Source organism: Prionailurus bengalensis, chromosome E4, assembly GCF_016509475.1.
Source record: "Prionailurus bengalensis isolate Pbe53 chromosome E4, Fcat_Pben_1.1_paternal_pri, whole genome shotgun sequence".
NCBI classification, from domain to species: domain Eukaryota; kingdom Metazoa; phylum Chordata; class Mammalia; order Carnivora; family Felidae; genus Prionailurus; species Prionailurus bengalensis.
Window position 1 is genome coordinate 48792144 of NC_057360.1, and position 144179 is coordinate 48936322.

General features: G+C 35.1%; 1 pseudogene; it reads left to right on the forward strand.

Annotated features, from left to right (window-relative positions):
- Positions 1–29814: 29814 nt before the first annotated feature.
- On the forward strand, positions 29815–30363 carry LOC122475652 (annotated as a pseudogene).
- Positions 30364–144179: the final 113816 nt, after the last annotated feature.

The following is a 144179-nucleotide window of genomic DNA, read 5'->3' on the forward strand; positions in this document are numbered from 1 at the left end:
TTGAAGACACTGTTAATATCTTTGAGGTTAAAATTTGACTATGATTGTGGATCTTCTGCTGAACAATAAATAGGAGAACCATCTTTATTGATGAAGAGTACAACAGTGAATAGAAATGGAAGTTGGGGCTGGAGGGAGAAAGAAACTAGTAGGTACCGTGATAGGAATTCATTCACTAGATGTTTACTGAAAGGACCCCTACTTGCCAGGTCTTCTGACTTCATGGCACTCATAGTAAATATAGTGTAATGGTGAAGTTATAAGTCCTATCACTGAAAGTTTGAATCAAAAAATAGAAAAGCCTATGGATGGTAGCCATAAATGGTTCTCTTAGAGCCTTAAAATAGGGTGATTAGGCCTCCTTAGTGAAACCAGGGAAAAGTTTTCCTTACTTTGCAACTTCAGTGAATTGAGATTTCATTTTTGAGGAAGCCATTCAAATGACTTCACCTTTTGGCTTTGTATAGTTCACCTGTCAGAAATGGAAAACTTATTTTTTTAAATATTTTAATGTTTATTTACTTTTTGAGAGACAGAATGTGAGCAGGGTAGGGGCAGAGAGAGAGGGAGACACAGAATCTGAAGCAGGCTCTAGGCTCTGAGCTGTCAGCACAGAGCCTGATGCGGGGCTCGAACTCCTGAACTGTGAGATCATGACCTGAGACAAAGTCATACGCTTAACTGACTGAGCCACCCAGGTGCCCCTGGAAAGCCTATTTTAAACGGAGATTATACACAAACATACTACTCACATGCACCTATATGCCCAAATATAGAAGATATTAAACTTAAGTATGTTTGTCTTAGAAAAAAAAATCTTCCATTTTTTCCCCTGCTGTTTGAAACATGGATATATCTTGAGAATCAAAGATCCTTGTACTCCTTCCTTTGGATAAAAGCCAAGCTTATACTTTTGTTTATAAGCAGAGAGCAGTAAATAATTTTTAAAATGAAATACTTTAAAAGAAATGAAGTCATTATCAACCTGCTGAATAAGGAAGCAATTCATATTCTCCTGGACCACAAAGGTCTTTAGAAACAATGAATAACAAATCTAATTGCCATCGAAGTCATTAGAAAACACATTAAAATGTTTACTCAGGATTATTTAACAAAATACGGTAACAGGTAGATTTATGTATGATGAGGGATTCCAGTTTATATACAAAAGGACTCTCAATCCCAAATCTTTTATATCCTCCCTGTGTTTTTTTTTTAATTTTTTTTCAACGTTTATTTATTTTTTGGGGGACAGAGAGAGACAGAGCATGAACGGGGGAGGGGCAGAGAGAGAGGGAGACACAGAATCGGAAACAGGCTCCAGGCTCTGAGCCATCAGCCCAGAGCCCGACGCGGGGCTCGAACTCACGGACCGCGAGATCGTGACCTGGCTGAAGTCGGACGCTTAACCGACTGCGCCACCCAGGCACCCCTATCCTCCCTGTGTTTTAAAGGTGAGCCTGATAGTTTCTATCTGTGAATTCTATACTCTAAGCCATTTTTTTAAATACCACTGCACATTTGTAAAGGAGCTACATAGAGAGGACACTGCATGCAAATACCTACTTGTAAGTAGTGGCTGAGAAAACTTACAAATGTTTTCCTGCCTTGATGAGCTGGGTAAAATAATAATAATAGAATTACTGTTGTATTGTTGCTGATACTGTTTGAATATTTTTCTTATTAAAACTGTGTTAAATGACTTACATGAAACTGAGGAGACTCAGGCTAAGATGGCTTAAATAATTCGGAAAGTTCACAAAGCCACTATTTTACAAGGCTGAGACCTGAATCTAGTTCTCTAACTTCATTGAACACCCATACTCCTCAATTACCCTGTTATCCCTCCTAATCATGTGAATCTTTTCTCCAAAGACTCCTTCACAGAGGTGGCTTCCATGATTATGAAATCTGAAGGGAGCTGCTCTGAGTTACTCTAAATAAAGCCTTGTATATTCTCAATAGCACTAACCATTATCTGTAATTACCTTGCTCACTTGTTTAATTACTATTCATCTTTAGTTCTCTGTGGCAGGCAAGACCTTATCTATCATATTCAGTACTGTACTTGCATTGCTAGGATAATAGTTGTGGTGTAGAATAAGTGCTCTGGAAATACTTCGTGAACAAATGAATGAACCATTTGGTACCTATTCACCCCAGAGAACATTTATTGGCTTCATATCCCATATAACCAGGTGCACATATGTATTTACACTTTATAATTTCAGACACCTTCAGTGTAATAGGTCAATGGGTGAACTCATTTCTATCATCCTAGTAAATAAAACTATTATCCTTTTATTAAGTTTTCAAAGAGTAATTTTGGAGCGCCTTGGTGGCTCAGTCAGTTGCTTCAGTCACTCAGTCAGTTGGTTAAATGTCCAACTTCTGCTCAGGTCATGATCTCACGGTTCATGAGTTTGAGCCCCGTGTAGTGCTCTGTGCTGACAGCCTGGAGACTGCTTCAGATTCTGTGTCTCTCTCTGCCCCTCCCCCACTTATACTTGTCTCTCTTTCTCAAAAATAAACATTAAAACAATTAAAATAATTTTTACCTATTTTATTCCAATATACCTTTAAAGTAATTATATAGATTCTGTCTTCTAAATATCACCTGGCTTGTTCCACAGCTCTCTATTTGTAGTATCTATAACTATTTTGCCTAAATTTCATTAGCAACTTTTTATGTCCTTGCTTTCCAGTATAGCCTTCCTGCAATCTACTCTCCAGACTACAAATTGAAAGGTGTTTGCTTAACTCAATAAGCATTGAATTCCTGAGTTTACAATGGCTTGAGTCTGTACTGTTCTTGGAATTAAATCCAAATTATTTTAGCATGGGTCATGAAATTTTCAGTATCTAAATTGTATTTCTTCATTCACTCTTCCCATCTTTTGGCATGCTCCATTTTAAACTAAAAAGCCATATAGAGTAGTGACTGAGCAGATTTTTGTTTTAAATTTTCTAGGATCTAAATGAAGACTCATTCACTACTTAGCTGTGTAATATAGACAAACTGTTTAATCTTCATGTGTTTCAGATGTGTGACAGTAAAATGGGGATAAGGTGGTATTATAATGATTGCACCTACCCATTAGGGAGATGTATTAAATGATTAAATGATGTGAAGCATAGAAACAAGGTAATTGTTTTTTTTTTTAATTTTTTTTTCAACGTTTATTTATTTTTGGGACAGAGAGAGACAGAGCATTAACGGGGGAGGGGCAGAGAGAGAGGGAGACACAGAATCGGAAGCAGGCTCCAGGCTCTGAGCCATCGTGACCTGGCTGAAGTCGGACGCTTAACCGACTGCGCCACCCAGGCGCCCCCAAGGTAATTGTTTTTAAGTAGCAACTCTTTCTATGTCATTTGGCAGCCCCCCCTTTTTTAACTTTTTTCCCCTTCTTTTCCTTTTTTTTTCACTTCTATGAACTATCATGCTTTCTTACATCCATGTAGTATTGCAATGTTAACCCTAGAATTTTGTCTGCAAAAGAATTTTGTCCACTTGGTCAGCTTGTCTTCTATCTCACTTCTGGTGAGTCTTTGCTTATCTCTCAGATGATTGGATGTTTCTTCCTTGGGGTCTTTTTAAAATTCATCTGTAAACTACTCCATCACAATGATTTACCATTGTTTTTTAATTTTATGAATTCCAAAATGTAAGCTTCTCAAGCTTGGAGTCTCTACATTGCCCATGAGTGTATATAGTTCTAGCACAATTCATTATACAAAGAATACACTCAGTCAAATGTCTGTTAAACCCATTCCAAAAGAGTTCACATAAAACGCTAATTGCTAAAAGAGAAAATGTCACATAGAAGCAAGGTGTTTGATATTCTTTCATTCTCATTGAATATTACAAGATCTACAAAGAGTGGAAGTGGTCATCAGATGATGTTAATCCTTATTCTCTAGACTTTATTCCAGGCTTCACATCCAGTGAAGTGATAATGGTACCTACTAGTTTTCTCTAGGCAGATAACAATGTTGGTGATACATTATTTGACTTTTCCCTAGAACATGTATTACTCTGACACTGATTTTGGTTCAGGAACTAGGAAGTCCCAATGATTGTAATATTGTCTTGGGTAGAAATACTATTTGTAAACAAAGTTCTTCCTGAAACTTTGTAAGACTGAAAGCAACTGTGTTGAGATATGCATCTACTTCTGCAATCTGTGACTAACTTCCACTCATTTTTTTTAAAGTTGAGAAATGTCTACAATCTTACTCTGTAATATCTGTTGCTTTCTGAGAGAGAATGCCATCTCTTTCCAACTTGTAGTGTATCTGAAATGATGCAGAAAATTAATCATTATTGTATATCATAGAGCACCTTGACAAGATAATATACTATGGCATGTGAAATGGTTTATCAACCAGAATGGCAATCTTTTGCTAAAAAAGGTAATGTTAGTTGACTTAGTTTGAGTCCAGTGACCTCTCCTTATAAGATCAATGAGTATCTTACTATCCTCAAGGTAAAAATCTTTGTGTTCTATATGAGCCTAGTACTTTACTATGATTGAATTTAAACTTCATAAAATCCTATTGATCTAGACATTATTAAATCCATTTTATAGAATAATAGATTGATAATAATCTTTTCTTAAGGTTATTCTCTTCTGCCTCTTCTCTCTTTCTTTCAAAAAATACCAGTCATTGACAACCAATTAAGCCCTCCATTTCAATAAATTTAATATTAATCTTGACCTTATGCTTCTAATTTTAAGTAAAATTTTCCATCAATTCAAACATCAAATCTATACAGCCAACAAAAAATTCATTGACTAAAGCTAAATATAATACTAAATACAGGATTAGGGCTGGGTAAAAAATGTGAATTCCAGGACCTCATGTACTGTAATATTCATCTTCCCATCTAGGATGTAAATTATTAAACATAACACAATGATAAACTGCATACAATATACATTGAAAATGAAGCTACTTACTAGACATAATGGTGGTGGAATGAATACTGATTAAGGTCAGAAAAAGCTATCCTAAGTTGCATCTGAGGTAATGACTCTTCCTTGAATCCTCACCATTTCATACCCTCTTAGATTTTAATGTCCTGGAGTATTCTTATTTTTTAAAACATAATTATTAAAGATTGAGATGAACATGTTTAAGACCATTTGTATCCACAAGTGTCTTAATTTAACAGTTTGTGTATTTATCTTCAGTGATCTTGTCTTTCACAGATAAAATACAATAATAATTGCAGGATTTTTAAGTTCTTCTCTCTAGCGAAAGTATAAGTAAGATCTATTGTAATTAGAGAATTCAAAGGCACACTTGGGGATAAGATAAAAGGAAGAGTCTTGCTACTTTTTCTCAATTTATTTCTTTTACTTTTTTAAGACCTCTCATTTCAATTGTAAAAATAACACCAATGTTTAGACAGAATTGCATTAAAAAGCAGCAAATACAAACTTTTTCTTTGAAAGATGCGCTCTTCATTCAATGCCTGTTGGTTCATTTACTTTCCAGAGTGTTTTGAATATTGTGCAAATCTAGTCTAGCTTTTAGCAACAGAATTAATTTAAATATGGAAGACTTCTTGAACCCATAAACCATTTTCATTAATGACTTCTAAATAACAGTTAGATTAACAGGCAAACACTTAATTACGGTCTCCTTTTTTTAATCAGGCAAGCAATTCTAATACAAACTGACAAGTCATTTATTTTGGAAGCTACTTATTTTAAATAGTCACTGACAGTTCCGAAGATTTTCTTTTAAGTCTGTAAAATGTACATTATAGATAAGAAAGCAAATAATAAATTTAAATAATAAAAACCTGGTTTCCATTACTTTCTATTTCAAGTTTTAAAAGTTTGATTGTTATAGAAATCTGAGGAACTGAGAAGCCATAAGTTAATGGGAAATTCCATAAATTATGGCAGCAGGATTTAAGGAAAACTAAGTTCCCAGTAGACCTCCAAATGATTACTTTAGCAAGTGACCACTACTTGGGACCTGTTAGCCTTCTCTACAAAAGCTGGACTGTTGATATATTGATATGTGTACTCTATCTTTCATGACAGGATTCACAAAATCCAATCCCAGAGAAATTGTTGCAAAAACCAAGAATGCTACTAATAGATTTTAATGTTATGAAGGAGTCATTTGAATGTGATAGTGCTTTTTTTTTTTTGATCAGTAATTTTCTTTTTCTAATGTTTATTTATTTTTGAGAGAGAGAGAGAGAGAGCAAGCACAGGGGAGGGGCAGAGAAAGAGGGAGGTGCAGAATCTGAAGCAGCCTCCAGGCTCCAATTGTCAGCACAGAGCCCAACACAGGTCTTAACCCCATGAACCATGAGATCATGACCTGAGTCAAAGTTGGATGCTTAACTGACTGAGCCACCCAGGTTCTCCTTGACCAGTAATTTTTATCCCTATTAGTAAGCCTCATGAGATATACAATTATAATTGTAATATGATAAATCAGTTTTATAATTTATGTTTTTATTACTATTAGGCTAAGTGGCTATAATAATTTTGTTGATAGAGGTAGCAGGACTAGCTTGACTATAATAAATGTTTAAAACTTCTGTAAAAGTTTTTACAAACCAATAATAATATCCATGTTTTGAGTATTTAATATACTATAGTCATGGTGTTAAGAAGTTTACAGAAGCTACTTTTATGTAAAACAGCATTACCGAATGAAGTCAATGTACATGAAATAAGCTATCTAAAACGTATAATAGACATTGGCCATATTGATGGTTGCCTAAAATCTCTTGAACAGTATGATTCTAAGTTTTTAGTAAATCCTTACTTTGAGGTTTGCCTCCAAACATAGAAGCCAGAATTCATTAGTTGAGCCTCTCTTGCCACTAGATACAACCAGCATTCTATGCTTCTCTAAGCAGATACACCATGTGAAACTTCATTTAGAGGGGCATTTGAAGAAGATGAAGAGCATGAAATCTTGGGAGCATGGATGTGGGAATCTCTTAAAGAGTAGAAGGCATGGAGTCATTGGAGTCTAATCCTATGTTCACTAGTGCCCATGATGATTTCTCTTAATGATACAGATCTGAGTGTGGTTGCAAATTGTTTTTAGGTACATGGCTTGTAGCCAGTTTTTCTAATTTCCCTGAAGATTTTGTGAGCTGCCTAATCTTTAATAATCTGCTTATTGTCCAGGGTGGAATCTGTTTTTATATATATATAAATACATATATATGTATATTTATATATGTATTTATATTTATGTATATATTTATATATGTATATTTATACATTTATTCATATATGTATATTTGTGTATGTATTTATATTTATATATTTATATATGTATATATACGTATATGTATATATGTATGTTTATATTTTATTTTATATATTTTATTAATGTTTATAAATATTTATATCAGGTGTATATATTATATATTTTATAAATATTATGTTTATAATATATGTATTTATATATATGTTTTACTTATATATAAATATATTTTTATATATGTTTATTTTAATTATATATAAAATATATATATATATAATTTATAAATGTTTATTCATTTTTGAGAGAGAGGGTGAGCAGGGGTGGGACAGAGAAAGAGGGAAACAGGATCCGAAATAGGCTCTACGCTGATAGCAGCAAGCCCAATGGGGAGCTCAAACTAACAAACCGTGAGATTGTGACCTGAGCTGAAGTCAGACACTTTACTGACTGAGACACCCAGGTGCCCCTGACTGACATATTTGTTGCACAGATTTTACAGCTATAATTTATTTTTTCCTTAAGATGGCAACCTAAGTTTGTCAGACTGTAAAATCTGTGTGTGTGTATGTGTGTGTGTCTATTGCCTTAATCTGCTTATAGAAATAATTCAGTTTTCCAGTGTCTTCAACAATTTGATATGCTTAATAAGGCTGATTTGGGAAATTACTAAGATATACCGGGAAATTTTATGTGGTATTTAGTACAGCTTATTAGATCCAATGACTTTTCTTCACAAACTTCTTTTATTGCTCTCAGGTGAATCTTCCATATGCAATCCTTATAGTGCTTGCAATGTTTAAATATGTATGGTAAATACACATTTTAAACAATTCTTTGCCTCTTTATTTCCTATGAAATAAATATGGCTCCTGTTGTGTAAAGGTATTTCTAGTCTCACAAGTATGTTTTCCAAAATCCTGTGTTGAAATTCCATTTAGATATGACAAAGTGACCGTTCGGCAAGGATTTCAGTTGCAGAACCCTTAGTTTCACAAGACACCCCTTCAGAATTTCTGCAAGGACTTTTATCTGTTTTCTTCTCTTAAACCTTTTTTGAAATTCTAGAGCAGCTACATTCAAAATAATCTTTAAAGCCAACAATCATGGAGTAAATATTGAACAGCATTGTTAAAAATTTGTTACCCATATGTATTTCAACCATATTATAGATTTAATCATTTTTATCAATTCATTTTTATCAATTCACTAACAATGTTTATGTGAGAAAATGTTCATCTCAACAAACTCACAAGTGAATTGTATAACAGACTGTAAACATCTCATTTTTCAGTTGCTATCTAACCTAGTTTGCTTATTAAATAAATCTATAGTTCTTAAATACATGAATCTCTTTCAATGTGTAGCTTAATAAATACAAAACACATACACTGACCAGATAGATTTTTGTGTTTAAAATAGTATGAAGTTTAGAAAATACTTTTTATTTGAAAAAAATTTTTCTTAAACAGTAAATTGAATAAGAACATAATGTATTTTTAAAATAAGCTTTTAATTTTAGAACAGTTTTAGATATACAGAAAAAGTGCAAAGGTAGTACAGAATTTCATATGTCCCATAGCGTAGTTTTGCTTTTTAATATCTTACAGTATTATGATGCATTTGTCAAAATTAAAATTAATAATTAAAGTTGCTATGTTACTAAGTTATGCTTAGACCTCTTTAACTTTTATGTAATATTCTCTTTTCTGTTCCAAGATCTCATGAATGTTCTCACATTACATTTAAAAACATTACATCTCTTATTAAGTCTGTTGGTAGCCGTAGGTTTCTTCCTTATCATATTGTGGTTGTTCCTATACACTTGTAGTTTGCTCAGTTTTTTTTTTTTTTTCAACGTTTATTTATTTTTGGGACAGAGAGAGACAGAGCATGAACGGGCGAGGGGCAGAGAGAGAGAGGGAGACACAGAATCGGAAACAGGCTCCAGGCTCTGAGCCATCAGCCCAGAGCCCGTCGGGGGCTTGAACTCATGGACCGCAAGATCGTGACCTGGCTGAAGTCGGACGCTTAACCGACTGCGCCACCCAGGCGCCCCATTTGCTCAGTTTTTATAATGAATTTGTGAATTTTGTCAAACTATATTTTGATGCTATTATTTTATTATCATTTTGGCTTTCTGTTAATTTATTTTCTTCTACTTTAGTCTTAAGCTGTTCCGCTCTACTTGCTTAATTATATAACTTCTTTATTGATGTAGTAGATTCCATCAATAATCTAAAAATGTTGAACACAGCCTTGTGTACATGGAATAAATATAATTTAAACACCACTGCATTTGATTTGCTAATGTTCTGTTAAGGAATCTTGCATAAGTTCATGAGAAATATTGGTCTGTAGTCGTGTTTCTAATGCATTTATCGTATTTAGGGTATTGCTGGCATCCAGGTTTTCCCTCTGCTTCAATTTCTGGAAAAGATTGTGGAGAATTTGTTATTTTTACTGTTGAAATGTTTGCTAGAATTCATCAGTGAATATATTTGGTCCTGGTGCTATCTTTTTTGGAACGTTATTAATTATTTGATTTCTTTAATTATGGGGCATTATAGATTATCTGTATCTTTTTGTATATAATTTGGTGCATTGTATCTTTTAAGGAATTTTTATTTCGTCTAAATTATCAAATTAGTGAGCATAGTTTTTACAGTATTCCTTTATCCTTTTAATAAACAAAGGATTAGTTGTGATGCTTCTTTCATTTCAGATGCTGGTAATATGGGTCGTCACTTTTTCCTATAACCGATAGAGGTTTATAACTGATCTTTTCAGAGAACCGTATTTTGATGCCATTATTCCATTTTCATTTTGACTTTATTTTCTCCTACTTGCTTTAGTTTTAAACTGTCCTTCTCCACTTGCTTAAATTTCAGGCTTAGATGACTGATTTTTCTTTTGTTCTAACACGAATTTAATACTATAAGTTTCCCTTTAAGTACTATTTGCACTGTATCCTGAAAGTATTATATGTTGTATTTTTAACTTAAGATATTTCTAATGTTCTGGTTTGGAGAATTTACTTCTCTATCATGTAGTGTTCCTCTTTGTTCCTAATAATTTTTCTTGTTCTGAAGTGTTTTGTATGAAATTAGTTATTCCAGCTCTTTGTGTGTGCATGCGTGTGTGTGTGTGTGTTAGGATGGCATGTACTTTGGTTTTATTGTATCAGAGTCTTTATATTTAAAATATATTTTTCTTCTTGACCGTACATAGTTGGGTCCTATTTTTACTTCACTCTGACCATCTGTGTTTCATTGGTGATTTAACGAATTTACATTGATATAATTGATATAATTGATATAATATATCAATATCAATATGATTGATATAATTGGATTGGTATCTATCATATTTGTAACTGTTTTTAGTTGCATTTGTATTTATTCCTCTTTTCTCTGCATTCTGTTCTATAATTGAAAATGTTAAAAAATTCCAGGGGTACCTGGGTAGCTCAGTCGTTTGAGCATCTGACTTCGGCTCAGGTCATGATCTCACAGTTTGTGAGTTCGAGCCCCATGTCAGGCTCTGTGCTGACAGCTCAGAGCCTGGAGCCTGAGTCAGATTCTGTGTCCCCCTCTGTCTCCACCCCATTCCTGCTTGTTCTGTTTCTCTCTGTCTTTCAAAAATGAATAAACATAAATTTTTTAAATTCCATTTTATGTCCTCTAATCCTCTTTTTAAAATGTCTTGTAGTAGTTGCCCTAGAGTTTCCAGTTTTTTAACTGGAATTTTTTTAACTGGAATTTTTAACTTAAATTAACACTATGTGGCTTCATGTGTAATGCAGGTAGTTAGAGTGATCTTAGTTCATCCCTACCATTCTTTATGAAAATAATGCCATTAATTTTTCCTATCCAAATTCTATAATCCAATACATTTCTACTAATACTTTAAACTATTCTAAATCAAGAAAGAAAATAGTTCATTTTACCTTCATTTATTACTTCAGTGTTCTTCTTTACGTAGAGCAATTTTTGACTTATAGAAGGTCCTTCTCTCTGAAGAACTTTTTTTGACCTATTTTGGAGGGTATAGGTCTGCTGAAGATGAAAGTCTCTTTAATTTTCCTTGATAATTTTACTGGCTATAAAATTCTAGGTTGATTTCTTTTTTCCCCAACACTCTAAATATTTTGCTGTACTTTTTACTTTTCTGGCTTCTGACAAAAAGTGTAGTGTCATTCTTAATCTTGTTCCTTTACAGGTAAGTTGTTTCTCATCACTCCTGGCCTTTTGCAAGATTTTCTCTTTGCTTTTGCCTTTTGCTTCCTGTAGCTTAAATATAATATGCCTGAGTGTAGTTCTTTTTTTCTTGCTATCATTTTTTTTCTAAGGTGGGATCCTCAGGATCTGTGACCTTTTGTCTGTCACTAATGTGAAAAGGGCTCAGCCCTTGTGTTTCAAATACTTCTGTTTCATTTTCTTTATTCTCCTGGTGTTCCAATTACACTTATCTTTATAGACTGTCACATAGTTCTTAGATGTTCTTTTTTTTTTTTCTCTTTACACTTCATGTTAGGAAGTTTCAATAAACCTATCTTCAAGAGCAGTGATCTTTCCTCACCTGTTTCCAGTCTGAATTAGTATCAAAGGCATGCATTTCTGACTGTTTATTGCCAGCATTTCCTATTCTTAGTTTCCATCTCTACTAATATTAACCTTCTGTCCTGTATATAGTCTTTTTCTATTTAGCACCTTAAAATATTAATGGTAGTTATTTAAAATTTTGTATCTGATAATACCAAAATCATGTCATGTGTGAATCTCGTTCAGATACTTACTTTGTCTACTTAGAATGTGTTTTTTATTGTAATTTTTTGATGAAAACCAAGAATGTTATATTGTGTAGTGGAGGCTGAGGTATATACCTTTAGTGTGAGACTTTATGTTAATTTGATTAGAAATTGGTCTGTGTCGAATATTTGCAGTAGCTGTAGATGTTAGAAACTTCTAATTCCTCTAGTTTCCTTGTATTTGTCTCCTCTCATTGTACATTACTTTTACTCAAGTACTCATCCTCAGAGACAGTCTGCATATAGATTCTGAAATGATTACTACAATCATTAATATATTACCTGACATAGTTACATTTTTTTGCATATGTGATGAGAACACCTAAGATCTACTCTTGGCAGATTTCAAATATATAAATATATAGTTTTATTAACTGTAGTCACCATGCTGTATATTGGGTCCCCAGAACTTGTTCATCTGGTAACTGAAGAAGTACACCCTGTGACCAACATCTGTCATTTTCAGCATTAGTACTTGACTAATGCAGGGAAGTAATAAAAGCAGAGGGCCCTGTGTGACAGCACAAGTGCCATGCCAGTGAAGTCAGACATGTATTGTTAAATACACTCTGGAAACCTTTTCTTCTCTTGGCTTCTGGATCCCCTGCCTGCCTTTTATTTCTCCCATTTCCTGATTTCTGCTTAATGATGTGCGTAGGATCAATTCTCAGATTTTTCTCTGTCCATACTCATTCTTTAGGGACATCATCAAGTCCCAAAGCTGATGCCATCTAAACCTATTTATCTAATCCTAATTCTACACCAAATTCCAGACTCAAGTAACTTATCTACTCAAACCCCCTTACACTTATATGTCCAATAGGGATCCCAAAACGTGCTTGGCCAAAACCTTTTTTTCCTTCTCAGCAGTCTGGGAAATAGCACATCTATTCTCTAAGATCAAAGATGTTAGTATCATTCTAGTTTCTTTCCTTGACACCATTCATCAAATCCATCAAACCCTTTCAACTCTACCTTCAAAATATTGCTCCAATCTAAGCATTTTTTCCCTTTTTTTTTCTTTTTTACCTCTCTATGACTAGTAATACTTTAGTCACCATCATCTTACACCTGAATTACTAAAATATCTTTCTAACTGGGCTTCAAGAGTCCTCCCTTCCCCCCAAAGTCAGCAGCCAAAGCAATTCTGTTAATGAATAATATTACATCCTGTATGAGTCCCCTAGTAGCTGCCTTAGCATCAATCTCCAAATCCTCAGCTTGCACAAGATCCTTCTCCTCTGGCTGTCCCTCCAAATCCATCTCCACATTTTCTCTCTGCTCTAGTTTCAGTGGCCTCAAGTGTTGGATTTCCTGCACAGCCAATAAAACTGAAGCTTCAGAGTTCTTCACTTGCTCCTCACTTGAACAGCCACGTTTTAAAGCCCTGGGTAGGGCCCTGACAGTATGCCCATCTGATTAAAAAGAAGATAATTCAACCACAAGTCATTGCCTTTTTTGCATGCCAGCTTACCTTTTTACATATCTGCTCCTGCCAAGTGACAGTGGTGAGGTATCAGAACATATTCATATGAAACCATTTTGTTTACAGTCATTAAAATTACCAGCCATGGGGATGCTTGAGTGGCTCAGTTGGTCAAGCATCTGACTCTTGATTTCAGCTCAGGTCATGAGCTTACGGTTCATGAGATTGAGCCCTGTGTCAGGCTTCATGCTGACAGAGCGGAGCCTGCATGGGAGTCTCCCTCTCTCTCTTTGCCCCATTCTCCCTCTCCCCACCCCCCCTTCTCAAAATAAGTAAACATTTTTTAAAAAGTGCCAGCTATGTCAATGCAGTCTCTAATAAGAAAATTCTTGGAAATGTATTCCTGCACCAAACAGCTAACAGTAAGTTGACTATACAGTGTGTGTTGGGTGCCTGAGTGGCTCAGTTGGTTAAGCATCTGAGTTTGGCTCAGTTCATGATCTCACAGTTTGTGAGTTCAAGCCTTGCATCAAGGCTCAGTGCTAATAGCCTGGAACCTGCTTCAGCTTTTGTGTCTCCCTCTCTATTTGCCCCTCTTCCACTCACACGCTTTCTCTCTCTGTCTCTCTCTCCTTCTCAAAAATAAACATTAGAAAAAAATTTAAATTTTTTTATATACAGTTTGTATATATACTGTATATATATACAGTATATACAGTTCGTATATACACACACATTGAAGTGACTATGAAAAATATATGTACCTCTAAACACCTACTCAGTTTCCCTATAGCCACATTCCACAGATTTGATTATCATGCCATCCAAGCCTTACAAGATTAAGGCAGTGATATTTTATAAATTCAAACACAAATTGAAAAAAAACATTAAAGTTGATAATGCTTTAAATGCAATTGAATGAGGTTTTGAAACATTTCACCAAAACAAATAAGAAATTAGACTCTTGATTTAACATATATGTGCAGTACTCTCATATTAAAAAATTATTATGGAGGAACTCAGAGAAGAGATAAAGATTTACAGTCACTAAAGGGAAGTGAAAAGAATGAGTAAGGAAATAAATTGAAATTATTTTGATATCAAGAAGCAAAATGAAATAAAAATCACATCCCATCAAAGCAGTAATTCATTGAAAAATACATTTTGAAGTGATGAATAGAATCTTAAGTTGTTTGATAATCCACTTAATGAAGAGGAGATAATAGTTTGAATAGAAGGTGGAAAAATTTAATTTCATGCTGATTTAACACAAAATACTGATATTAACAAAGATAACATGACTGTTAATGCAGCACTATAGTGAATCCACATCAATGACATGGATTGTTGTCAGTTCAAATAATTTTTACAATTACTTTACAAGAAAAATTAAAATGCCCTGAGATTTTATAACTTACACATAAAAAGATTTATAGAAGTTCTCAAAAGTTTAACAGTAATACTAAAAAAATTGGATGATGTTTTGAATACCCATTTTAAAAGTAAAAGATGGTTTTCTAATCCCTCAGGAAAAAAATTGATCAAGTATACTAGAAAAAATTATCTTCCACTCTTAGATAATCATTGCCATATAGGACCTATTTAACAGTATATAACTGAAAAATATAGAAAAAAATAATGGAAAAGGGTATCAGTTGATTAATAAAAGATATCAGGATTTTCTTAGATTTGTAATTGTTGTGCTATTTTTCAGTTAATGTAAAATTTGTAATTGATTTTTCAAAAACTCATTTTTTTGTAGCTAATTCTATTTTGACATTCTTCACTTTTTTGGGAAAAAAAAAGGGGGTCAAGTTTTCAGTTCCTACTAAACCCTGATTCATTATCTCCAGTGGCTCTGCTTTGCTGCACATAAACTGTCCTTGCAATTCTCTCAGCTTGGAGGTCTCTACCCTCACTCGTAAGACTTCCATGGTAACCAAGTTAAAATGGAAGAGATCTCACCCCTGCCAGTCACCCTCTTTCCTTTCTATTTGTGTTGTCCCGACACTGGACAATCAATGAGGGAGGTCCATTATCTGTTTTAATCACTGCTGTAACTCTTGATCCCAGAAAAGTGCCTAGCTTATGGGTTATTAGAAAAAGTGAATCTGGAACAAAGAGATTATATATTACACCCTTTAACGTACATTCTATATGCATATGTGTGTCGTCACATGTAAATAGGGTTCACAATAGAATTATAACATACAACAACGGGCAAAAGTTTTAGAATATCATTAAGCAACTATGTATTAAACAACTATTATTAGGTCTTTACTTAAATGAATAAATGTAGAATTTTAAAAGGTCTATACCCTATACATTGTAGTATGTTATGGAAAACATAGGCATACAAAGACACACATCTAAAACACAGAAATCTATCAACACTATTGCAGTAAAATTAATAAAGAGAAGTACGGTAAAAATAAATTCTCTTAATACCTCCAGGGAAAAGAACTGAGTTTTAGCCTCTTGAATGACTTTGTTGCACTGATGTGATTTGGAATAGTTTTTATTCAGCACAGACTTTATTTTTCTTAATAATGTTACATTTTATCTAAATGTGACTCATTGGCGATTCCTAGTTGAAGAGTAAGGAGGAGGGGCAGTTTTGTTCAGGCCAGTACTTCCTAAAACCTACGTCTTCAGGAAGAATGCTATGACAGGCACAGTGTGTTTGTTTGTTTGTTTATTTATTTATTTATAATTGTTTTTGTCTTTATTTTTGAGAGTGAGAGAGACACAGAGACGGAGTGGGAGCAGGGGAGGAACAGAGAGGGAGACACAGAATCCGAAGCAGGCTCCAGGCTCTGAGCTGTCAGTACAGAGCCCTATTTGGGGCTCAAAATCCCAAACTGTGAGATCATGACCCCAGCCGAAGTCAGACACTTAACTGCCTGAATCACCCAGGCACCCTGTGCCACAGTGTTTTAAATATGGAGTGGGAAAATGGGGCACCTGGGTGGCTCAGCTGATTAAACGTCCTTCAGCTCAGGTCATGATCTCGCAGTTCATGAGTTGGAGCCCTGCATAGGGCTCTGTGCTGACAGCTCAGAGCCTGGATCCTGCTTCAGATTCTGTGTCTCCCTCTCTCTCTGCCCCTCCCTCCCTCTCTCTCTCTCTCTCTCTCTCTCTCTCTCTCTCTCTCTCTCTCAAAAATAAATAAAGAAAAAAATATATATGGAGTAGGAAAATGGTATTTTTTTTCAAGCGACCTTGGAGTTACAGAATATTAAGAAAAAAATTTTGTTAATATTTTGATATATGACCTCTAAAAAAGAACCTTGGTTATGTCTTTATTGATGTTTCCATTATTGTGTTCATTTGGGTAGGGTTTTGGAGTGACCCTGCTCTCCACCCACTTTCTCTAAAGTCTTGCTTTTGTAGAATGGAGCAATTTGCAGATACTTAAAGTATTGCTGCCACGAAACTCTGTGTCTCATATTTAGTAGTTATGAAAGCTGGTGTAGAGGTGCCTGGGTGGTTGAACATCTGACTTCGGCTCAGGTCATGATCCTGCCATATGTGAGTTTGAGTTCCCCTTCAGTCTCTGTGATCAGAGACTGGAACCTGCTTTGGATTCGGGGTCTCCCTCTCTCTGCCCCTACCCCACTCTTGCACGTGCACGCTGTCTCTCTCTCTCTCTCTCTCTCTCTCTCTCTCTCTCTCTCTCTCAAACAAAAATAAACATTAAAAAATTTTATTTTGAAAGCTGGTATATAGTTGTATTTTTCATGTAATAAAAAATAATGTAAATTTGAATGCTGCTCTGCAGTTCATCAAGCCCTGTGAAGTTGGGCAGTTTACTTGACATTTCCAGAGTTTATTTTCCTTATCTGCAAATTGATCTGCTTATGTCTTCCTCAAAGGATTATTCTAAGGAAGACCACATATCATTAATTCGAAGCACTTAGCATAGAACATTGAATATGGTAAACTGTCAAAATTTTGAGCCATCATCCAGTCAAATTTAACTGATATTCCGAAGGGAGCATCTTGTCATCTCTCTTTGGATATTTTTGGGTACATCTGACAGTAAAGAAGTATAGAACTTTGTCCTAGGAAGTGACTGGACCAAGAATGCCAGCAAAGAAAGCAATGTTTTCTCTGGACTTTGGATCATATAACATTTTGCATCTAACAGAGGTGCTGGTGCAGTGTGATTTTTGAGGAAGAAAAATACAAGGTTTGAGTTGTATATTGTTTCTTGAGTAAAGTGGAAATAGATATGTATCACATCATGGAGATGGAAAGTAACTAGTACATTGTGACTCCTATATGAATGTTAGAAATCAACTGCCCTCCCCAACACACCTTCACATGCACACTGTCACATCTCATTTGAGGTAGTGGTGTTTAAAAATTGCATGTGGATAAGTTGGGGTGATAGTGTGAAGTCAGAGACTTCCTTCCTATTTTATATTTCACTTTTTCTATATTACCTAGAGAAATACAGGTGAACACCATCTTGTTCACACACATCTGGAAGGCCAGATGCTGGCCCTCTTGTGATAATACTGCCTTCTCTGTAGCCCTCTCAAGAGGGCTATATCTCCTATGTCACGCAATAGTCCACAGGCCATTGGCTTAGAACAGAATAGTCTATCTTGTTTTTCATTGCCATACGCAGATATGACCATCCTTTCTCTCTTAAAATGTACAGCATAGAAGCTCATGAGATGACATTTATCATTGTCACAGATATCTCTATGGCCTCTTAAACTCCCCTTCTATCTTGCATTTTAAACCCAGTTTATTGTTGTTTTCTCCAATAGTAATGATCTTCTTTATGAATGATTTCAATATATTCAGGATACTTCTAATTTCCTGGTCAGATTAAGAGTAGAGTGATGAGTGCATTCTACCCCCCAGGTACAGATAATAAGGAGCAAAGTTTCAGTGGAGGATTTAAAAATAACACTGAGTAAACTTGGTCTGCATGTTATTACCATGTGACAGCATTTCTAGACAATGTCAGTAAGACTATACTACCCTTTCAAAAAATGTTTTAATAGGCTACATCCTTTTTTTAAGTTTATTTCTATTTTGAGAGAGCACAAGTGGGAGAGCGTCAGAGAGAGAGAGGGGAAGAGAGAGAGAGAATCCCAATCAGGCTCCACACTGTAGCACAGAGCTCTTTGTGGGGCTTGAACGCACGAACTGTGAGATTATGACCTGAGCTGAAATCAAGAATTGGACACTTAACCAACTGAGCCACCCAGTCACCCCAGTGGGGTACATTCTAGTCAATTTTAGTTATGATTAGTTTCAAAACATATTCTATATTTAGCTTCAAATTAGTTTTGTTCACTTCTTTAGTAAATACTTTAATTCATATGGGAGCTAATTAGGGGAACTCTCATTTCTATATAGTTGGCCCTCACACATTTAGACTTGGCTGTATGTACTCATTGTAAAAGAAAGTTCACAATGGTTTGTAATTGTTGGGATTATTTCTGTTCTCCTTGGTAGTGCATGATACCAGTGTTAAAGCAGTAAGGAGTGGTAAATGAAAATGCAGTTAAAGAAAAATTTCAGTGACTGTGATTTAATTTTTTGCCTATTCCTTATTTGTATGTTTTTATGGCTATGATTAAAAATTTTGTTACATGGAAAGAGGGTATTAGAAATTCTATGTCTAGGTGTTAAATTCTTAGATGAATGACTGCTTGACTTGCTTTACTTCCTCTCCTCAAAATACCTGTTTTCATACATTTTAATCCAGCCGTCTATGCAAAGCATAGCCTGGACATTTTTATTTTCAATCATAGCTTTTGTTCATAAATTAATTTCTAAGCATTTGCTTCCTAAAATTTCATGTCTTTTAGGACATTCCTGCTAGTACAATGACTCCATAATTTTCTCTCCACTTTGCTATGTACAATCCATCAAATATATCATTTTTACATGGTTCTTCTTTACCTTTTAAAATATTCATCTATGTTTGGTCAAAAGTCCACTACACTGTCATTGTTTTATACACACTCAACCCTTTGTCTCTGTCACTTTTTTTACCTGTTAAAATTAAATTCTTGTTAAATCCACGTCTCTGTCTGCTCTCTGTATCATCCTGGGCACTTAAACTTACTGGGGAAGTACATTAGCTTTACTGGAGAAGTACATTAGGGTGCCCACAATTCTCATTTTAATTACGTCTAGCCTCAGTTTCATCACACATCCCTAGGCTGTTCACCTCCCCACTCTGCCAGATTACTCCTACCTTCTCCTCTCTCTACCAGTCTTGAAAATCCACTCCCCAATCTTGAGTTAACCACCTTCTTTATTAATACACTGGGAAAATTGTTTCAGTCATATTCCATAAATTTGCATCTTAACATCTTCTGCCAACCTGCATGCCTCCCCTCTGTTACCATAAGATGAGATGTTTATATTCTAAACAAGGTCAGTTCCTTTACCTGTGTGCTAGATCCAATTCCCTCCCACCTATCTCATGGAAATTGATCTAGCAATTCTCCCATCTTTGTCCTATAAGTTGCCTTCTCTGCTGAATCAAGTCAATCATGATCATACTTCCTGGTATACTGTTTCAGCTTCTTTATAAAGGAAGAAAACAATTCTCTCTTGAACCTATGTTTTGCTTCAACTACCATTCCATTATTGTGTTATAATCAATCATCTTTAAAGTTTTGTCTATTTGTATTCTCCAGTTCTTATATCGTTGTAGTCCTTGAACTCATATTTTCACATCTACCACTGAACGATGAAATAACTTTCATGGTGGCCACTAATTACTTCTATGTTGATTTATAAAATGATCACTCCTAGTCCTCATTCTCCTTGATTTCTCATACAATTATTTTCACTCCCCCTTTCTTGAAACACTTTCTTCACTAGGTCATGGGGCATTCCTCTATCTTGTTTTCTACCTTATTCTTAGTCCTCTTGGTTGTTTTCTGATATTCTCAAAGATAGACCTAGATTGAGTGTTCAGACCTATTCCCCTTCTCTGTTCTATGTCATCATCCATTTTTCTCTATAACATCATCAATCTTGTGATCTTATATTCTTTCATCTCCCTGAAGACTCCCAAATGTATATCTCTAGTCTAGGACTCTATCTCGATCCTTACGCTCAGCAGCCTATTTGACATCATTCCTTATATATCTACCTAACACATGGCCAAAACCAGTCTTGACTTTTTTTATATATTAAAAATCAACTGCTCTTATATTATTCCAATATTGACAAATGAAAATCTTATGCTTTGAGTTATTCAAGTAAAAATCCTTTGAAACTCTTCCCTCTTTCCCCTCTTCCCTTCTATCCCACCCCTACCATTGTCCACATCTAATATGTCAGCCAATTCTATCAATTTTACCTTAAATTTTTTCTTCTCCAAAACTCCATGGTCACTGACATAATCTGAGCAATCCTAATTCTCACCTTAATTTTTGTGAAGGCTTCCTCAATGATCTCCCTGCTTTTTCTATTGCCCCCCCCATATGCTAGTCGATCTCTGTATAGAAGCCAAAGTTGTCAAATATGTCAGGTGTCATATCCATACTCATATCTCACAGTGATTCTGTATCACACAGGTACAGTTGGATCAATGACTGACATGGCCATCCAGTTCAGGCACACTGTCAGCTTCATGACCACCTCTCCTCTCACTCTCCTACTTGATCACATGGATACAGGCACACCTTGCCTCTGATTTTTCCTTGCACACTAAAATGTCCCCTGTTCCATGTCTTTACACTGGATCTTCCCTTTACCTTGATAGCTTTCCCACAAATATGTACATGACTCCAGTACGCAATTACATTGCAGAAATATTGTGCCTGATCACAAGGTGCTGGGAGAGATCAACTTAAAGTATTAATTCAAAAGGTACATGCATCTACTAGCTTTCTAAAATACAAATTATTCTGAATTCTGAAACACATTTTGATCTAAAAGGCTACAGATGGGGGTGGTGCCTGTGTGGCTTAGTCAGTTAAGCATCTGACTTCGGTTCAGCTCATGATCTCAAGATTCACAGGTTTGAGTCCTACATTGGGCTCTGTGCAGACAGCTCAGAGCCTGGAGCCTGCTTCAGATTCTGTATCTCCCTCTCTCTCTACCCCTCCCACAATTCCTGCTCTTTCTCCTTCTCTCTCAAAAATAAGTAAACATTAAAAGAATTAAAAAACAAAAGAGTACAGATGAGTATTGTATTCCTGTACAAGGATTATATACCCAACACCGTATATATTCTTATGAGGAATTTAAGGGTTTTATTCCTAAAGGTAGTTTTTATTAGATTTTTTTTTTCATAAGGACTGACATTAGAACCTAACCTCTATGTAAGATGCAATTCTCCTGGATTTTACCTAGATATATCCCACAACCCTTCAGATCGTTGTTATTACCCTCATTTTTGGAAGACAAACTGAGACCTAAAATTGTATAACTAGTTTAAGATGACAAAGATTAAGAAAAAGTAGAATTAAATAAAAACAAAGTAAAACTTGCTCAAAAGTTGATCTTTGCTCAAAATTATTTTTGAAGCAATTATGAAAAATTTGCAATAACTATAAACTTTCTTGCAGTAGGTAAAATTTAGTCTAACCTTTTAAGGCCTTTTTAATGAAATGAAGGTCATCATAATTAACAATAAATATTTTAAAAAATGAATGTGAATCTCTTTTGTTGAATAAGTGAGACCTTTGGCGGGTACTGATTTGTTTTTATTCCTGTATACCTAAAACAGGAAGAAGTCGATAACAGTTTGCCCAGATAAATGAAAGACATTTATAATGCAGAAATATGTAAGATACAGTCTGTTCTCAAAGAAGGTAAAAGCTATTGATGAAAGTGAAAGAAAAATCAGTCTTGTTTCAGGTTAAGCAATTCATTTGCTTATAATGTGACTTTTGGCCTTAACTTCATTTGCATGTTACATTATTATCACCCAAACAACTTCTGCAATTAATATGATTTATGGCATATTCCATACATTAAAATAAATTCTACCCCAAAATTGATAGTGATTAATTAATAACGTTAAGGTAGGTATTTTAAAATTTTAGTTTATTTTTTGTGGCATTGCATATTTTAATTTCCTAGATGTGCTTGTAAAATATTTAGCATGATAGCATATCAATTTGTGATAAATTGAGTCAAGAATTAGTTCTGAATTATTTTTCTACTTTTTAGATTAAAATAAGTATGTGAAATTAGTTTCCCCTGTTTAAGTTTCACCTTAGTATCTTAGAAATTCATTTTTCCAGTTTTCCTACTCATTTCTGTTTTTCCTTATGAAACTTTCTGTGGCATTGAGAACACTTTGTTACAGATGTACAAGGCAATTCATACCAACCATTCTTGAAATTTCTAGTTTTACCTTCAGAGAGTAATAATATAACAAGCAAATTAAAGAACCATGAAAGTAAGGAAAACAAGTTTATGTCAAAGGAATAAATGGTAGCAATTGAAAATGAGCCACCTGTTTCTCATTAAGCAGACAAGTGATGTGGCATATAATTCAGTGGCTAAAAAATGTATTTTGCATCCTAGGATCTCTCTTAATACTCTAATTTTAGGCTGTTGAAAATGATAGCAAGGGAACAATGTACCATAACAGTCTCTTACAGGATCTTCAGTGTTGTGCAGAGATATCCTTAAAAACAGAAGTCATTTATCAAATGATTATAGACACTGCTTCCTTTACTTCCATCCTAGAGTTACCCAGAGAAGGAAATCAGTAGCAATTAATAGAGATCATGTCATTCCATACCTTCTAGGAATGACAGTACCCTAAATAATTTCATGTAATTAGAAAATTTGATTGTATCAAGTGGGAGGTATAGTACCTAAGCAAATGATACCCAACCTGAACATCAGTTCAATTCATACCTCTAGCTCAGTGATTTTGATTGTAAATATACACACAACTATTTTGATGTTTATTTAAAATAATGCTTTGCCAATAATGACTTCTTTCTAATAAAGTATATCTGAAACCCTAAGGATATCATGTTAACAAATGAAATAATAAAGTATGCACATGAATACAGGGCACAGATGCCCATATAAATCACACAGATTAGCAACAGAATTCCCTGGTGGGAAGGTTGGGAGACATAGCAAGAGGGAAAGGTAGGTAGTTTTCCCTCATCAGATTTTGATCTCCTTAAAATTAAAAGCAGTACTTACTTATTTGTGTAACAGTATCTTCTATTATGTAATAAAGGAATAGTATTTAATTTCTTCACAGAAAAAAAATCCACGGTATCCATATTTAGTATCCATATCCAATATGGTATCCATATTTCTGTGCAATAAAGTTATTTATATGTAATATATTTTACCCCTCTAGTATCTACTCTCAAAAAATAACAATGTGTAAAATAGCCATCCAACTGCTGGTGGAATAATGGAAGATAATGCCAGAACCTATCCAGTACAGAAAAGCAAACAAAATAGAAAAGCGGCACCTGCTCTTTATACCTTCCTGGACATATTTTCATTTTTCCCTTTGTAGCTTTGTTCATTTTTAATTACTTAAATGAACCGATTTCTCTTAAAACCTTTTGACCTTCTTCCCTCACTTTTCCCACCCTCCACCTCTCTACCTCTGTTAACCACCAATCTATTCTCTGTATCTATGAACTTGTTATTTTTGTTTTGTTTTTTTCTGATGCCTATCCTTTTATTTTTGTTTACTGGAGCATAGTTGACATAAACTTTATATTACTTTAACGTGTACAACATAGTGATTCAAAAATTCTATACATTATGCAGTGCTCATCATAATAAGAGTGATTACCATCTGTCACCAAAGTTACTGCAATATTGTTGGCTAGATCCTTCATGCTGTACTTTTCATCCCTGTGGCTTATTTATATTATAGGTTTAATATCTCTTACTGCCCTTCACCTATTTTGCCCACTCCCTGCCATCTCCTCTCCTCTGGCAACCACGAGTTTTCCCTGTATCTATGAGTGTTTGTTTTTAGATTCCGCATATAAGTGAAATCATGTGGAATTTGTCTGACTTATTTCACTCAGCATTATACCCTCTAGGTCCATATATGTTGTCACAAATGGCAAGTTCTAATTCTTTTCTTAAAATATATTGTGAAATTAGCTAACGTACAGCGTATACACTGCACTCTTGGATTTACGGGTAGATTTCCATAATTCATTGCTTACATACAACACCCAATGCTCATCCCAACAAGTGCCCTCCAATGCCCATCACCCATTTTCCCCTCTCCCCTGTATGTCCCCCCCCCGCCCCCTCCATCAACCCTCAGTTTGTTCTCTGTATTTAAGAGTCTCTTATGGTTTGGCCAGATCTAATTCTTAATGGCTGAGTAATATTCCATTGTGTTTGTGTACCACATTTTCATCCACCAATGAACATTTAGGTTACTACCATATCTTGACTGTTATAAATAATGTTGAAATAAATATAGGGGTGCCTATTTCTTTAAATTAGTGATTGCATTTTCTTTGGGTAAATAAGCAGTAGAATTACTGGATTTTAAGATATTTCTATTAATTTTTGAGGAAACTTAACACTGTTTTTCATAGTGGTGCATGATTAACATTCCCACCAACAGTGCACAAGGGTTCTCTTTTCTCCACATCCTTGCCAACATTTATTATTTCTTGTCTTTTTGATACTAGCCATTGAATCATATCTCATTGTGATTTTGATTTCCATTTCCCTGATGATTAGTGGTGTTAAGCATCTTTTCATGTATTGGCCATCTATGTCTTTTTTGCAAAGCAAAAATGTCTTCTGTCCATTTATTAATTAGATTTTTTTGGTGTTGAGTTATATACTTTGGGTATTAACCCTTTAATAGATATATCATTTGCAAATGTCCTCTCTCAGTAGGTTGTTTTTTCATTTTATTGATGGTTTCCTTTGCTATATACAAGCTTTTTATTTTGATGTAGTCCCAATAGAATATTTTTGTTTTTGTCCTTGTCTGAGGAGATATATCTAGAAAAATGTTGCTAAGATTGATGCAGTGTCCAAAAGATTGCTGCCTACGATTTTTATGGTTTCAGGTTACATTTAGGCCTTTAATCCATTTTGAATCCACCAAGAAAATAATCTAGATTCTTTCCTATTTATTTATTTTGCAGATAGCTGTTCAGTTTTCTTAAACCATTTATTGAAGAGACCAGCTTTCCCTCCCTTGTATATTCTCTTCTCCTTTATTGTAGATTAACTGACCATGTAAATGTGGGCTCATTTCTGGGCTGTCTGTTCTGTTCCATTGATCAATGTATCTATTTTTGTGGCAGTGCTATACTGTTTTGATTACTGCATCTTTGTAGTATAGCTTGAAATCTGAGATTGTAATACCTCCAGCTTTGTTTTTCTTAAGATCGTTTTGACTATTAGGGATCTTATGTGGCTCAATACATTTTTGGTTTATTTTTTTTTGTAGTTCTGTGAAAAATGCTGTTGATATTTGGGTAGGGATTACATTGACTCTGTAGATTACTTTGGGTAGTATGGACATTTTAACCATACTATGGTATGTATGGTTTATGATCAATTTATGATCATGGTATATCTTTCCAATTGTGTCATCATCAGTTCTTTTCATCAGTGTTTTACAGTTTTAAAAGTACAGGCCTTTCACCTCCTTGGTTAAATTTATTCGTATTATTTATATGCTATTTTAAAGGGATTGTTTTCTTAGAGTTTTTTGCTACTTCATTATTCATTTATTGAAATGCAATAAATTTCTGTGTATTAGTCTTGTATTCTGAAACTTTACTGAATTCATTTATTCTAATGGATTTTTTTTAGAGTCTCAAGGATTTTCTATAGTATTATGTCATCTGTGAATAGTGACAGTTTTACTTCTTCCACACCAATTTGGATGGTTTTTATTTCTTGTCTGATTGCTGCTAGGACTTCAGGACTATATTGAATAAAAATGATGAGAGTGGACATCCTTCTGTTGGTTCAGGTCTTAGAAGAAAAGATCTGTTTTTCACCACTGAGTATAATATTAGCTTTTGGTTGTCATATATGGCTTTTATTATGTTGAGCTGCATTCCCTCTAAACCCAGTTTCTCAGGAGTTTTTATCATGAAAGGATGTTGAATTTTATCAAATGCTTTTGTGCATCTGTTGAGATTATCATATGGTTTTTATAATTCATTTTGTTAATATAGTGTTTAACATTGATTTTGTAGATATTAAACTATCTTTGTATCCCAGGATCAAATCCCTCTTGAACGTGGTATATGATTTTTTTAATGTATCATTGAGTGTGGTGTGCTAATATTTTGTTGAGGATTTTTGCATCTATGTTTATCAAGGATATTGGCCTGTAGGTCTCTTTTTCTGTAGTGTCTGTGTCTGGTTTTGATACCAGGGTCATGCTGACCATCTAGCTGACTCTGGACATTTTCTTTCCCCTTGTATTTTTGGTATAGTTTGAAAAGGATAGATATTAACTCTTTAATTTTTTAGTAGAATTCACTTGTGAAGCCATCTGGTCTTAGAGTTTTGTTGGGAATTTTGATTATTGATTCAACTTTCTTACTAGTAATTAGTCTGATCACATTTTTAAATTTCTTTTTCAGTCTTGGAAGATAATGTTTTTAGGAATTTATCCATTTATTCTAGGTTGTCTAATACTGGCATATAATTTTTCATAGTCTCATAATTCATATTTCTTTGGCATCAGTTGTTAATTCTTTCATTTCTGATTTTTAGTCCCCTTTTTTCTTAATCAATATGGCTAAGGGTTTATTAATTTTATCTTTTCTAAGAATCAGCACTTTGTTTCATTGATCTGTTTTGTTTCTTTTTTAGTGTCCATTTCTATTCTGATCTTAATTTCCTTTGTTCTACTAACTTTGGACTTCATTTGTTCTTTATCTAGTTTCTTTAGGGATAAAGTTAGATTACTCATTTTTTGTTTTGTTTCAGACTACACACATAAGAGGGATCATACAACATTTCTTTGAATTATTTCACTTAGCATAATGTCCATCCATGGACATTGAGGTCCATCCATGTTGTCAAAAATGGCAAGATTTTGTTCTTCCATAAGGCTGAGTAATATTCTGCTGTATTAAAAAATATGTTGTATATACCATAACTTATTACTTTCATTCTGAAATTGCTTTCAAAACTTTTAATTTTATTATAATTAAGATTTTGTTAAGGTTTTTATTATTCCATGTCATTTATACACTTTATAGAAATGAATGTTTATGTTACATAAAAATCACTTTAAATTTATATTTACTAACACAGAATTTTGGAGATAACGTGCAGCTTTTATTTGTCATAAACATGTATCACCAATGCCAATGTTTTCTTTTTACCCAGTTCTTTCTCTATTTAAGATGAGTAATTTAAAAAAAGTAGTGCTTAATTTTACAAGTCTGTATACTGTTTGTCCCAAGACTTCTTTTCTAACCCACTGTTACAGACTTTTTTATTAGTGTGTGTTTCATGGTCCCACTATATTTTTTGTGGGGGTGACAATTAAACTAAGTATTTATATCTGGACAGATATATCTTTGCTTATTAATAAAAATGTTAAAATCAGCCTCCATAAATCAACTTCAGTATTTTCTTGGTTGTTCTGTCACAGTGTCGCAAAAAGCCTAAATTCAGATATCAATGTATCTTTATCCATGTTTTTTAAACATACATTTATATTTAGATATTGGTACTCTATTTTTATCTTTTTAATTTTTAATGTTTATTTATTTTTGAGATAGAGACAGTATGTGCAGGGAAGGGGCAGAGAGAGGGGGAGACACAGTATCTGAAGCAGGCTTCAGGCCCCGAGCTGTCAGCACAGAACCCAATGCAGGGCCTGAACTCATGAACTAGGAGATCACGACCTGAGCTGAAGTTGGACACTTAACCAACTGAGCCACCTAGGCACCCCTAGATATTGGTACTTTAGATAGTATAATGCATACATGTTATTTGTTTATAGTTGACCAGTATCTTTTGAATGATGATGTAACATTTTGATAATTTCTCAAGTTACATCTATTGACTTCCCAAAGTAGAATTGAGCACTAAGTGAAACCAACAAGAAAAATTACTTCTGTTTTGATTCTTTTAAAGTAGGCTCCACACCCAATGTGGGGCCTAAGCTCATGACCCCAAGATCAAGTCACATGCTCTACTGACTGAGCCAGGCAGGTGCCCCAATGGTTTTTTTGTTTTGATTTTCTTTAAAGAAAAAATAATTGTAATTTCTTATAGCTCCTGCAGCCATATGCAAAGGATATGCATTGCCAAACTTTGGCCCATCGGATGGTATTGTATAGTCATTGTATTAGTTTGCCAGGCCTACCATAACAAATTGCAAACCAAGAGGCTTCACACAACAAGAATTCATTATCTTCTGGGGTGCAGAAGCCTGAGATCAGGTGTTGGCAGATCTAACCTCCCATGAAACCGGCAGGACAACTCTTCATTGCCTCTTCCTAGCTTTTAATGGTTGCCAGAAATTCTTTGCTTTCAGCTGTATAATTCCAATCTGTTTTTATTTCTACATGACATTCTTCCTAGGTGTCTTTTTTCACATGACCATCTTCTTATAAGAACACTAGTCATATTGGATTAGGGCCAACCCTACTCTAGAATGATCTCATTCTAATTTAATTGATTACATCTATAGTGACCCTATTTTCAAATAAGGTTATGGTCTCTGCTGTTCAGGGTTAGGACTTCAACATAACTTTTGTTTGTTTTTTTTGGCAGGGGGATTGTGCATAATTCAAGCTATAACAAATAGCCAGCAAGGGAAGACTGAGTTTTACATTAAGACTTGTAACATATTCTCTATCATACAAAGTACATATTGCACTGAATTCCATCTGCTTACTGAATACATTCTATGCTACAAAACTTACCAGTAGCCTTTGCTCTTTTTTACTGGTGCTGTGGGTGCTACAAACAGATCTAGTGGTCACTTGTGATCATGCTGTCTCTCTCCAGTGTGCCTGTGTTCTATCTACCTGGCATGTCATATCATTGCCACTTATCCAAATTATACTTACTGTTAATAACTAGTGTATTCAGTATGTACTTTCTTAGTTGCCTCTAGCATGAAATAATTAACTCCTAAAATTTACAAGCATTTGTTATTTGCATAGCAAATAATATTTATTTAATGTCTCATACTGTTATTACTTAAACAGGTGTTATGCACACACTTTTTCATTCTAAAAGTGCCTGGCCCAATACCTTTTGTATAACCATTTTTCAATATTTTACTGATGTATCATTAAACAGTGGAGGCAAAATATTGCATTGAATTATCCAGATAAGCTTTTTGGCCCTGCCTCTGGACATAGCAGCTGCTGAGATGTGGATGTCCAGGAAGAACTGAATTGCCATTTATGAACTCCTTTTCAAGGAGAGAGTGATGGTGGCCAGAAAGGATGCTCACATGCCTAAATACCTTGAGCTGGGAGACCAGAATGTGCCAAATCTTTACATTATGAAGGCTTTGCAGTGTCTCAAATAGTGAGGCTATGTAAAGGAACAGTTTGCCTGGAGACATTACTACTGATAGCTTCCCAGTGAGAGTATCCAGTGTCGCCATGATTACCTCCACCTGTCCCCTGAGATGGAGCCTGCCACTCTATGCCATAGCTGTCCTGAGACTGGCAAGCCATGGCTCAAAGGTCTGGAGGGAGAGCTACCTGTAAGACTCACATGAGGGGAAGCTGACAGAGACACCTACAGAGGAAGTGCTGTGCCCCCTGGTGCCTACAAGAAAGCTGCGGCCTTGGCTGGGTCAGCAACTGAATTCGAGTTTAGAGGAATATTTGGTCGTGTGTGCGGTCAGCCACCTCAGTAAAGTTGGAGATTGTTTTGTGTTGAATAAATCCGTAGCCAGAAAAAAAAGTTAGAAATGTCAAGATAACTATTTCACTAGTTCATTTGGTACAGGTACATACTGGATAGGTAAATATAAGACTTAAAATTAGAGCAAAGACTCTTAAATTAGAATGCATTGTGTGTTTATAGACCAAAAAAGTCTGTTAGAAAAACTAGTGATAACATTTATTTAACTTGATTGTGTCTTTGCCATGCACATACTTGTTTATAGTATTGTTATTTGCTAACATAAAACTTCTGTGATGTTGAAATTGCTTTATTTAAGGGGCTAAATGAACAATGCTTTTAAAAAATCATTTTACTTGAGATATTATAAAATCCTACTTAAATACAAAATTGTAATAGTAAAAGGGATAAGCATTTTACAATTAGACCCAAATGTTAATATGACAAAGATTCAAATAATTCCATAACTGGAAAGATCTTTCATAATCTTTTAAAAATAAAAAAAATAGTAGTTAATTCTTTTTTGCGGTAAGACATTGTGCAGCTGAAGAGAATTTAAGATAAAATTTATAGCAGGACTATTGAAACTTAATTTTCCTTGAATGTCATTTGTGTTTTCTTCCTTGCTATCTGTAAGTGGAATTTTACCCAATCTAAACCATTTCCTTCCTATTAATTCTAAGGTACCTAACCCCATACCAGGCCTCTAAAGGGAGCTATTTACATTTCACAAGCAAAGAAATTCGTTTTCAGGATGTTTCTATATTATGACAGCAAGATTAGTTCAAATATGAAAAGTTCAGACAATCAACCAGCTGTTTCATATACAAAATGCCAAACATCTGGTTCTCTTGAGTTTTTTTTTCCCCTCACTGACTTGATTGAAACAGCAGGGTTGATTGTGTTGTGCAAATATAGCCTCAGAGCAGGAAAATTAGGGAGAAAAAAAATCTTGACTTTATTGTAGATTTTTTTTTAAATCCCAGATTCAGAGATTCTGAGGCTATAGTGTCAGCTATTTGAACAGACTGCCTTCTATTGTTTTCATAGTTGACTCAGTAAGATGTTTATGAAAGAACTCCAACTGCAAGATAATTTTAATTACCATAGTTATTAGCATTTCTGTTCCCCTGTTACCTTCAAAACATGCTTTTCTCAAGTCTAGACAAATGAACTAAAGACTGCTTAGATCTTCATTACAATCCCAGTTCCATATATAAACCAGTGTTCTGCCTCAAGAGATGGCCATTTACTGGAAAAATATTTGCACATTACAATGGATGTAGTATAAGACCCTATCTCATACTCCTGTATGAATGTGAAATGTAATCTGAGGCCATCAAGTCAACGGAGTTGTAGTTATTCACATTTGTGATAATATGCTGTTGCCAGCACCTGCTATGCATTTCTTACACAGTTTAGTACCACTTGAGAGAAGTTGGGAACCATTAAGACGATAATTAGTATATTCATAACAAAAGTCAACAGACTGTCAGCTATCAACAGGAAAGCTGTAGTGAAATGATAGAGTGAAAAACTATAGACAGAGAAAGAAAAGGAAAATATCAAAGGGAAATGAGAAGTAATAGGAGAAAGGCCTCAGACCAAAATCAAGACCATGCTTCAGTGGAAAATCCAGAAACATGTCCTATATAAAAATTAATCTATTTAAGTATTTTGTCTACATAGTGAAGATTCCAAACAGCAATGCTTTTTTTCATGCCTTGTGTGTATATATCTATGCATAATATTACTGAAATTGCATCAAAAGATAAAAGCAAGTTTAGTCTTATAGCACTTAAAGAAATGACCTTCAGTAGATAGTATTTGTAATTACCGGGTTAGGTTGTTATATTTTGCTTATCAAGTTGGAGATGAAAAGTGAAAAACCAAAACCCAAACTACAAATAGGAAAGAGGAAAAGAGAAATAAATTTAATTACAGGTACCTTTTCAGTTCTTCCCATACTTGAGAATAAATTTCTTCTAGCTTTCCAGCTGTGAAGACAGCCATTGTTCTCAGGGGAGCTAATTATACTAAGAAGCTTGCCTTCCTGGTGGGCTCTAATAAACACAGTTCATTGCAGAACTTTACCAGTGTGTGTCAAAGACCCACAACTGTGTGTGGCTGATGCTAGGGGCATGCAGTACAGAGCTCTGTAATATAGCTGCAGTAAACAACACATACCATTACTAGGGAACTATAGGAATAGTACAGAGGCCTCAGGAATGGGAAGTTATGGTTTCATTAATGCTGAACTGTAGGGGTCAAAGAGCTAATGAAGGGGCTAAAGGGCTAATGATCCCACCTATGATAAACACTATTTACCACGTAGTCTTGAGCAGACTTCTATGTTAGCAGGAGTCGCATGGAGGGGACTGTGTTAGCCATCTGCTCACTGTTCTAGTTGCCATTTTTTTCTACTTGCTCAGTTACTATAAACAGTGACCTAAAAGGCAATGGAAAGGGAAACAGAGATATGCTGGGAGGGATTTACAAAAAAGAAGCAATAAAATAGATGCAACATCTAAACAACTTTGCCTATAATTTTGAAGTTAGAGCTTTGTAAAAGAGTACTCAGTTATAGCCATTGATTTTTTTAGATATTCACCTGTTGAGTTTCTCAAAAATATGATTATTGGTTCATGCATTAGGTCTTCATGTTGTCTAGCTGGGAATATAATTAAAACCATAAAACAGCATTTAAGTGAATGTTAGAGACTTTCAAGTCTCTATAGAGAAATGATGGATACAAGTTGATACGCCCAAATTTGTGGCCTACAAATTTTACTGTAAGTTTCTAAACTCTGTTTATATTGTGAACCTACATTTTAATCACTTTAGTCTTTGAGACAGAATACACATCAGAGTATGGAGAAAATGTTTGTTTTTCTGGTGCCACAATGAAAACTTTCCAAGAATTTTTAAACACAAACTTAATTTGAGGGCAAATCTCCTGCTTTATAATGTTTTTAAAAATAATGTTCTCTCTATATTTGACAATAATAAATAGAATGAAAAGAAAGTACAAAATTTATAGCCAGTGTAACTTATGTCTAAGTCTTGAAAATACCTCAGATATCAAAAGTTGCTGTGCTTAGCTGTGGATATATAGAAGATTGCTACCATAGTTGGAATGAAACATCCATGCATCATAGGAGATTCTTTGAAATTTTCCACTGGCATTTCCAAGAGTAAGCTTTATAATGACCTTATGGAAACAGCCTGGTTTTCAAGACATTCCTGTGCTTCAATTGAACAACGTTGGCCAACTGTAACAAATAGCACAGTAGTTGACTTTTCCGGTGTCCAATTCAAATCCATTTCACCTCACTCGGGAGGAAACTGCAATTTCGTCTTAGGATTTATGGCATGAAAGCATATGTACTACTCAAATTCCATGGAATTGACAACAAAAATATCCCCCTATGTTTATAGAATAAAATTCTTTACTAAGTTCTATAGAAGAATCACTTTCATTTTATAAAGAGAAACCCTGGTATAGAAGTAACAACAAAAAGAACGAGAACAAACAAATGCATACAAGTTACTCTTTTAAGGAAATAAAACCTTAATGGAATATGGAAGAAAAAACCAAAACAACACTTGTGTAAAACCAAGCAATCAATAGATAAATTTTGATTCCTTGGTGTTGAAATTATATCAAAATCATGATTCTGTATACTGCATATACTTACATGGTAGAGAGCAATATATAATATACAATATCAAGAATTATACAATAAAACTTCATGAATATTTTCAGAAATGTCATACCAAGTGTGTAGCTTTGAAATTGACATTGATTAGAAGATGTATTTTGTCATTATTAGTATTCATCTTTGAAGTTTAGTAAAACCTAAGCAAATATCTAACTTTAGAGAATCATCAGCTGTTTAAGCTTTGATTTCTTTAACCAACAAAAGATTCACTGGATATATTGGAAAAGTGAACTGTGGGAATCAGATAAACTTAAGTTCTCAACATTGATCTTGATTTTTCTAGCATTGTTACTATGAATGATAGTTTCCTTATTTACACAAATTGCATTGTCTTTGGTAATCTACATAGAATGTATAAAAATCTAACAAGACAAATTAATTTTGTTTGAAATATACATTTAGAATTGTGGGGGAAAAAACAACTAAAGACAATGTTTGAAGACCAGAAGGTGTGAGAATTCAGGGCAGAATCATCTTGTTTTTATGTTTTTGCAGATCCCATTTACCTTTGCTGGAAAATTTTACCTAACCCCAAATGTAAAGTTAATTTGCAGATAAATAATTATTCAAATCTTTTCCTAAGGGATTGTTGTGTGGCTGATGCTGAGTATTGCACATTGCTAAAATCTGCATGCCAGTATAGTTGAAATTTTGTGCATTCCATTCCTGGAGTCTTTGCTCCCTCTTTTTAGAGTAGCTCTGTGCCCTGAAACTCGTTGTGTTTAATGGTTTCTCAAGCTATCTTCTCTGCTGCATGTTAGCTTATAGCCTGAGATTCTTTGTTTTTGCTAATCTTTTGATTCAGTTCAACAGACATGGTTATGAGGAGGGAAAACAGGAGTAGGCAGTGGGGCAGGAGAGAAAGAGTAGTATCTAACTAGATTTTTTTTAAATGTAAAATATCTCATTGAAATCCATAAGTACCATGTTTATTGAACCTTAGGATACCAGTGTATATAAATACAAATCTGTGTATATTTATAATTTTTAAAAGCAGATTTAAAAAGCCACCAATCTGTAGTTGGTGTCATTTTGCCACTTATGTTTAAATAAATTTAAATATCTTATACTATTTAAGGTTATAAACACTGTTTATAATATTTGACTTTGATTTCCTCATCTATAAAATAGAGATAAATATTAGCTACTCCAGTGTGAGGTCTAAATTTCAAGTACCTAGTATTGAGGCTGATCCATAACCATATATGTTCCTTTCCCCCATTTTTGTCTTATTTTAGTAAATATGTGAATTTTTGAATTTTAAAATTTTCATGATTAGAACTATTAGAGATTGTATTTACAGTTATTCACTCCTGGGCACAGGATTTGAAAACAACATAGAGCAGAGTTCCATGGGTTGGACATGTAATAGTATAATGTAATGCTTTGTGAGTGTAAGCCCAGAGTTATTTATCATTATAGTTTAACCTAGTCCATTCTGACTGATAAAACCACTGTAGTATAGTAAAACCTTGGATTGCGAGTAACTTGTTCTTCAAGTGTTCTGCAAGATGGCCAAACATTTCTAATAAATTTTAACTTGACAAACGAATGATGTCTTTCAATACAAGTTGTACATGACGCCGGATGTCACATGATCACAATTGAGCCATTGGTTCTTGAAATTCACTTTGATATACAAGTGATTTGAATTACAAACATGTTTCTGGAACAAATTATGCTCCCAAATTAAGGTTTTACTGTATATTCCTTACAGACCTTTAGAACTTCGAAAAAGCAAAATCTCTACTAATATGGTACTTAATAGGTGGTACCTATAGACAATCCAATCTAGTAATGATGTAGTATCATGTGCCAGACACTGTTCTATTCCATTTTTATATATTTACATCTGCTGAAGTTAATTTCCACTCTTGTCTGGCATCTAATTGGAAACCATTTATGCATGAATTGAATCAGAATGTAAAGGAGCAATTATTATTATTATTATTTTTAATATTAAAACCATTGGCAAGGGTCCCTGGGTGGCCTTAACCTAACCTACCCAGTAGGTTAAGTGTCTGACTTCAGCTCAGGTCATGACTTTGCAGTTCATGGGTTTGAGCCCCGCGTCAGGCGCTGTGCTGACAACTCAGAACCTGGAACCTGCTTCAGATTCTGTGTCTCCCTCTCTCTCTGCCCCTCCCCCGCTCATGCTCTGTCTCTCTCTCTCTCTCAAAAATAAACAAACATTAAAAAACAAAAGAACAAAAAAAAATTGGCAGATATAATGGGAAAGAGTTTGTGTTTAAATCTAGGTCATCCTTTTTAGTTAGAATTCATTATATACATTTCATTGAATGTTGTTAGATAATCTGGCAGAGAATTGAAGATATTTTCTTTTTTGGTCTAAGCTGCAGTATGTCTGTAAGGTTCATTAATATCCTTTTCTATTTTAGAGACTTATGAAAATTAAAGCAGAATAGCCATTTTCCCTGCTTCCAGAAATAAAAATAAACACTGGTAGTTGTTATGAAGTTAATCTTTTGTCTTGGGTGGATCATGACTACTCGAATGACCTAATAGCCTCTTTAAGAGAATCTATGTACAAGTTGACTGTAAGTTTGTCTGTTCAGATCAGTAGATTAAAAGGAAATTAAAATCTTAGAAATATTGTATTTGTGTGGGGATAGGCACTTTCTCTCCTGACACTTTTATATTGACCTATATTGTAAAAGGATCTTGAAGAACATCTTTTAGCTGCATATCACTAGAGGGTGACATTGCTTCATTGAGAGATAATGCCCGTTCATGGCGTGCTCTCCATTTGACCTGCAGCTGACAGAAAGGATAAACTGGCCATTCTCTTGGTTTCCCCTCTGATGGCCATCCTTGGGAAAATGGACACAAACTTAAGTAAAATTCAAGATGCTCATCTTACATTTCCTTTTGTATGCCACATTGCATCTCATTTTCTATAAGGATTTTTAACTGCAGGGATGCTTTCTTGCCCAGTATGCAATATCAAATATTTATTTATACTTTGTTTTCCTCTTGACTAGAGTTGTTTAATGTATATTTCACCATCAAGTAATTCTAGTTAGGATGTGGCCTAATCAGAAACAACTAACACAAGTATTCTCCAAGGTTTCCATCTAGATGCCTTAGAGAATAATGTTGCCATTGAGAAAGAGGGATGGCAGGAGGAGGGGTTCATTTGACAGTGAAGAGTAAATGTAGATGAGTTAAATTCTGGACCTGGATGTGTTTAAGATCCTTTTGGTACACTGATGGTGAGAATTACTGATAAACATTCCTTTAAGACAATTGAAAATATGAACTTAGAATTTGAAAGAAGAACAACTTACAGATTTAGCATCAGGACCCCCTAAATAAAGTATATTCTGAATTCATGTAAAGTGGGAAATACAGTTCATTGTCTCTGTGAGTGTCGTTGATTTGCATATGAAAGCACAAAATAAGACTCATTCTGCAGTCTGATGGCAGACTCCCAAATAGGTGAATGCTATCTATAAAACAAAATATGAATCATGCAAATGGGTATATGCACAGAAATTCTGAGGCAATTGAGGGACAATAGGGACAGGCATGGTCAAGGAAGGCTTCTCCAAGACCTTAGAAGGCTAAGTAGGGATGGAGTCTAGGAAATAAGAGGAGGATGGCAGGGTGTTTATGCAAATATAACCTCAGTGTACTTTTAGTAGAAGGTTAACTGTAAAACAGTGGCATGTGATTGAGTTTCATGAAATAAATACTATGCAGAAGATGGGCATCCTTGTTGTAAGAAAACCTCTTTTTCACCCAGCAGGTAAACAGGGAGCCTCTAAAAAGTTTTAAACAAATTTAACTGTCTGATTTGCAGTTTTTTTTTTAATTTTTTTTTTCAACGTTTATTTATTTTTGGGACAGAGACAGAGCATGAACGGGGGAGGGGCAGAGAGAGAGGGAGACACAGAATCAGAAGCAGGCTCCAGGCTCTGAGCCCTCAGCCCAGAGCCTGACGCGGGGCTCGAACTCACGGACCGCGATATCGTGACCTGGCTGAAGTCGGACGCTTAACCGACTGCACCACCCAGGCGCCCCTGATTTGCAGTTTTAAAAGAGTGATGACAGCTAAAGGGAACATCGTTCTAAAAGAACTAGACTGGAATCTAAGGGATTACTGACAAAGTTGGGCTAAAAATTATGGGGACATTCATTTGTGCAAAGTGCGACTAGAAAGAGGAAAATCATTACTTGAAACAGAAGTAAGCTTTATTTATTCACTTGATTCATATAGTATTAAATTCAATATCTCAGAGTGGTACAGGCACTGTGTAAGCTTAATAAATACTAGGAAGTAAGAGACTCATTTTTTGCTTGTGTGAGGATTACAAACAAATGGGAGAGATAAGACAACATAGGCTGTTCTAAAGAAATGTGTTCCTTTAAGGTTTTTAGATCATGTGTGATTGGTTGGATACAGTTGGATGATGTCAATATTTTGCAAAGTCTTACCCATACATGTTCCCCCATGTACAACATATTGTTTTGAAGTAACCAAAGGCAAGCTTTTTCACAGTTGAAGAGGAACCCTGAAGAAAGCAACTTAAAATACACAGGGAGTTCTTTACCTTAATGCAAATAGTGGCTTGCATAGTTGATTTAGAGTCCAGATAAAGAAGCTATAACACTGTTTCCTTCTGTATTAAAATATAAATTATGTTTATTTTATTTATGTTATAATACACACATTATATAAATGTGTGCATCTTAGATTGAATTTTCAATTTTGATAAAAGTGATCTGTTTTTGGAAAACAAAAGCCATCAAGTGCTTATCTCAAAGGAGGAAAATTCAAGCCACACAGGAAATATAAACCAAGTTGTAAAGAATCAACTCTAATGTTGGGTCTGTGTGCTACTTATTTTACAGGGCCTCCTCTTTTCTCAATTCTGAAAGCTCCCTATTTCTTTCAAGGAGTTCTCAGTTTTGCATAAAATAGTAGAAATTTATCTCTGTTGCTTGCAGGCAAAAACTCTCACTTTCAACAGCCTATTCTTACCAGAAGTTTATGGAAAGGAAAGAGGGATAATGATGATATACTGAATATTCAGAGTGGTGGAATATTTTGTTTTTGTTTCTAACTATGAAAGGAAATTGTGTTTACATAGAACATGTAATACTGAAGAATTTTACTCTTAATGGCGATGTAACAGAGTCTATGGAAAGCACTGGAAGAATTAAGCCTTAAGTGGATAACCATTTGTAGCACTGACATTAAAACAGGAGAACAAAAGACAACTATACACTGTGATGGATAACACTTAGGTTTTCTGGATTGGAGAACTAAGATCCCAGTGGATATTCTTTTTTTCTAGTGTGATGTGAAAGAGGGAATGTGGCTTAAGAAATGATTTAAAGTTTTAAGGAGATTATATGGAGAATCAACAATGGAAGATACTAAAGACAAGAACCCAGATTGCTAAAGAATTTTGAGGGCCTGCAAAAGTTACAGATTGAGACTTGGTTTGGGCCACCGAGCACATAATTATGTGTCAGTGTTTAACTTTATAGACATTTAAATGTACATGGACAAAAGTAATCTTTATGTACTGGCATCTGATTTTCTTTTATGTAATTTTACTGATTTTCCATTCACTTAAATATTTGCTTAAAAATGGATTTAAAATTTTTTTCACAATGTTTATGACACTTACAGGTGTGTTAATTATATCTCTCCCTAGAATTCTAAATATTACTTTTATCTACCACAAAATCCAATTAGTAATTCTTAAATTAGGTTAACTTTGTAACAAGATTCTCTTGGGATTGTAGTCTGGGTAGTGCTTTTTCACTAGTGCTTTTGGTCTTTGGGAATAGCACACTTCTCTTTCTCTTACAAAATAAGGGAGAAACTCAAATTTATCAAACTCTATAAGAACCTATTTCTTGATAAACTGTTTTAATATGGAGATTTACTCATTTTTAAAAAAACAGATTAGTGTTCATTCTGACAATGAATATTTCCTTAATTCATACCTAGCAGTACACATTACTTAAATTTATTCCATGCAAAATATAAGCAAAGAGATTTTGTTGCATAATGAAATAAGCAATGCCTGAGGGCTTTAGTGGTTTATTCTACTATTGAATCAATATTCAGCTTAAGGCAAGCCACTTTCCTGCTTTTGGTAAATTTCCTAATCCATAAAATGGAATAGTAAGTTTGACTTGCCTTGGGGTTTTTCTGAATAACTACTAACAAACCTTATGAAACAATTTTAAATTATAATGTTGGTGATCAAGTAGAAGGTGTTTAGAAGCAAAATTAAACCTTCAATAATCCATAGCATAAACACTTGATATTCAGGAGAAAAACATAACTGATACTGTCTTCCTTTTAGTGTTTTATTATAATGTCATCCATTTATTGAGCTATTTGGAATCAATGGCTTAAGATGTTAGACCATATATTTAATATTTTGAAGTAAACAATGAATTCTCCATAGTCCCATTGCAATAACCATTTCAGTTTAATTAATATGCTTAAAAACAAGAATACTGGTCTTTTAAGGCCTGATTCAACCTAAGCGTAGAGAATCAGAAAAAAAAAATACTTGCGATGTGTTAAAGCGTATATAACTTACTGACTTTAAGGGGAAAAATTGTGGTATGATACATTATTTGATTATAAATATGTTCAAAAAAGCTTAAAACGGGTATAAAAATCATTTTACAAATAAGTTTTAACATGTGTATAATCTGATCCTTAAATGTTAAAACATCTAAGTTTCTGAAAAATTTTAACTATATTTAATTCTTGGATAGACAAGAGTTATCCATGAACAAGAATTAACCATAAATATGTATACATTGGGATACCAGTTTAGACTTTCTTATTTTTATTTTGGAGTTTCTTTTTCTGTTACCTAATATTTAGATAGTTATCTCAAGGTACTAGAAAACTCAAGCCTAATATCAGACTTAACCATGTTAAAACAAAGTCTGAGACAATATTTAGAGATGTGATGCATTCAACCTTTTCATGTATACATCACACACATTTTGATAAATGCATATAGTTCTGTAACTACCACAACAGTCTGCTCACAGAGTATTTCCATCTCTCCCAAAAGTTTCCTATGGCCCCTTTGTACTCAGTCCCCTCCTTACCTCCTTGGCTACTGGAAACCACTGATTGGTTCTTTATCCCTAAAATTTTGCCTTTTCCAGAGTTTCATATAAAAGAACTTCCTTCTCTCTGCAGAAATTGTTTTAACATTTCTTGCAAGGCAGAGCTACTGGCAACAAATTTTCAGAGTTTTTGTTTGAGAAATTCTGTATTTTTCCTTTGTTTTTGAAGATTAATTTTGCTTGATACAGAATTCTAGGTTGATGAGATTTTTTTCATTCAACATGTTAAGTATTTTAGTCTACTCTTGCTGCTTGCATGGTCTCTGATGAGAAGTGTGATGTAATTCGTATCTTTATTTCTCTAAAAATAATGTTTCTCATCCCCCTGGCTTCATTCAAGATTTTCTTTCACGTTATTTTTCTGCAGTTTAAATGTATGTGCCTGTTTTTTTTTTTTTTTTTTGTTTGCTTGCTTGGCATTTATCTACTTGTTGTGTCCTGAGATTTCTAGGTCTGTGGTTGGTTTTCATTATTATTCTTGGCCATTGTTACATCAAATATTTTTCTTTATCTGATATTTACATTATGGATATGTTACACCTTTTGTCTCATAGTTCTTGATATTCTGTTTTATTTTTTCCCTTTGCATTTCAATCTTGGAAATTTCTATTGGCATGTCTGTAAGCTTGGCCATGTGTACACTAATAGGCCCAACCAAAGGCATTTTTCATTTATGTTAGTGTTTTGATATTTGATACTTCTGATTTTTTTGTTTTCATCTTTTTGCCTACATTTATTCTTGCATGAAATCTAATTTTTTTCCCATTAGACTAGCCTTTAACATTTTAACCACAATTGTGTAAAATTCCCTATCAGATAATGTCAAAACATGTCTGTCAAAGGTGAACCTGGTTTTGATGCTTTGTCTCATAAGATTGTGGTGTTTTGTTTTTTTTTTGTTTGTTTGTTTCTAACATGCTTTATAAATTTTGTTGAAAGAACATGATGTATTAGGTAATAGGAATAAAGGAATCATAAATATATCTTTGATCTATATACTTCAATCCTCTTGCCACAACCTTGGACCATATCTTAATGTCCTCTGTTAAATACAGTGCCTGCTTCTTTCCTTACACTTGTACTAACTAAAAATAAAGGTCTGATTCTTTTTTTTTTTTTTTCAACGTTTATTTATTTTTGGGACAGAGAGAGACAGAGCATGAACGGGGGAGGGGCAGAGAGAGAGGGAGACACAGAATCGGAAACAGGCTCCAGGCTCCGAGCCATCAGCCCAGAGCCTGACGCGGGGCTCAAACTCACGGACCGCGAGATCGTGACCTGGCTGAAGTCGGACGCTTAACCGACTGCGCCACCCAGGCGCCCCAATAAAGGTCTGATGCTTATACTCCATGGATGAAAACCATTAAATATGGATTTCTTATTAAGATGTTAAGTTGCAAAATGTAATTGTTCCCACTCTATATAAGAAAGGCTGGATCAACTAAAAAATATATATATATATATATGGCTTTAAGCAATCTGTCAGATTTAAAAATTAACAAAATTTTAGTAAGTAGTAAACCTTCTCAGAAGAAAAGAGATTGATAACTGCTTTTATCCTGGCAACATACACAAATAGGTGTGAACATCTTAAATGGACTTCAGGAGAAACTTAATGTAACTTGAAGTTTTTTATGGATGCATGCAGCCTTCTATGATGTACTACAATACCGAAGCTCTCCAACCACAGAGTCAGCATGCGGTGCTCAGCACCTCTTTTCTGGAGACCTTCACTGAGTGGGTAGTATAGTAATCTAGAAGCTGGTTTGTTCAGAAGAGATGACTTCCTTCAGAGTACTCTGGGCCTTCAGCAGGTGCCATTCAATGACCCCCACCCCCATCATCTGGGAGTAAGATTGTGTTATAGGAAAATAAAGCGCAAGGAGAACTTGCCTGCAAAAACCCTGCAGGCAAACTGTAAAGAAGAGAGAATATCTCCTAGGTTGGAAAGTTACAGGTAGTCTGAAAACCGTATGGAATTTCTGAAGTCTTATAGATATTAAAATTCTATATTTCTTAAGGATCAATCCTGACTGCACCTTCAAAATATTTGAAACTTTAGTTCACTTGTAAACTTACAAAAGTTGCAAGAAAGCCAAGATCCAGTTCAAATATACATTGTTTTGAGTAAGCTCCCACACAAGCTGAATCAATCCAATGTATATTTGATCTGAGGAAAGAAAGAGCATGCCTTTTTGAACATGAAAAATATTTCTATTAATCTATATCAGAGATCAACAAACCATGGCTTAGGGGCAAAATTTTAATATTACCTATTGGGTAAGAATTGTTTTTACATAATTACATACTTAAAAATTTTGCGAGACAAATTATGTAAAGCTCTCACTTCAGTGTCTATAAATATGTATTATAGTTTAGCCACTCTTATTTGCATACTGTCTGGCTGCTTTTGTGGTAAAATAACTATTGAGTAGTAGTGATAAAGGCCATATGGCAAGTTTTCCAAACATTGGTCAGACTGTTTATTATGTCTGGTACAAAATTTTAAATAGAGGATATATGGAGAATCAAGAAAATGTGACTCTTTGGAAAGATAAGAAACAATAAGTTTATCAAGGGACCAATAAAAGGTACAAAAGGTTAAGATGCTGTTTCAAGACAGAAATCTGAAATTCTGATCCTAGTTGAAAAGGTGGACAGCGATTAGCATGTAGGAAATTTTGTCAGAGTGAGATTGAAATCATAAAAAAGGAATGCTAAAAGTGAAAGACACAATATCAGAAATGAAGACTTCCCGAGCTACACAAAAGGCTGAATAGAACTGACAACAGGTCAATAGATATGATCCAAACTAAATCACAAATAGGAAAAAAAAAAAAAGAGCATCTGACACCTGTAGGACAATGCCAGTTAGGCTAATAAGCATGTAACTGGAGTCCCAGGAGAGGAGACTGTGAGTAGGGCAGAGAAAAATATCAGAAGTGCTACACAGCTGAGAATTTTGGACAATGTATGAAAATCTCAACTTGCTTATCCAAGAAAATCTGTGAACCTAAAGCAGGGTAAATTCAAAGAAAACTACACCTAAACACGGCATGTCTAAACTGGTGAGAACAAGAAAATATTAAAAGTTGCTAGAGAAATAGGCACATTACACGCGGGACAGTGATAAGCACAAAGGATGGCTTCTCAGCAGAAATGGAGGCCAAAAGACCAGGAAAGAGGTTTAATGAGTAAAATAGGGAAGCGGGGGGGGGGCAGGGGGGGGTGGAGGAGGGGGGACACAGAAACTCCCATCATTCTAAAAGCCTGTGTTCAACTAGATGAGCAGCCAACAGGAGCAGAAAAAGAGCTACCTACCTCTTTCTGCCCTCTTTTCCACCAGGGCATCCCATTCACAAACAACCAGAAGGCAGCTGGCAAGATAGCTTTGGAAATGTAGTTTTGGGATACCGGCCACTCTGAAACAAAACAGATCACAGGGGAGTGGAAATGAATCCTTAGAAAACATAGGCAAATAGCTAGAGTTGTTACCAGTCTGAGCCAGCTGAATGAGGAATGATCCATTTACTCACTCCCTTAATGGATTTTGCTTAGTGTTTAGTGGATGGCAGCCAAATGACACTTTGTTTTATTGTGCTGTCACTCTAGCTGTTTTCCGTTTAAAATTTTCCTTTTTTTTTTTGGAGGAGATGCCTTGCTCCAGTTTCTAGTAGTTAGACTGTCTATCGAGTACATCTCATCTCACATGCAGACTGGGTTAGACAGGCTTACAGGCAATAGAGGTCATAGACATCAAACTCCACCTAATTCCATGTTGGTTGATTGCCAGCTGAATGAGATCATTCATAGAAATAGCACATGAATGCAGGCAAAGTTTATTTTAGTTAATATTGTGCTAAAGACAAATACATAAACAGTATAGGTAATTATTTTAATCATAGGTAGGACATCAGGACATAAATTTTAAGACCAATGAAATGCTTTGTTTTTTAAAAAGTAGTGATTAGTGGTATTTTTGGAGGCTTTAAATATATTCATTTCTTTTATTTTCTTAATGAAAATTCTTTTTGCTATTTAAAAAGTTGATCTCAACGATTTTAAAAAAGTAGAACTCACTGGCCTGTACTATTAATAGGAATGCAAGAAGGATAAGAATGGAAAAGTTGACAAGTAAAATCAAATCAAAGGAAGTTGCATGAAATATGCCTGGCTCATTTACAGGCTGCCTCTCATTCAATAAACCTATGTAATTTTTTCCTGAAGAAAAGTGGCCATCAAAGTTTAGGATTTAGAGGTTGAAAAACTGACCTGGCAATTTCAAATCCTGAATCTCAAGTGGTATCTGTGTAATAGCAATTCGAACAGGTGTTATATCTGACAAATGTTACAAGTACATGCCAGATGAAAGAATATTTTAACCCTGTGATCAACAGATCCCTGGAGTTACATAATAGTTTTGAAAGTTATTCTTACTTAGAACCATTTTTTTTAGTTACATTCATTTTCACTAGGTGTTAGTACAAACACATTTAATAACCTGTATAATTTAATAACCATTTAGTGACATTGTGAGGTAATAATCCCTGTTTTATAAATTTGTAAAGTGATATTTACAAAGATTATTTGGCTTTACTTGAACCCATAGTCTTCATGTTGCTGATTTGGATTCAATTCCACATTACGTGAAACACCAAGGAAAATGTCAGAATTATATATTAAGAAATTTCATTAAAAATTTAGCTGATTTTCATTTTTACTATAGGTAAGGCATATCTTAAAAAGAATTGAACACAAAACAGGGAAAGAAGTTAGATTACATTGTTTCAGCTCTTTGTCTACCATTTGCCAGGACTGACCATAGGAGATGCTTTGACTTAAAAACAGATGATACTGGAGAGCCTAGGTGGTTCAGTCGGTTAAGTGTCCAACTTGGGCTCAGGTCATGATCTCGTGGTTCATGAGTTCAAGCCCCGGGTTGGGCTCTGTACTGATGGCTCAGAGCCTGGAGCCTGTTGTATTCTGTGTCTCCCTCTCTCTCTGCCCCTCTCCCACTTGCACTCGGATTCTCAAAAATAAGCAAACCTTAAAAAAAAACCATGATATAAAACTGCTCTACTTACCTCAGGGTTATTTTGAAGATCAAATTTTTATTAAAGGGAAAAACTGTAATTTTTTTAAAAGAGAATTTATTGCTTTTTTTAGTTCTTTTAGATGTTATGACATTTTTTTTCTCTAAGTAATTTAGACAAAATTTCTACTTTGAGAATGTGAACTTTGTTTTCTCCCCAATTAGAAATAATCTGTTTGGAAGAGAACAGTTATCTATATTTGGGTTTATTGTTGAGGCAAAGATAATATGCACCTGGTCATAAAATAGATACCTGTTAGATGCCATTAGTGACAATTAATTTATTCTCTTAGGCACATAAGCACATAAAATAGAGTTGTTAATTTATTATTGGTTGATTCACATAATAAAATAGGCTACTGTGGCTTATGTGTCTCAATCTTTTGTTGCTGTGAACTTAAAAAAAATCACTTGTTCTCTTCCCAAATTCAGTGGTTTGCTTACTAGGGATAATAGTGTTTTGTTTTGTTTTTTTTTTTTAATAAAAAGTTACTCATATTTACACACAAGAACAACAAAAGTTTGTTAACTTTCTTCACTATTATAAATGGTAAGTTCACACTTTTAACTAATTAATTAGTATCCATAAAAATAAACTAGACAAGGGATGACTGAGTGGCTCAGTCAGTTAAGTGTCTGACTTTGGCTCAGTTCATGATCTCACGGTTCGTGAGTTTGAGCCCCGGGTCGGGTTCTGTGCTGACAGCCTGGAGCCTGCTTCTGATTCTGTGTCTCCCTCTCTCTCTTACCCTCCCCCACTTGTGCTCTGTCTCTGTCTCTCTCTCAAAAGTAAATAAACATTAAAATAAGTTAGACAAATCAGGTGGTCATTCCTTATAAGGACACAAGAATACTTGAATGAAATAGATACTTGATTGAATATCTGAGTTGAAATAAATTCAGTATTTTTGCTTTATATCCCCATGAAACTCTGAAATTGAGAAGGAACAAACATGTTAACAGTTTACCTGTTTCAATATGTTTGATATTTACATGCTTGGTAAACATTGAAATACTTCCCCTGAATCCCTTTCATCCTGGTCCCCTAGAGCTTCCCTGTCCTCACCTCAGACCATCCTAGTCATGTAGTTTCTCCTATGAGCCCCTCAGGACCTCTTTACCATCAAACAAAAACCTTCCCTGATACAATGCTATATGTCAATTATATCTCCATAAAAAATCATTAAAAATTTAAAAATTGAGACCTTTCCCACCAGTGGTCTTCCAGGATTCTCCTAGGCCACCCAGTATCATTTCAACTGGTTAGTGCTTATTAAATATTGTGAATATCATCCTACACATAATTACTATTAAGATGATGATTTTGTAAAAGTATATTTACAAGCATCCTCCGGTCTTCCTCACAACCAAAATAAACTAAGACAACTTGAAACAAAGAACACAACTTTATTTAATGAAAATAAAGGCTCATATTTTCTGAACATTATCCATAGTCCCCTAACTCCTAGTTATACATGTATCTTTTTTGATCCAAAGAAGTCTGTCCATTTTAACATGTAACGCAAAACATAAAAATTTATTAGACAAATGATTTTTATTACATTTAAATTTCAAAGTTCTATGTGATAAAAATTTTGATTAACACAAATAGATTGTATAACAGATTATGAAATTGTGAAAATTTACACACACTAAATACTAACAAAATATTTGAATTACATATGACAAAGAGCATCATGCCAACCTAAAACAATGTATAAAAATACTAACACTGAAAAAGTTAAAGATTTTTAAGCATTTATATGAAAAAAAATAAATACATGGAAAACTTTTCAATTTTACTGGCAATCAAAAGCATGCTTGACAAAATTAATACATAATTTGTTTTAAATTGACCAATAATACAAGTACTTAAGAGGTTAAATAAGCTAACCTTTAAAAAGAGTGCAAATATGTTCTAGTTATTGCTGGGTGTGAGAATTAATCCAAGTATCCTAGTGGTCATTGTAAGTAAATGTGTACCCTAAGTATGAGTAGTTACTTTTGACTAACCCAAACAACATCTGGGAACCTACCATAATGATATGTGCAATATTATACACATGGAGTTTGATCATTACAATTAGAATTTATTTGTATTATAGATAATTTGGGAATCTAAATACACATAGAGAGCTGCTTAAGTCAATCATAAATTTAAGGAACTATTATAGAGCTGTTAAAATTATTATGGTACTCTATATTTAATGATTTTAAAGATGCCTGTTATATACATTGAATAAAAGAACGTCATACAAAGGATTTTCTCATTTTATAAATACACATAGCACATAGCACTGAGAATCATGTTACTACACTGTAGTGTGATTTGTGATGATGTTTATTTTCTCATATTTCTCTGTATTGCTGAAATTTATTTTTATATTATGATAGCTTACCTGTATAATCAAGGACAAAGATCACTTTCAATGAGAAAAAAATACTCAAAATACCTGGATTTACAAGAGAGATATGATAGTTTTATCATATTTCAGCCAGTACTTTAAAATAAAGTGCCATGAAATAATGTGAGTGATATGGCATTTCCTAGGAAAAAGTAATAAAAAGTAATAAAAGATAAAGCTTGTTAACAAGATTCAATATTTGAAGTGTTAGAACTCAATTAGAAGTGTTAAGATAAATTTTAATCAAAAGAAAATGTTGAATGAATGTTGTCAATATCTGGGAGATTCCATATATGAGCTCAGGAGAATAATAAAAGTTCATATAGGAACTTGAAAAACAGGCAAAGAGCTTGGTAAATTGCTTACAGTGAAAGGAACCAGATACTCTATTAGTTTTTTCAATGGAAACAATTTTAGGACAGGCTTGAATAGAAAGACCAGTCTCATTTGAATGGAAAGAAAATCACATCTGTATATCTTGAGAAATATTTTCTCCTCTGACTTTGTCATATACTAACAATAACAACACAGGCTCATGACCATTGTCATTCTTTCCTGGTTTTATCTTATTTAAGGTTGGTCTTCTTTCTGATACATAAGTATGTAGATTATTCTCTGATGTCAGTACTTCAACTATGGTTGCTCTCTTACCCATGAGCATTGCTGACAAAACCTATATGTCTAGCATCTTCATATCTTTGGTATCACTAATACCAAAAGATTTTCTATTTTCACAATAGAAAATCTAGTCTGTTCAGAGAAGTTTTCCGTGACTCTGTCTGCTACAGTTCCCAACCACTTCATATTCACATCACCTTGATTTTTTTCTTTGTGGTATTTATTACCATTTTAAATTATCATACTATTTTTTTTATTTTTGTGGCAGGGTTTAAACTTCAAAAGACATTTAAACTTAATGTTTTTGTTTGTTGTATTCCCAGTGCCTTGAGAGGGCCTTGTTCAATGAAAGGTTATCAATACATAATGAATGGAAATCTAGACAGTACAAGACTTACCTGAAATTCAGTAGACCCAAACCTAAGCTGTTTAATAAAAGTCAAGTTCTGGGTAAGGAAGTGACTTACAATATCCCCTTATCTTTGAGAATGTTATAGTCAGATGGGGGAGACATTAAATGAATTTCTAAAGCTGCTCTGGAATTATTTGATACCTGGACATCTTAGATAGGCTTAAAAAAAAGTTAAAGTGTTAAATGTATTTAAGTTAAAGGAAGTAAATGAAGAAAGAGGGTCAAAGAGTTAGGATATGGACAAAAGGACAATTGACCACAGAGAAATAAAAAGAGAATGGTGAACAAGAAAGGTTAAATTGATTGGAGGTTATGTCAAGGGAGAAGGGTTGATGGAGTATTAGAGCATGAAGGATGGGAGATGTTGTTTAGTATGAAATACGTGTAGCTGGGTTAAGTGAAGGTTTGTATTTATAATAAGACCTATTGAATGCCAGAAGTGTGAAGAGAGGCAGAGAGAATGACAAATTTATTGGCGGAATAGATTTCAAAAGTTAGAGAGGCCAGAGTATTGGAAGGATCAAGTACAGAATATTTCAGTGACCAAAAACCAAGGTATGAGTCATATTAATGACAATGGCAGTGACCCTGGAGATAAAATTTCCAAGCTACTTGAAAGAGGTGATGTGTGGATCTATAAGTGACTAAGTAATATAGAGGGACACTGCCCATCTCTACATATACTACTATGAGAAACGTAGAAGAAAACAGTAAAGATTCAAGGGAGAACTTTATTAGAGTTAAACCAAAAACATAAAGGGAAGGTTCAGAACAGAGATTATAACATTTCGCTGATAATCATGAGTAAATTTCAGGACTTGGAAGCTAATGGAAAAAAGAGATAATTAGGAATGTGAGATTCCATTGGAATGGACTGCTGGAGATAAAGGATGGCCACAGGGTTAGCAGACTTTTGGAGTGATCACCATTAACAGGGTTATGGACAACCATGAGATTTGTTTTGCGGATCTTGAGGCATATAATGGCAGGGTAATGTTATTAGAACAGGAACTGGGGTTCTCACGGGCTTCTTCCTCATCATGGTCTATATAGAAGTGGAAATTTTGCTCTGAGTATTTTGAACTTAAATTTTTTCTCAGATGGATCAAAATTGTGCTACAGACAGGATATAAATGAAGAAATAGGTTTTACAATAGAAAAAATATCCCTTCATGTAAATGTAAAGTACTAAGTATATTCTTGCAATGTAAATTCAAATCATGGTGCAATCTGGATATAATAAATATACAAAGATGCATGTATTTTATAAACAAGCAGAAGTACATTCATAATTCAAAACAAAGCATTTAAAATAATACAAATAATTTATGAATGTATATATTTTTAAATTGAAATATAATTGAAAGATCATGTAAATCACCCCCTTAAAGGGCACAATTTTTTATTTTTTATTTTTTATTTTTTATTTTTTTAAATATATGAAATTTATTGTCAAATTGGTTTCCATACAATACCCAGTGCTCATTCCAAAAGATGCCCTCTTCAATGCCCATCACCTACCCTCCCCTCTCTCCCACCCCCACCAACCCTCAGTTTGTTCTCAGTTTTTAAGAGTCTCTTATGCTTTGGCTCTCTCCCACTCTAACTTCTTATTTTTTTTTTCCTTTCCCTCCCCCATGGGTTTCTGTTAAGTTTCTCAGGATCCACATAAGAGTGAAAACATATGGTATCTGTCTGTCTCTGTATGGCTTATTTCACTTAGCATCACACTCTCCAGTTCCATCCACGTTGCTACAAAGGGCCAGATTTCATTCTTTCTCATTGCCACATAGTACTCCATTGTGTATATAAACCACAATTTCTTTATCCATTCATCAGTTGATGGACATTTAGGCTTTTTCCACAATTTGGCTATTGTTGAGAGTGCTGCTATAAACATTGGGGTACAAGTGCCCCTATGCATCAGCATTCCTGTATCCCTTGGGTAAATTCCTAGCAGTGCTATTGCTGGGTCATAGGGTAGGTCTATTTTTAATTTTTTGAGGACCCTCCACACTGTTTTCCAGAGTGGCTGCACCAGTTGCATTCCCACCAACAGTGCAAGAGGGTTCCTGTTTCTCCACATCCTCGCCAGCATCTAGAGTCTCCTGATTTGTTCATTTTGGCCACTCTGACTGGCGTGAGGTGATATCTGAGTGTGGTTTTGATTTGTATTTCCCTGATGAGGAGTGACGTTGAGCATCATTTCATGTGCCTGTTGGCCATCTGGATGTCTTCTTTAGAGAAGTGTCTATTCATGTTTTCTGCCCATTTCTTCACTGGATTATTTGTTTTTCGGGTGTGGAGTTTGGTGAGCTCTTTATAGACTTTGGATACTAGTTAAAGGGCACAATTTAAATGGCTTCTTTCAGTTAGCATAATGGTTTCAAGGTTTATTCATATTATAACATGTATCAGTACTTCATTTTTCTTTTTTTATTGTTGCATGATAATTTATTATATAGTTAAGCCACATATTTACCCATGCATAAGTTGACAGACATTTGGTTTGTTTCTTCAGTTTGGTTATTATGAATAATGTTGCTATAAAAATTTGTGTACAGGGCACCTGGGTGGCTCTATCAGTTGGGTGTCTGACTCTTGATTTCAGCTCAAGTCATGATCCCAGGGTTGTGGGATTGCTCTGTGTTGAGCATGGGACTTGCTTTTAATATTCTCTCTCTCTCTCTCTCTCTCTCTGCCTCTCTCCTTCTCTGTCCTCCCCACTGCCCCTTTGCCCCGATCACACTCATGCCTCTCTTTCTTTCTCCCTCTCTCTCTTCTCAAAAAATTTTGGGTACAAATTTTTGTGTGGATGTTCTCATATCTCTTGGGTTTATACCTACGAGTGGAATTGCTGTGTCATTTGGTTGACTCTATGTTCAATTATTTGAGAAACTCACGAACTCTATCAAACTTACTGAACTCCTCATGTGCATATTATTGTTTGTATATCTTCTTTGTATAAATGCCTACTCAGATCCTTTGACCACTTTAATTTTTTAAGTTGTAATAGTTCTTTTCTCTTGAAGTATAATTGACATACAGTATTAATTAGTTTTAGGTGTACAACATGGTGATTCAATATTTATATATATCACAAAATAATTGCAATAAGTCTAGTTACCATCTGTCACCTTACAGAAATTTTGTAATATTATTGTCTGTATTCCCTATGTGTTGCATCCCCATGTTTTATTTATTTTATAACTAGAAAATTGTACCCCTTCATCCCCTTTACCTGTTTTGTTCATCCCATCAGTATTTGACATAATCAGTTTGTTCTATGAATCTGAGTCTATTTCTGTTCACTTATTTTGCTTTTAAGATTCCACATATAGGGGCTCCTGAGCGGCTCAGTTGGTTGAGTGTCTGACTTCAGCTCGGGTCATGATCTTGTGGTTCATGAGTTCAAGCCCCACGTTGGGCTCTGTGCTAACAGCTTGGAGCCTGTAACCTGCTTTGGATTCTGTGTTTCCTTCTCTCTCTGCGCCTCCCTAGCTCACATTACCTCTCTCTCTGTCTCTCTTTCTCTTTCAAAAATAAATAAACTTAAAAAAATAAGATTCCACATATAAGTGAAATCATAAGTGTCTTTGTCTAATTTATTTCACTAAGGATAATATCCTCTAGGTCTAACCATGTTGTCCCAATGAAAATATTGGATTTTTTTCATAGCTGAGTTTTCTATCTACACTCACCTATTGGTGGACATTTAGGTTACTTCCATATCTTGGCTATTGTAAATAGTGCTATGATAAACATAATGGTGTATATGTCTTTTGAAATTAGTGTTTTCATTTTCTTCAGTAAATACCTGCTACCAAAATTGCTTGATCAAATAGTAGTTTTATTTTTAATGTTTAAAGGAAACTTCATACTGTTTTCCATAGTGGCTTCACCAATTTACATTGCTACCAAGAGTGCACCAGGATTCCCCTTTCTCCGTATCCTCAGCAACACTTTTCTGCTGTTTCTTGTCTTTTTGATAACAGCCATTGTAGAGGTGTGAGGTCATATCTCATTGTGGTTTTGATCTGTATTTCTGTGATGGTTATTGATGAGCATTTTTTCATGTACTCATTGGTCATTTGTATGTCATCTTTGGAAAATGTCTATTCAGGTCCTCTGTCCTTTTTTTTAATTAAAAAAAAATTTTAACATTAATTTATTTTTGAGAGACAGACGAAGACAAAGCATGAGCAGGGGAGAGGCAGAGAGAGAGGGAGACACAGAATAGAAGCAGGCTCCAGGCTCTGAGCTGTCAGCACAGAGCCGGATGCAGGGCTCCAACCCATGAACTGAACTGTGAGATTATGACAGAGCCACCCAGGTGCCCATCCTCTGTCCATTTTTTAAAGGGATTTTTTTTTTTTTTGTGGGGGAAGTTGATGTAGAGTTGTAAGAGTCTTTATATATTTTGTATGTAAACTCCTTACTAGATACATCATTTAAAATATTTTCTTCCATTCAGTAGATTGCTTTTTTTTATTTTATTGGGTTCCTTTGCAGTATAAAAGACTTTGATGTAATTCCATTTTTGCTTTTGTTATCCTTGCTTGAGAAACAGATCCAAAAAATATTGCTAAGACTGATATCACCAAGATTATAGCCTATGTTGTCTTCTAGGAGTTCTAAGACCTCTGGTCTTACATTTAAGCCTTTACTCTATTTTGAGTTTATTTTTGTATGTGATTCAAGAAAATGGTCCAGTTTCATTCTTTTGAATGTAGCTTTCTAGTAAATAGTTATTTTTATATTCTATATACATCATTTATTAGATAAATGATTTGTAAAAGTTTTCTCCCATTGTATGAATTATCTTTTCACTATCTTCATGGTTTCTTTTAATACACAATTTTTAATTTTAATATTTTATTTTTTTTGCTTGTGATTTTTTGTATAATGTCTAAGGAACTGTTGCCTAATCCAAGAAAATAATGATCTATACTTAGTTTTTTTAGAGTTTTGTACTTTTAGCACTTAAATTTAGATTAGTGATTTTTGAGTTAATTTTTTTATATGATGTGAAATAGAGTTCAGTTTATTCTTTTGCATATAGATAACCAATCTTCCCAGTCCAGTTTATTGAAAAGACTATTCTTTCCATATTTAATTGTTTTCTCATAAGAAATAGTCATAAAATGCTTTAAAATAGACCTATTTTAACGTATTTGAGATATTTGTAGAGATATTTATGAAACTTAAAACATTTGAGGCTTCATTATATGGCAGTATACCATATAAAAGAGTCAGTGTCATGAAGTTATTAGTTCTACCTAAATTATGCTTTTACTATTGTAATCAAAATCTAAGGACGCATCTTTTCAATGCAACATTGTCTAGCTGTCCTTAAAGTCCTTTTCAATGAATTTATCTGATTTTAACATGGAAAAGCAAGGAACAAGAAGACCAGAGTCACTTATCAGAAAATAAGAGATGGAACAATTATATAACCAGATATTCTTATTATAAAATTATAGAAATTGGTGATATTAGTACATGAGTATATTGATATATGGAATAAATTAGAAATTCTATAAATCTACATCTCCATAGACCCTATATGACAATTGTGGCATTGTTAGGGAACAAAATGACTACTCTGAAATGTTTTGAAATAGATATTCAAAAACGGCATGCTTATACATATAAAAATACAATAAAAACATTCTCATTCTGTATGCAAAAATTCCCTACTAATTAAATGCTTAAATGGAAAATACAATTCTTTAAAATTATTAGATGATAAAGGAGAATATCTAAATGAATTAGAGTTGACTCTATTAAACAAAGCAGAAAAAAATACCAATAATACACAAAAAGAAAATTAGATTCAAATATTAAATTTTTGAGCATTTTTTATCAAGACACCAAAATAAAAAGAAAATAGAAACCAAAATTGTAAAAAATACTTTTGTTGTTTATAGAGCTGGTGAATGAAACTATACCAAAAAATACACATCAAAAATGAGAAATATCGAATGAGAGAGGTGACAAAATTCCTCATGATCATAAATGTATCACATAAAAGACATATGAAAAATTAGACCTCTATAAGACACATCAAAATAACTGTAACTACAATTTCACAAACATAATTTTTACATTACCAATTGTTGGCAAGAATATGGATCAAAGGAAACTCTTATACTTTGTTGGAGTGTATTTTACATAATTTTGAAAATTTTGGACTATCTATAGAACTGTGTGTATATCCTAATACCAAGCAATATAATCACATTACAGTAGGCAAAGCTTTTATTGTAAATGTCGTAAAAATATTTCGAACATTTTTGTTACAGTAAATAGACTGGAAACAGATACCCTTCAACAGGAGACTATTTTGGTATAGTCACAGAAAGAAATATCTTATAGCAGCAAAAATGAATTATCCATTATATGTTGTATGAATGAATCTCAAGCAGAATATTAAATGTAAAATACAAGTTCCTTAAAATTACATACATTATAATACTATTTTAATAATATACAGTTTAATTTTTTTTGGTTTTTTATTTACTTTTGAGAGAGAGATAAAGAGAGGGAGAGGGAGACAGAGAGACAGCACGAGCAAGGGAGGGACAGAGAGAGAGGGAGACACAGAATCTGAAGCAGGCTCCAGGCTCTGAGCTGTCAGCACAGAACCCGATGCAGGGCTTGAACTCATGAACCGTGAGATCATTACCTGAGCTGAAGTCAGATGCTTAACTGACTGAGCCACCCAGGGGCCCCAATAGTATACAGTTTTAAACAGTGGGTACAAATAATAAAACTACTTCCCAAAGGTGAGAGAATGATAAACACGAAAGTCAGGAAAGTGGCAACCTCAGAGGAAGGAATCAGGTAGCAAAGAAGTACATAGATAGCACATTGGCAGATATAAATGTTATGAATGTTCTACTTGTTAAATTACATGTTAGATGCATAAATGTTCAGAGAATATCCTACTGTATTAAATATATTCCTTACTAAAGTATAATTAGTAGTGCTTTGAATTTTATTTCCATGTTAAGTTTGCTTCTTGGATGGGGGAACTTTTGGATATTATGATGTTGTTTTTAGTAATAAAGTAACAAGTGTCAAAGGGTATGTCCTTAAACTGGAATCCACTTATTGGCATATACGTTGATTCTGATTTAGTAACAACTTAAAACTTACATTAAATCCTAAAAGCCTTATACATTCAAGTGATTTTGAAGCATATATTAATGTAGTATGTTTATATTGTATGTTCCTATTAGAGGGGATCTTTTTGTATAGTTTAATTTCAGATCCTTTGAGAGATCTAGGGTCCATTTTCCTAGAATCAACACTTTTGCATCACAAAAGCTCTGTTACTACTGAGTAAATATTTGCCAAATTTTGGCAATACAAACATTTAAAGCAGTATCAGAGACTTCCTTTTAACCCTTGGGAATTCATGTTTATGAGTTTAAGATTTTAAAGATACTCTTTCACATCATTCTTTCCATTAAAAGCTCCCTAGTTTCTAACCAAGAGTGGAACTGATCTCCTTTCTTAGCATGTCCTTTATCTACTTGAGTCTAGGGGAAATTGGGCCCTGTTGTTAATTTTGACTTTGATTCAGAGACTCAGAGCTATCAGAACCAAGAAAGAGATCACAGCTAAACTGTGCTGATTCCTGACTTGGAACAACTAGGACATAATAAATGTGTTGCACTAAGATGCTAAGATTGTAGAAATACTATTACACATCACTAGTAAGCTGATACTTTCTGAGTGTGAATTCTAGTTTGGCTACTATCTAATTATATTGTTTTATGGTTAAAACTGTATCCCCAATAAAAGTATATATTCTTCATTATTTACTGTGTAGAATACATGAAGTAGGGTATATTGTACATTATATGTCAATTGATAGATGCTAGATAAATGTTAGCAAATTTTTCACTTTTGCTCTTATTAAAGTCCGTATTAATATGTGTGCCTTAAGAATGAATAGCACATGTCCCCCAGATGGGTCTCATCTAAGAACACCATGTGGCTAATGAAAACTGAACAGCACTATAGGCTTGATTTTGAAAATTACCTATATTCTGCATACTCTCTATATGATCTGGTATAAAAACAATGGCAAAGAAAACCGTAGAGAGCTCACACTGAAATCTGACAACCAAATTTAAGATACACATATTTCTAAAATTATTACTTGTTAGAATATTTTAAAATATGTCAATTTTTATTTTGCCTGAAGCTACCATAAACTTTTCTTTTAATTTTGGATCTTTTAAATTGTCATATTTCAGAAAGTTCACAAATCTGTATAGAGGTGGCAAAGGGCCTAATTTATTTATCTGGTGAACCACACAAAAGTAAATATTTTACTCTTAACATGCTGATGAAGATGATTATTGGGAAGTAAAAAATAAAATCTATATTCTGAGCTTGTTCTTCATCAAATTAGTGAACAAGTAGGCAACACTTCAGCATAGTCACTTGACATTCTCCCAAATGCCCATAGGGTAAATTCTACTAATGGTATTATCCTTCAGTTGCTAGGATAAAAATAATTACAGAGAAATGAATTTTTTGGTATGAATTTTTAATGAATATCAGACAATAGAAATATCTTAGGTATGACATTGATGTTTCACAAATAAATTTTCCTGTGTGAGATCAGATTTAAACCCATTTTTCCTTTTAAGTTTAGGTGTTGAGCTGAAGTTTATCTAAATTGTAATTCAGTTTCAAATAAATGAATCTGATTGTAAAATTTTCCCCTTAATTTGTAAATATATGAATTAATTTTTCACTAGTGATATTTCTATATTTGAATTGAAAAACTAGATTTAATCTAAACTTGCATTATAGGAAGGAAGAAATAAAATTTTTGACTCCACTTCAGTTCTTATCTCTGGTTACTATTATTAAATATTTACAAAATATATTTTGGGGCACCTGGGTGGCTCAGTCAGTTGAACAACCGACTTCAGCTCAGGTCATGATCTCACGGTTGGTGAGTTCAAGCCCCGCGTTGGGCTCTGTGCTGACAGCTCAGACCCTGGAGCCTGCTTCAAATTCTGTGTCTCCCTCTCTCTCTGCCCCGCCCCCACTCATGCTCTGTCTCAGAAATAAATAAACATTAAACAAAAAAATTTTTTTAAATGATCAATAGTTATGGCAACTAAGGAACAAAGAATAATGAATTAAAATGTAATTTTTCTTTAAAAAAGAAAGATGAAAATCATATTTTAGGATTCTGTAAGGATAAATATTTTTATTAGGATTAGGTATAACATATTGAAACCATTTTGAGTGGCATGTAACAAATAATTTGCTATATTTTCCTTTTTAGCTAACTAAATGGGCATAAGAGTGTATCCAGTTGTTTCCAAATTTCCTGTCTGATGTATTTGATTCTTCTATTTATAAGGCTTTTGTAAACTCTTCCCACATTACATTATTATAATTACATATTAGCTATAAACTCAAAGTTCCCAAATGTTAACAGATTACATGAAATTATAGTTTTCAATAAACTTAAAAAAATTTACACTTTGAATAAATATTTCTTTTATTATATAAGGGCTTTTAAAGCCCAAATTATTTATTTGTAATACAAGGGAAAATGTTAATAAAAAAAAGTATGCACACACAAAAATATAGTCTCAAAATGAAAAACATGTGAATCCTTGAAACAAAAATAAAGTTTTAATAAATGAGTTTGTAGAAATTGTTCTTAAACTTAGTGATATGCATAACAAGGTAAGAAAACACATCTGTTTTAATAGATGGTGATTTTTCAACTCACTAAATAGTCTTTAACTTTTTTCATATGTTAAGTAATACAGCATAGCTAAATTATATGGTGATGAAAGGTGTTAAGTAATGATAAGGTGATAAGTAATTTTATCATGAGAGTAATTTTTTTATAAAAGTGCAGTGTTTTCGAAGAACATCTTTCTGAATTTGTTTCATGTTGGAAATAGCAGTATAATATATTCTTTAAGTTGTAATAGAATGTTATCTTCTGTTTGGTACATACATGGTGTTGGGCTTTGGCTTAGTGTGTGTGCTTGGGGAGGGGGGTTTGCCTTGTTTTTATTCAAAACCACAGGTGAAAGAGAATGGAAATATGTTAGTCTGAAAATAATAAATATTCAATTTTAACTAATAAAGATGAAATGGATGAGGAGTAAATCAAGCTTATATACAAGAAAGGAGTTGTAAAGAAATCAGTAAAATATGAAATCATATCTAATTCCAAGTTTTCAAAACTAATTTTTGTAAGGAGTTATTAGTATAAATTAGAGATACTATCCATAGCACTGCATTATGTTCTTTTTTTATCATATTAATGCGGTTTTAATTTTGGAAACAAGAGAGACTTCCCGGGGTCTTAGAACTAAATAAATTGAACATTGTATTTATTAATGTTAAAATCTGTAAAGCATGAAAAAATTCAGGAACAGTTGATATTAAGTATATGCCATTAATTTTTAAAGTATCCAGTAATGATCAAATAAATGCCTTGGTTTAAGGTTCAGTACTTGTGATAACAAGTTGAATGTCATTATAACTCTTGATACAGATGTTTTCAAACAAGTTAATAATATAACAATTCTAATAGCAGAGGATTAGGAAGAGAAGACACATGCTCATTTTAATAGGCTCTATTTTTACATATTCCGACAACACATTATTTTGACTTCTAGTTACTGATTGATGTTTAATACATTGACTTGATTAATCAGTTAAAACAGTTGTCACTAATAGAAATATTAGAAAGCAGAAAACTGTTTTAATAGAAAATAGTTAAAATGTACAATTTTAAGTATTAGTTTAATAGCTTCAAAAATAACAGAGAACATGATGTATTTATATTAACTATCCACTTAAAATGACGTAGTACAATGAGGAGGAGCTACAATACCATTATTTAGCTCAGAAGGTGACATAAGTTAAGTCATGGAAAATCACTAGCTATCAGGTTGGTCAAATGTTTCAACATTTTCTCTGTTAAATTTATATGACAGGTACATAATTTTATGAATAAAATGCTATAAACATTTGTATCTGGCATGCTATGAAAACAACATAAATTTACCTCCCACTATTTTTAGTACACAGCATAGCAAGAAACAGTGACTTAAATATGGATATTAATTCTATACATCCTGAAAACAGTGACGCTTTCAATAAATTTAAGATGCAAAAATCAGTAGATACCCATTTTGTCTTTTATTGCCATTTTTTCCTTTTCTAGAGCACTTTCAGGCATCATCATAATAAATCTGGAATCTGACAGTATTGTCAGGCAGAACAGAGTTTATTTACAAAAATAATTCAGAAGGTGCATTCTGTGAAATTATATTGAGAACACCTGTGTTCTTGTAAATTGCTATACTTAGTCTTTATGTTCATTTATTGATTTCAAGATGCTTACATCTAGTCAAATAACTTATTTTATATAATTTATTATAGTTACCTAGGATTAACTGGATTTCACCTATAAATCACTCTCCATTATTCACTACATACTTAGAACAAGATACTATGATTCTTGGAAAGATTGCAACTGACTTCAAGTGGCATAAGTTTTCATATAGAGACAAAACATGAAGTTCGTAAACTCTAAAAGGAATGGTTTTGTAACTATCATAAGTAAATGGGATGTGTAATGCTAAGTTAAGTAGTGTAAGAAGAAAGGAACAAGTTACTGTACGGATGATATGATCAAAGAGGAAATGGGTAGATTGTGAGGCAAACACACTGCTTCTCTAGGAATTCTCTAGGGAGGAGCATGTGAATAATTGTGATTAGATTCCTAGAGCAGATAAATATTTATCTCTTTCAGTGAGGGTAGGGAAAAAACAAAGGGAAATAATGAGTCACTGGAGACGAAGCTACGTTTATTCCACATACAGAAAAGACTTTTTGCCTCAGTGAATACTTCTCATTGTTACATAGAGGATATATAGTTTTTTAAAAAAGCTGTTAGTAGAATTTTGTGAAGTTAACATTAAAGGACACAATTTGAAAAGGGCACACAATTAAATGATGAGTTAATGCAGCTTCATAATGACAGATGGCATGTGCATTCAGTACAGGCTTTAATGGTATCTAATAGCAGTCCACCACAACTAGAGTTTAAGTTGTCAGAACCTCACAGGAAAAACAGATGTTTTGTTGGTTTCATAATCCCAGCCTATTATACATTTGGAACAGCTATAGCTAATGGCTTTTTATTCATGTTCTCTCTCTGACATCCAAATAGGATGTTTTTTGCTTATACAGCAAAGCACATAGATGGAATGAAGAAAAATAGCATGAGTTGATCTGTTCACTCTTGTAACCAAAAAATACTTTGCTCTTAGATTTATTACTATCATAAATTCTAAAGTAGTAAGTGTTGGCAGAATGCCCAATTAAATATTGGTTGTTTATGCAAAGTTGGAAATAAAAGATTTACATATTTAATATCATACATAATTCAAATAAATCATTATTTGAAGTAATTTTGATGGTTTTGCTATAAAAATACTTAGTAATTTCTGTGTATCTTAAACCTGCTTCATGCTACAGGATATAACATAACAATATATATATTTTCAGTACTATAATTTAGTTGGAATATCAATATAGTAATGTATATGGATGTTAGAAAATTTGCTAAGTACTATATAAACATAAGTTTTAGCATTGTATTAATCAGTAGAGATAAAATATAATACAGATGGCAATAAAATATCACAAGTGTGTGTAAAAGCAGTATGGAAAATCAGAAAGAGGAAATCATAATGAGTTAGAGGAATATAATCAAGAATGAAGACTTCCAGGCATAAGATTCAGATGGGTTGAGCGAAAAGGGAAAATATATGTATTGGAATGGAAAAGTGTTTTTCATTCAATAGTTGTCAGAGGCAAAATGTATAGAGAACACAACAATTCTGGAGTCACATTGCCCTAGTTCAAATACAAGCTCAACAATATGTTTAGAAGCTGGTATTAAGAAAACTCATCCCTCTAAGTCCCCGTATGTTCATCTGAAAAATGATGACTGGTGGCAAGCCGTTAAGTGAACTAGCTGGTCATGTCTTTGTTGAGGTGAAGAAAACATTGTTGTTGCCTTCAAGGGACTTATAATTAGAACAGAAATTGAAGGGAGGGTGTTGGTTAGGAGGGCAGAGACCAGCTCATAGATGAATATAACTGGAAATTCAGAACCAGCTTCCCTCTACGAATGCAAGTTAATCCTTTCAAAGAACTACAACACAAGGTGCATTTTATTTTTCCCAGAGTGTACTATCTTATAGTCTAAGAGGCTGAGAGGCATTCAGAGGAAGAGAGTAGGGAGGAAAAGGGGGAGTGGGTGTGTGTGCTGGCACTTGTCACTAAAATGGAGAAGACAGTAAGATAAGGAGAAATGGAGAAGGAAAGATAAGAGGATGGATCTGAGAAAAACAACACAGCAGCTGGTTGACTTCCAAGTTGTAGAAATGGCCTAAGATTCTCTAGCAATTGGTAAGTCTAATACTGAATTTTCAAATAGTTTGTTACTTATATGTAAACAGTCTTATTTTCCACAACACACAAATTGACTTTCTTAATCTAAACAACATCTGGAGCCAAAATTTTATAAGTATTTCCAGGAAAAGGAACAAAAATCTTTTCAGTGAATTTGTGCATGCTACCTTCTGTTTCTCTGAACCCACGTTCTTGACTACGAGTGGCAGTTACATTTGTCTACATGAATTTGATCTTGATATACAGCCCTTTTACTAGTTTCTTCATAATTCCAATGATTTTAAGTATTTAGTGGGTTTAACCTTCCTGAGGTTTTAACATCATGAGAAGAAACCATACTTCAAGGTAAAACTCTCACCTGTTATTTCTAGACTCTGTATCCTCTCTTCCCACATTTGCCCACCTGAGTTCTAGGTTATACTCATTCATAAATTTATTTTGATACTTTAAAATATTCTTGGTTTGCTATGTTGCCATCTAAAGAAGTCCTATTTTAATTTGTTTTTGAGGGCACTGAAAAAAGACTTCATAAGCAAAGTTCAGGGAGTAAAAGAGCATCACATTGAAAAATTTTAAAAAAAATCATGGAGATTATTTTACTCCTTAAATGGAAAGTACATCTTGGTGTGTACATTTTACAGAAAATTTAGTAGAATAAATTCCTCAAATTTAGAATAAAGTAATACATTAAAACTATTTCTAGGGGCGCCTGGGTGGCGCAGTCGGTTAAGCGTCTGACTTCAGCCAGGTCACGATCTCGCGGTCCACGAGTTCGAGCCCCGCGTCGGGCTCTGGGCTGATGGCTCAGAGCCTGGAGCCTGTTTCCGATTCTGTGTCTCCCTCTCTCTCTGCCCCTCCCCCGTTCATGCTCTGTCTCTCTCTGTCCCCAAAAAAATAAATAAACGTTGAAAAAAAAATTAAAAAAAAAACTATTTCTATATGAGCATTATTGAAACATAATTTTCAAAAAGTTAAAAACATGACTTTCATGTTTATATAGAATTAGCAAAATTGAAAGAATTTAGTCATTAGGGTAAAGTTCATTCAAAGCCTAATTGATAAAGCTTATTTCAAGATATTTTTGTGTAACAGGATATGTATAGTTCACCAGGAAATAAATTTTAAAATGTTTGTTGAATTAGAGATAAAAGTGGATTAGTATTCTAAAGGACATTATAATTGTAACCGTAGAGAAATCTACATGTTAAGATGTAACTTTATACATTCTGTTGGCTCACATAACCTTAGGAGCTCCTAGGTGAAATACAAAGCTGGCTCCCATTTGCACAGAGTAGGCGGAGACTAAAAGATCGCTATCACTCCAGAGGGGATTGGTAGCAAGTGTAATAGGGGGACTTAGATAAGAGGTTTGTCATGGGCACCTACAAGTTGACTACATTGACACACCTGCCTACCAGAATCCTAAAAGTTTACATAGAGGCCTTCATGGAGTTTAGTCACCTCTACAGCCCAGATGGTCTCAGCAACATCTTAACTCTTAAGGCTGCATTCTTTTTTTTTTTTTTTTTTTTTTTTTTTTTAAGTAGGCCAATGTGAAGCTAGAACTCATGACCCTGAGATCAAGTGTCACATCCACTGAGCCAGCCAGGCACCCCCACCAAGGCTGCATTTTTGAAAACAGCTCCCACTGGAAAGAGTGGGTGGGATGTAACTTTCAAGGACAGGACAAGGAGTGAGGAGCCTCTGACTGCCTGGGTCCAGCTTGAGGGTCAAATAGCAGTTCTCATCCTCTCAATTACTTTCTCCAACAGATTCCATACTCTTAAGAGTGAATAGCACAAACATAGTTATCTTCTACTAAAGTTAACTCTTGTGTGAACTCACTGAACAATGACTCAGTGTGACAATGAAAGGATATGCTACCAAACCCTGCCTATTTCTGAGTAATATTTTGTAGTATCAATGCATTTTTTTTTTTCAGGGAAGGTACCTTTTATATCTCCTCAAAGGTTGTAAAATAACTAGAGTAGTATCATAAAATTAATGCTGGCAAATTATGTCATCACGGGTGTGGGAAATACATTTTTAATCAAATTTACTAATAGGTAATATTGCTGAATCAAATACCTTGATAAAATATTTTAAATTGAGATAAAATTTCATTGAGTAAAATATTCTGATATCAAGGTACAATTCAGTAAGTATTGGCAAATGCATACATCAATGTAATAATTACCTGGATCAAGATACAGCATTTATCTCTTCAAATAGTGTTCTAAATCACCTTTCTGATTTCCACAACCATAGATTAGTTTATCCTATTATTGAACTCATGGAATTATATAATATATACTTTTTATATCTGGCTTCTTACACTTATTATTTTTGAGATTCATTCATAATTGTGGCATATGCCATAGTTCTTTTTTATTTTTACTGAGTTGTATTCCACATGGATAAACCACAATTTGTATATGAGTTCTCCTTTTATAGGTATTTGAGTTTTTTCTAGTTTTGGCCTATTAGGATTTATGTTGTTATAAATATTACTGTATAATTACTTTTATCAATAAATGTTACATTTTTATTGAGTAAATACCTAGATGTGGAATTGGTAGGTCATAGGATGTTACATATTTCCTATCTAAGAAACTGCTAAAGTAATTATGATTTTTTTTTGTTGACAGTCATTTTATCTTTGATAGCAATGTGAAATGCTACCCAGCTTTGATTTTGATTCTCATTTCCCCAATTATCAATGATAGCACCTTTCATGAACTTCTTAGCAATTTATATACCTTGTTGTTGATGTTAAGAACATTTCAAATTTGTCATCCAATTTATTAGATTGTTACTGATATGTAGGATTTTATGTGTTCCATATATAAGCCATTGTCAGACTATAGATAGGATATATGATAGGTAGAGATGTTACATCAATATGTAGAAATAATATTTTTTCTAAGTCTTGATTTTTTTTTTCATTTTCCTTATGGTGTTTAGATAAGCAGAAGTGTTTGATTTTGGTACCTTGAAAACCATCTGATTTTTCACTGATGATTATTTTTCTAGCTTAAAATTTTGCATTCTCCAAAACAAAAAATATAATCTTTACACATTTTGTGTTTTTCTACAGAGGCCCATGATTTTATCATAAATTAATAATTGTGTATAGTATAAGGCCAAGGATTTTTTCCCCTTGTATTTGTCCTGTTTAATTACTACCATTTACTGAAAAGCAAAACAAAATGTTATACGTACCAATAAATAGTCTTGGTGCCTTTGTCAAAAAGGCACTGTTCTGCAGTGTATAATCTCTTTTATAGGCTTGACATTTTTTCTTCAGATCCACTCTCATCACTACTGCAGCTTGAGAGTAAGTTTTAAAATCAAGATGAGTAAAGTCTCCAAATTTGTTCTTTTTAAAGATTGTTTGGCTATTCTTTGTCCTTAAAATGTAAGTTTCAGAATCAGCTGATAAACTAAAAACTTCTGGCATTTTTAAAAGGAATTAAAATATATACATCAGTCTTTGGGAGAATTTACATCTTAACAATATTGAGTTGAGGCACCTGGGTGGCTGAGTCACTTCCGACTCTTGGCTTCAGCTCAGGTCAAGATCTCACAGTTCGGTCAGTGAGTTCAAGCCCTGTGTTCGGCTCTGTGCTAACAGCTACAGAGCCTGCTTGGGATTCTCTGTCTCCCTGTTTCTGCCCCTCCTGTGGTCATTCTCGCTCAGTCTCTCTCAAAATAAGTATATTTCAAAAAAATGAGTCATCTTGTCCATGAGCTAAAAATATCTCTTTACTTATTTGTCTTATTTTGTTTTTGTTTTTCTCCGCAAACTATTATGGTTACTAGTTTAGAAGTCTTAAACATCTTTGGTTAAATTTATCCTTCCATATTTTATTATTGACCCTATTTAAACAGTGGTTTTATCTTAAGTTTCAGTGCTCAAGTATATATATTATTGAAGTGTGTATTGAACTTGTATCCTGTAAACTTTTCTGAATTTATTAGGGCTTATTAGGATTTTCTCTTTAGTCATGTCTGCTATGAATCACAGGTTTGCATCCTTTCTAATATTTTACTTTTGGTTTTATTTGCTTGTCTTATTACGTTTCCTAAGATTTCCATTATGATGGATGCAAATGCTAAGAGAGGACTTCCTCTTCTTCCTATGGGGCATGAACAAACTTCTTTCATTTTTAACTTGCACAGAAATTTATTTTTATCATAAATGGTTACAGGTCCTGAATTGTATCCTTTTTTTCTGAATTTATTAAAATTATCATTTTTCTTTTATTCAGTATTGCTAAATTACACTGATGCTTGTCACACTAACTGTTCTTGAAATTAGTCATACTTCATTATGCATTTTATACTTTCACTACATTACTGGATTTGTTTTGCCCATGTGGGAGGATTTTTATTTCTAATTTGAAGAGCTATATTGGTTTATAATTTACTTGGTAGCATTTTTATCGGCTTTTTGGTTCTCTTAAAATGAATTGGAAAGTGTTTTCTCTTACAGGAATTCCTCTGTGGGAATTTTTTAACACTGGTGCTATTTCTTAACTACCTATTTGATATAATTCACCAGTGAAGCCATTTGAACTTTGAGTCTTCTTTTTGGAAATGTTTGTAATTAGAAATTAAAAGAGTGCTATTTGCATTTTCTATTTACTTCCAGGTCATATTTGGTAAACTACATTATTTAAAGGGTTTATCTCATTTATCTAAATTGTCAATATTATTGCCATGAAGTTGTTCTTAATATTTTTTGTTATACTTTCAATGCTTTTATAATTGTAGTAATAGCCATTCCTGATATTTGCAATTTGTGTTCTATCACTCTCGTTTGCTGTGCATTTATCAATTTAAACCAACTTTTGACTTCTAACATTTCTTTATGGATTTATTTTTAGTATTTAATTCTCCCCTTTTATTACCCCATTGCTTCAATTGTGTTATCTCTTTTTCCCTTAGCTTCTTAAATTAGTTATTTGTTTTCATTCTTTTAAATCTTTCATTATGGAAGCATCTAAAGTACCTAATGTGTTATATTTTCATTATTATTCTGTTCAAAATATATTCTAATTCCTACCACCATCTCCTCTTTGGTTATCTAAGCATGTTTTTTTTTCATTCCAAATAGTTGAGATTTTCCTAGAATCTCATTTTTATTAATTTCTAAATGATTATATTTGTGTCTCAGAATATAATAGAGTATTTACATATTTTAAAATTGATCAAGGCTCATTTAAGGTTCAACATATGGTCCATCATCTGTTTGGGGACATAGTTTTCCATAAATGTTAATTAGCACATATTGATTAATAGTGTACTTTAAATTTTCTATATACCTACTGATCATTTTGTGTACTGGCCTCGTAACATTTTTTTAGATTGGAATATTCAGTCAATTTCCATCAAATATGTTTAAACAGTATATTTGAGTAAAATATAACAATACATTATTTTCTTCTTTGTAACAGGTTTATGTTCCTTTTCTTACTATTACCCTACCACCATTTCATGTTTGAGTATTTCTTGCTCTATTTTTCCTTTACTTGATTGAATTTGTTATAAGTTGTGTTCTTTCAGAATCATTTCTGAGAATAAGATGAATTAGTAGTTTATAAGGGAGGTTGTATAGGAAAGGTAGTAGAGAGTGGAGAAATGAGACAGAAAAAGAAGAAAGTCAACATAGATGAGTTACTACTGAGCATCATAATCCTGAGAGCAACTGGAGCTTAGTTTTGGTGAGGGCCTCTTGCAAATCTGTAAAAAAATGAGTTTTACCACTCACATGGCAAGAAAACTGGTTTATTTATTGACTGTCCCACTTATGGTTGATTAGTTGTTTTCTTTAGCCAGAGAAAAACTCAGGTGGAAATTTAAATAAGAAACCACCAGTATGAAGAGAGATGTTGATTTCTGGGGGAATAGGATATCAACTGATGAGTTATATGTTTTCTCTTCCTAAGTCACCAAAATAAGTATAAATAATTTACCAGAGTCCAAAGTTAATATTTACATCCTCACAAGAGTATGCATTCACTTTTAAAAACTCCATCTACTGTTTAAAATTATATTGTTGTTGTCATATATTCTAATTGTATCTAATTTTCACATCAATAGACATTATTACTCTTTATGATCCATGTCTGTTTATTTCATGTTTACTGCCTTCTAAATTCTTTAATCTTACCTTTTATATTAGTTTACCATATTGGATCAATTCCTTTGAACTTAAAATATATGCTTTTTAATTTTCTTTTGGCATAATCTGGTGATGAAATTGCTTTCTGTTCATTTCTTCATAATGGTGCCTTAAAAGACACTTGCAAAAGTAATAGGATTCTAGGTTCCTGGTTCTGTTGTTTTCTTTCTTCTTTTCTTTTCTTTCTTTCTTTCTTTCTTTCTTTCTTTCTTTCTTTCTTTCTTTCTTTCTTTCTGTCTTTCTGTCTTTCTGTCTTTCTTTCTGTCTTTCTTTCTTAGAAATTTATTGTCAAATTGGTTTCCATACAACACCCAGTGCTCCTTACAACAGGTGCCCTCCTCAATGCCCATCACCCACTTTCCCATCCCTCCCACCCCCCCATCAACCCTCAGTTTATTGTCAGTTTTAAGAGTCTCTTGTGGTTTGGTTTCCACCCTCTCTGACATTTTTTTTCCCTTTCCCTCCCCCATGGTCTTCTGTTAAGTTTCTCAGGATCCACATAAGAGTGAAAACATATGGTATCTGTCTTTCTCTGCCTGATGTACTTAGAGTACCACTCTCCAGTTCCATCCATGTTGCTACAAATGGCCAGATTTCATTCTTTCTCATTGCCAAGTAGTACTCCATTGTGTATATAAACCACAATTTCTTTATCCATTCATCAGTTGATGGACATTTAGGCTCTTTCCATAATTTGGCTATTGTTGAAAGTGCTGCTATAAACCTTGGGGTACAAGTGCCCCTATGCATCAGTACTCCTGTATCCCTTAGGTAAATTCCTAGCAGTGCTATTGCTGGGTTATAGGGTTGATCTACTTTTAATTTTTTGAGGAACCTCCACACTGTTTTCCAGAGAGGCTGCACCAGTTTGCATTCCCACCAACAGTGCAAGAAGGTTCCTGTTTCTCCACATCCTCTCCAGCATCTAGAGTCTCCTGATTTGTTCATTTTAGCCACTCTGACTGGCGTGAGGTGATATCTGAGTGTGGTTTTGATTTGTATTTCCCTGATGAGGAGTGACATTGAGCATCATTTCATGTGCCTGTTGGCCATCTGGATGTGTTCTTTAGAGAAGTGTCTATTCATGTCTTCTGCCCATTTCTAAACTGGATTATTTGTTTTTTTGGTGTGGAGTTTGGTGAGCTCTTCATAGATTTTGGATACTAGCCCTTTGTCCGATATGTCATTTGCAAATATCTTTTCCCATTCCATTTGTTGCCTTTTAGTTTTGTTGATTGTTTCCTTGGCAGTACAGAAGCGTCTTATCTTCATGAGGTCCCAATAGTTCATTTTTGCTTTTAATTCCCTTGCCTTTGGGGATGTGTCAAGTAAGAAATTGCTGCGGCTGAGGTCAGAGAGGTTTTTTCCTGCTTTCTCCTTTAGGGTTTTGATGGTTTCCTGTCTCACATTCAAGTTCTTCATCCATTTTGAGTTAATTTTTGTGAATGGTGTGAGAAGCTGGTCTAGTTTCATTCTTCTGCATGTTGCTGTCCAGTTCTCCCAGCACCATTTGTTAAAGAGACTGTCTTTTTTCCATTGGATATTTTTTCCTGCTTTGTCAAGATTAGTTGGCCATACTTTTGTGGGTCCAATTCTGGAGTCTCTATTCTATTCCATTGGTCTATGTGTCTGTTTTTGTTCCAAAACCATGCTGTCTTGATGATTACAACTTTGTAGTAGAGGCCAAAGACTGGATTGTGATGCCTCCTGCTTTAGTCATTTTCTTCAAAATTCCTTTGGCTATTCGGGGCCTTTTGTGGTTCCATATGAATTTTAGGATTGCTTGTTCTAGCTTCGAGAAGATTGCTGGTGCAATTTTGATTGGGATTGCATTGAATGTGTAGATTGCTTTGGGTAGTATTGACATTTTAACAATATTTGTTCTTCCAATACATGAGCATGGACTGTTCTTCCATTTCTTTGTATCTTCAATTTCCATCATAAGCTTTCTATAGTTTTCAGCATACAGATCTTTTTCATCTTTGGTTAGGAAGGTATTTTATGATTCTTGGTGCAGTTGTGAATGGGATCAGTTTCTTTGTCTTTCTGTTGCTTCATTATTAGTGTATAAGAATGCAACTGATTTCTGTACATTGATTTTGTATCCTGTGACTGCTGAATTCATGTATCAGTTCTAGCAGACTTTTGATGGAGTCTATCGGGTTTTCCATGTATAATATCATGTCATCTGCAAAAAGTGAAAGCTTGACTTCATCTTTGCCAATTTTGATGATGCGTTTGATTTCCTTTTGTTGTCTGATTGCTGATTCTAGAACTTCCAACACTATGTTAAACAACAGCGGTGAGAGTAGACATACTGTCGTGTTCCTGATCTCAGGCGGAAAGCTTTCAGTTTTTCCCCATTGAGGATGATATTAGCTGTGGGCTTTTCATTAATGGCTTTTATGATGTTTAAATATGTTCCTTCTATCCCGACTTTCTCAAGGGTTTTTATCATAAAGGATGCTGAATTTTGTCAAATGCTTTTTCTGCATTGATTGACAGGATCGTATGCTCCTTATCTTTTCTTTTATTAATGTGATGTATCATATTGATTGATTTGTGAATGTTGAACCAACCCTGCAGCCCAGGAATGAATCCCACTTCATCGTGGTAAATAATTCTTTCTATATGCTGTTGAATTCCATTTGCTAGTATCTTATTGAGAATTTTTGCATCCATAGTCATCAGGAATATTGGCCTGTAGTTCTCTTTTTTTGCTGGGTATCTGTCTGGTTTAGGAATCAAAGTAATGCTGGCTTCATAGAATGAGTCTGGAAGTTTTCCTTCCCTTTCTATTTTTTGGAATAGCTTGAGAAGGATAGGTATTATCTCTGCTTTAAATGTCTGGTAGAATTCCCCAGACAAGCCATCTGGTCCCGGACTCTTATTTGTTGGGAGATTTTTGATTACTGATTCAATTTCTTTGCTCGTTACAGGTCTGTTCAAGTTTTCTATTTATTCCTGTTTGAGTTTTGGAAGTGTGTGGGTGCTTAGGAATTTTTCCATTTCTTCCAGGGTGTCCAGTTTGTTGGCATATAATTGTTCATAGTATTCCCTGATAATTGCTTGTATTTCTGAAGGATTGGTTATAATAATTCCATTTTCATTCATGATTTTATCTATTTGGGTCATCTCTCTTTTCTTTTTGAGAAACCTGGCTAGAGGTTTATCAGTTTTGTTTATTTTTCAAAAAACCAACTCTTGGTTTCATTGATCTGAAATCTATAGTTTTTTAGATTCTATATTGTTTATTTCTGCTCTGATCTTTATTATTTCTCTTCTTCTGCTGGGTTTGGGGTGTCTTTGCTATTCTGCTTCTATGTCCTTTAGCTGGGCTGTTAGATTTTGTATTTGGGATTTTTCTTGTATCTTGAAATAGTCCTGGATTGCCCTGTATTTTCCTCTCAGGACTGCCTTCGCTGCATCCCAAAGCCCTTGGATTGTTATATTTTCATTTTCATTTGTTTCCATATATTTTTTTAATTTCTTCTCTAATTGCCTGGTTGACCCATTCATTCTTTAGTAGGGTGTTCTTTACCTCCATGCTTTAGGAGGTTTTCCAGACTTTTTCCTGTGGTTGATTTTAAGTATCATAGCATTGTGTTCTGAAAGTGTGCATGGTATGATCTCAATTCTTTTATACTTATGAAGGGCTGTTTTGTGACCCAGTATGTCATCTATCTTGGAGAATATTCAATGTTCACTGGAGAAGAAAGTATATTCTGTTGCTTTGGGATGCAGAGTTCTAAATATATCTGTCAAGTCCATCTGATCCAATGTATCATTCAGGGCCCTTGTTTCTTTATTGATCCTGTGTCTAGATGATCTATCCATTGTTGTAGGTGGAATATTAAAGTCCCTTCAATTACACATTCTTATCAATAAGGTTGCTTATGATTGTGATTAATTCTTTATATATTTGGGGGCCACCATATTCGGGGCATAGACATTTATAAATTTTAGCTCTTCCTGATGGATAGACCCTGTAATTATTACATAATGCCCTTTATCATCTCTTGTTACAACCTTTAATTTAAAGTCTAGTTTGTCTGATATAAGCATAGTTACTCCAGCTTTCTTTTGACAATCATTAGCATGATAGATGGTTCTCTATTCCCTCACTTTCAATCTGCAGGTGTCCTCAGGTCTAAAATGAGTCTCTTGTAGATAGCAAAAAATGGGTCTTGTATTTTTTTTTTTTATCCATTCTCATACCCTGTGTCTTTTGATTGGAGCATTTAGTCCATTTACATTCAGTGTTGTTATTGAAAGATATGGGTTTAGAGTCATTGTGATGTCTGTAGTTTTCATGCTTGTAGTGATGTACTTTGTGGTCCTTGCAACATTTCACTCATAGTGTCCCCATTAGGATTTCTTGTAGGGGTGGTTTATTGGTGATGAATTCCTTCAGTTTTTGTTTGTTTGGGAAAACCTTTATCTCTCCTGCTATTCTGAATGACAGACTTGCTGGATAAAGGATTCTTGGCTGCATATTTTTTTCTGTTTATCACATTGAAGATTGCCTGCCATTCCTTTCTGGCCTGCCAAGTTTCAGTAGATAGGTCTGCCACTACCCTTATGTGTCTACCTTTGTAAGTTAGGGCCTGTTTCTCCCTAGCTGCTTTCAGAATTCTCTTTATCCTTGTATTTTGCCAGTTTCACTATGATATGTCTTGCAGAAGATAGATTCAAGTTACGTCTAAAGGAAGTTCTCTGTGCCTCTTGGATTTCAATGCCTGTTTCCTTCCCCAAATCAGGGAAGTTCTCAGCTATGATTTGTTCAAGTATACCTTCAGCCCCTTTTTCTCTCTCTTCTTCTGGAATTGCTATGATACAGATGCTTTTCCTTTTGTTTGCATCACTTAGTTCTCTAATTCTCCCCTCATACTCCTGGATTTTTTTGTCTCTCTTTTTCTCAGCTTCCTCTTTTTCCATAATTTTATCTTCTAATTCACCTATTCTCTCCTCTGCCTCTTCAATCCGTGCTATGGCTGCCTCCATTTTATTTTATACCTCATTTATAGCATTTTAAATTCCTCATTACTGTTTTTTTAGTCCCTTGATCTCTGTAGCAATAGATTCTCTGCTGTTCTCTATGCTTTTTTCAAGCCCAGTGATTAATTTTATGACTATTATTCTAAATTCTTGTTCCGTTATACTGCGTAAATTGTTTTTGATCAATTCATTAGCTGTCGCTACTTCCTGGAGTTTCTTTTGAGGAGAATTCTTCTATTTCGTCATTTTGGGTAGTCCCTGTGGTAGCTCCAAACTGCAGGGCATTTCCCCGGTGCTGTCTGGAATAACTTGTGCTGGTGGGCAGGGCTGCAGTCAGCCCCGATGTCTGCCCCCTGTCCACCACTGGGGGCACAGTCAGACTGGTATGTACCTTACCTTCCCATCTCCCAGGGACAGGACTCACTGTGGAGTGGTGTGGTCCCTGTCTGGGCTGTTTGCACACTGCTAGGCTTATGGTGCTGCTTCCATGGGATCTGGCCAATGGTGTATTAGCCAAGGTGGGTCTGCAAGGTGCACAGGGCTGGGAGGGGAAGGCTTAGCTAGCTTTGTCGTCAGTGGTCCCCTGCAGGAGGGGCCCTGCAGCACTGGGAGGGAGGCAGGCCCCTTGGAGGGATGGATCCACAGAAGCACAGTGTTGGGCGTTTGTGCAGTGCAAGCAAGTTCGGTAACAGGAAATGGTTCCCTTTGGGATTTCAGCTGGGGGGGATGGGAGAAGGAAATAGCATTTGCCAGTGCCTTTGTTTCCCTACAGATGTCTGTCCTTCTGGGGCTCAACAACTCTCCCTCCTGGCATGCTCTCTCCCTCCCCGCTCTCCGAGAGCAGAGCTGTTGACTTTTAACGTTCCAGATGTTAAGTCCCACTGGCTGTCAGAACACACTCCATCCGGCCCCTCTGCTTTTGCAAGCCAGACTTCAGGGGCTCTGCCTTGCTGGGCGGGCTGCCCTTCTACCGCCCTGGCTCCCTCCTGCCTGTCTGTGTAGCACCCACCGCCTCTCTGCCTTTCCTACCTGCTTCTGTGGGCCTCTTCTCTATGCTTGGCTTTAGAGAGTCCATTCTGCTAATCTTCTGGTGGTTTTCTGGGTTATTTAGGCAGATGTGGGTGGAATCTAAGCGATCAGCAGGACGAGGTGAGCCCAGCATCCTCTTACGCCACCATCTTCCGCGCCATCAATCCCTAGTTACTTTCTTTTAGCATATCCTTCTACTTTCTTGTTTTTATTATTGAGATAATTTTTTGCTAGACTAATTGACCCTCTTCTTAAGAACAATCTGTTTTTTCTCTATTTTATTTTAAGATTTTTTTCTTTTGATGTAGGACAGTTTCACTATGAGTAATCTAGAAGGTTTTATCATAGTTTTTGTTGGTATTTTCCTGTCCTAGAGATCATTTGAGCTTCGTGAGTCTATGAATTGTATTTCAGCAGTTCTGAAAACATTTTTCAGCTATTATCTTTGCAAGTATTTCCTCTGTCCAGTTCTCTTACTCTAACAGGACATTCAAACTATAAGGTCTCTAAATACTTCCAAAGTTACAAATCCTGTTATTTATTGATCTCTCCAACACAGATAATCTGACTAATTATGATTGATTTAAATTGCTGCCTTGTGTATTTCTGACAGTGCTTATTTTCTTTACATAGTTTTTCTCTAAAATAATTGAAATCTTATTCTTTACAATAAGTAAGATACCAACATGGGATAAAGTTTGCTGATTCCTCCACTGTGCATTTGTTTAATCCCATCTATTATAGCATTTATAACTTTTGTTATGATAAAGATTAATGTATCAAAATTCTCCTCTAGATAAATGCAAAATATTAGGGGAAATGTCTGTCTTTGACTTTTCCTCATTTATTTCAGAATGCCCTGATAATAGATCAATCAATAACTATTGCAGTAAATTTAATTGATGTGTTTTTGCAGCAAGCAGGTAATATAATTAAATATTCTTGTAGTTCCAACTTAAATTTGTAGATGAAATGGGCATTTCAATGCCTTTTTTATTTTTGTTTTCTTTATTCCTCCTCCATGTTCAATTTGGTTTGCACAATGAAGTACAGAAATACCAAAACAAGGGGATAGATGGAGTTATATTCTGTGGGAATTTCAGAGTCACCCTATGGACGAAGATGAAAATCCCTTTAAGAGCAACTTCTCTTCCTCTATAGTTTAACATGAAAAAACTGGAAGATATAGGTATGTTGGATTTGTAGATAGTTAAAATCTATGAAGAATTTCAGTTCCTAATAAGCCAAAAATGTACACCAGGAAAATAGATAGTAAAATCCACTTTAAATTTCATAATCCATCTGGTTTCCTGCCTCCCTAGACCTTTTCTTCTGAAGGCTGTGATCACATGATTAATATACACCCTCCAAGCCCAATCTGATTACTGGATTTGAAAACAATCTTGACTTTACCAGGGATCATTTTTTAAGGGAGTTTTTACAGTCGGCTATCCAGGATAGTTCTGTGTTAACCTGCTCTGCCCTTTAGTTCTTCTAGATAGAGGCTTCTGCTTTATTCCAAGGGCCAGAATTTATCCCACATTTCTCTTCCAGTTTTATTCCTTGATGCCTGAATGCCTTTTCTGATTATTACCTTAGTGCACAGGTTCCTATAGGTCCGAAGCTTTGTTGGTTTTTTTATTCCCCATCATCTAGTGTTTATTAGAACACAGCTGTCTTAAAACAGACACGTTAGGGGCTCCTGGGTCGCTCAGTCGGTTGAGCGTCTGACTTTGGCTCAGGTCATGATCTTAAGGTTTGTGAATTTGAGCCTGCATCGGGCTCTCCGCTCACAGCCCAGAGCCTGGAGCCTGCTTTGGATTCTGTGTCTCCCTTTCTGTCTTCCCCTCCTTGACTTACACTTTCTCTCTCTCTGTCTCTCTCTCTCAAAAATAAACATTAAAAAAAATAAAAAAACACAGACACTTTAAGAGTGGGGTTTAATTTTTCAGAACTGAAAGGTGTATTACTTATCACTTAATAAATGTGTGAGAGAGTAAATGTGATTTTTCAAATTTTTCTATGCTCAGTCCTAGATTTTTCAGAATAGACATTTCTGAAGCCTAATGTGAGTCTGTTTCTTTATATTTGGCTACACCTAGGTTTCCTATTTTTTGGCTCTGATATTTTGCCTGTTGTGAATCCTAGTTAATTGTTTTTAGACCTTCCTAACAACTGCTTATTTATCACTGATCCCTGTAATCTCCAGATTAGGAACCCATGATAGTTTCTCCTTTCTGTTGCACTGTCCCTTGCTGTTGGATTTGCTTGTTCCCCTTCCACACCCTGACACAAAGGGCTTAAAACAACCGAATAAATAGGCTTTTTTTACGTAGTCAAATTTTAGCATTTTCTGGTCACCCTCATCATTTTGTGTGTAATTTTTAAATGAATATCTGTGTCCTGAGATAGAATATAAATTTGATAACAAAGCAGGACTATCTATTGAAACAAGATTTCCTATTTTGTGTCTGAGAATATTTTCTTTTTTACCCTTAATGGCAAGTATGAGACTGCAGTGAAATCTAGTCCTAACTTAAACTGTAGCTGAAACACTCAAACTAGAAGAATATATATATATATATATATATATATATATATATATATATGTATATTTTAAAAATTTTTATGTGTATTTTTGAGAAAGTGTTAGCGGGGGAGAGGCAGAGAGAGAGAGAGAGAGAGAGAGAGAGAGAGAGAGAGAGAGACAGAGAATCTCAAGCAGGCTCTGCATTGTCAGCACAGAGCCCGATACAGGGGTCAAACCAACAAACAGATCATGACCTGAGCCAACATTGGACACTCACCTGACTGATACACCCAGACACCCCTAGAAGAATATTTTAAGCATTTGTTTAATTCCTTTAATCTCACTGGCCTAACGAAAAAGGTAAAAAAACAAACAAACATGCTAGCTCCAGAAACTGACATAGACTTTTCAATCCAGAATACAGTGATTTATATGAGAATGTTTATAATACTTAAAACCATTTCAGTATTATTTTATAAAATTCTAGTTTACTTTATTAATCCAAATATATTCTTGTGATAGAGATGAAATTTTACACATAATTCTGAGTAATTGAGTATATAAGCCAATGGCTAGGTTTGAAGTATTTTATATATTTAAACACACCCACACACAATTTAAATCACTACCAGTGACTTACTGATCTTCACACACACACACACACACACACACACACACACACACTATGGAAAAATAAAGCTTGACATAAACTCTAAGATCTTTAAAAGTGATATTTAAAAGTATCCTTAACTGACTTATTCATAGCAGTTTGCTGTTCTCTATTCATCTTCTAAAATTTGCTCATTATATTTCAAGTTAACATCCATTATACAACCCCATGTTTTCAGATTACTATCAATTAAGTCATAGTAAATTAGAAGTAGGTATTTCAAAAACTTACTTTTAAAAAAATCTTCATTTATTTATTTTGAGAGAGAGAGAGAAAGACTGTGGTCAGGGGAGGGGCAGAGAGAAAGGTAGAGAGAATCCGAAGCAGCCTCCATGCTGCCAGCCCAGAGCCCTACATGGTACTTGATCCCATGACCATGAGATCATGAACTGAGCCGAAACCAAGAGTCACATGCTTAACCGACTGAACTACCCAGGCACCCTATATATTTCAAAAACTTCTAATTTGGTAATTGATATTTTCTTATCTCTTTAAACCTTTTAGGACTAGAAATTAGATTTCAGTAGCTTATTGAGAAAAGGCCACTAACCCACTACTAAATTACTCTTAATAGCAAATAATTTGAGTAATCTTTTCAAAAGAAAGTTGAAAGACAACAATCCAAAGTTTCTCTGTCCACAGATCACTCTCAAGAATAAATACTGTGAGGAGGGAGATTTACTTCCTCTCCATTCCTAAGTTCTGACTTGGGAACAAAAGCTTCACAAATGAGCATTGATTTGAATGAGTTAATTTTTCCTCAGAGCTGCTTGTTTATTGCCTGGCTTCTTATTCCTGGAAAAAGTTAACAACTGTCTTGTACTTCACACTTTGCTAAGATTGAAAAAAATTCTAAGAAAATTATATTTAGTAACCAGTTGTCCTAAGAAAATAACTGCAAAGAACCTGTTCTAATGTGACAGATTATATGTAATTTTAAGTATTTTCAGAAACACAAGACACTTCTTTCGTGAGGTCACAAAGAGTGAAAAATAAGATGACCGGATCAAGCCCTATAAATGGACTTAATTCAGTAGGGAACCAAGTCTTTAATAGTAATGTATCATAACTGAAAGCATCATGGAATAAAATTAAGATACCATAACCTTCAAACTCTCACCATAAATATTTCATCTGAACAACAATATATAAAGAGTTTTATATAGTTTTTAAGCATATGATTAAATGAACTTTTGAATAAATGAAAAAAGAACTATGTAGGAATGATTTTGCTCCCAAATTCAACATGCATCTCCCTGTGATACTCTCTTGATGTTTACTTGATAAATCTCAGGAGTGTAGCCATAAAAAAAGAAAAGTTGATCTAATGTAAATCCTGATTTCCAACACCCACAGGTACTTGAACATTTCAGGTGGGTTTGGATACCAATGCCTCGAGGCATTGGTATCTTATATAATGAAACACCTGGCAATACTTTTCATCAAGCTAAAATAGAATAATCCCTCACATCATCTCAATCTTTGATCTGGATTATTTAGTGATACACTCTTAAGGCTAAGGTACCCATTCTCCAAGGACCAAAGAGCAAGATATGTGTGAATGTTTTTCCATCTTTTTACATTTAGTTCTATTATGCTATTAATATCTCATTCCTCCCACCCCACTCCCCAAAGAAGTTAGGGTTTGGCTGTAGTCCCCAACAGAAGAGGAAATTTGAGTGAAAATTTCTTATGATGTTGTTGACTTTCTGAATATAGTTATGATACTAGTAAATCAGGGAATTACATGGGTACACTGATCCAGATTTTGGCAAGGTATTTGATAGTATTTCATGCTCTCTTTGGGATAAATACAGGATGATAATGGAGTTAGGTGCTTGTGTAACTGAATTGCTATTCCCAAATTGTGAGATTTAGCATATGTGTATTATTCTAGTAAGAGCTCCCTACCAGTAAGTTGCTAACTTGCTTAATAATTCTTTTTTTCTAAAGCATTGACCTAAAAAAGTTGAAGTACTAATCAATAGTTTGGAGAGTTGACAAACACTTCAGAAGATGAAGTTAACGTCTGAGATGATCTCTGATTGGCAATTACAGTACTTCTTGATCTGTATTGAAATGAAAATTCATAACACACAGCTCTTAGGCTTCACAACAAAAAAACAAAATATATCAGTTGGGGAAGTACTAGTTAGGGCACTAAGAACTTTTAAGGATTTCATGTAGTTTTGTAAATAGCATAAGAGAGATGTTTTTGAAGCTTGACAAAGATCTGACATTGATGACCAACTGGTTTGTATGACCGAAAGTTTGTGGAAATTTTATGTTCCTCAGCTTTCTCTGAGATTCCTCTTTACGGGTTATTAACCTAGATCTTCAACTGATGGCCACTTTTGTAGGTTCTTAAGTGAGAAACGAGTTTTTAATTTTTTTATACTTGTCAGCTCTCTCAGGCTCTGGTGATATTTCTCTGAGGCTGAGACTTTGTTTTGTTGTTGTTGTTGTTGTTGGAAATGTTTTATATATCCTTTTACTGAGTGCATGCAAGATTACTTTTATTTATTTTTCTGTATTTTAGTTTTTATTTTTAAATGAGGTTTAGGGTATGGTAAATGAAAAGAAGTTATGAGAAAGTCCAAAGTCAGAACAGGCTGGATGCTTTCTTTTCATAGGTTATATCTCTAAAGAATTTTCATTTATTTCTAAGATTAAAAAAAATTCTTTGATTCTAAGGTCATTCTGTAAAAGTATGGAGGTTCCACAGTATATCAGGCACTATGTAAAGAAGAAATAGTAACTCTATGCTAAAACAACTCAAATTGAGAAATGCAAAGCTACATACCTATCACAAAACATGAGGAAGATTTTGAGGTTCAATACAATTTAATGGTGGTGTCGTGGGCCTGCCAAAATGTCTAGCGAAATTGTTGTCCAGATAAATAAATGTATGGTGTTCGTCACAAAGCAAGTGCTATATATGTTACCATACATGCTAGTCAGACATCACCTGTAGCTTTGGGTAGAAAATTAGAACCTATGCTTTGAAACACAGGTCAACAAATATCTATTCCATTTTGCACAGGCATTTTTCAAGTAAAATCACTGTGTTCCTTCCATCTAGAAATTGATAAACAAGTTTCACATACTTGTTATGTGAATGATGAGATAAGAATTTAGCAACTAGAGAGCAGAGTTTAAATCCACACAAGGGGGGAGAAGCATTTAAACTGTGTTAAAGGAGATGCCTCGTGAATTATGTGAATGAAAGTTCATATGATTATCCATGTAGAATGTATATTAGTAATGTTACAGAGGACAATGAATATACATAGCACTTGGTGTATGAGTTAAATAATCTTTATGTTCCTTCTTCTTCCAGGATTTTTTTACGAAAAATACATGAAGAAAATAATGTACTATAGGATTGAGGAAATGAAAGTCAGTAAGAAATGTAAACGCATTACAGAGTAAAGTGAACTTCTGCTTATCCTAAGGATAGGAAAGATTGAAATAGGGAAAAAAAGGAAGGCATTCTATGAGGGCAAGGACCCTGTGCACCTGGGTATAGAGACAGAGGAGGCTAGAGAGAGAAGCAGTATGCACTAGAGATGATTTTGAAACTTCAATATTTACTGCAAAGAAAAGATAGTTGTTTTTTGATATAACAAAACAAACATAATTTATTACGCAGTTTGAGGTTTTAAATTTCATTTACCTTTCTAATATATCCATCCATGTGTTTTTTTTTTCCTTTAATTTTGCTTTTTTTTTTTAACATTTCAGGAATATATTGTTTCTCATAAATTAGAATAGTGGTTTGTCCATAAGAGACTCTTAAGTACAGAGAACAAACTGAGGGTCGAGGGAATGTGGGCAAGAGGAGAGGGGAAAATGGATGATGGGTACTGAGGAGGGCACTTGTAGGGATGAGCGCTGGGTGTTGTATGTAAGCAATGAATCACGGGAGTCTATCCCCAAAGCCACGAGCACACTGTATACACTGTATGTTAGCTAACTTGACAATAAATTATATTTAAAAATTTTTTTATTAAAAAAAAACTAAATGTATGGACTTCAGTCCTTTAACAACAAAAGAATGGTGGTTTGTATGTGTAATATAATATCAGATTGATCTATTTCGTCAAAATCGGGTAAAAGTGCATAAGATAAGCCTACCTCTCCCACTTAATTAGCCTATTAAAAGTTCTAAACATGGCAATGTCTAGAAGAGTCTTAAAATATTTCAATACAATAGTATTTTATTTCTAACAGATGCATGAAAAACACGTTTATAACCAATGTGTGTGTATGTATTCATAATATCTGTTGTCTTTCTCCAGTTTCCTTTGATTTTTGTCCCACTTTGACATTCTAATCATGGGATTGTGTGATATTGCTTGTGGCAGTTAGACAAACCCCTATCAAAGCAGGTGCACATCTAAAAGTATACGGCCCACTAAAGCAGAAGCTAATAAATAACACCTTGACAGAGAAATTATTTGTTATTCAACAATTTTGATTAAGTGCCTAATCTGAAGAGGGGGCAGGAAGTCATTTTATACATTTAAGAACATTTAATGAAGTCCTTTAAGGTTTAGTAACACATGGGAAAAAAGAAAGATGAGCATATTGGCTTTATTTAAAATCTTGTACACAGTACTCTGAATGCTAAGATAGATGAGGTTGGAAAATACGTGTTATTCTTGTCTCTAGGGAAATTGTTTCACTTACAAGATGTATTGGTGTTTTCTACTTTTGTTTTTTTTGTTTTTTTGTTTATTCCAACGCTCACAATCAAATATAATTGGATTTTAGACCCTGAAGCAAAATAGAAGTTTTGTGTTGTGTTGTTGTCATTTATACTAAGCTTTTATCATATTTAAAAGAGTAAAACCTCTAGCAAAATCTCCCCCCCCCAAAAAAAACCTCAGAGAAAAACATAAATATTTGTCCCAAACGAAGAGTTTCAAACAAGATATTTGATTATTAAAGATTTAGAACATGCATTAATTAACATAGTTTCGGAGTTTACAAATGGTCTGTTTGAAAAAAGTAGTTTAGACATACATTAGCATAATTTCACTATGCTTAGAGAAATAGTTTTAAGTTATTCTAGAAAATAATTTGAGAACAAATGATTTAGATTTTAATCCTATTATTAACAGTAAGAAAAAAAAAAACGCTAACGGTCTAAATATTAGGAATTGTAAACAAAGATAAGATTTTCCACATGCATATTTGGAGGAGTGAGGAACAGTCTTTCATTCAACATATTTATTGATCTTCAGCTATGTGCAAGGCATTGATCTAGTCAGTGGGGATGGAGTAGCAAATATTTACAGCAGGTACAGTTTTGCATTCATCTTAGTTCCAGATGCCTACAATTGCCCACTTACATCTCCACTAGGATGTTTAATAGACGTTTCAAACATGATGTATACTAAACATAATTCTTGAATTTTTCCCTAAAGGGGATACTAAAATTCAGAGTTGCTCCAGCCTAAAAATTGAACATTTATTATTTATCTGCCTCTTTCCTTTATTCCCATACAATCCATCAGCAAGTACTGTAGACTCTACTTCTAAAATATATCTCAAATGTATACGCTTTTCTTAGTTTCCACTACCACCACCTTAGTCTTCAAAACTGGCATCCATAGCCTTAAATAAGAGCATTGCCTCCTAGTCACCTTCCGGCTACCACTTCTGTTCTACTACAATTCATTTTCCATGAGACACACTGAATGAACTTTTAACATATCCAAATTTATCACTTTCCTGCCTAAACCCTTTCTGCTTTTCCCTTGGTTCTGAAGGTCTTTTTACACTCAATCCCTTTGGTTCCTAGATCTATGCTGCCCTGCCCTGTGGTTCTATTTTGTTCTTGCGTTATCCTTGGTAAATAATGACATTTACACACCTTGCCTCGGCTGCCTCATTTATATCCTTTCAGTCCCCGTTTAAATACATTTCTTGAAGTAGTGAAGAGGCTATCTAACACAGCTTCTGATAGCCAAACCTCATTCTAACACAGAATTCTGTGTAATCTTTTTCATAGTAATTACTACCATTTGAACAGATTTAAGAAAAAATTTACTTGTTGCCTTTTTGACCCTTTCTCTGACTAAATTGTAACCCCATGAAGAGCTTGGGCTTTGTCAGCTCCTACACTACTTTCGCTTTCCAATGAATATATCACAGTGTAGGGGTTCAATACATACTTGTTGAATGAATAAACATATCGAAAATGTTTTTCTTTCCATTGTTACCTTTTGGTTTCTTTCAACAAATATGTTAAGTATTATACTCTAATGAATATTTCAGTTGTCGTGATTGAACAGTATAAAGGAGATAAGCATGTTTGTGCCAATGGAGAGTACTTTCTAGTAGATGGAGACAGAATAAACAAGATAAATGAGCAAAAAAAAAAAATACTACATTAGTGATATGCGTTAAGAAAAATCAAAGAGAGATAAAAGAGATTATTATTTTAGGATAGCAATTTATTAAAGAGTGGCCTGGGAAGATTTCATAAGGAAGAGATCAGCACAGACTTGAAGTAAGGGGGAGCAAGATGAGAGAGTAAGTATTTCAGTATTTTCAAAGGAAAAACAAGTGACAAGGTCCTGAGGCAGGGGTGTGCTTGGCATGTTTGAGGAAGGGCATGGAAGCCAGCCAGCATGGCTGCAACCTAGAGGGAAAGGAGTTCAGTAGAAGGAGATGAGGTCATAGGGGAAAAGGATATAAAAAATTGTTCAGATAATTAGGCTATTAAATTTTTCTTTTACCATTTATGAACTGTGAAGCCAGAGAAAACTTCTGAATAGAGGAGTAACACAATCTAACTTGTATTTTCACAACTCTAGCAACTGAATAGGAAAGAGAATAAAGGTTGTAAAAGTAAATGTAGGAAGATCAGGAGGTGACTATTTTAACAGCTCAAGTGATCTATGCTGGTAACTAGGAGCACAGAGATAGCAGTAGATGAAATGAGAACTGTTCTGATTTTGGATACATTCTGAAGATAGAGCTAACAAGATTACCCAATGGATTGATAAAAGGTTTGAAAGAAAAATGAATAACAAAGATGAACCCAAGATTTTCATCATGAACAACTGGAAGAATTTCCACTAGTAGTGATGGGAATAATTGTAACAAAAACAAAAACCTGTTTTTTACTTCCCTCATCTCCTTGTGACAATTTTATTTTTTTTTAACAGTTATTTATTATTGAGAGACAGAGAGAGACAGAGCATGAGCGTGGGAGGGGCAGAGAGAGGAGGGGACACAGAATCCAAAGCAGGCTCCAGGCTCCGAGCTGTCAGCACAGAGCCCAATGCATGGCTAGAACTCACAAACCGCGAGATCATGACCTGAGCCGAAGTCGGATGCTTAACTGACTAAGCCACCCAGGCGCCCCTCCTTGTGACAGTTTTAAATTTGACATGAAAGTATACATCTGAGTGGTAATGTAGGTACTGGAATATGAGTCTGTGTTTCGTAGGAGTCCAGATTAGACATACAAGTTTAATTCATCATCATATTTAGGGAATTTAAATTTTTTTTTTAACGTTTATTTATTTTTGAGACAGAGAGAGACAGAGCATGAACAGGGGAGGGTCAGAGAGAGAGGGAGACACAGAAACTGAAACAGGCTCCAGGCTCTGAGCAGACAGCACAGAGCCCGACATGGGGCTCGAACTCACGGACTGAGAGATCATGACCTGAGCCGAAGTCGGCCGCCCAACCGACTGAGCCACCCAGGTGCCCCAATATTTAGGGAATTTACTGAGACTGAATGAATTAGAAAGTGACTATAACTAGTGAAGAGAAAAGGTACAAATGCTGAGCCTTGAAGCAGTCAAAATTTTATGGAGGGGAAATAGCAAATAAAATGTTTAAGAGTGGACAGAGAGAAGAAAACAGTCTTAACTCTGAAAAGAACGTAGTAGCCTCAAAGGCAAGGGAAGAAAAAATGCCAAGCCAGGAGACCAAGCAGCTGCGTCAGTGCAGCTCATAGCTCAAGTTTAGTGCGGATGGATGACTGAGCATGATATCTAGGATAAGCATAGATTCCCATTTGTTATTTAAAGACCTATGTATTTATATCTTTGAGACTGGGGAGAATGTAAATAGAAACAAAGCATTGATAATGCAATAAAATGTCCTCGATTGAAGGATATTCTCCTCTTCACTGGAAGGTAATACTTCTCAAGAAAGCACTTTAGTTGAGGAAGTACCTCCATGGAGTATAGAAAAATGAGACGCTTATATACCCTGTTAGATCAGGTGAATCAACTCCAGTGATCAATGTGAAGATACATCCCCATTCTTCCTCTTGTCTTGCTGTCTAAGAGTTGTCATAGCCATAATATATACTAGACGATAACCAGGAAGAACCCATAAGATATGTATATACATATATATATATATGTATATATATATATATATACAACACACACACACATATCTTTGCATATCTATGTATACATCTATATGTATATATACATATACACATAAATATATACCTCATACATATACATACATATATGATAAAGCACTGAATACACACATAAATGTATACCTCATATACATATACATACATATATGATAAAGCACTGAATTTCCCCCAAAATGTGGTTTAAACATAAAACAGAAGTTCTAAGTGATTGAATTAGATTCACATAAAGCACCTCTAAACAGGTTACTTAGAGATTTTAGATTTTTTGAAAATTCTCATATTCTGTGATACCAAAAAATACTTCAAAGAATTTGTAATAATATTACTTTATGGTTCCTGGTTCAGGCTTTAGAATCAAAGAGAAATAGGACGAGATCTCATAATTATCTCTTGCTACCTCCTTGATATAAGTACTTGTCTCCTGTAGTTATTTCTAAATCTAAAGAATACCTACATCATAGGGTGGTTTTGAAGTAGAAATGAAATATCAAATGTAAAATACCACAAAGCCAATTACTCTTTAAGTGCTAAACAAATATTAGCTAAAATATTTTATAATGAATCTATATCCTGTTTAAATTTATTCCTTGTTGCTCTTAGAAACCGGATTCAGTTTGGATGTCTTTAAGTGTTAATATTTTGTTACATTGAAATTTCATATATCTTTTATAGCAGGGACTAAAATTTTGTCAAATTACTTATGTGGTAATTAAAATCTAGATATAAAACAGTAAATAATTTACTCATCAGAACATAAAGTCAGTAAAAATATCTTACTATTTTTAATACTTTGGCAATTATACATTTTATCTTTAAAAATGTGTAGTTGGCAAAATCTAAGAAAACAAATACTGAAAGAATTTAGTTTTATATGCAAGCTCAAAGACTACCAAACCACTGTAAATTCTGTGAGATTTTCAGCATGCTGTGATTTTAGCTGGGTCAAAAATATAATATGAATTTCACAGGGCCTCATAACAAGTTGTCACTATTTACACTACTAAGAACATCTTACACTGCAATTTTTAAGGGCAGTGATAAACTGGATTGCAAATTAATGCTAAGCTTGTGCAAGACAGGTACCTACTTTAATTTCCATCAATGGAGCATGTTGTCTATGCTTACAGAATCATGTATACTTGCTAGACTAAGAAAATAAGGATGATACAGGTCCTCACCTCTATTCTTTACAGAAGTCATACAGCTTTGAATATACTCTGAAATGATTCAAAGCCTTTCTTCTGTATTTTTATTAACTGAGCTTAGAATTTAAACATCTAGCAGAATACCAGTACCAAAAATAATAATTTGTTATATAGACATTATAAATAAGAGAGTGTATTTACAATGTAATTTATTATGTAATTTTATATTTATATATAGCCATCTATTAAAAACCAAGAAGTTATGAATTACTTCTATTGAAATTTTTGTCAATAATCTGCACTAATTATATGCTTAACCGATTATATAATATATATTAATATACTTATTTTTAAACAGTCTAAATTTATACTGATAATGAACTAGATAAATTAGTCATTTTCCTTATACGTCTTTTCAATAATCTTTATTGTTGGAGAGCCCATCCCAAGTTTACTTTGAAAACATCTATATGTGTGTGTAAGAGAGAGAGGAAAGCAGGAGCATTTCATTTTACTACTCAAAGTAGTTTTAAAAGGTTCATGTGAAAGACCTAATGCTTACTCATCTATTTTTCGTTTAATTAAGAACCCTATTCAGACTCATTCTGCATTTCTTCTCAGAGTTGCAGTCATATGTGAAAGCACAAAAGAATGTTCTCAATATTCACTAAGGTTTTTGTAAAGGGAAAGAGCATGTTAGGAAGATTTTTTTTTTTAAGTTTATTCTGAGAGAGAAAGAGGGTGGGAAGGGGTAGAGAGAGATGTGGGGGAGAGAATCCCAAACAGACTCCATGATGTCAGCACAGAGCCCAATGTGGGTTTGATCTCGTGAACCTTGAGATCATGACCTGAGCCAAAATCAAGAGCCAGGGACTTAACTGAGCCACCCTGGAGCCCCATGCCAGGCAGAAGTTTAAATGACCCCTAAGATTTTTGCTGCATAATATACAGGCCCTGTATAATCCTTTTTTCTTTAGTGCTGATGGGATTTACATGAATATGATGGATTTCACTCCCATGGTCAGATTATATTACATGCCAAAGAACAAGGACTTTTTCGGATATAATTAAAATCATTAATCCGTTGATTGGGAGTTAATCAAAAGAGAGATCCCCCTTTGGGTCCCTGGTCTCATTAGGTGGACTCTTTAAAAGGGAGTGTGGAGGTAAGAGACAATAGGCATCTTTATTGTAATCTAGGAAAATGTGATTCATAACAGGCCACATGTTAATAACAAAGGAATATGTTGGAATACATTTACAAAATTTAAATATTTTTTACTTTGATTTTTTTTGTATTAATTGCCTTCTTGTTTTGTTAGTGTATTTGGGATACATCTCTTTCTCTAATCCTGCATACTTTCTGCGTTTAGTCATTTTTAATCTATTTTACAAAGCATTGACATATCTTTCAGTCATTCTTATTTTCAATCTATAATTTCTTTTATTTTTATAGTGGAAATTTTCATGAATTTTAGCACCATTCTTGTATAGGTATATCCCATCCTTTATTTTCCTGTTTTTTTTTTTTTTCAACATTTATTTATTTTTGGGACAGAGAGAGACAGAGCATGAACGGGGGAGGGGCAGAGAGAGAGGGAGACACAGAATCGGAAACAGGCTCCAGGCTCCGAGCCATCAGCCCAGAGCCCGACGCGGGGCTCGAACTCCCGGACCGCGAGATCGTGACCTGGCTGAAGTCGGACGCTCAACCGACTGCGCCACCCAGGCGCCCCTATTTTCCTGTTTTTAACATATTTTCTCATCGCTTACACTTAAAAAAATTTTTTTTAATGTTTATTTATTTTTGAGAGAGAGCACAAGCAGAGGAGGGGTGGAGAGAGGGAGACACAGAATCTGAAGCAGGCTCCAGGCTCTGAGCTGTCAGCACAGAGCCAGCCCAATGTGGAGCTCGAACTCACTAGCCGTGAGATCATGACCTGAAGCAAAGTCAGATGTTTAACTGACTGAGCCACCCAGGCACTCCTATTCTATATCTTTAATAAATTTTTAAAATATTAAGCTACATAGGGACACCTGGGTGGCTCAGTCAGTTGAGCATCCAACTTCGGCTCAGGTCATGATCTAACAGCTCATGAGTTTGAGCCCCGAGTTGGGCTCTGAGCTGTCAGCACAGAGCCTGGAGCCTGCTTTGGATACTGTGTCTCCCACTGTCTCTGCCCCTAACCCACTTGCATTCTGTCTGTCTCTCTCAAAAATAAATAAACATTAAAAAAAATGAGTTACATATGTTTTATATTAGTTTTTTGTTTTAAATTCATTTTCATTTTAAAATTAAATTTCCTACCTTTCTTTTTTCTCGTTTTTTAACACATTTTTTTAAAAGTTTATTTATTCATTTTGAGAGAGGGGAAGAGAGTGCAAGTGGAGGAGGACAGAGATGGAGAATCACAAGCAGGATCCACGCTGTCAGAGCAGACTCACAAAGCGTGAGATCACGACCTGAGCCAAAGTTGGACCCTTAACCAACTGGGCCACCCAAGTGCCCCAGTTGTTTTCTTATATTTAATATCTAATTTTCCATTTCTTATTTTACATCTTCGCTGTATCTTTTTTGTGTGTCACTTAATCTCCCCCTGCCTCCTATATCAGTATGTTTAGCTCTAAAGTGTTGAGTATAAGTAGGAGAAATTTAGTGTTGCTGCTGCAAATGTTTCTGCAACCACTACTTCCTGCCCCACTGTAGGTTAATTATACAAGTACTAGTTTTATTTTCTTGAAAACTCCAGGTGACTTAGGTGCTCAGATCAACAATTAATACACATATTGTAAATTCCCAGTTGATTGCTGAAGTGGCATCCCTTCCTGACATTCCAAACCATTATTATGGAGATGAGGATCTTCTCTTCTTGGAATATATGGGATTGATCACATAGTTTGGAATTTCAGGAAATCATATCTAAAAATCAAGAACCTTTCTTCCTAGGGAGAGGCCTATCAGGCAATACCCTTGATATGACATTTGAGAAACCAAGTGGTGTGAAATCCACTGGCTGTTTATGGAAGAAGCCACTGTAGAGCTCATGATTTGGTTCTTGAACTTCGTGTAAATAAATGTGTTTCTCACGTAATATGTGTATTTCTGACTTAATTTATTTCCCTTCTTTGCATAGTTGGGGGAGAATAATTTGGTTGGTGGGCCTTGTCAGCATATTTCTCACTGTGGTAATGAAAGAAAAGACTTCACTTAGCATTATACTTTCAATATAGTTGGATATTCCTATCAGTATGTAAACATAATTTATTTTTCCCACTTTATGAGTAAAAAAGTTCCCACCTAGCTTCACTTACCCCTGGAACTACTGCCTATCTTTCTCTACCCTCCTACCCCCACTTTATAACTGAATTCTTTGACATATTGGTATATGCTTGATGGTTGCTGTTTTTGTCCTTTTTTTTTTTGCATCTTTTCTGTACTGAAACCAGTCACATCAGTTTGATCCCACCACTCTCCTGGAACAATTTTGTCAATGTATACAGTGACCTCTGGGTTGCAAAATCCATTGGCAGTTTCTCAATTCTTCTGACTTCATCTCCTGGTAGTAATTCACGCAAGTGCTCACTCCCTCCTTCTGAGAACCCCTAACCCCTCCTTTTCAAATTGACTTCCAAAACACTGTGCTCTGTCTCTTTCCTGTCTCCCTCAGTCTCCTTTGCTGACACCTCCTCCTCTCACTTCCTAAAGTTACAATGTCATAACGTGAGTGCTTGGGTCTAGATTTATTTTTCTATCTAAATTTACTCTCTTGATGAACTCATCTAGTATCATGCTGATGATGAATCTATATGCTGAAAATAGCCAGACTTCTCTCCCTGAGCTTTGTATACAATTGCTTGTTCAAAATCACCTGTTAGGTTCCTAATGGGCATCTCAAACTTAACATATCCAACTGTGAGTCTGATTTTTATTTCTAACTTATTTCTCTACAATATTGCCCTGAATATTAAATGACTACCTTTCCTGTTGCTTAAATATTTTTTGGAGCCATCCTTGACTTTCCTTATTTTCTCACAGCCTATATCTCCTGTACCAAAAGATCTTTACATATTTATTTTAAAAAAATGATTTTCAAAAATTTTAATGCCAGTATAGTTAACATAACAATGTTATATTAGTTCTAGGTGTGCAATATAGTGATTCACCAATTCTATACATTACTTGGAGCTCGTCATAAGTATACTCTTAATCTCCTTCACCTATTTCACCCATCCCCCACCCCCGGTAACCATTACTTTGTTCTCTATAGTTAACAGTCTATTTTCTGGTTTGTCTCCTTTTTCCTGTTCACTTGTTTTCTTTCTTAAACTTCCTGTGTGAGTGAGATCGTATGGTATTTGTCTTTCTCTGTCTGATTTATTTCACTTACCTTATACTCTCTAGGTCTACTCATATTGTTGTAAATGGCCAGATTTCATTTTCATGACTGAATAATATTCCATAGTGTATATGTACACACAAACATACATACTTCATCTCTTTTAGCCATTCAACTACATTTATCAATGAACACTTGGGTTGCTTCCACAATTAGGCCATTGTAAATAATGCTGTTATAAATGTTGGGGTGCATATCTTTTCGAATTAATGTTTCTGTATTCTTTGGGTAAATAGCCAGTAATGGAATCACTGAATCATATGGTAATTCTATTTTTAATTTTTTTGAGGAACTTCCAAACTGTTTTCCACAGCGGCTGCACCACTGTTTGCATTCCTTAAAAGTCTTATTTTTTGTGGGTGCCTGGGTGGCTCAGTTGGTTAAGCGTCTGGCTTCAGCTTGGGTCATGATCTCACAGTTCATGGGTTTGAGCCCTGCGTTGGGCTCTGTGCTGACAGCTTGGAGCCTGGGCCTGCCTCAGATTCTGTGTCTCCCTCTCTCTCTCTCTGCCCCTCCCCCTTGTCATGCTGTCTCCCTCTCTCTCAAAAATAAATAAAAAAATTTAAAAACAAATTTGATTTTTTTTGTTGTTACTCACTTTCTGCACTGCTTCAACTTTGTCCCAAGCACCTGTAATGTCTGGATTATTTTAATAGCTTTCTACCTGGTCTGCATACTTCCCATCTCCCCCCTTAGTATATTTTCTATATAGTAATTGGAATGACTTACTAAAATTTAGTCACTTGCTACTATGGCTTCCTATCTCATAATTAAGAATTAATATATTTATAATGGTGCAACAGCTGAATCTAATCTGACCTTTGCTTACCTTCTATCTCATTTCTGGCTGTTCTTCCCCTCATTTGTTACAGGTACCTGCTCAGCATGTTTCCCCACTCAGGACCTTTGTTCTTGCGTTTTATTCTTCCTTGAATTATTCTTCCCCACATAATCCCTTGGTCATTCTACTACATACTTCCAGATATTCCCTTAAATACTATCTTTTCCATGAGGACTTCCTGGCTGTCTGCTTTTGGCTGAATTGTGTCCCTTTGAATATATTGCAATGCTAATCCTTATGTGACTGTGCAGAAGATAGGGTCTTTAAATAGGTGATTGAAGCTAAATGAGATCATAAAGGTGGAGCCCCAATCTGATAGAAGTGTTGCCCTTAATAAGTAGAGGTAGTGACACCAGAAAGTGCTCTTCACCATGTGAAGACACAAGAAGGCAGACACCTACAAGCTAGAAAGAGAGCCCTCACCCAAACCTAACCATGGTAGCATCCTGAATCTGGACTTTGAGCTTCACAGTGTGAGAAAATCAATTTCTGTTGTTCAAGCTACCTAGTCTATGGTATTATGTTAGAGCAGCCTGAGCTAACTAGTATACACTCCTACCTTTTTAAAAATTCTGATTTCTTCCATCATTTCCTAATTTTAGTTCATTTTACCCTATAGCATTTATCATGGTCTCACATGGTACATATTTTACTTATTGTTTATCTCCCAGTACAATATGATATGAATGAGAACATAAATTTGTGGGTGGATCTTCACTGTTACATCTCCACCATGTAGACCAGTACTTGAAAATATAGGTGCTTAATAAGTATTCTCCAACTAAGAGACAAGTAAATATGTAAATTATATTTTGTTGAGCATATGATCTAATAGAAGTCATTTTATTAAACATTTACATGTATTAACTCATTTAATTTCACAAAATTCTGACGAGATGAATACTACCATTATTCCTTACTGGGAGATAGAATGTTGATACAGATGTTTAATAATTTGGTCAAAATTACATAGGAGGTTCAAGAGCTTGTAAATCCAGCTGCCTTATAAACACAGTTGTTCACCAGGGTCCATGTTTCTATTCACTGAGTGACTGATTCCTTACTGATAAAAATTTTGCTTACAACGTAAGCTCTCTGCCATTGTATTTCTGCTTTTCAGGACTCAACAAAATGGGTGAATGCTACCCTTGAATGAACCTATGTGACTGGTACTATAGTAGCCCAAGCTCATAAATAATTCATATTTATGCCTTATTTAACTGAGTTATTGGATCCTTAGATACCGCTCATCCCTTGAGTGAATCTGTTTCCCTAAGGAAAACCTACCCATGTTTTCTCAAGACCCAGAGTGAAATACTCTGTCAGAGCTGGATTCTCTAATAGACGGCTATGTTATATAGTCTGTCTACTTCATTGTCATTCTTAAGATGGTTATTTTTGACTTGTAATAAATTGATAATGCTGCTTTATTTTAACTTTTGGAGTACAGTTGAAGCACTCGGTCTTCATGATTAGACTGGATAATTATGCTTGGTGAAGAGTACATTACTTTAAAACAAACTTTCTATGGTGAATTATTTTTAAACCTACCTCAAGTGTGTCAAGGCAGAGTTTCTTTTCTGTGGGCTTTACATCCTTGAAAAGGCTCTTTCATCTAGCTTTTGCCTCTGGAAATTTGATGTTAGGAATGGTCTTGTGGTTTTAGAAAACATTTAGGCAATAAAATAACCAAATGCTGAAAATGTTAATTTAAAAACATGAAAAACAAAAATCAGAAGAGGAACTCAGCATGCTATGATTTAATCATACTCTAAAATGTTTTTTGCTTCAAAATCTTGAAAAAAAATAAAATTAGACCTCCTCTTCAATGTGAAGACCTGAGTTTGCTAATAGAGTGATAATAAGGAAAAAGTCTAAGACCAATGTTTTAGAGGATGAATTTCGTGAATGCTATTGCAGTAACTCAGATTTTCAATGATATTTCTCTTTCTCAGCTTTACAATTCAAGGTTAAATATACTTCAGCTGCTTTTTTTGAGTAGTTCCAGGAAATTCTTTCACATAATGCAATTTACTTGAAAGATATACATACATATAATATTTGCCCTCATAGCTTTTCAAGGATTTTGAATGGTAGATTTCAAATATCACAATATTTTATACTTTCTATAAACTTTTCTGGTATAATTATGATTTAACACTGAAATTATCAGAATGAATAATACTAAGTGCTGCACTAAAGAAAATTTTTCACTGCCTAACAAAATAAAAAATTATTTTTCACCCATATCATGGTCCAATGCAGATTGTGGGGAGAGCTCTGCTGCATACAGTCAAGGTTATTTACTTTTCAACTTTGTGGTACTTCCTTCAATAAGTGACTCTTGGGGCACCTGGGTGGCTCAGTTTGCTGAGCCTCCGACTTCAGCTCTGGTCATTATCTCACAGTTCATGGGTTTGAGCCCGTGTCGGGCTCTGTGCTCATAGCTTGCTCAGAGCCTGGAGCCTGCTTCGGATTCTCTGTCTCCTTCTCTCTCTGCCCCTCCCCCACTCACGCTTCCTCTTTCTCTCTCTCTCTCTCTCTCTCTCTCTCTCTCTCTCTCACTCACTCAAAAATAAATGTTAAAAAAAAAAAAAGTGACTCTCAAGGTCCCCTTGGGGTTGACATTAAATTAACAGATAGGAGTTAAGAAAATTCATAGAAGATTGCATGAGTCATTTTCAAGTTGGCCTGAGATGTGCATATATCACTTCTGCCAACATTCCATTGGCTAGAGCCCAATGGGGCTTCACTTAATAATGGTAGACTGAGAAATATATTTTACCTCCATGCCAATGAAAGAAAAAGAAGATAGGCAGAGGATGAGGAACGCTATTTATTTATTTATTTATTTATTTATTTATTTATTTATTTATTTATTTATTATTTATTTATTTGCCACAGATTACCCTTCTTTGAGTACTTACTTGTTTTCTTCTTCACAAAGTACATTCTCTTCTTCATCAAAAGAGGCATACCATAGGCTCATCCAGTTCTTGGATTCTGCTCAAAGGCTAAAAGCTCTGGCTATTGTGTTCTCATCTATATTAGGGATAGTTCTCACATTTATGAAGTAATAATAATAACTTACCTCTATCAGACCCCAACCCTTTATACACACACACACACACACACACACACACACACACACACAGTAAACAGATGTGTAACATTCCAAAAATGGAATAATGGAAGACCCAGAAGAATTACTTAACCAAAATTATTGGGAAGTGAAGGCTCCTGCCTTGGTAGTACAGAACTTCCATGAGTAGACTCTGATTCTGGTCTCTGGGAGTTACTCTTTTTTTTTGGCCCCTGATTGTATTCTCTTCTTCCATCAACCCCCTTTTCCTTGTTTGAAAAGACTGTTAGACATTTGCCTTGCTTCATGGCTACTAAGTACTTGTAGCATGCTTCCATCCTGAGTAATTTTAAAGATTTGGGATGGTTTTTATCAAATGTTGTATCTATGTGGCCATGTGATTTATCCATGTATCAGTACTTGTGTCAGTAGTTTGTTTCTTTTTGTTTCTGAGTGGTATGGATAGACCAAGATTGGTTTACAGAAATTGTGCAATAGTATGAATAGACCAAAATTGATTTATGAAACTCTGGATTGCTTCCAATTTGACTACAATGAGTAAAACTCCTAGGTCTTTGTACAGGTCTTTGTATAAATACACATTTTCATAGGAAGAAATGTTTAAGGTTTGAAGTGCTTGGTCATATGTTAAGTGTATATTTCATTTTATCAAAAAAAAAAACCAATAGTTTCAATAGTTTCTTGAAGTTTCTACCATTTTGAATTTCCTTCAGAACCAAGTAAGCTCCTAGTTACCGCTCAACCTCAGCAATAATTGATCAGTCTTTTTAATTTGAAGTTTTCTAATAAAATGAATTCCATTGTGGTTTAAACTTAGGAAACTAATTATGTTGAGCATCTCTGTTTTCTTTTCTCTATTTGACTATCATCTTTTGTGAAGTTTTTGTTCAAGTCTCATGTCCTTTAGGGCATGAGTTTATCTCTTACTGACTTTTGAATTTTTTATATTATGACTATTATTCCTTCATCAGACATATGAATCACAAATATTTTCTCCCAATTGAGGCTTGCATTTTCATTTCTTAACAGTGCTTTTTAAAAGAGATGATGTTTTTAATGTCAGTGAAGTTGAAATTATCAGCATATAATTCTTTATCCACTTTTATGATTTATTTGGGAATATAATTCTCTTAAAATATTATTAGGCTTCTTATTTATTGAATTTTGGTTAGTCCCATGTGCTATGTTAGCAAATCCAAAGTTTTTCTTGCAAATTTTTGATGTACTTTTTCACAACATGCTTCTTTCCCTTTCTCTGCCCCACCTTTCCTTCTTCTCCCCACTCCACTCTTCCTCCTCCTTCTCAATGATATTTATCTTAAGATTAATCTTAAAGCATTAGATTTAAAAAATTGTAATTTAAACTGTGTAAAGAATTTTTGCTCAGTGAAAACTCTGGTTTGGTTTTTGTAACTTAAAATCTTTTTCAGACTGTTAAATTGTTCACTGGAATTTAGAGGCAGCTGGTTTTTCCGACTGCCAAGCTCCCAGATTTCTAGAACCTTTCTATTTTTCTCTATTTCTTCCTGCTAATAACCAGTTTATTTTTATAAATATCTTGTCAACAAAAGCAATAATAGCAAGGAACACACACCAGTAACATTGCTTCCCATCTCTTCCTCTAGACTTAAATTCCCAGGAGATCTCAGGTTTGCTTTTGGGGTTATCTCAGGTAACCATTTAAGCAGTGTGCCACTTCAGCCATACAACTGCTTATGTACCCCCCTCCCCTTTTTATTTTTTGCTCTTTTCCTGCCAAAAGACCCAAACTACAATATAATGGTCTTAGATTTCGGTTTTATTCAAAACACATATCGTAATGTGAACTTCTGTGTCCTGGCATTCTCTGCAATAAACCAACAGTGCTTTTTGTCTTGTTTTTAAAAGAGAATAGCCTTTTTCTCCATTCTTAGATACACTTACACACTAGCTTTTTATGTAAAATGATTCATACCATTTAATTACTTGATCAGTTTCAAGGGTTATCAGGCAAAATTCTAAAAGCAATGAAGCTTTAGAGGCAACAATTCTGTAGAGAACTCTATTATGAGAACCATAATTGTTTTGAGCTTTCATTGAACTTTGACTTATTGTCAGGAATCAATTATGAACTGAATTGTATAAGCTCATTATAAATCATGCTTCCTCATTAAGATGGTGATACCATCAGAGGTGGTATCATTAGGATAAATCTCTTAACATATGATATAGTGTCTAATGGCATGAAATAAGAATGGATTCTGGTCCTATTCCATTGAATTTATTTATTTCTTAATAACTTGATATCATCCAGGTTAATTGAAATATACAAGTAGCACAGTTTAGCTGTCTTTAACTATGAGTTGCCAGTATTTAGATAAATAATTGCAAAGTAAATTTTGCCTGAGACATTCTAACGAGTGTGTACCTTTGTTGTTTCGCAAGGCTCTTTTAAAAACTGTTCAGAGGAATTTTTCATCATGTGAATGTTCGTGTACTCCATAAATGGAAGCTAGAAACTCTTTCTGAGCGTCAGTGCATTTGAGCCCATACAGGCAAACTAAGTTCCACCAGCCAAATGAACTTACCCAGAACTGCAGTATAGAAGCTGGATGTAGGGGATAAAGAAAGAACTTCACTGAGTCCTCCTGGGAATCCAGCTTTCAGGGACATCTGGTTTTGGGGGGCTAAAGTGTCACAGTTAGAGACTATGCCTAGTGAGAGTGTCACTGATGTTTCATCAAGAACCACTCCTGAAATGTACTTGATTCTGATGGAGTAGCTTGAACTTACAGTACTTCTGGAAGCTTCCTAGTAACAACGTTACTTTTTGTAAGTTATCTTGTCATATGATGTTACTATATTTTCTCATTAACAGAGTGGGTTTCTGTATGCATTCAAATACTGGCTCATTTATAAGCCTAAATATTGTCTGGATTTGGACTATACCATTAACATTTAACATTTTCTAACAATTTATGTAGTTATATAAAATGTTAAGTTGCAAGCCGCTTTTCCTTTGATATTCTTGGCTGTTTTGGTCTGGCACAACACATGAAAACTATGAAAATAAGCATAATGATAACATTAGAAATGTACTGGAATCAGTATTGCTATCACAATTTAAAGGTAAACTAAAGTATGCATATGCCATAAATATTTTAAACATTCATTTACATGTGACTAATTGCTGCTGTTGAACTCAGGTGCACAGAATTGATTAATGACAGTTCTTGTTTGTTACCTGCTATCAGTATTGGTCTATGTAGAGACCTTCATATTTATTTTAATATAAATGTGTTTGCTTATTAAGTGATACACATCCACAAATATAAACCAGTTCAAGTGTAAAAAAACTGAAAATCACATACATGCAAGTATTTCCCTCCTCTTACATAACCAGCTTGCATCCTTATATCTGAGATGAACGCTGTCCCAAAGTTGGGAGGACCATTGTCTTGATAATTGTTATGTTTTTACGTATGTCTAAAATATATATTTGGCTTTTAATTATTTCTACACTTTGTAAAAAGCTGTCTTTTATCATTTTTTTTGTGAGTCGATTTCACATATTTTGTTGAAAGAAGCTCTGATTCATTATTTTTCCTCTGCTTTATGGAATATTCCTTTGTGAGATTTGCCACAATATATTTACCCATTCTTTTATTAAGAAAACTCAAATTTTTACATAATTTATGAGAGCAGTTTTCTATAAACAGAAAAATTGTGAAGATAGTACAGTTTCATATCTCCTCCCTACCATACAGTTTCCATTTTTATTAACATCTTACATTAATGTAGTGTATTTGTTACTGTTAATGTAACCAATATTGATACAATATTATTAATGAAAGAACATACTTTATTCGGAGTTCCTTAGTTTTTTTTTTTTTTTTTTAAATTTTTTTTTTCAATGTTTATTTATTTTTGGGACAGAGAGAGACAGAGCATGAACGGGGGAGGGGCAGAGAGAGAGGGAGACACAGAGTTGGAAACAGGCTCCAGGCTCTGAGCCATCAGCCCAGAGCCCGACACGGGGCTCGAACTCGGACCGCGAGATCGTGACCTGGCTGAAGTCGGACGCCCAACCGACTGCGCCACCCAGGCGCCCCTGGAGTTCCTTAGTTTTTACCTAATAACCTTTATTTGTGAAAGGATCCTGTTCAGGATGCCTTGTTTTGCATTTAATTGTCATGTCTTCTTAAGCTTCTCATGGCTGCAACAATTTCTCAGACTTAACTGTTGTATTTGATGACTTTGACAGTTTTGAAGCATATTAGGTATTTTTAGAATGTCTCTCAACTGAGATTTGTCTTACTGATGTTTTTCTCCATAATTAGATGGTGTTTATGAGTTTGGGAAAGGAGGACCACAGAGATGAAATACCATTTTTTTTCTTTTTTTTTTAAATTTGACATTAAAAATTGTAATATTTTCCCAAGTATTTCTGTAAATCCAAGTTAGTTAACACACAGTGTAATATTAATTTCCAGTGGAGGGGTTGTGGGAGGGAGGGATGGGCTAAATGGGTAAGGGGCATTAAGGAATCTACTCCTAAAATCATTGCTTCACTATATGCCAACTAATTTGGATGTAAATTTAAAAAAATAAAAAATAAAGTTAAAATATTTCAGGTGTAGAATTTAGAGATTCAACACTTACATACAACACCTGGTGCTCATCACAAGTGCCTTTCTTAATCCTCATCATCTATTTAACCCTTCCCTCTCCCATGAAGCTCCCCTTTAGTAACCATCAGTTTGTTCTCAATAGGCAAGGGTCTGTTTCTTGGTTTTCCTCTCTTTCTCCCCCCGCCATGTTCATTTGTTTGTTTCTTCATTTCCACATATGAGTGAAATCATATGATATTTGTGTTTCTGTGACTGATTTCACTTAGTGTGATACTCTCTGGCTCCATTACATCATTGCAAATGGCAAGATTTCATTCTTTTTTATGGCTGAATAATAAATAATCTGTTGTATATAATACCACCTCCTCTTTATCCACTTATCAGTCAGTGGACATTTGGGCTCTTTCCGTTAATTTCCATAAATGTTAAGCGTCAGGGTGGATGTATTCTTTCCAGTTAGTGTTTTTGTATTCTTTGGCTAAATACCCAGTAGTGCGATAACTAGAATTTTTAACCTTTTTTGAGGAACCTCCACACTGTTTTCCCGAGTGGGTGCACCAGTTGGCATTCCCATCAGCACTTCAAACGGGTTCCCTTTTCTGTGCATCCTTTTTAATAGCTGTTGTTTCCTGTCTTGTTCATTTTAGCCATTCTGACTGGTGTGAGTAATATCTCATTGTAGTTTTGATTTCTTTTTCTCTGATGCTGAGTGATGTTGAGCATCTTCTCATGTGTCTATTGGCCTCCTGGATGTTTTCTTTGGAAAAATGTTCTCATCTTCTGCCCATTTTTAAAAGGATTACTTGTTTTTGGGGTGTTGAATTTTATAAATTCTTTATATATTTTGGATACTAACCCCTCATCAGGCATGCCATTTGCAAATATCTTCTCCTATTCTGAACGTTGCTTTTTGGTTTTGATGATTCCTTCACTGTAGAGAAGCTTTTTATTTCAATGAAGTCCCAATAGTTTATTTTTGCTTTTGTTTCCCTGCCTCAGGAGACATATCAAGTAAGAAGTTGGTACAGTCAGTGTCAACGAGATTACTGCCTGTGTTCTACTCTAGGATTTTAATGGTTTCCTAATGCACACTTAGCTCTGATTTTTTTATTTTTATGTGTGGTATGAGAAAGTGGTCCACTGTTATTCTTTGGCATGTTCCTGTCCAGTTTTCCCAACACCATTTGTTGAAGAGACTGTCTTTTTTCCATTGCGTATTCTTCTCTGCTTTGTTAAGATTAGTTGATCAAACAGTTGTGGGTTCATTTCTGGATTTTCTATTGATCTATATGTCTGATTTTGTGCCAGTACCCTACTGTCTTGATCACTACAGCTTTGTAATAAAACTTCAAGTCCAGAATTGTTATGCCTCTGGCTTTGCATTTTCTTTTTCAGGATTGCTTTGGCTCTTTGGGGTCTTTTGTGGTTCCATACAAGTTTTAGGATTGATTGTTCTAGCTCTAGGAAAAATGCTGGTGGTATTTTGATACAGATTGCATTGAATGTATAGATTGCTTTGGGTACTATAGATGTTTTAACAATGTTTGTTCTTCCAACCCATGAGCATGGAATGCTTTTCCATTTCTTTGTGTCTTCTTCCATGTCTTTCATCAATGTTTTATGGTTTTCAGAGTATAGGTCTTTGACCTCTTTGGTTACGTTCAGTCCTAAGCATTTTAGTTTTGGTGCAGTTTTAAATGAAATTACTCTCTTAATTCCTCTTCCTCCTGCTTCATGATTGGTGTATAGAAATGGTACAGATTTCTGTGCATTCAGTGAAGTTGCAGAATATAAAACTCAATTTGTTTATCAGTTTTCAGTGTTTTTGGTGTAACACTTTCACCACTTTCTATATAGAGTATCATGTCATCTGCAAATAGTGAAAGTTTAACTTCTTCCTTGCCAGTTGGGATGCCTTTTATTTCTTTGTGCTGTCTTATTGGTGTGGCTACGTCTTCCAATACTATAAGTAACAGTGGTGAGCGTAGACATCCCTGTCTTGTTCCTGACCATAGAAGAACAGTGCTCAGTTTTCCCCATAGAGGATGATTTTAGCTGTGAGTTTTTCATATATGACCTTGATTATGTTAAGGTACATTCCCTCTAAACCTACTTTGTTGAGGGTTTATATCATGAATGGATGTTGTACTTTCTCACATGCTTTTTCTGTATCTATTGAAAGGATCATGGGGTTTCAATCCTTTCTCTTATTAATGTCGTATATCACATTGATTAACTTGTGAGTACTAAACTGCCCTTGCAACCCAGGACTCAATCCCACTTGATTGTGGTAAATAATTCTGTACTGTTGGATTTGATTTGCTTGCATTTTGTGGAGAACTTTTGCATCCATGTTCATCAAGGATATTAGCCTGTAATTTTCTTTTCTTTCTTTTTTTTTTGTAGTGTCTTTATCTCATTTTGGTATCAGTGTACCTTATGATTATTGCTTTAGATTCTCCATCAGACATAAGAGTTATGTCTGTTTTGCTTGGACCTCTGGCTGTGACCTTTTCTTGTGGTTTCATCTGGGATGAATTCCTCCATCCTGGCATTTTGTCTAGGTCTCTGTCTTCTTCCCTGTATTTGGAAACCCTGTTATGTTCTCTGCCTGTCAGAGTAATGACTTTATGAAGAACAGGCCGTATAGTGTCCAGGGCCCGATGCTTCAGGGAGTGTCTCTTGTGTGTGGTGTATGCACTGTGCTGCTGTGTTTTGGCTACTGTATCCTTCAGGCCAGTCCTCTGCAGAGGTTTCCTGCTGTGCACAGTGTTTGGACCTTGGCCAGAGTGTGGTGAGTTTTAACTAGGTATGCTTTAGTGCTTATTAAATGAGACCTGATACTACTTCTCCTAAAGCTGAAGCCTTTCAGAACTCTCTGGTGAGGGAGATGTGGTGTGGGCAGGGGTTTCTGCTGGTCTTCTGGGGAAGGGGCCCACCACACTGGAACTGAGGCAAACTTGACAGAGAAGGGCAATACCGCCAGAACACAGGGGTGTGGGACCTGGTACGAACAGGTTAGACATCTAGTTTCAGTGCTGTAGTGTTATCACAAGTGCTTCTGTGTTTATGCAGATCGTTGGGGGAGGGAAATGATGCCAGCAAACTCCACTGTCCCTGGAGAGGGGTCTCCATGCTTGTTGTTCTCAGGGAAGCACTCTGAGAAGAGCAAATAATCTCCTCCCTGTGTGTCCCAGGCATTTTTCAGGTTGCTGTTTCCACACTGTCTGTCCAGGGATTGTTTGCCTGACTTCTGTCCAGGAGTTAGGGTTGCGCCCTCAGGGCTCTATCCCAGCCATCCCCACCGACCTTTAAACTGCAGTCTTTAAAGCCCAGCTGATTGCAGAAACTCACAAAAATCAACCCCTGTTGTTTTCCCAGCCAGTGGCTTTGGGAAAATGTTGTCCTTATGTGTTCCCCTGTGTGTTCTTCTCTCTCTGGCCTTGCTACACAGGTAGGGTTCCCTCTCCTCCACAGTCAGTACCTGTGATCTGTTTCTCCTTCACACCATGTCATTACTTGCTACCTTCCTCGACATGGCCATGTCTTTCCCTCTGGTTGTAGAGTTTGTTGTGTCAATCCTCAGGTTGATTTTTTGGGTATTCAGAATGATTTGCTAGTTATCTAGTTGTGTTGGAGGGACAGGAGGACCCTAGAGTCTTCCTAATATGCTGCCATTTTAGTTCCCACTACTAAAGTGTAATTTTCATCACCTTATATCAAGGATACATATTATCAACATGATGTATCACCTTCATAAGCTGAATGAGGTTTTCCAGGTTTCTTGGGTGTAACTTTACTCTTTACCTCTCCTTTGTATATTGTACTTTTGGAAAGGAGGTCACTACACATAGCTCACTCTTAAAGAATAAGAATGTGTGCTCTACCTGCTTGAAGGCAAAATATCTACATAAATTATTTGGAAATTTTTCCTCAGGAGAATTTCTGTTCTCCCACATTATTTATGTATTCAGTCATTTATTTACAATAGTATGGACTCATGGTTATTTATTTTATACTTTGGGTTATAATCCAATACTACAAGCTTTTTTTTGTTGTTGTTGTTGCTTAGGGTGTTCCAGCTTTGGACATTGGAAGTTCTTTCAATTGGCATCTGTGTTCCTTTGATTGTATTTTCCTATGATTGTATTTTTGTATATCCTACGTATATTCCTTAAGCACTTCCATACCTTCAGATACTATAATGACCTAACTCATTTTACCACTATTACCTTAAATAACCTATTATATTATATATTTTATATATAATAATATATATATTATTTATCTTATATATACTATATATAACATATATAGTATATATTTTACATATAATGTGTATAATATCATATAGTATATATTTTATATATTTTATAAATATATAGTATATATAGTATATTTATATAATATATAAAGTATATATATATAATTATTATTATTATTATTATATTATTATTATTATTATTATTATTATTATTATTATTATTTTTAGACAGAGTGTGTGAGCAGGGGAGAGGAGCAGAAGGATAGAGAAAGAATTTTAAGGAAGATCTGTGGTGAGCATGATCTCATGACCCTGAGATCATGACCTGAGCTGAAATCAAAAGTTAGATGCTCAACCTACATCAACCTAGATCAATTGGAAATATTTTCCCTCCACTTATTGTTTCTCTTACTTTCTTTAAGCAGATTCAAGTTCCTGATCCATGTAATTTTCCTTCTTGAAGAATTTATCACCTTTCCTTCAAGGGAAAATCAGCTGGTGATGACTGCTCAGTTTCTTCATGAAAGTAAGTTTTATTTTTCTTTTAAAGATAATTTCACTAGATGTAGGGTTATAGGTTGGCATTTGTTTTTCTTTCAACATTTTAATATTAAACTGCACTCACTGCTTTTTTACGTGGTTTCTGACAGGAAGGTCATCATAATTCTAATCTGGGTTCCATGTAATCTGGTTTTATTCTTCTCCCATCTATGCCTGGTTTCTTTCAAGATTTTCTGTCTTTGCTTCTATAGTTTTGTGTGGGCCACCCTGCAATGGTGGGGAGGATCCACACTTAGAATTTGGTTCAACTATCAGAACTGGTGATGCCACATATACACGCACCAAGAAAGTATAAAAAGATTTGTTATTCACATAACGAGTTCTTGTGGAAAGCAGTCGCCCTTCTACCTAGTCCAAAAATGGCTTGAGGAATCAGAGAAAGGAGATTGTTTTGGAATTTTTATAGCAGTTAATGAGCAGGAGTTGTGGCTAATGGGAAGAGGTTTACATGGTTGAATCTCCCTTTGGCACCAAAGGAGGGAAAAGGGCTTTCTCATCTTGCCTGGACCTGAGAACGAATGTGAAGAGGGGGGACACAGCTTAAGGGTTTTCAGCAAACATTTAAAAAATGTCAGAAGCTTTAGTACAAATGTGAATATAATATTTATAGTTGTAGCTTGCTTGGTGTTTTTAAATTTATCCTGTTTTATGTTCTTTGAGCTTCTTGTAAACGTGGTTTGGCATCTGTCAAGAATTTTGGAAAGTAAGTCATTATTATAAATATTTCTTAGTTTCTTCTCCTTCTGGTATTCCAATTACATGTATCTTACACCTTTTGAAAACACCTTCATTCTTTTATGCTCTTTTCTTATTCCTTCCTTTTCTTGTATCTCAGCCTGGCATTTTCTATTATCCTCTAAAAATTTAAGTTTAGATTTTCGCTAGTTTTTTCTAATTTTTATGTATTAACTAGTCTTGCCTGTCCTAAATGATGTTATACTACTCTTCTGTCATGAGTGAAATTCAGTGTGGATATTGGGCTGTTTCTCGGCCATTTTGTACCACTGATCACATGATGCCAATAGGTACCAGTTCTATAACTTCTTAGTAAGTTCCAGTAGCTGCTATGGAATTTCTTTCCTGTTATTCCACTTTTTTCGAAATACCTTGTCTTCTCCCTATATTCTAGAATCTGACTCATATGTAAATGTTGAGATACCTATTAGATATTGAAATGGATATATTTAGCAAGCAATGGCTATATGAATTTTGACTTTGGGGGAGGTCCCAGAGGTGTCCAAGAATTATTGGAGAAAGGACACTATAAGTTAGCTGAAGCCCTGAGAATTCACAGCCAGAAAATAAGATTCTGGATCTTAATGCTTTGTAAAATGTTCAGCTAATTGAAGCATGAGTGAAGTATTATCATGGGAGAAAGTGAGATTAGGCAAGAACAAGAACACAGAAGTGTGAGATGGTCAAGAACACAGAAGTTAAAACTTTTATTTCAAAAAACATCATTTAGGTCTCATGTCAGATATCACATCTGCAAAGACTTTGTCCTTTACCACCAGCCGTCAGTGCTGATTTATCCACACTTTCCAACTGAGTTTAAGTTGCCTATTATTTCTCATTGTACTTCTGAAAGTACTTATCACAATTTTTTTTGTAGTTACGTAGCATCTCTACTACTCACTAAAAATCCCAGTAGGACATGAATATATTATATATATTTCATTTGTTGTCTGACCAGGATCTCATACCAAATAAAGATCCAATAAGTATCTTTTTTTTTTTCAAGTTTATTTACTTTGAGAGAGAGCTAGTGAGCACAAGTCGGGGAAGAGCAGAGAGAGGAAGAGAGAGAGAGAGAATCCCAAGCAGGCTCCACACTAAGTGTAGAGCCTGATGTAGGGCTCAAACTCATGAACCATGAGATCATGACCTGAGCTGAAGTCAGATGCTTAACCGACTGAGCCACCCAGGCACCCCTCAACAAGTATCTTTTAATGAAGTAATTATCAAAGTATATCAATTTATTCATGTGAGATAATAGGAAGCAATTTTTTCCAGGTTGAGTTCCTGGCTCTGTCATAAATTGGCTTTGTGATCTTATATTGCTTATTTGACCATCAGTGACTCAGTGATGTTATTTACATATTAGAAGGTTGGACTGAATAATCCTTAAGATCATATATTCTTAAAACATTGTATAATTCTTACAGTTTGCCTTTCTTGTATACTCCGTGGTAGGAGTCAACTTTATAAATGCACATCTGCATTATTAAGCACATTCATCAGTGAAAAGGAGCATGAGGCACTTAAAGTTTACCTGTCATACAAATGTATCCAGCAAGTACAAGGGGAAGTTAAAATAAACTGGTGATAAACTACAGCCAAGTATGGAAAATTTATCATTTTCTCGCAGTCTCCTTGCCTAAGCTGATAAATGGCATTGTTTTTGCATTGCAGGCCCTTTTCAACATGATAAACTTTTTGAAGGGAACCCAATTCCATGATAAAGAGATTTGGGCAGAAATGAGGAGCAGTTGCCTAGTTAGAGTGTTCTGCTGCAGTGTTTGATGAATGAAAAGCAACTCGATTGTGGCGGGGTGCCAGAACGTAGGAGCATAAATGCACTTGGCTGAAGTAAAGTGTAGCTGATCTGACATTCTGAGAACACTGGGCGTTCTAATATGGCAAGCAGACCTTATGAAACCTTAACAAAGCTGTAGATTTGTTTGTTTTATACTTGCAAGGACATTTACCTTATACCAACATCATTTGGAATAGCTTCCTTAGAAAAGCAATCAGTAGATACTGAGGCAAAGTAAGAGTAAAATTAACACCTTCCTTTCCTTTCTTTCCTCCTTGAAATCTGCAGATTTTTCTGGAGTTCTCTGAATTAAGCTGATAAATTGGAAAGTGGTGTGGGGGGGATTGTAGTAGTGTACCTGGGAAGAAAGTTGGAGAAGCAATCATTCAGAAAAAGAGTGTAGTTTAGTTTTACATACATGCATCCATGCATACGCACACACATGTGTATCTGGAAAAAGTTAAAAGTATCTTAGATTTAATTACCTTCATGCAGTCCTGTAATCAGTTCCTTAGTTTCCATCCCCCATTTTTTAAATACGTTATCTGTAGTCTCATAATCACAACTGACTTTTCTTTGCTAAGACAGCTCTGGGCATTTTTATTTGATTTCTGATGTGAGAAATGTGCCACAATCATGTCCCTAAGGAGAGTCACGAGTCCCATAACACATCGTGACCTTGCTTAAAGTTAAGAGTAAAAACAAGGTGTTGGTTCTATAGTTATTTCTTTCCATTTATTTTCCATCATTTTATTTCTGTCTGGTGGGCCCACATAAGCTATCCATGATATGGATCTCTGGGAAATGTAGGTTTGGTTTTTTTCTGAATAGAAAGCTAATGCTTACCCATGTACTTTACCACATATTGTGCCCTGAGATTATTGTCAATGCATTTAAGGAAGGAAGGAGCCCATCTAAAAGGTAATGACTTTTGAAAGCAACATACTGTGGCTCATTTTTTCAAATAGGAAACTCAGCCAATTTTGTCAACATATAATTTGTCTGGAATATTGAAGTTATGTGCTGCAGCATAAAGTATATGCTAATGAAAGCTATTATTTCTAAGCATGAAATGATATTTTTAAAATAATTTAGCAACAAATCATTATTTTTCACATAACTATGATTTTCTCAAACTGGATGAATAGAAATGTTTCTTATTAAAAACAAACAACCTCAACACTTTCCTATTTCATTTTAAAATAATAGTTACTAGGAACCTTGAATAAATGAGATGATAAATCACTACTGGTAATATAAAGTAAAAAAAAGTGAAAATAATAAAAAAAATACAAGGAAAATGGGTAGCATAGAAACAAAGTGGGTATCTAATAATCAGTTCTATAATGAATGTTTAAACCCATGTTCCTTAAATATTGATATCCACACCAACATTTTTTTATTTCTCAAAATTCTTTTTTTTTAAACAGTTCTCTTTGTTAAACATGCGCTCATTTTATTTTATTGTTATTTTTTTATTTGAGGGAGAGTGAGTGATTAGGGGAGAGGAGCAGAGGGAGAGAGAAAGAATCCCAAGCAGGCTCAATGCTCAGCACAGAGCCGGATGTGAGGCTTAATCCCACAACCCTGGGATCACGACTTTAGCCGAAATCAAGAGTCGGAGGCTCAACCGACTGAGCCACTCAGGCGCCCCATTCAAAATTACCTTTTAAAGCATATGTTCCTTAAAACTAAATCACACAGCTACCAAAACAATGCAAATTATGATACCTTGGATATGAGTTTTATATTACTGCTTTATCTAATTTATTGAATAGATGAGTCAAATCATATCTAGATTGTTGGCCCACTTTATATTTACTTACTTAGTTATTTGTGAAATTACGTGATAATTTTTAATGTGCAGTTAAATCATTTTATAAAAACAAATTAAGAAAAAGCTTGAAGCAAAGTGGTATTCTACCATTGCTGCTACTCTGCCATGCCAGAAGTATTCCTGCCTTTGTCCATGCTGTTTCCTTATCAGTGTTCTTTCTAGTATTTTGATAGGTAAATGCTTCATTTCATTCAAAGCTTATCTCAATATACCCATTAGGAAAGTCTTCCCTATCCGTTCATTAAATATGATCGCTCTGTACCTTTAATATGCGATTGTATAATTTTGTGTCACTTAACTCTATTGTACTCTTCAAACATCAAGAAAATAGCATGTATTATTGTTAAAGAATTGACATATGCACTGACATATACATTTCTATTTACCATATCTATAGATGATATATCCTTGGCACTGTTTTAAGTACAGTTAATCCTCAAACCACATGGGTTTGTGTGTTTTTTCCTGATAAATGCAATGAAGTACTGTAAATGTATTTTCTTTTAAGATTTTCTTAACATATTTAGGTTACCTTACTGTAAGAATACAGTTTATAATGTCTATAACATACAAAATATATGTTAATTGGCTGCAATTGGGAAGACTTTTGGCTAACTGTAGGCTGTTAGTAAAGTTTGGGGGGGGTCAGATTATACAGATTTTTTTTTTGCCTATATAGGGGGTCAATGCTCTTCACCTTGCATTGTTCAAAAGTCAACTGTATATATATTCCATATAAAGCTTTAGAGGATACAAGATTTAATCAATACAACTTCTTTTAAATCTCAATTAAATTTCTTTGCCCCTTGGATGAAAACCAACTCACATTTATAATTAGAAGGAAGTAACCCATGTCCATTCATAGTTTTTACTCTTAATCCATTGTATTCTGGACCACTCATACATACCCCTATACCTTAAATTTTTGAATTAATGAAACCTTACTTTATGATCATTATTGATGGTCACCTGATGAAATCTTCTAATATTTTCATAATTAATTTGTTACAGTTAAGGGCCACTGCAGTGGAACTGGCTTGAATAGTTAAAATATCAAAGCAAGAGCAGAATTCTGTAGAATAGCCTAAATGATGTTACTGTGTCCACTCAACTCAAGCCATTTATTGGACAGTTTCCACTTCTCCCTGGGAAATATACTTCTGTGTCGATGAGGAAACTGATTGGAAAGTACTTTGTAAGAAATAAGCCCCTATATATATTTAACATCATTAGCATTGACATTAATTGGGGTTTTCTAAAGAAAACCATGGAGTTACTTTGCCAGCAATTTCAGTCCTGAAACAAGATAGTACTTCCCACTATTATTTTCCAAATATTTAAATATTAATGTGTTGTTGGACTCCATCCTCAGTTTTACTTTATGTATCCAGAATAAATAGATGTTAATTTGCATGCCCACCTTAAACAATTGATATTGATAGACTGAAGAACTGTTGGGAAGAGTTTTGAGAGCTTATCCAAAGCCCACTTGAAGGAGTGCCATGATTAATTATAAATATGTGCTGTGTATGAAGAGCTGCTCTGGAGAGAAGAGCTGCTAGGTCTTGTGGGTTTTGACAACAAACCAAAACAAAAGTAACGTTGAAACCTTTAATCACTGTGCTAGTTTAAGGGAAAAGAGGAAGCACCAACTCCCTCAGTAATCCTTCCCCCACCAAAAGAATATGCCTAGAAGATTCAGATGTATTAGCATACAATGAGGATTGTCTTACTGATTAGGGAACATCTAACAAAAGGCTTCTGTTGTTTTATAGACCCCTGGCCCTGGTGTAGAGAAAGGGGTAAGACTAGCAAAGGAGAAGTATTGAATACTAAGAGTATCTTTAAGGCCCCCCCCCCCTTACTTCCAGTAAGGTCTCAGCAGAGGGGTCTGGGGAACACCAAAGCCCCTTGGTAAGGAAGTTTCTGAATGGAGCTTACACTAGGAATCCAGGCATCCATCAGGGCATGGTAAGGAGGCTTCTTGGTAATGGAGGCTCCTTCTGAATGGAAATGTTTGCATTAGTATTTCAGAAATGCATCAAAGTATGGCTAGCCAAGGTGGCCTGAGCCCTTGACTGCAACCTCCCTCAAAGACATCAAGTCTACCGTGGCAAGGGCAGCATTCTGCCACAAGGCTTGCCAGATTATTTAAAGCCTTTTAAATAAACTATAGTGGTAGTGTAAAGATTATACATAGGATTTTACTAGGAATTGGACTTATTCTAGACAGGTACATTTGGGGAATGGCTATATATTTCACCTCTGCTTAACACAATTTGGGAAGGGACATGCATTCATTTCCATACTTTCAACTGCAGTACCCATTCTGTTTGTTTTGTTTTGTTTTGTTTTGTTTTGTTTTGTTTTGTTTTGTGCATATGTGTGTGTGTGTTTTATTTATATATATTATATATTATAATATATATATATATAATTTATTATCAAATTTGTTTACATACAACACCCAGTGCTCCTTACAACAGGTGCCCTCCTCAATGCCCATCACCCACTTTCCCCTCTCCCCCACCCCCATCAACCTTCAGTTTGTTCTCAGTATTTAAGAGTCTCTTATGGTTTGCCTTCTTCCCTCTCTGTAACTTCCCCCCCCTTCCCCTCCCCCCTGGTCTTCTCTTAAGTTTCTCAGGATCCGCATATGAGTGAAAACATATGGTATCTGTCTTTCTCTGCCTGACTTACTTTACTTAGAGTAACACTTTCCAGTTCTATCCATGTTGCTACAAATGGCCAGATTTCATTCTTTCTCATTGCCAAGTAGTATTCCATTGTATATATAAACCACATCTTCTTTATCCATTTGTCAGTTGTTGGACATTTAGGCTCTTTCCATAATTTGGTTATTGTTGAAAGTGCTGCTATAAACATTGGGGTACAAGTGCCCCTATGCATCAGAACTCCTGTATCCCTTGGGTAAATTCCTAGCAGTGCTATTGCTGGGTCATGCGGTAGATCTATTTTTAATTTTTTGAGGAACCCCCACACTGTTTCCATAGCGGCTGCACCAATTTGCATTCCCACCAACAGTGCAAGAGGGTTCCCGTTTCTCCACATCCTTGCCAACATCTATAGTCTCCTGACTTGTTCATTTTAGCCACTCTGACTGGCGTGAGGTGGTATCTCAGTGTGGTTTTGGTTTGTATTTCCCTGATGAGGAGTGACGTTGAGCATCTTTTCATGTGCCTTTTGGCCATTCTGAACTGTAAGTTTAGCTCTAAACTTTCTTGCTAACCCAAGAACTGAATTCGCAACTGCTTATTTTACTGACCATATATAATTGGCACTTCCAGCGTTAACACCCTTACATTTTCCTGTTTGTTTCCCGTGCTATAGTCTGAAGTCTATAAATTCAGGGATCATTTCCTCCACATTTAGCAGCATTCTTGGCTCTTCAGGAATTTAATAGATCTTTAATGAAAGAAAACAGAAGGGGAACTACCAGATTGTCCAGTGGAGAAATTCTCAAATTCAGTCGTGTAACAGAGTGTTGAACTTGTGAAATTCAGTTTCCAATTAAATTGACTGAAAATGTTTAGTCATTATAAAAGTTCTTTATTTTATTAATCTCCAATTTAATTTTTTAAAGCAGTAAATTTTGAAAAATATCAGTGATACCTATTTGATAATGCCTTTTCCCAGGTTAAGACATAATTTTCTTTATCACTTTATTTCTGTAGCTACTGCCTACCTATCCTTACTTTTCAGTTTGATTACTACTATCTCTCTGAGCTATTTACTTTTGCGCAATAAAGTCAGGAATTCATATTATATTTTTGCCTATACTTTTTGTGTATCATGCTTTCCCCATTGTGCGAATGTAAATGTGTTTGTATTATCAATACACTTGTATCTTTACAAAGAGACTGAAAAAGGCAGAAATGGTGTTGTATTGCTCATAACCTAGACCGTGTGCATATGAAGAAATACTTGTTGAAGGTATGAGTCACTGTTTATTTTAAAATTGTTATAGCCACTAGTGTTTGACTTTTCTCTAGCTTGAGTGCATTCCCTTTAATATCCTCATATGTATTTGTATTTACATAAGAATCTAAGTATTTCAACTTGTCTGTTACTCTAATCCCCTTTGAAAGTCTCCTGCCCAAATCAAAATTGAGTTGAATGTTTGATTCTCAAACTGTTTTATAGAGATAGCAGTCATAAATACTGAATTGTGACTACCCAGAACTCCTTATGCTCAGGCTGCTGCCCACATTGTAACTCTCAGTCCTCCCTTCCATTTCCAGTGGTTATGCTGGAGTACTGCTGAGGTAGTTAAGGGTCAGTGCTTTTAGGAATGCTCTCTGCCTCCTGTGTCCATGTCTGAAGACTCCCTACTCTCTTCCTTCAGTTAGTTACTGATAACTTTCTTCATAATAGCCTTATATACTTGTAACATATACAAATATATACACAGAGACACACACACACATACACACACACACACACACATATATATATATATATATATATATATGCTAGACCTTTTTTTTTTTTAACATGTTTTGGCTTTATTTGTCAGCCATCTTGACTAGATAGAGAGGAAAATATAGAACATATTAATATTGGGCATATAATAGGTTCTCAATAAACATCTTGTTGAATGAATACATGAATGGAATCATTCTAAATTTATATACTATGTCTGGTTTTTATCCAAAGTTAAATAAACTTGTTAATAATTATGAAAGCCCAATTCAGGAAAATGTAAAACTATTTTCAGTCCAATATTTTTAAAGGGCAATATAAACTTGATATGGAAATAAATAAACTGCAGATAATATGATTTTGTTTTATTTTGAAAAATAATTTGCAAACTGAAGACATTCTATGTTGACCAATATTATGGAAACCTAATAAAAACCATGCCCTGAAAGAATTTAACATATTTAAATATAGTGTCTTACTAAATGTTATTTCTATATCTGTAGATCTATCAAAAGCACAGATACTTTATTTCACCATATTGGAGCTAGGAAGACATTAGACGATTGATTATACAAGTATTGGCTCTTTTCCAGACTTAGAAGTGCAGGGACTGGGCATGGAAGGCTGCACAATTCAGATAATTATCAGAATAGTTATAGCTTGATCTTAATAATGATTTTATTATATAATCCAACATTACACTCAACCCTGTTAAAGTTTCATATAGTTGCAGAAACCACATTTTGAAATTTAATGGACTTTTCATTCATCATCCTAGTATACTTAGAGCTATAGAACTTCAGCCAAAACCAATATGGGTGGAATATCTCCCTTGATTCAACATTCATGAAGAATACCAGGAGCAGTTTTGTGTTCTTTGTCTCAAAGTCCTGACCACTGGTCTATGATCTGGAATGAATCAAGAGTTGCTCCCTGCCATCATTTGATTATATGCCCAGCACCAGTACAACTGACAAAGTGAAAATGCCCTAGCCTGAATAATTAAAATCATTTGGAATATTTATTCAAAAGACACATAAAAGTAGAATGTAAATCATGTTCTTGAAGACAACACAGAGATCTCTCTCATAAAGTCATCACGTTGTTTAATGTTACCTACTCCAAAATGTCATTTGTCAAACTTCTCAAATTAATGGTACTTTTGGTTGATGTCCTTGCTCTTTATAAGAATCCTTGTAGAGAACTCTGTATTTATACAGTGCTGTTGGGTGAAAATCAGCAACTTAATAGGCAGGGATAGTTTGTGATCCAATTTGTCAAGAAAGAGCAGTGAAGAATAAAATTGCACCAGTCACTTCTGTTGTTTTTGAATGTGTTTATCTGACATATTCTTAAGGGATTCCTTTGAAGAAACAGTTTATTTTCAAACATATATAGAATTATTCATATTTTCATTTAAAATTTAATATACATTATAATTACATAACTGATAAAACCGCCAAAATAACATATATGCCTTAAGTTTTAAAAAATTCTCATTCTTTGCATTAAAAAAAAACTTAAAAAAAAAGGGGGGCGCCTGGGTGGCTCAGTCAGTTAAGCATCCAACTTCGGCTCAGGTCATGATCTCGCAGTTTGTGGATTGAGCCCAGCGTCGGGCTCTGTGCTGATGAGCCTGGAGCCAGCTTCAGATTCTTTCTCCCTGTCTCTCTGCCCCTCCCCCACTGGTGCTATGTGTCCCTCTTTCCCCCGCTCCTCAAAAATAAACATTAAAAAATAAAAAACTTAAAAATTCTCATTCTTTGTATAATTTGCAATCATTTTGCAAACATTATTCCATTGTCCCCTGATATCATTTCATATATGAAATGTCTTGTCCTAGTGACTGACATCACACACATACCCCCTTTAAGATAACATCAATTCACTGATATTTTAAGTAAGAGTATAGAAAGTAACGGAATCAAGGTGGCCACACTGAGCAAGAACAGACTTGGTATGTCATGGCCCCCCATATTTCCAGAGTTCCAAAAGAAGGCATGCTGCTGCTGTTACATTGATCTGGAAAGTGACCTGCTAGATAGGAGGGGCTCAGTTGTCAATGCACTTTCATCACTGAGGTTTAAAAAAATCTATATGCGTCCATTAAAGAAATATTTATAGTCACTTGACTTTCCTGTTTCCTAAAACAACCTCAACCTTAGCAAAGAGACACATCTTCACTTTAAATTAGAAATTAAATAAAATCAGTGGCTAAGAACCCTTCAAAAATATCTTTGACCCTCAGATTTCTAGTGTTCTCAAAAGCCCATTTCCTTAGAATTTTTTTTCGTAAACAGGTTTTCATGTTACTTTTCAAACTTTATAAGTTGTCTTTTTAATGTTAATAGTTGAGCTAAACAAGAACTTCCTATGTTTCGAGAACTGTGAGCTTTGCTTTACCACCATTTTATCATCTCAGCAATCCACAAGGCAGGATTTCTTCACATCAAACAACAAGAAAATTTAGGAAAAATGACGAACATTTCAGGTTTTAGGTCTCCAAAGTCTATGTTCTATGTTTGCACTGTGGCATCATAGTATACTTTATTATTCCTATAAAGTAGGATTTTCATGTTTGGCCTTTTAAAAATATCTCAGAATTAAGCTCCAGAATTTTTCGCAGAGAATATGATCTCCTTTGTTAGATTTATTCTTAGATATACTACTTGGCTTTTTATGCTATTTTAAGTTGTATCCTCTTACATATTTTCTAGTGCTTTGTTTTGGTAAAATGGATTTTATGTTTGCAGGTTAATAGTTCAGGTTTTTCTTTCTACATTCCAATAAGAAATTCTGTAACTTCTGGGGCACCTTGGTGGCAGGGTTGAGTGTCTGACTTTGGCTCAGGTCATGATCTCATGGTTAGTGAGTTTGAGCCCTGCATCAGGCTCTCTGCTGTGAGCACAGAACCTGCTTCATATCCTCTGTCCCCTTCTCTCTCTGCCCCTCCCCTACTTGCACTCTCCCTTTTTCTCTCAAAAATAAATAAGCAGTAAAAAAAAATTTCTTTAATTTCTTACTCTGCCTTCTTAGGCTGGCACCAACAAAGGTAAATGCAGTTGTGTCCCTATCTTGTTTGATTTTAAGAAATGCTTTTTAAGCCAGCTTGGATGGTGTGTGCAAGTGTTTTCTAATGACATAATTGGACAAGACAAAATATCCTCTGTTCCCGTTTTACTTAATTTTACCATAAATCCATAATGATTTCTGTAAATTTTATGTCTGTCGAGAGGTTCAAATTTTGTACCTTAACATTTTATTGTCATAAGGCTTTAGGTCTTAAATTTTGTATTCTCAGTGCTTCATTTTATCTTTCACATTTTGTTATGTTGCCTTTTATGCTAATACTTTGTGTAGGATTTTTAAATGTTTAATAAATGAAATAAATATAAATATTTTTCTATTTTATTGCCATTGGCAAAACTGTGCTGGCCTCCTAGAATGTATTATGAAGTAGGCTTTTTTTCCTATTTTCTATAAGATTGAGATGATTTGTTGCTTGAAGCTAGTAAAGCCATCTTTGTAGAAATATTTTAAATTGTTTGCATATGTTTTGCTTATTGCTTTTTTAGTAAATTCTAGGATTACTTGGGCATGTCTGTCTTCCCCCAGTTAGAAAGACCACACTGGTACTCTGGTATCATCAACTGCAGTTAGCCTCTGGCTAAAAGCTGCAAAGAAAACAAAAACAAAAAAAACAGCAACTAGTTATCACCTCCTCTGTGCCTTCACCTGCTAACTTTTTTGGTATTATGTCAAGGTATTTATACCTGTTGGTGTAATTCAGTGTTTATGCCTGTTTTCTGCAGGGGGTTAATCAAGTAAGGGCTTTATTGTTAAATCTATCATTGGTTGAAACACTAGCTCCCGTTTTCTGTTTCACTGATTTGAATCTGGTGGTATGGCTTCCTTTCTCCATTTCCTATTGTTTTCTAACTTCTTACTAATTCATTTTTAACCGTTCATATTTCCAGGTGTAATTATGTAGGTATAAAATTATGGAAACATCACAGCTTCACGGTGAACATTTGTCTACATAAGTTTTCATTTGTTTTTAAAAATGTTATTCAGAACTAAAGTATTTAAAAATTTCACCTATGATTTTTCCTTGACCAATAGATAGTTTAGAAACATACTTTAAAATTTAATAGGAATATTTATATACTTACTGTTGTCATTAACTTCTAACTCAGTATGCTCTTTAGACATTTAATCTTTAAAATTCTATTCTTTAAGTTGTTTTTTTCTTCTAACTGTACCCTCTTTCATAAAATTTGGAGGGGCTTGCTTTATGGCTATTATGTGACAATTTTTGTGAATATTATTATTTTTTTAATGTTTACTTATTTTTTGACAGAGAGAGAGACAGAGCACAAGCAGGGGAGGGGCAGAGAGAGAGGGAGACACAGAATCTGAAGCAGGTTCCAGGCTGTGAGCTGTCAGCACAGAGCTGGACCTGGGGCTCAAACCCACAGGCTGTGAGATCATGACCTGAGCCGAAGTCAGATGCTTAACTGACTGGGCCACCCAGGCGCCCCAGTAAATATTATATTTTTAAGCTAATTTTGTTTAAGGTATACAATGTGGTATATACTTACATATACAAGATGATTGCCACTGTTAATTTCCATTTATGATAAAAGAGAACTTATAATCTCTAAGTGTCGAATGTAAAAAAAAATCCCCTGTGTGTCCATTTATTAGTTTTTTTGTTGTTTTTGATAGTCAGATATTCTCTACCTTTGTTTAATTTTTATCAGACACTATTTTTTTATATTTTTTTACATTTTTAAAAATGTTTTTATTTATTTTTGAGACAGAGAGAGACAGAGCATGAGCAGGGGAGGGGCAGAGAGAAAGGGAGACACAGAATCAGAAGCAGGCTTCAGGCTCCAAGCTGTCAGCACAGAGCCCGACACGGGGCTTGAACTCACAGGCTGTGAGATCATGACTTGAGCTGAAGTTGGACACCCAACCCACTGTGCCACCCAGGCGCCCCCCAACCTTTTTTTTTTTTTTTTTTTGTCCTATGGGGTAGAGGGGAGAGGGAGAGGAGGAGAGAACCTCAGGCAGTTTCCATGCCCAGTGTGAAGCCGATCAGGCCTTGATCTTAAGATAGTGAGATCATGACCTGAGTCAAAATCAAGAGTCAGCAGCTTAACCACCCAGGTGCCCCCAGATGCTATTTTTTACATTTAGAAGATCTGTGTTAAAATATACTGATACTGGTTTGTCATTTTCTTATTGTTGGTCATTAAATTTTTCTGTACAAACTCTTAATGCATACATGTTCACAACTGCTAATTCCTTTTGGTGAAATAAATCTGTTATCACTTTGTTACAACATTCCTTACTAAAGGTGTTTGCTGCAATAAAATCCTTTACCACAAATTTAGACATCCTAGATTCTTTTGGTTAGAATTGGTAAAATACAGTGTTTCTTTCTTACTTTTATTTTTAGACCTATGTTTGTGTGTCTTAAAACTGAATATTACTGGATTATTTGAAGCCAATTTGACAATCTTTAAATGAAAAATGCAATTTATTCATGTTTGTTAGATGAATGAAACATTTATAATTAAGTTAATTTGTATTTTAATGTCTACTCGTTTTTCTACATTTTCTTTTCTGTTTTGCTTATGATAAGCTTTTTCTTTCAGAATAGCTTTATATTTACAGAAAAAAGTACAAAAATAGTAGTTGCCCCATATATTCCATATCTAGTTTCCCCTAATATTAATCTTATATGAATATGCTACATTGTCACAATTAGTAAACCACTATTGTTAATGCATTATTATTTAAACATTCAGATCTTAGTTTTTACCTAATTTCCTTTTTTCTGTTTCAGGATTTCGTTCAGGGTATCGTATTACATTTAGCCTACTTAGGCTCTTCCTGACTGTGACCATTTCTTAGACTTTCTTTGTATTTGATGAAGTTGGCTGTTTTGAGGAGCACTTGTCAGGCATTTATGAGATGTCCTTCTGTGGGCATTTGTGTGTTTTCTCATAGATTGGGGTTATGGGTTTTTGGGAGGAAGCAGGGGTGATGTGCCATTTTCCATCATTTAATATACAGGGTACATACTCTTGAGGTGATTTATAGCTTGATATTGACCTTGATCTCCTGGCTGAGGTGGTGTTTGTCAGATTTCCCCCCAAAAATTACACTCTTTTACCCCTTTTGGAAGAAAGTCACTTGGGAAGTAGCCTACACTGAAGGTGTGGAGAGTTATGTTCTATCTACATTAAAAATTTTAATATAATTTTGAAACAACAAAATAAGATGCCAACAATTTCCTTCTATCAGGGCAAGAAATTTAGGACATGCTGATGTTCCTTGGTCTCACTCATGCTACCACACCCAATGCAGATATTTTCTAAAATCTCTTTTGGTGTTAGCTGTTTGGTTTGCTTTCTTATTTAAATATATTTTATATTTTTTAAGACACAATATTTCAGTATTAAAGATTTTAAAGTAAATGGCATTATCTAACTTTGAAATGTTAGCATGTTATTCTTTTTCAGGATCATCCTTGTAGGATAGACAGGAACAGTTAATATCTGCTACTTCTAAGCTATGTGTTTTAGAACCAACAGATCAGCAATCTCAGTAAATTATTCTAACATAATCTGTTGTGTTACTTTTTGTTTTTCCATTCTAGAGATATAAGAATGGTCTGCCTCTAGAAATAATGGATATATTACTCATTCAGCACCTATGTGATGCACACATTGTACAGACAAAAAATATATCTGGTTTTTATTTTCTCTCATTTGTTCTCTTTTGCTTTTGTTGTTAAAATACTGGCAATGACTAAGAATGGTTATTGCTTTCTCTGCTTTTTATAATAGTTCTTTATTTGTGTTTCATATTAAACGTGGCAAATATTGTCATTGGATAATGTCTTATTTTGCTTAGTTGTCTCAAACATAAATGTCTTATGAACTGATTTATGGAAAGGTATAGATTATCTCTTGTTGAAGAGAAAAAATATTTTCTGACCTATTCTATATCTACACTTGATTTAAAATTTTAAGACCATGTTTATAAACAGAAAACAATTGTCATACTTGCGTATTAGGGGAATATTATTGGTACTAAACTGCCAGTTCAGCATGTTTATAAACATGTGAGATTTCTGATCTAAAGAAATATTATTTTAAAATACATTAAAAATATAAATCGATAAAAATAAACTTTAAAGTAATAAGTGCCTTTGCCATGGGAGAATCAGCATTAAAACAAAACATAAACGTAGATGTCATGGAGTTAAACATTTTCAAAAATTATATAAAATCAGTTCCTCTTATGTGTCCATATTGGAAACCCTGAATTATATATGACTCAGTGTAAGACCATTTTCTAGAGTTGGTAATTAAGGTTATCTGAGTAAAAAGTGTATAATTTTCTGAAAACAGGATCAATTCCTTCTCCTATTTGTGTCTATAGCTCACAGACTGCTTGCCACTTAATGAATAGCAGCATAAACACATATAAGTAAAGAATAAAAGCAAATACACAGCAGAAGTCCAGAACCAGTAGGAAAATGTTAACACCATGTTAATATGAACTGAACATCTTAAACTCTAGCAGAAACTGATAACACAAAAACCAGACACAAGTTTGAAAAACAAAGAATGGTTGCATTTGACTTTTTAAGTTTTTGTTTTGTTTTGTTTTTGTTTTTGTTTTTTTGTCCCCATTATACTCTTGAGGCATCAAGAGTAACTTGCCTAACTTCACACAGCTAGTAACTTACAGAAATGGAATTAAGCGTCAGTATCCCAGATCGTGAACCTATGCTTAGGATCATCAGTACATATATTGCCTCCATCATGTACGCCAATATCTGGGGCAGCCTGTTCAACAGATATTATTTGAGTATCAACTGTGTGACAAGTACTGTGCTTAAATTATATGGGGATGAATAAAACACTAAATTATATAAAATACAGTCTACTTGTAATGGTACAAAGGAATGGATGAGTACATGACATTGATTGCCTGTAGTTGTTGGTAAAGCTTAGAGTTCATTATCAAATGAGGCTTTTATATTATTTTCTCATGTCTCCATGTTGCCATTGGAAGGATTGGTAGTCTGGTCTGTGGGGAAGTGGGCATAGTTTGGAGCCAAGCCATCTGGGTTTGAACCTTAGTTATGTCATTTACTAGGCAGGTAATTTTGAATCTGTTTTGTAGCCTCTTTGTGGCTCAGGATCATCATTAATAAAGTGGTAAAAACAAGCAGGAAGGATATAATGTAAGTGCATCCCCCCACCCGCAGTCCATCCAAAGGTGGATGATTGAGGGGTGTCTCCTGGGCAGCAGCCACAAAAACTGTAGCTAGGGACATAAAACACCAACGACAACAACTCAGGTCACCAATCATGTTTAGAGCTCCCTTCCAGGAGACACTGGCATACTGACATAGGGGACATGGCACAAAGCACAAAGATACTTACCTTCCCAGTTTTCTGCAAAGGATTACAGTCAGGTCCCAGATGTTGGTTTGTGGAGAAAGCTGCCCTTCAGGCCACAGTCATGATGATTCGTTAATAGGGCTCTTTCACACAAAGCGGGAGTTTCTTTTGGGAGTTTGTTTCATGGGTCTGTAGCCTCTTGCTTGTATCCCAGGGGTGGTAGCTGTTTAAGAACTTTCCCTCTATTTGTTAAAGTTCTGGGAGACACAAGCTTAAGCTCCACTGGCTGCAAGAGCCAGATGATGTAATGCTAATCCAACAGGAGTCACAAAAACTGGAAAACCAACTTTTGAGTAACATTATAGTCCCATCAGACTGAGAATGGAACCTCCCCTGTTCTCTAGAGCCAGAGGCATATCCTAGAGGGCAGCCACAGAAATCTGGATGTTAAATGCCTGAAAGATAGGTTTTAGGTGCATGCCTCTCAGGCCAACACTTTACTGTAAGTGTGTTAGCCTCCCTCATTTAAGTCTGAGTGCCCTGGGCTGCCTCAGTGCTGGGTCCCCAGGGTGGGTGAGATCAAGAGTGCCAGCCCTTTTAAGAGTGGTTTCTCAAGATGGCCACAACCTGTGGGTCTCTGTATTCCAACTGTTTGTCAAAGGAGGCCTGTTTCTCTATTGTGTGTCCTAAAAGTAGGCATTCCTCATGGTGGCTTTAAATCCTTCCTTCTTCAGACAAAGCTCTGGGTTTTGAGTTTCCTCTCACTTGTGGGTTGCTGCAGCTGGGGTGAGATTTGTGACAAGATAGTGTCCCAGTCTCTCCTACTTGTTTTTGTGTGGTTTTCTCTCACTTGCTTAATGTGTAGTTGCCATTCAGCCAGCCTTTAGTTTTTTTGTTTTTTTATTTTTAATTTATTTTTTTTAAGAAGAGATGATTCCAAATGTAGCTGTAGACTGTATCTGTGGGATGAGCTGAGTTTGGGATCCTCCTGGGTCACCATCTTGAACTTCCATAATTTCTAGTTTTGTTTAAATCTCTATTGGCTAAAGTTTATTTTCATGTTCATTATTTATTTGAATGGTGAATTGAGATAAAGGAACTTCAAGTTACTTAAAACATTTTTTAAAATTCGTATTCATAGGAACTCTTGAAATTTTGAAGGTGTAAAACTGTTCTATATCAATTCCAAGATGTCTGAGTTCTGTATACTAGCTGAAGACTAGAGTGAAAAATGAATGGTATAGTCATCCTCAGCTGTGGGTCCTTGTAACAGATTTCTAGACATTGGAAAGAAGTTTTGCTAATAAACTATGAAGTGGATTGATATAGAAATTTTTGAGTAAAAGAAATGTCAAATTACTCAAATACATAGGGTTTTCATGCATTTTTTTGGTCTATTTTTGTTTGTGAAAGTTGTGTCTAAATCAGTCCCATCATCTTCCAACCACTATGATTTCTTGCTCCACAAATAATTGGATCTGACCTTAGAATAGTGATTGAGTTGTTTCTTACAGTTCTGGTTTGAAAATTTCTTCCTAATCTTTTATACTCTTCAGTTTGATGAAAATTTTTTTCGTTTCTACTTGTCCCCTAATTAAAATCAAAATGTTTCTGACCGCTGCTTGGAAAGCTGATTCTGACTCTTGATTTCTCCTGGTGTGTGAAGATTAATTACTTTTAACTAATTTTAACCTATTGAATTTCCTAATTACTCATACCAATGAACTAAGTTTGAGCTATTAATAAGCCATAAGGAAAATATTTACAGTATTAGGCTGTTTTTATTCTTGATTTTAAGATAAAATTATGTTACAATTTGATCACGGTGGTAGAAATTTGAGCTTCAGATTATCTAGGGAAAATTTGCTCCAGTTGTCTCACAGTCAGAGGATCTGCTTATATTATTAGAAGCATATTTGTATGTGAAGTTATCCTTTGATTCTCAAATTGTAGTTAGGCTCCCCAGATTTCAATGGGACAACAGTGTAATTTATTATAAATAGGACAGTGGAACAATCTGTGATTTTGCATTTATTGCCTGAACTAAGTGCATGTTTACTGTTAAAAATGCATCATTTGTAGGGGCACCTGGGCAGCTCACTCGGTTAAGCGTCCAACTTTGACTCAGTTTATCATCTCACAGTTTGTGGGTTCAAGCCCCATGTCAGGCTCTGTGCTGACAGCTCAGAGTCTGGAGCCTGCTTCGGATTCTGTCTCCCTCTCTCTCTGCCCCTCCATGCTCATGTTCTGTCTCTCTCAAAAATAAACATTAAAAAAAAAAATTTAGGGCCCCTGGGTGGCTCAGTCAGTTAAGCATCCAACTTCGGCTCAGGTCATGATCTCACAGTTTGTGAGTTTGAGCCCCCTGTCGGGCTCTGTGCTGACAGCTGGGAGCCTGGAGCCTGCTTCACATTCTGTGTCTCCCAATCTCTCTCTCTCTCTCTCTCTCTCTCTCTCTCTCTCTGCCCCTCCCCCACTTGTGTGCATGCTTGCTCTCTCTCTCTCTCAAAAAGAAATTTTAAAAATGTAAAAAAAAAATTTTAAACATTTTAATGCATCATTTGTTTTACTAGTATAATTGAAAATTTGGGGTTCAAGTTTGAAATAGACACATGTAAAAACTTTAGCATAATTTTATATCTTAAAGGCCAAATTGGATTTTTCTAGTGTTATACAGGTGGTGCCATTTTGCTACACTTAGCCCAGTGTATGCCAATTTGTAACAACCTGGATACTCTAAAATGGATATTCACATGGCTGGAACATATTTATATGGGCACTGCTAAAAAAGGCAAGGGAACAGATCTTGACTTTGCCCTTTTATCCCCCTTGACAGTCAATTTTATCCTTATAAACAATGTTTCCCCAGCCTTTTAAAATATATTTGTAAAGAGTATTACTGTTGGAACAAAATACAATTAGCGCATGCTTCTACAATCAGGGAAGTCTTGTTTGGCTACAGTCAGTACCCCGAAGTACCACAGGTGGAAAACAGAGGTATAGGAGAAATCAGGGAAGACAAGGTCAACTCTCGGAGGCAAGGTCAAGCCTGGATAAGAGCGACTGCTGCCAGCACCTCACAAGACCGACAAAGCTTTTGTCTACCACTCAAATAGCCAGCCAAAACAAGGGGCCAGGAGATATGGCTTCTCCTGGCCAACTATGGAAAATTAAGATAAGAGACACCTCTTCCTCCTTTTTCCTATAGAAGGGCAATTCCCTAACCAAGGCCAGTACTCCTTTGGGATGCATTCTGAAAAGCTGGGATGATTTTGATCCATAAACTCTGAAAAACAAACGAATGAACAAACAAAAAACTCCTTAATTATGATGGGGCTGGAGGCCCTATAGGGAACTTACGTTTTTCTATTAGTGCCCAGGTAATTCCATCCCAAGATTGTAATTGGGACTATGACCATCCCCTTAAGAAATGGTATTGCAACCACTTCCAAGCTTGGGCTGTAAAGAAATTAAGGAGGTCTAAGGTTAAGTTCTTAAATTATACTAAGTTAGCCACTATTTTATAAACACAGAATGAGCCCTATGGCCTTTCTGGAGAGGTTGAGGGAGGCTCTCCTTAAATATATGGCTATCTCCCAAGACACCTCTAAGGCTGAGATGATTTTAAAGGACAAATTTGTCACTTAATCAGCCTTAGATATTCAGAGGAAATGCAAAAATTTGGGTGTTGGCCTGGAAGGGATCCTGGAGGAGCTCTTATGAACTGCCATTTGGGTGTATACAACTGAGGTCAAAATAAACACATGTGTACATTCATACACACACATACGTACATACACATACACAAATACATACACATACATACATACATACATACATACATACATAAGGAAAGGAGGCTTAAGAAATATCTGAAGCCTTAGTCGTGGTCTTACACACTATGTCAGACCAGACTTCTGGAGGTCCTGGCACCGAATGCCACTTATGTGGCCAGTGAGGGCACTGGAAATGAGACTACCTTCAGAAGTGACAACAGAAGTCAAGGCCCCACAAGCCATGCCCTTGTGTGGAGACAGTCGCTGGAAGCGTGAATGCCCTTGGGGACCTCTATCTGCTAGGGCTTAGATAACCAGTGTTCTGGAAAGGGACTGATGGGGCCTGGGGCTCTTTGGGGTGGCTCGCTGGAACCAACTGTCTATTGGAGCCTCAGGTAACTCTGGAAAACTCAGATAACTAGAAAGCCGGTTCATTTCCTTATTGATACCGGGAGCCACCTTTTCTGTCCTCCTTTCTACTCCAGGCCAACTACCCAAATGCAGCATAACCATTAGAGGCATCTCTGGAAAACTTATAACTAAATTTTTCTCTCAGCCCCTGGGATGCATATGGGAAAACTAATTTTTCCTCATTCTTTCCTGATAACACCAGAGTGCCTTACTCCCTTGCTAGGAAGGGACATTATAACTGAATTAGCGACTATAGTGCTACTAACTCTAGGACACATAAACAATTGTATGAGTTTTGGGGAATTGCTGGATATTGTAAACTGTAGATAACAGGGTTCAGGAAAATAGCTTTCCTGCCATATCAATTATCAAAGAAGACTCAATCCCACCTACTCTCCCAAGGAAATAAACTGGGGTCTGACTCATGGACAATGTCTCCGGCCCTTGGGATGGTTACAAACAGAGCAGGGTGCAATTACCACTACCTAGCTCACAGAGCTAAAAGATCATTAAAGTACTGCATGAGGCCTTTCATTTAGGGAGGGTAAAACTTACCAAATGGCCCAAAAGATGTTTATTGGAAAAATTTGTCAAGAGCAGTTCAGCAAGTAGTATCAGCCTGTGAAATATGTCTTAGGAACAATCCTCTCAACCACAAACTTGCTCTCCCAGGCAATCAAGGAACTGGAGGTTATCCAGGGGAGACTGACAGTTAGGTTTCACTCATATGCCAGGGTCAAAGGAGTTACAACATCTCTTGGTATGAGTTGATACTTTTACTCATTGGGAAGAGGCACAAAAAATGCCTCTAAGGGGGAAAAAATAGAAAAGGTATAAGAAATAATAAAAGCTCTGCTTTATAAAATAATACCCAGGTTCAGCTTACCTAAAATTTTGCAAATTAATAATGGTAAATGGCTGCCTTGACTCTTTCTCTGTTAGGACTCCCAGCTCTTAAAAAATTTTTGCACTTGAAATAAAGCAAACTACCTGCTTATACTCTGCAAAACTCTAACACCTCACAAGCATTAGGTGCTTTAAATAAAAAATTCAAGTTAGGACTGGGATTTTGAAGAATAGAGCCACCATTGATTACTCACTGCTGCTCCATCACCTAGGTTATGAGAGATTCCGACATGCGTTATTTCAACATAACCGATAATTCTCACAGAGTCTTAGAACTGATAGATGACATTCAGGCATAATTGGACAAAGTCAGGGTATCTCCTGGATTGTTTGACTGGCTTGGGAACTGGGGACATTATTTTAAGCTGCCATCTTGGTCAGTATAATCTTTAGTTTGTGTTTTTCTCTTTGTTTCTGCCAATGTTTGTGCTGCCTCATGCCTGCCAGCCTTCCTGTAGAACCATACCGTGGGCCACTGGACCGACCTTTGGGTAGACTCTAACTGCTGTACTCCCACACCATCCCTTATCAGCTTGAAGAAGCCAGAACAGTCATTGTCCCTGTTCTCTTATGGCAGTTAGGGGCCCTGTTCCAGGGGGAGAAATGAATAGGGAAAGGGTTAACATTAGGCAGAGAGAGATAAGGGACCTTCAGGTAGGCAGACTGCAGCTGCAAGTGGGAGGCTGAAGAAGCAGATAGGGTTCTCCTCTTATGAAATTTTCTTATGCCCTCCCCCCATTATCAAGGGCATAAGAGGGAATCTAAATGAGATATTCAGTCTAACTCAAAGGCAATAGATGTGGGCCCTTGACTGTACCCTAACCACCTTATACCTGGGTTAGGGAGTGATTACTTGTGAGTCTGATCACAGACGCTCACCCCTTTAACGCAGGAGATGCTGTATGGGTGAAGGAATGGAATATCCAACCCCTAAGACCCTTCTGGAGGGGCCCATTCACTGTCATTTGCCCACTCCTACTGCAGTAAAGGTAGCCAAAGGGGGTCCCTGGATTTACCACAGCAGAATGAAATCGGGATCTGGAAACTGGGAGTGCATTCCTGATCCATCAACGCGGTGCAAGCTGACCATATGGATAAAGCAATATACAACTCCAGAGGTTCTGGGAGACTGCAGCCTTGCTTTAGTCACTGCAGAAGCTAACTAATCTAGGCACAGCAGAAGCTTGAGGAATCGATGGTTCAGTGGAATAGACTGTCCTTATTTTCCATATCTGTTTCCTTACTGTGATAACACTGTCACCCCTTGTTTCTTGCTGTTATTGTGATTCTTGATCTACTTTTCACCATAGGATTGGCAGAGGCTGCCCTGGCAGACTGAGAGTTTGGTGAGAGGTTTCTGTTAGCACTCACCTTCCTTTTGTGGATAGGATGCTTCATTGGTGTTGGTTGCTTCTAATCTGCATCCCTTCTGTAGACCTAGATTCCTAATCAGGTGACCTATGTATTCTCATAACCAGGTCAGGCCAGGGAGTCACTTAGACCTTACTATACATACCCACTTCTCATTGCCAGGGCAAGATCCTGGGGACCTGCATACACGATAAGACCACCTATTCTGTCTGCCAACGGGAGAGTCAATACACTTGTTTTGACCCACAGTACCCCCCACCTAAGGAATGGTTAGAGGTCTGGAGTCACCCCAAGACAGGCACTGCTGGTGTGGGCCAATGCATTGACCAAACTCAAATTACCAATCCAAACTTGCCAGTGTCTATATTCTTTGATGTATGTACAGCCATAGGTGACATATTACCATATGGTTTGTCAGGTGAAGGTCTGGCATGGGAACAAGAGTACCGACTCAATGATAAATACATGTGTGAGGGGTCTGGTATGTGTGGTTCCTGGCCCCAGGCACCTGAATTCTTCTGTCCTTATTGGAGCTGTGTCACATAGGCCACCTGGAAGACTAAAGACAAAACAGCACTCCTCCAAAAGGGCGTGGCTGAGTCAGATTGCCAGTCGGGAACCTGTAACCTCGTTGATGTTACCGTCCTTGACCCAGGAGACTCAAAATGGAAAATGGACCTCCAGGTTGGTATACCTATCTATGGGCAGGGCACAGACCCAGGAACTGTGTTTTATTTTAAGAGAGTTACTGTCACACAAGGCCATGACCCACCAGGTCTTTCATTCCTTTTATGAAGAAATGGAGAAGAGTCCTCCTCCTGTCTCCATCACAAAGAAAAATTGTTTCTAGCCCTAACAGAGACTATAGCCCAGAGTCTAAAACTTTCTTCTTGTTATGTGTGTGGGGGAGTCAATGTGGGAGATTAATGGTCATGGGAGGCTAGAGAATTAGATCCCCACGATCCTTATAGTGGAAGAGAATACTCCAGTCCTACTACCAGAGTTTGGCTCCTCAAAACCTCAATTATTGGGAAAAAGAAAAAACAAAAACCTGCCTTTCCCGGTGGGGAAAGAGGTTAGCCATCTCTCTTGGAAGCTCAACATGCCTAGGCCAAAGGTTTTATAACTCAACTGCCTGGAAAACCCAATGGTGGGTGTCCCAGAGCACCTTGAGCCAGATCCCCACCTTTGTCTTACTTCTCTCATCTCCAAGAGGCCTGGGAAAATGTCGATGCAGCCATCAAATGGTGGGCCTCAGGTGGACTATACTGGATTTGTGGGAGGACAGCCTATACAGTACTTCCCTCAGGCTGGTTTGGGTTATGTGCGTGCTGGGAACTGTTCATCCATCTTTCTTCCTGCTCCCACTTGCCAGAGAGGAACATTTGGGAGTCCAGGTGTAGGGGGACAGGGAGACTTGAAGGAAATGATGTGCCCTACAAATTGGCAATTGGAAAAATGATGAATCACCTCTCAAGTGTATAATCCAATATTATGGCCCTGCCACCTGGGCAGAGGATAGGTCCTGGGGCTACCACACTCCCATTTACGTGCTAAATCACATAATCATACTGCAAGCAGTTGCAGAAATTATAACCAATGAAACTGCCAGAGTTCCAAACCAAAATGTGCAAAGCTATCTAGCCAAGCCACAAACCAAAATGTGCAAAGCTATCTATCAAAAAGCACTTGGCCTTACATTACTTGCTTACTTTTGAGGGAGGAGTTTGTGGAAAGTTTAACCTAAGCAACTTCTGCCTACAGATAGATGGTGAAGGAAAAATGATAGAGGAGAGCACAGATTGAATGAGAAAGGTTGCTCATTGCCCAGTTCAGACCTGGAAACGTTGGGACCCTGAGGAGTTACTAGAAGGATGGTTTACAACTCTCGAGGGATTCAGAACCCTCATAGGTGTTATTCTCTTGATTTGGGGAGCTTGCCTAGCTCCCCTGGTTATACAGTCTGTCTCCAGCCTCATTGAGGCAACAGTCGAAAGGATAACGGCCATGCATGTTATGGAAATATAAACCTCTAAACCAAGATGAAGCTCTTTGACCCAAAATAGGGGGTCCAAGCATCAAAGGGGGGAATGTGGTATAGCCCATCCCTAAGGAATGTGGTGGAGGCCTCCTCAGAACAGAAGGCAACGTGGCCCAATCAACTCCTATACACATATGCATAGCCCTGACATGACTCCATAACTTGGACCGTGTCTAGTCAGGCTATATGTCACCATATATGGGAGGCAAAGAAGTAGAAATTACAGAAAAGGCTACACCCCATGCTCAGGACTCAGTTTTCCAGGTACAAACCCACTGAATCCGTGCTGGCGGGACAAATAAAGTTGCTTCCTGGACGGAAAAGTCTAGGTGTCCCGTCTCTCTGTGTGAGAATCCTGCTACACAGTCATCATGCACACTGCTATAAAGTGATTTGTTGCCTGGTTTTTAGGTTTGGTTTAATTACAAACTGAACAGTGACATCCCCCTATTGTAAAAACCAATAATAATCACAACAACAAAACAGCATGAAAAATACATTTTTCCACCTTATTTCCACCGTCAAAATCTCTTCAAGTAATCACTTTTCTAGCAAGTATGTCTGTATACTGAATATACTGTACTTCCTGACAACCATGTTTTAAAGTCATTTTCTAAACTTAAGATGCACTTGGAGCACCTGGGTGGCTCAGTCGGGCATCCAACTATGGCTCAGGTCATGATCTTGCGGTTCGTGGGTTTGAGCCCCATGTCAGGTTCTGTGCTGACAGCTCAGAGCCTGGAGCCTGCTTCAGATTCTGTGTCTCCTTCTCTCTCTCTGTCCCTTCCCCGCTCGCACTCTGCCTCTCTCTCTCAAAAATAAATAAGCATTCAAAAAAAAAATTTTTAACTTCCGCTCTACTAACTGAAATTCTATTCAGAATTTCAGAACCTCCCCAAAAGGTATATCTATGGGAAGAAAATTTTATAATGAAAGGCTTCTTGAATATTTACTTTTATTAATATGAAACACTCTTACAACAAAGAAAAATGTTTTAATAAACTGGGGCACAATTGTTTTAAAAGCACGATTGAACAGATAAGAGAAGAAAAGGGAATATCCAGTTTCCCTAAGCAAAAAAGGAGTTGGAAGGAAGAACTCTAGAATCTTTCCTCATGGCAGCACCTGGGACTATTGGCATAGTAACTGCCCACAGCTTGGGTTTTATCCCAAAGCAGATAGAGACCTCAGACCAGAACAAGATGGGAAGTGAACAATAATAAATCTCAGTAAATCCAGAACACTTTTAAAATATAATTCCAAGGTAAACTAGACTGATAAATGCAGATGTGGCCTAAGAGAGAGGATGAAACTTAAATAGTTTTGGGTGGAAAAACTATAGTTTTGGGTATTAAAAAAAACAAAAACAACACAAGATATAAAATACAAAATGTCACTGTAATTGTAATGTCCTGTTAATTTAGTGTGAAATGGAAATCACCTTGTCGAATTACTATAAAATTGGTCTCAGGTGGCAATTGCTTTGAATTGCTATGGGCAAATAAATGTAAAACAAATCCTTTAATTAATGCTTCAGTGGGTAAAGCCACAGGTTCACAACATTGAGGTGATATCAAAATAAAAAACACAGCACAATCCACAAATAATTTCTGAGTGAAACTTAGCAAACATTAAAAACATTGGAAATACATGACTATATATTTAGATAATTAAAAAAAATTAACAAGATGTTCAAATACAGATTAAATCTCTAAAACGAACACATTGGTTGAAAATCATGAGCAGCTTTGGAAATAAAATTTTTAAAGAGAAAAATAATCATGGAAGTTAAGTTTTTATATGTTAAAATGAGATTGAAGCAAAAAACTGAATTATGAATTGAAATATTTGAAGAAATTATCCAAGAATGGCAAATAATAATAAAGTGATCAGGGGAATTGAATATGAAAGGATAATTCTTTTGAAAATGTGAAAAACTCAATTTTTATTTAATAGAAGACCCAGAAATAAATTGATAAAAGCCATGAATCTTTATACTTAAAAATATGAGATCTGGTAAAGATAAATTGTTTTACATGAAGTAAAATCTAGTTTAATTGAAAAGAGACATGAATAAATCCAAAATTATAGTTGCAGATTTAAATTCTCAGTAAGGATAAACTATTTGAATAACATTATCAAAAACATCACCTAGTAGTCAATACAGGGCACACTTCCCAATATCAACAGAATAATAATTATTTTCGAGTGCCAATGAAATATTTAATAAGATATACCATTTGGTATATCATATATAAACTCTCAATAAATTGAAAAATAGTAAAATATAAAAGCATTTTTCTCTTACAAAATGTAAGAAAATAATAAAACACATAATTTCTAAGAAAATATAAAAGTAGGTAAGAAAGTCAGAAAATTGGGGCACCTGGGTGGCTCAGTAGGTTGAGCATCTGACTTTGGCTCAGGTCATGATCTCGCGGGCTGTGAGTTCAAGCCCTGTGTCGGGCTCTGTGCTGACAGCTCAGAGCCTGGAGCCTGCTTTGGATTCTGTGTCTCCCTCTCTCTCTGCCTGTCCCCTGCTCATGCTCTGTCTTTCTCTGTCAAAAATAAATAAACATTAAAAAAAAGTTTAAAAAAAGAAAGAAAATATTTTAAACTACATGAAAATGAATATACAGTGTATTAATGTTGATAGCGTGGCTGTTTTGACAAAAATTTATAGCATCAAATTATTAAAAGAAAATATAAAATTATAAATAAAATTAATTAAATCAGGTTATAAAATGGAGAAATTGTTTGTGACCTTGGACTAGGGCACAAAAAGATTAATCCCAAAAATTGTATAGCTTAGAATTTATAAAAATTAAAATTTGTTTTTAATATTTACTAGTAAGAAAAAGATAAGGGAAAACACCCATATCTGACATAAATATTTGACAAAGGACTTGTGTCTAGAATATAAAACTTTTACAACTCAATAATAATCCAGACATCACATTAATAGACAAAATATTTTAATACATACTTCACTGAGCTATTTAAATTCTAGTATACACATGAAAAGATGTTCATAATATTATTCAGGGAAACACAAATTTAATCTATGATTATGCACTATTATACATCCACTAGAATGACTAAAAAATGGATTTACAATTCTAAATGTTGGGTAGGATGTGGCACAAATTTGACACTTCTCTTACAACTCTTTGTTAGCCAATTGCTAATAATAGCAATCATTTTTCCCATATGTTAATAAGCATTTCTTAAAATAGAAAGTAATCATGATAGATTTTGGATATATTTTTCCTTTCTATTGTGTGTGAAATGCCAATTCAAATGTAACTTTGATCTTATTGTTTAGAACTGTGTGGTTTCCCAATGTCCTATATTAGAGACAAATTACTTGACATTTCCATTGAATTTGAAGAAGGAAACAGATGGGGTACCTGGGTGGCTCAGTCAGTTAAGTGTTGGACTTGGGCTCAGGTCATGATCTCTCAGCTTCATGAGTCAGAGCCCCACATCAGGCTCTGTGCTGACAGCTCAGAGCCTGGAGCCTGCTTCAGAGTCTGTCTCCCTCTCTCTGCCCCTCCCCCCTCACGATCTGTCTCTCAACAATGAATAAACACTAAAAATATTGTTTTTAATCAAGGAGGAAACAATCCCATAGACTTTTTGGACCTGGAAGACTATTCTAAGCAAAGGAAATTAACTATTATTTCATGTCAGTCCTGACTACTGATTATCCTGGGTGACAAGGAGAGGCCCTTGACCATCTTCCTTTACATCCTACCTTGGAAAATATTCATGCATTACTCTGTATATATCATGAGCTTCAGAAATTTCTATATTTTAAAGATCTTTATAATCTGAGTGGAATATTATTCAAAATATTAGGTCAGATGTGCTTGTGTGGGGTTTTCTCGGTGGTTATTGTGGTGTTGTGGTCCTTCTCTTTAGCAAAATTTATTATTACCTCCTGCATACATATTTCCTTTGTTTCTAGGTTAGTTTTTACTTTTAAAAAATCCATCTAAATATATCATTTTAGATATATAGATATACATCTATATATCTATATATAGATGTATATATAGATATACATCTAAATATATCATTTTTAATATAAATGCTTTGTTTCTGTGCAAAGGACAAATGACTACAGGGTAGTAATTTCACATGCTTTATATTCAGCTCTGAGAAAACAGTTATGTGAAATTATCAGTGATTTTACTTCAACTTATTATTTCAAAGAAATAGTTTAACTGATACCTAGGGTCTGAAATGTTTCACAGTCAGGAGTTTGGTCATATGGATGATGCATAACGTAGTTCTCTATATATTTTCTTGATAATTCATGCTATATTGGAATTTTTAAGTGAAATCAAACTTGTACAAGCAAAGTTTGAGTCTTCAAAAGGAGTTTTGTCATTTTTGTTTTAAGTTTATTTATTTTGAGAGAGAGCACACATGCACCAGGGAGGATGAGAGAGAGAGAGAGAGAGAGAGAGAGAGAGAGAGAGAGAGAGAGAGAAAATACAAGCAGGCTCTGTGCTTCAGTGTAGAGCCCAACATGGGGCTGGATCCCATGAACCATGAGCTGGAGGTCAGCTGACTGAGCCACCCAGGCGCCCCAGTTTTGTCATTTAATAAAGAATTAAAACCTCACTCTTAATTAAATCCCTGTCTGATGTGTACTTAACTGGTATTTCAGGGGCTGTGCACTCTCATTAAATAAAATCCAATTATCGGTGTGGAGGAGAAACAATTATTTCTTCTTTCTCTGCCAAAAATGTCATTGGTTACAAAATTACTTGTGGTAAGTAACATGCCCAAGGGAAGAGAGATAGTTATTGATACTCAGAAAGATGACCTAAGATTGTCGGTATCCTGGGATCTAATTTCCTATTAGGCTGGTGCTACTTTCTTTATTTTAACTCTGGTATTACACTTTTCAGTACCTAAGTTACTTCCTCCTGCTTAGGAGACTATCATGGCTATCATCACTTTTCTAAAATCAAATGATAAGTAAAAAATTGTCTTTATATAATTGGTTACGTTACAAACTTTCAGTTCTAACACTAAATGATTTATTTTTTTTTCCCTGTAACATGTTAAAACATTTTATCTTCCTCAAACATATGTATTCTTTTCTGTAGTAACAATGGCATAAGCCATTATGGTTTAAATGCATTGAATAACAATGTTACATGGAGTTAATTTATGATATCCTTTTATTTTTATTAAGTGTCTTCTAAAGCTCATACTATCAAAAGTGTCATGAGGGTGCCTGGGTGGTTCAGTGGGTTATACATTGGACTTTGGCTTAAGTCATGATCTTGAGGTTTGTGAATTCGAGCCCCGCATTGGGCTCTCTGCTGTAAGTGCAGAGGCCACTTCAGATCCTTTGTACCCCACCCCTCACGGCCCTTCCCCTGCTCATGCTTTCAATCTCTCTCTCTCTCTCTCTCTCTCTCTCTCTCTCTCTCTCTCTCTCAAAAATAAACATTTAAAAATTAAAATTAAATTTTAAAAAAAGTGCTGGATGTATGAAAGGAAAGGGCATCCTGTTTTGGCCCATACTATGGAAAAATCACTACTTTGCAATTCAATAAATCTAAAAGTTTATTCATTAAAAAAACTCATTGTGGGTGCTATGTCTTACAACTGTGCTAGGTGCAGAACAGTGATGAATTAGGTAGATAAGGCTTGGACCTCATGAATCTTATGACTGGAATAGACTCTTCATGGTAGTCAAGGCAGTGAAGCTGGATGATGTAGACAGATGCTTTGTGATCATTTTGTCACAGAAGAATGGTGAATCAGAATATGAGGATCTTCTAGGAGTTAAGATCACTGAATCACCAAGCATATGACTTGATGGTATGAGTTCATACTACCACGTTTGTGAGATTTGTGCAAATGCTTCCAAAATCCAAGTATATACATTACTCATTACTATAAATAAGAATTTAAAGGATTTCTAAAAGATTTACATGACTTGTGTTAATATCTACTTCTTCTTTGCTCTTCTATTGTTACTTTAAACTTGAGAAATGACAATGAATCTGTATCCTAATGACTGCTTTATTTTATACAAAAGAAAACAGAGATAGTATTATATAGAAGAAATGTACAGAAATATATTTAGATTCTTTATGTTAAATCTTACCATTTATAAAAACACTTTAGTGAATACATTTAAGATTAAGGTTTATTATTAAACACTTTGGTGAATACATTTTTGATAACCATATGTATTTTAATATAATTTATAAAGAAGAATATTCATTACTTAAGTTATCCAACACATAAGAATTTATTGCCAATATGCATCTGGCATATTTTTAGGCCAGTGGTTCTCCAAACATTATCCAGGGAACTTTGCAGATTTCTGAACTATTTGGAGGGTTTGCGATGTCAAAGTTATGTTTGTAGTAAGACCTTTTTTGCTTTTTTAAATTTTCTTCTATTATAAATATACAGAGGATTTTTCCAGAGGCTGCATGATCTATGGTGATGTCCTAGAAGCAGAATCTCTGGATCATGTGGTAATTCTATTTTTAATTTTAAGTTTAATTTTAATTTTAAGGTTTTAAAAATTTTTTTAATTTTTTTAATTTTAAGTTTTTTTTTAATTTTAATTTTAAGTTTAAGTTTAAATTTAAGTTTAATTTTAATTTTAATTTAGGTACTGGAGCTTCCAGTACTGTTTTCCATAGTGGCTTCACTATTTTATGTTTCCAACAACAGTGCACAAGGGTTCCAATTTCTATACATCTTCACCAATATTAGTTATTTTATTATTTTTTTGGTAATAGCTATCCTACTGAGTGAGGTGGTATTTGATAGTTTTGATTATAGTATTGATTTGTATTTCCCTTATGATTAGTGACATTGAACTGTGTTGGTCATTTGTATATCTTTGGAGAATGTCTATTCAAGTACTTTCCCATTTTCGAATTGGGTTGTTTGTGTTTTGTTGAATTTTAGGAGTTCTCTATATATTCTAGATATCGTTCCTTTAGCAGATAACTGAGTTGAAAATATTTTCTTCCATTTTGTGTGTGTTCTCCTGTTACTTTGTTTATAGTGCCCTTTATGCAAATTATTTTTTAAAGTTTTAACGTTCAATTTAATTCTTCTTTTGTTGCTTGTACCTTCGGTGTCACATTCAAGAAAATTAAATTGCCAAAATTAATATCATGAAGCTCTTCCCCTACGTTCTCTTTTAAGAGTTTTCAAATTTTATGCCTTAAATTTAGGTCTTTGATCTGTTTTGAGTTAATTTTTATATATGGTAAAAGATAAGGGTTCCACTTCATTCTTTTACATGTGGATGTCTAGTTTTGCCAGTATCATTTTTTGAAGGGTTTCTACAGTGTTTTTATCTGCTTTCATTTCATTTGTTATTTGTTCCTTCTTTCTCTCTACGTCTTCTCTGGTTTGACTATTCATAAAATGACCTTTTTATGTCCTCTCTTAGCATATTATTTATACTTCTCTTTAAAAAATCATTAGAGGTTGCCCTAGACTTTGAAGCATATTTATTTTAATAATTTATCTTTAAGTAACCTATTTTTCTTCAAGTGTAGTCTGGACATTTTATGACTGTTTTCCCAGTATCTCCCTCCTGCCTCATTTGATATTGCAGTCATTTATTTTACTTATCTACATACTCTCTAATCATCTAATACATTGTCACTACAAACAGTTATCTTTTTGATTAATAATAACAATTCTGGGGAACTTAAAAAAATAGTTTTTGCAGGGCAGGTCTGCTAACTGTAAGTTTCCGTAATGCCTTACTTTTCCTTAAGATTAAAGATAGGAAATTGAAATGAGAGCTTCCCTCTGGTATCTTTCTACCAATTCCATTTCTGTTATAAAATATCATCTGTATGATTTAGCTTATTGTATAACTGCATAAGGTAGTAATGAAGAATTTTGGATTAAAAAAAATTAAATGAATTCACTATAGAAAAAACAAAAATCCCAATATGTAAAGCTGAAAGTCCCTGAAAAAATACCAGTGGAGAAATACTGTCCTATTAATTTATTATATTTTCTCAAAGATTTTGTTGCCTTGTGAACAGGGTAATGAAAGTCCTCTATAGAGTCAAATAAAAAAGGATAATAAAAATTTTCCTTCCTACCTTAGGTAGAAGCCATTACTATAACTATTCTCAAATGCCTATATTTTGTTCTGATCATTTTACAATAAGCAAAAGATTTAAAAAATACCTTTAACATGACTAAATATGTAATTAGAACTATAAGATACAAAAATGAAATTGGTTTAGAAGAAAAGATTAGAAGAACAAATTAATATAGTAATATAAAATAAATATAAGCCACAGACTTAAAAGGGAGGAAGGAATGCCACATACAAAGGAGTAAAGAAAAAAGTGAATTTTATTCCAAATGACATATGGAAAATATACAAATAGGAATAAAATGTCTGATGCCTTACTTATCTAATCTTAACCAAGATAGAAAATTTTAAAAATACAAAATGAAGACAAAATGATGGAAAATGAAAATTTTAAGTTTTGATAAGACAAAAACACAAAATTAAAGTACTTTTAAGAAACAGGATAGGTGAAAGTGTTTAAAGTATAACAAAATAGGGGTGCCTGGGTGGCTCAGTCAGTTAAGCTTCTGACTTCAGCTCAGGTCATGATCTCACCTTCTGTGAGTTCAAGCCCCACGTCAGGCTCTGTTCTGGCAGCTCAAAGCCTGGAGCCTGCTTTGGATTCTGTGTCTCCCTCTCTCTCTGCCCCTCCCCTGCTCATTCTCTGTCTCTCTCTCAGAATAATAAATATCAAAAAACTTCTTAAAAATTTAAAGTATAACAGAATAGTGTTTATTATCAGCTCAAATTTTTACTGGGAAGATGAGATGCCAACCACAGATGCCAGTTCAAAATCTAAAAGTTGCTAACCTGAGAAATGAAAAAGAAGTTGGTAATCCACAGGTGCTCTTGCTTCTTGCTTCTTGTCCTTAGTGGGTTTGAAGTCACTACAAGGTCCTTAGGAGTGAATTCTTCAGTGGAGAGCCAAGAAAAATGAAAAGTACTGGTCCTGGGAAGCCTGGTATATCTGCTTACCCAGAGTAATCCCATACGTTAAGGCTTCCAAAGAAAATGTGGGATTGTTGAAGTATGTGAAGAATTTGATTATCATGTATTCCAGACTGTTAATCAATGCAGATTCCATATATTTAGTGGTTTTTCATTTTCATTTGTGTTCAAAATATAACGTAGCCTTTATTTTAAGGAAGCAAAAAGGAAATAAAAATTATTAAAACAAGTAAGTTGTGCTTACAATGATTTGTAAGAACGAAGCAAATGTCATAAAATGGTGACAAAATGCTAGTTTTAATTACATTTCTTTCCTTCAGAGAAATATTTTTATCTCACAAATTGACAAATATATTTTTTAAATGAAGAAAATTATATATAAATCACTGTTTCCTTCCAGTACATTCCACTTTGGTTCTTTTGGAGCACTAGGGTCCTATTTCGTAAGCTCTTAATATTCATGCATTAAGTAGCCATGATGACCAAAGAGTTAATGGTACTCCAGAAGTGCTGACTTAGTTCCAGTGATCAGTGATTGCTCTGAAGGAGTTTAGCTGAATGTGGCTGCAATTATAAACTAAATGGTTCTTAAAGGAATAACTCTTCCATGACAAATGTGTGACAAATAAGTATTCCCATACCTCTTCCCCAACACATTATGAACCTCCAAACTTCAGCTTGATTTCTCTACTAGTTCATCCATGGGAGAAGAAAGAGCCATACTGCACCATTTAATACGCTCTCCTTACTGGCCTTATGGCTAATGAGGAGATGTGAGATGAGACATTCCAGTAACAATTGAAGGTTTTCCATCCTTTGATTGATATTTTATGATCCCTTAGTTGAATGATTCGTGAGGTTAATCCCTCTGTTGAAATGTAGCTGTTGTTCAAGAAATTACACTTTACATACTTTCAGTGGCTGAGTCAAGTAAGGGACCAGGACAAGGCCTTTGGAGTCAAAGCATGTCTATCTCCAAAAGTCTTCACCCATCAGTGCACCTGCCATTAAGTTATTCTTTCACTGAGCAACTTTCTGTACTTTTCTCAATTGACAGTCACCCTACATTGTAGTGAAGCACACATTTATGTAATAAAAGATAGAATATACTGTTAGTTTTCTCAGTAAAACTTATCTTTCTACTTTCAGGATTTGTTAGAAGTATCCACAAGAAATCATGACAAAGAGTGCATAGATTTTAGTTTCTGGTCCCTTCTTTTCCATCACATTATACCTAAATCAACCTGATCAGTAGCAGGTTAAGCATAAGGCACTATTTCATTAACATCAGCTATATAGTATTACGTTTAAATTCATCTATCTCAAGGGGTGCCTGGGTGGTGCAGTCGGTTAAGCGTCCGACTTCAGCCAGGTCACGATCTCGCGGTCCAGGAGTTCGAGCCCCGTGTCGGGCTCTGGGCTGATGGCTCAGAGCCTGGAGCCTGTTTCCAATTCTATGTCTCCCTCTCTCTCTGCTCCTCCCCTGTTCATGCTCTGTCTCTCTCTGTCCCAAAAATAAATAAAACATTGAAAAAAAAATAAATAAATTCATCTATCTCAAGAAGAAACATGTTTTAATTTTTTAATATTTAGCAAATATTCATCTGAGTTATTTAAAAAGTTTTTATTTCTCACACCAAAAATAATGTATGTGCCTAAATTATACCAAATATATTTTTAATATATGTAACTATAATTTAAAATGATATTTTTATTCAGTGATTTTTGTTAATTCTAGAAAAGCAAATGGTTTTTAAAATAAGGTACTTCTATGACATAAAATCTCATGCTATTGTTGTATAGGTGTAAATAGTCAATTGTAAGATCTTTTCTTTTCACTCAAAATCACTATGTCCCCATTCCCAACAAAAATAATAATCTGTGATTGCCATTTCTGATCTCATCCCAGATTTCCTCTCCTCTAGCTACTTATGTTGTTCTTCTCTATATAACTTAAGTTTCTTCTCACGGAATATCATTTTCACCAGAGTACTCTTACTATTTTATTACATGTGAATTGTTTCTTGCCTGGATAGTTAAGTCTTTTTTTCTGTAACAGTGGAAACAATAAATAATCAAAATCATGATGAAATTTATTATATACTTTAAAGCAGTTTTTCACTCAAGTGTGTACAACGTATGCAGAAAAAATGTGCAAAATACAAATTTAGGACTCGATGGCTAATAGTGATCGCTACTCAGGTAAATGCACCACACAAGACATTTTGGTGACCTCTCTCAGTTACTATCCTCCCTTTTACCAAGCTAAACATCTCATACCATGGTTTTACCTTTCAAAACTTTTTACAAACAGGCTTATATAAAATGTGTGTTTTGTTTTGTTTCTTTGATTCGATATTTTGAGATTCATCTGTAAACACAATCTTTTGTGTTATAGTAGGTCATTAATTTTTCTTACTGTCAAATATTCCACTGCAGGACTATAATTTATGCATCCCACTATTAATAAACATCTAGTTTTTTTTTTTTTTTACATTTTGAGCCATTTTGAGTAATGCTGCTGTAAATGTTGATTGCCTATCTTTGATGCACAAGTGCACATGGTTCTGTGACACACCAGAAGGTGCTTTGTTACTACAGGCTGTGCTTTTGTTCAACCCTAGTAAATAGTGTCAGTTTTCTAAAAATGGTGAATATTTATATTCCTACCAGCAGTGTATGGGTTTCTGTTGCTGTATGTTCTCATCAACACTGTATGTTGTCATTCTTTTTAAAAATATATTTTTGGAATACATCACACATTAGGAAAACTGAAAATCTCTGGTGTCACCATGGGTGATGTCATGAGACTATAACAATGGCATGAGGAGTTTGGCTCCTGGTTAAAATCCTCTGTGTGATTTTTCAGGTCGGACCATACACAATTATAAAGGCTTTACCTGACAGGCCTCACGGGGGAAAGCCACACTTCCCACATCAGATATGCTGCACAGCCGGCGTATTGTGGTCTCTGAAGGGAGTTGTAGTCCAAAGTCTCTGTCCCCTCTGACCAGTCATGCATTTGCGTACTTGCATTCCTAGCCCAGGTGCCTTTATTTCTAAGCCTTTTTATGTCAGGCCTTGGGCACAGGACTTTTTCAGAGGTTTCCATGTTACAAGGGGTGAGCAGGAAGGGGGAAGCTGAAGGCACTTTTCCCTACTCATGACCAGTACTTTTCCACACCTGCCCCTTCTCCATCACACTCTCCATGACCTCATAGTGCATAAAACTCACAGAGACTTGTTTGGGGATCTTCAACAGTAGGACAAAACCCACATCTTCCCTAATCCACCTGACATTTGACCAGTGTTCCATTTCTTGGGGAAAAAATGAAACAAAGGGAATTGGTGCTTTCTCCAGTTGAAACTTGCTTATACTCTCTTAGTAAGTGATTAAAAGCTTAATTAACTCTTTCATTTTTACCTTGTTGTCTTAATCAGCTACTGTAA